The sequence below is a fragment of the Amphibalanus amphitrite genome, unplaced genomic scaffold, assembly GCF_019059575.1.
Source record: "Amphibalanus amphitrite isolate SeventyFive unplaced genomic scaffold, NRLGWU_Aamphi_draft 000698F_arrow, whole genome shotgun sequence".
Lineage (NCBI taxonomy): Eukaryota > Metazoa > Arthropoda > Thecostraca > Balanomorpha > Balanidae > Amphibalanus > Amphibalanus amphitrite.
The window spans coordinates 1,068-145,246 of record NW_024882192.1 but is presented as its reverse complement, the minus strand read 5'-3'; the positions used below and the strand labels follow the sequence as shown (position 1 = coordinate 145,246).

Here is a 144,179-nt window from a genome sequence, read left to right as displayed (position 1 = left end):
AACTCTACCCTACCTAACTCTACCCTACCCTACCCTACCCTACCCTACCCTACCCTACCCTACAATCCCCTACCCAACCCTACCCTACAATCCCCTACCGTACCCTACCCTACCCTATTCTACCCTACCCTACCCTACCCTACCCTACACTACACTACCACCGACAGTCCAAGTTTCAGCTAAATCGGCCCAGAAACGGCTGAGATATTGCAAAAACAAATTAATTGTATTTACTGGCGAATCCCCTTGGCGAGCGGTGCCTTGTGTCGGCCTTCGTTGGCTCTGATGCTTTTCACTCAGTTTTCTAAGCGAACAACTGAGCCTAAAGCACGTGCCCTCTGCTCGGCGCCGGCCGCGGCCCCACCACGTGCACACCGCTGAACCCACACCGTCGAAAATTTAATACGACAAATGAGTGCATGCGACCGACTTGGCGTGAAAATTTCACCCCCGTAGCCCTCACCGTTCCCGAGCAATAGCCTGTTTTTGCCGATTCTAATGCTAACCCTATGGCGCACATGAGCACGTGCCACGGGCGCACCCTCGGCCGCATCGTGCCCAAAATTTGATACGACCTGTTTTTTTACGTGACCCACGACTGGTACAAATTTCACCATCCTGCGTCAATCGACGGCGCCTTAATAAGCGTTTTAGGGAGTAACCCCGACGGCGTGGGCGGCGGACTTTTTAGGATTTACTAGAGGTACAGGTTTACGCGATAACTGTATGTTTTGATACGTATGATTAACGGATGCATTAGTTTGGGTGTAGAAACTTGCATTTTTATTGGTATTACTTCTGTAGAACTGGGTAACTGCTTTTAATTGAACTGTAAAGTATGATGGTGATGCATGCGAGTTGTTCGAGCCCTTTGTATAAGTTAGGATGTTACTCAATTCAACCCTACCCTACCCTACCCTACCCTACCCTACCCTACCCTACTCTACCCCTACCCTACCCTACCCTACTCTACCCCTACCCTACCCCACCCTTCACTACCCTACACTACCCTACCCTACCCCTACATTACACTACCCTACCCTACCCTACACTACACTACCCTTCCCTACCCTGCCCTGCCCTACCCTACCCTACCCTACCCTACCCTACTCTACCCTACCCTACCCCTACACTTTCCTACCCTACCCCTACCCTACACTACACTACCCTACCCTACCCTACCCTACCCTACTCCTACCCTACCCTACTCCTACACTACCCTACCCTACCCCTACCATACCCTACCCCTACCCTGCCCTGCCCTGCCCTGCCCTACCCTACCCTACCCTACCCTACCCTACCCTTACACTACCCTACCCTACCCCACCCTATCCTACCCCTAACCCTACACTACCCTACACTACCCTACCCCTACCCTACCCTACCCTTACACTGCCCTACCCTACCCTACCCTACCCCTAACCCTACACTACCCTACCCTACCCTACCCCTACCCTATCCTACCCTACCCTTACACTACCCTACCCTACCCTACCCTACCCCTAACCCTACACTACCCTACCTACCTACCCTACCTTACCCTACCCTACCCTACCCTGTCCTACCCTACCCTACCCTACACTACCCTACCCTACCCTACCCTACCCTACACTACACTACCCTACACTACCACCGACAGTCCAAGTTTCAGTTAAATCGGCCGAGAAACGGCTGAGATATTGCAAAAACAAATTAATTGTATTTACTGGCGAATCCTCTTGGCGAGCGGTGCCTTGTGTCGGCCTTCGTTGTCAAAGGTCAATGACCTGCCGGCTCTGTTGCTTTCCAAGTTTTTTAAGCGAACAACTGAACCTAAAGCACGTGCCTTCTGCTCGGCGCCGGTCGCGGCCCCACCACGTGCACACCGCTGAACCCACCCCCTCGAAAATTTAATACGACAAATGAGTGCACGCGTCCGACTTGCAGCGAAAATTTCACCCCCGTAGCCCTTACCGTTCCCGAGCAATAGTCTGTTGCCGATTCTAGTGTTAACCCTATGGCACACCACGTGAGCACGCGCCACGGGCGCACCCCTGGCCGCATCGTGCCCAAAATTTAATACGACCTGTTGAATGACGTGATCCACGAGCCGTGAAAATTTCACCCCCCTGCGTCAATCGACGGCGCCGCTATAAGCGTTTTTGGGCGTTACCCCGACGGCGGATTTTTTTAGGATTTATAATATAGACTAGAGGTACAGGTTTACGCGATAACTGTATGTTTTGATTTATGTTATGTTACGGGTGCATTAGTTTGGGTGATTGACTTGTATTTTTAGATGTATTATTTGGATAGATTTGGGTAGCTGTTTTTAATTAAACTGTAAGGGTTGGTGATATGTGCGGGGTGTTCAAGTGTTTTGTATGTTAGGCCCTTTTTGAACTTAACCCTACCCCTACCCTACCCTACCCTACCCTACCCTACCCTACCTTACACTAACCTACCCTACACTACCCTACCCTACCCTACCCTACCCTACCCCTACCCTACCCTACCCCTACCTACCTACCCTACCCTACCCTACCCTACCCCTACCCTACCCTACCCTACCCTACCCTACCATACCCTTACACTACCCTACCCTACCCTACCCTACCCTACCCTACCCTACACTACCCTACCCTAACCCTACACTACCCTACCCTACCCTACCCTTCCCTACCCTACCCTACCCTACCCTACCCTACCCCTACCCTACCCTACCCTACCCTACCCTACCCTACCCTACTACCCTACCCTACTACCCTACCCTACTACCCTACCCTACCCTACCCTACTACCCTAACCTACCATACTATACTCTACCCTACCCTACCCTACCCTACCCTACCTAATTCTACCCTACCTAACTCTACCCTACCCTACGCTACCCTACCCTACCATACCCTACCCTACTACCCTACCATACCCTACCCTACCCTACCCTTCCCACCCTACCCTACCCTTCCCACCCTACCCTACCCTACCTTACCCTACCCTACTACCCTATCCTACCCTACCTTACCCTACCCTACACTACCCTACCCTACCCTACCCTACCCTACCCTACCCTACCCTTACCCTATCCTACCCTACCCTACACTACCCTAACCTACCATACCCTACCCTACCCCTACCCTACCCTACCCCTACCCTACCCTACCCTACCCTACCCTACCCTAACTTACCCTACCCTACTCCTACCCTACCCATACTCCTACCCTACACTACCCTACCCTACCGTATACCCTACCCTACCCTACCCTACACTGCCACCGACAGTCCAAGTTTCAGCTAAATCGGCCCAGAAACGGCTGAGATATTACAGAAACAAATTAATTGTATTTACTGGCGAATCCCCTTGGCGAACGGTGCCTTGTGTCGGCCTTCGTTGTCAAAGGTCAACGACCTCCCGGCTCTGATGCTTTTGACTCAGTTTTTAAGCGAACAACTGAGCCTAAAGCACGTGCCCTCTGCTCGGCGCCGGTCGCGGCCCCACCACGTGCACACCGCTGAACCCACACCCTCGAAAATTTAATACGACAAATGAATGCACGCGCTCGACTTGGCATGAAAATTTCACCCCCGTAGCCCTTACCGTTCCTGAGCAATGGCCTGTTTTTGTCGATTCTAATGCTAACCCTATGGCGCACATGAGCACGCGCCACGGGCGCACCCCCGGCCGCATCGTGCCCAAAATTTAATACGACCTGTTCATTTACGTGACCCACGAGTGGCAAAAATTTCACTATCCTGCGTCAATCGACGGCGCCGCAATAAGCGTTTTTGGGAGTAACCCCGACGGCGGCGGCGTGGGCGGCGGCGGACTTTTTAAGATTTATAATAGTAGATAATATAGATAAAAATTCAAAAAATTTGGTCCCAAAGGCATAAAAATGCAAATGAAAGGAAACTCGATATGTTATATAATATATATAAAAAATACTTTATATTTCAAAATTTTAAAAATGCATATTATTCTTTGTTTAAATGCAAATTCAATGGCGTATAGCATTTGGCATTTGGATTATTCGTCTTAGAGTTATAGCCCGCCAAACTTGGCGCTGCAACGCAAGATCTAAAACATGGTATACATTATAACTCAAAAACTACTCATCTGATTAGCCTGAAATTGTCACAGGATGATTCAGACCCCTGATCACCCCTTATACCAATTATCGTTCAAATCCGAGAGATAAGGGTGTCAAATTGGAAAAAAGTGGTACGATCTATCGTGGAATGCCCCAGCTGTATCTTTATTATGTGACAAGTTATTGGCACAAACATCATTTGACCTCAGTTGACCTCATTTGACCGGACCCATGGATAAGTATACCAAACAAAGAACCACCAAGTGACATAATGTTAAGTACTAAAGTTGGCACAAACATCATTTGACCTCAGTTGACCTCATTTGACCGGACCCATGGATAAGTATACCAAACAAAGAAGCACCAAGTGACATAATGTTAAGTACTAAAGTTTCAAAGCACAAAATTGATAGAACGAAGCGGATATCTCCAGTATTTTCCGAATTGAATATTTTCCCATAGGCTTCGACGTAATGACCTCTATCTGACCTCAGATCAGTGACATAAAAAACTAACTACATATATGTTATACAATTCGGTGAACTTAGCACATCCTGAAAGTTTGAAGGAAATCAGACCAAAACTGTGAGGTGGACAGATGCATAAAAAATTGAAATTTGACCATGACCTCGTACCGGTTTTTCTGACCTGGTGACCTGACCCAAGGTCACCCGGACCTGAAATTTTCAGGTCATATGTAAAAAGGTTGCCCTATAGGCTGTGCCAAACTGCGCCGCTGTTTTTACGCTATCTTCGAAAAACCTTAGGGGGGGGGGGTCGCATCGACCCCCCTGCCAGAGCGAGGGTTAATCAATTTTGAACAGTTTTTCGCTATAGCTTCGCCAAAGAAAGAGGTATCGATTTCAAATTTGTTATGTGGTTGAAAGGCCATAGGGACTATACATATATTCCGTGTTTTTCGAAATTATTAATTTTTTGATTTTTCGGCTTTATATTCAAAAATTTATTTTTTTATTTTTGGGAGTCACAATTCAAAAATTTCAAACATCGGATATAGCAGTTTTATAGCGCTGTGAATTCTACACTTTTTATATCTAAACATTTTTCTGTATCTCTAAAGCTGTAGGCCTGACAGCTCTTCCCGCGAAACCTTTTTTTGGGGTCGAAAATGGCTGAAATGACGTCACTCCGACGTCATTAGCGGCCAACCTATCATAGCCTTTGGAAATTTTTTGTCACAATATGTAAAAGCTATTCACGGGAGGATACTGAAACTTTTGTGACGATCGACGCAGCGGTTCTGGAGAAATATCGAAAAAGACTAAAGGGGGAGGGTAAAAAAATACCCCCCCCCCCACCGCCTGGAAGGTTAAACGTAGAATAACAGCCCTAAGCCCTCGCCAAGACGGTGCTCGTTACCACCTTCGTCTTCACATGTTACCGAGGACTGCTTCAACGTCACCCGCTTAGCTCGGCTCCCGGGCCACGTAGCGACACGCGGAGGGCGGCATTAGAAAGTCGAAAAAATAACGACGAAAATACTTCGGTGTCAAACTAAACCCTCGCCCGTATCGGTGTTTCTTTTTCAGCCACGAAAGTATAAGGGGGAGAGTCCGTTGGACCTCCCTTGCCGTTTCGCCCCTGATCGAGCTAGATCTTTGCGGAAAAAACGAGCGTGTTGCCCGTGACGAGAGGAAGCCGATGATACCCAATTTTAAGGTCCTAGGTCATCGGTTGACCTTCCAGGTCAGGTCAGTGACCCAAAAGTCGGGAAAACCGGAACCTGTTAGAACGTTGTAAAACGTGGCTGCTATGGGGGTTTTCGGGGTGCTGATCACGAATATCATGTTAGTTATGATCATAGATGATGGCTTTATGCATTTAGGCCAGATCGGGTCAGGTCAGGTCACTGGTCAGGTCAACTAGTAAGGGTTTTGCCGGGATTCGTAGTAGGTGACAACCGCCTCTGACAGCTTCGTAACATGTTACGAAGGCACCAAAAACTACTTCATAAATGTTCAAATGGTTGCTAAATTCGAATTCAGCTCCAAAAACTAGTCTAGAAACATGTAAAACTCGAAAAAGTAAACCGAGGTCATCAAAGGTCAAGACCTGACCTGACCTTCCGGTGACCTTGACACCCACCCTTATGCATGGGAGCAGCATCATATCACATGTTTGAACGCTTGAAACCACGAAAAGACTGCAAACGCGCAGCTAATGCGAGCCGACATACGCCGATTCACGATTCCGGCCAAGCATGGTCTCAAAAAGCAGGTCATATGTCAAAGGTCATTATGGTCAGGGTCATGAAATTTTCAGGGTAGGTGTAAAATTGATAACGCGAGGGTACTGAATGTTTCGTTGCGATCGGCTGCTTTATACGCGAGTTATTCGCGAAAAACCGAGGGGGGTCCGTTCGAACCCCCCCCCCCTATACGAGCGAGGGTTAAGGTCAGGTCACCAGAGGTCATCCAAGGTCAAATTTCGCCTGTTTCAACACTTTGAAAAATTAACCCATAGATCTGAAACGAACAGAGCTACAACGACTCGAAAACTCATTTGATAGCTCTTCTAAAGCTCTTTCTGAACGGTTTTCTCTGATTTTATCTAAGGCCAATGGTGTAGCCCAAGTGTAGCCCCCTGATTGGACCCCGCCCGCTAATTGTTCGAACGTTGATCTACATGGAGTTTTGCGGGAAAAGTAACGTATTGCCCGTTTCGAGAGATAGCTGCTTTTACTCAATTTGAAGGTCTTAGGTAAGGAATTTGTAGGTATCACCCAGGCTAGGTCGATGACCCAAAAGCCAGGAACATTTGGACCAGTGAGAGTTTTTTTGTGACTAGTTTTTGCGATATTTTACTTTTTTTGATTTCAAAGTTTGCATGCGTTTCGTCAATACCTAATGATACAGTTATGCAATATCCAATATGAATTCTAGATAAGTCAGGTCAGGTCAAATCAACCATTAAGCATCATGCCGGCTATTTTTATTAGATGTTCATGTCACCACGGAAAGCTTTGCACCATTTGACATGGCTCAAAATCGTTTTCCCTAATGCTCCGCTGCAAATAAATGCTTAGCCTTATCAGTTCCAAAACTACCCAAATAAGCTGCAAAAACAAAAAGACAACCTAGGTCATCATAGATCAATGACCTTGACCTGACTTTAACGTGACTCGTTTCTGTTCACAAAATAGTTTGATAATGCACATATGTAGGATGTGGGCTGGCGCGTCGAATCGACATTATGAATAGACATTCTGACATCATGACTAAGCCTCGACCAGAGAAAGAGGTCACAAGTGGAAGGGTCAACGGCCATTTGGGTGAAGCCAAAGGCAACAACATGCGGTTTTTCCACAAGGTTCCAGCCAAATAAGATGCGAACCGGTGAGGGATGCGTTCCACTCGTACCCCTCCCCCAGCCGGGGCGCATGTAGAAAACCGATAGGTCCAGCGCGGACTAGAGTATAAACTTTGCTTCAAACGACCTTTTTGTAGCAGTAATTCGGTTTGTAAGAAATTAATGAAGTAGGTAAAATTTCACCTTTGATGAATGCCAGTGAAATCGAAAGTGGAGCGGGAACGACTTGTGGCCCCCTTTCTATCTTTTCCTCTATCTGTGCTCTGACAGCCTTTGATGCCTCGTTTCAGGCCGAGAGTAGTCGCTGACGAATGACGATGTTCGACGCCGCTGGCACCCCATGACTCGTCTTCTTTCCAATGACAAGACCACGACAGTCCGACCTCTTCACAGGTGAGCAGATCTCTGAACAGTTAGCACTTCTGGTATGCATCACGGTTTTTGTATTTTTATATGTTTTAATAACTATCCATTTTTGCTCTCCGCCTCCACAAGATTCTTTGATTCTTCGATTCTTTTGCTCCTTCGTTTGATCCTTCTCGTTTCGGTGAAATACCTTCCAAAATACGATCATCAGCTTTTCTCTGATCTTTCTCCTCTTCCTTGATCTTGTCTATTGTTACCGCCTCTGTGGTGTCACCCTTCAACTATCGCTGCCATAGAGGAATCCCTCTTACGTAACGTTTACGGCGCGTGCGGTTGTGTAACTTGACGTTAACCCGCGAGTTGCTGGGGAGGGGGGGGGGGGGCGTTAAACGCCCCCACTTTTTTCGCCGGGCCATAGCATAAAAACGTCGCGCTTGGGTACCTGTAGGGAATTGATTGAAGTTTATTGTGACAGTTTCAAAAAAAACGGTCGGCAAATTTTTGAGATATCGAGGTTTTAGTGACTTCATGATTTTGATTTTTTAGTGACGTCATGATTTTCATTGAGTTTTCGACCAAAAACGGCATATGTTCAAAAAATCATATAAATCACAGAATAGACATACAGACATGCCGTAAACGCCATTAGACTGCCAATACCTTGAACAATCAAATGGCTATCTTCGATTATTGATTATCGTTCCGAATTTTCCAAAATCTTGAACTGAATCTTGGCAATTTCTCGTGACTACTTCACGACCATGATACATGCATTTCTTAAATTGAACTTTTTTAGCCAAACACGTACACATATGATAAAATGAATGTCACCATCGTGTTCTACGCCCCAAATTACCCTTAAATCATGTGTCACAGGCTGCGAATATCAGTTTTGATTTTCGGGGATATGTGCCTACCCGATTGACCTGACCTTGACCCTGACCTATGCTTGATTGACCCCTTCATGGAGCTGACACTCTTGTAGGCCTTATATGATGAATTGTGCACCGTTTTGACAGAGTTTATGACGAGAGGCGCCCATTGTGAAGTCCTGAAGTCCATGCTACTGAAAGCCCGATTTCAGGTGTTTGACCTGACCTTGACCCGACCTGTGACCTCAAAATTCAACTTTAAAGTACTCATCTGAAGCGTCTCGTCGCGTTCTTTCGTTTGCCGCCTCGTGCGTGTCGTTGCGCCTATTGGTTCTCGAGTTATCGGCTGGGGGCGTTTAACGCCCCCCCCCCCCCCCTAGCAAACGGCGGGTGGCGAAATACCCCAGCAACTGCCGGGTTAAACAGAGCGCAGATAAATTGATTCATCGTATCCTAAAATGATTCCCATAAACGCACACGCCTAATCTACTTTAGCCCATGTGGTGGCGTGTGTTAGCAGTTCAGTTGCGTTTAATCTGTGAAAATCAACAAAGCTGATAGATTCCAGTGCACACACTGGCTTACACCCTTTTCACGTCGGTGAAGGTTGTTGTGGGAACTCTCCCCGCCTCGTCCCTAGAGTGCTTTGATGTTAGTTGGGCGTGGAGCAGACGCTTGCTGCATCATTCGACAGAACGAACACTTTCAACAATACCAAATGCTTCAAAGCCGAGTCCGCTCAGCCATCAGGCTGGTGCAACTCATACATACTCGTATACCAGCTATAGTAATAGCTACCAGCTAAAAATTGTTGGCAAGTAAATTCGTAGCGCGAACAACTACTTATGTAGGGGAGAGTGCGGCACATTCTTGCAAAATATCGATAAATCCATATGTCTGTTCTTTGGTTGATGCAATGGTAAAATTGTTGATTGTAGCATGGAAAGGAACATTTGCAGATATTTTCCTCTTGAAAGTTATCTTTTAAAATTATCGCTTTTATAAGAAAAAATGACTTTTAATAATTCTGAACGTTTGCACGAAACTACCCCACGTATGGGCACTTCCGTGCACCCTGCAAAGCTCGAGGAATTACCGAGCATTTCCAGAATTTACCAAAAGCAATTGGCACGGGGCCATTTAATTCGATTCCTTTCGACAAGAATGCATTGCACAACAAATGTAGAAAGCATGGGCTGGCCAACTGCAAACTGCCGACCATCGACCCGCCTCCGTGACCTCGCCAAGGTCGCGTGAATTACTTGTCACGACGTCGCAAGCAGCTGAGACTGAGTCAGGCGAGCGTCATAAGTGAAACCTACTACAGATAAAGTCATAAATCGCAAAAACAATAAAAATATGCACGAATGCGCCCCTAAGCAGTGCGTACATACACGAACCTGCCCCACAACGTTATTTGTAATATATTTCAAAATTTTTTGTTGAAAAATGACACTTTTTCAACAAACAAGTTTGCAGCAGCTCCGTGGATAGAGTAAGCTTCTTTGCCGCCAATTTTGAAAAGCCGAACCACATTTCCGAGTCAGGATCACGAAAACGGATGCTATGAAAAAAGTTTGGAAAGCGCACGAATAGGGGAGAGTGGGGCACATTCGTGCAAAAAATGGATAAACCCATATATCTGTTCTTTGGTTAGTGCAATGGCAAAATTGTTGATTGTAGTATGGAAAGGAACTATTGCAGATAGTTTTCCTCTTCAAAAGTTATCCTATAAAATTATTGCTTCCATTAGAAAAAATGACTTTTATTCTGAAAAAAATGACTTTACTCTGAACATTTGCACGAAACTGCCCCACCTATGGGGCACATTCGTTCAAGAGATGGGGCACTTCCGTTCACTTGGCAAAATTCGAGAAATTACCGGGCATTACCAGAAATTTACCAAAGGAAATTGGCAGGGGGTCATTTCACTTGATTCCTTTCGACAAGAATGCATTGCACAACAAATGCAGAAAGAATGGGCTGGCCAACAAGAATGTGCCAACTGCCGGCCTCCGTGACCTCGCCAAGTTCGCGTGAATTGCTCGTCAGACGTCGCAAGCAGTCGAGACTGAGTCAGGCGAGCGTCATTAGAGAAACCTACTACAGATAAAGTCATAAATCGCAAAAACTAAAAAAAAAATATGCACGAATGTGCCCCCAGGTAGTGCGTACACGAACCTGCCCCACAACGTTATTAGTAATATATTTCAAAATTTCTTTTTGAAAAATGACACTTTTTCAACAAACAAGTTTGCAGCAGTTCCGTGAATAGAGTGGGCTTCTTCACCCCCAATTTTGAAAAGCTGAACCACATTTCCGAGTCAGGATCACGAAAATGGATGATATGAGAAAAGTTTGGAAAGCTCACGAATATTACAAATTTGCGTTTTTATCAAGCATGACAGCAGGTACAGTGTTGTCTTCTACGGTGAACGAAGGGCGGCAATGATAGACATATTTCCATAATTTACCTTGAGCTCGGGCAGTCACTCGTGTTCCTATAAAGGTTGGGATTTTCAATAGAAAATCACAATTCTAAAGAATAGTGATTGTCTTAATTGAAAAGTCCCAACCTTCGGATACTGCTGTAAACGAATGTGCCCCATGCACGAAAGTGCCCCGCTCTCCCCTAGTTCAGAAGAAATGTTTCCGCCATTTTGTTTCTAAGACCCACCAGTATTCTGTTTAGCGGAACATATTTATCATCCACCCATACATTGACTAGAGAGCGCTACGCAAAACCAAGTCCCAAGTCTGTCTGTGTATTTGGTTGCTGTTTTTCTCTGTCAATTGGGCGGATAATGGACGTATTACGCTGAACAGATGTACTCGTATGTCGGTGTATGATAATTTTGGTGCATGTTTCTTTTCGTCCCTTTCCCGTCACTTTCCTTCTCCTCCCCTCTCCTTCCTCTCCTTCTCCCTCTTCCTCTTCCTTTCCCTCTCCTTTGCTCCTTTTCTTTCTTCTTTATTCCTCAGGTCCCTTGATTTGTCCCATGTCTAACTATCCATCCTAGTTGATCCCATGATGAGACGGGAGGATTTTCGCAACACACGCACAATGTGAGTACACGCCAGGAGTTACACACGCTCAATGGCAGTAGGAAGACTTCAGGCTACCTCTCGGTCCCCATCAGTCCTATCGTGATCAGCCGGCGCCGTTGTTGATCGGCAGGTCCGGTCACTCCTGTTGGTGAGATATATTTAGTGTCGTTGTCAGATCGGGTCACGGTACTGTATAGTGTCGGCAGGCGGTGTGGTATACATAGTGCCGGTAGTATGGTTATACTGCCGGCAGTGCTGCACGGTGTTAGTGACAGTGGTTGGCGCTGCGGCACAGTGACGGCGGTGTGTTGTCGGTGTGTCGGTGCGCGGCCGACCTGTTGCGCACCCGGCCCGCCGGCCGTCGGCCAGTGAGCGCCGCGACGCCGGCCGGCACAGTTCCGGGGGTCGGGCAGGCGCCGAACCGGGCAGGTGCCGCCGAACAGTCGGTAGCACGGGTCGGGGCGCTACAGGACACCCAAGCAGGTGAGCTGTGGGCGACAAGTTTGGTAGGCGGGCTTTGCGCATATGGTTGGTCTCCACATGTCACTTTTTAGCTTCATTGTTTTACGGAACGTCATTTTTGCACGACTGTCCGTTGAGCCTAACTAGATATCAGGGTCATACAAGTGTACCAGCATAAAGGGTATACAGATATTGCTTTACACGATTTTTGTCGTTACTTTTTATGTTAGCCTTATTGAGTCTGGAGATAATATTCTGAAGTAAAATGAGTACCGGATAGTTGAGATAACCTTGACGTTGTGCTCTTACAAATAATAGGGCTGACATCACGGATCTACTTCTCAAAGGTGCCGGTATTTTTTTTCTGTTCGGTCATTTTCCTGAAGTTTTGACTAAGCTATTCTTACTGGTTCTCGTCGTTGGCAGAAGTATTTTGTAACATTTTGTCTCGGCGTGTCGTGATAGGACTCAGGTGTTCATTTGTCTCGTTGGTCAGTGTACAGAAGATCCCCTCCGTCCGGTGACAGCTGGGTTGTCACACCGGTCTGTGACCAGTTCCTCCGTACTGCACTGTCGATAACTGTCCACCAGGGGCTCATCCGACCACGAAGGTCACCTATGTGCTGAAACGTGTTGAATCGCCTCGCGCCGCGGGGCGGTTTCATCCACGGGAATGCATCCTTGCGTTTCCTAGGACAATAATATCCATTGATTGATGCACTATTTCTTTTGACTCCTTCGACGTCCAGGCTTGCCAGCATTCGGCTAAGTAAGGTAGCCGAGTTTGAAGCCCCAAGTCCCATTGAGACGTTCGTGAGACGACAGTAATTTTGAAGCACTTAGACTCTCATTTGGTGCAAAGTGTCTGTCGTGTTTTTGCTGGGAAATATTGTTTTATAGTTAATGCATTCACATTCTTCATGCTTGAATATCATCAGTATGCTAAGCTATGAGACTTTATCGGAGACTCTTTATCGACGACCACCGCGGGGTCTAAAGCGCTTACAGCAGAATATCGCCGAGATGCAGCTGCCTGTTTACGGCAGCGCGTTGCGATCCGATTGGCCCCGCCGGCTCATTGGGTCAATATATGACGATCCGGCGGCTTTGGCCGGTGTGGAACCCTCTGTGGCAGCACGGCCGTGGCCCCGGCGTCACATCCCGACCCTCGGGAGGGACGAGATTCACTCCCGGGTCAGGAAGGTCCGCCCGCGCGGCGGTCACACAGTCGGCGGTGATTTGAATTGATGCATATTAGATATGTATATGGATGGGTAGCTAGACGAATACTGATTAATTGCTAGATGAGTTTGCTGAGCGGGCTGTCAGCCCTAGCTAATTTCGCTTGCAATTGCTTGATTTATTGCTTGAAAAAGTTTGATGTAAAATGCAAATTCTGCATGTAATACACACGAATATGCAAATCTCCAAATAGGTTTAATTTACAAGACGATATATTTATATCGTCTATGTGAACTTAATGCCACACCTTCATCGGAGGCGGGCAGACGATCCCGTCTTGTTCTGGAGACTGACGTCCTCAGTTTTTGTATGGGAGACAGCTCTGTTTAAATCTATCAAGCACTGTTGACGCTCGCCTGTCCGACCTGTGGCGTCAACGGATCTTTGCTGATATTGTCTGTCGGTATGCCGCGGCATGGTGCATAACTCCCGGGCAACAGACGGCAGCGAAAGCCGTGCCAGCGCGGGCTCGCGATGATCAAATGCGTCATCAAGGGCACCGGGTTCGCTTACATGACTGGTTAGGCACTTCAATGTGATTGGAATCGGACATTAGTTGCCATGGCAACGGTCACCGTCATTCTGTTCAGCACATTGGCAGTTGAAAGTACCTAATAATTTGATTTTATACCTACCTGCCGTCAAGCTGCAGCTGCTGTAACGCTGGCCAACCGCTGTTGGACCGAAGCCGGCCGAATCTGGCCGACTGGAACCGACTACCTACATCTGACTCGAAACACAGCCCTCCCTGGCGACACCAGAATCGGGCTGCCACGTCTGGCCACGTCTCCGTCCAGGGTCTCGCTGAACATTATTTCCTTTTCTTTATTGATTAATTCGCTTCCTTTTTCTTTCTTTCGTATTTTGTCTCTTCTCTTTTCTCCTTTCACACTCTCCATTATCAGTTTTGGCTTCTTCTTTTTCTTGTGTCGGTAGGCATATGCTATAGGGTAGGGTGTTATTTTTGCATGCCACCAGGTCAAGCCCCAGCACAGTGGGGATTTTTTTCCGATCTAGCGCCTATTAATTCAAAAAATATTTTTTGGATTTTTGTTTATTTTTTTGTGTCAGTAGGGCTAAGAAATGTCTGAATTTTTTATATATTGCATTGGCTTATCTGTATGTCCACAGCAAAACTAGGAAAAATGCGCCCAAAGTTCACACTCATGAGTCATGCGTGATTACTCAATGGGCTCAGCAAGGCCCGAAAGTATAGCTCAATTTCATTGTCCTGTCCTGTTGGTTTTAATCTTGCGAGGTCTTAAAGTTGCATATCGTCTGAAAGGCACCTTTATTAGGAATGGAATGGCAAACAGAAAGTATGCCACAACCTTACTAAGGTCACAAAAATGCCCTTTACAAAAAACCTTACAGACACCATATTGAAGGAATGGTATTCTAAATAAATGTGGGAAATCAACAATGTTTTTTTCCACTCCGAAATATATCCTATCGAATTCGCCACTTTCTTCTGCACAAGACGACGCCTAGTTTGGCTGCCGAAACTTGCCTGAACACGGAATATTCACATTAGAGTATCTTAACACCCCACTCGAGGAGCGCTAGGGCAAACAGCACGATATAGGTATGTTCCGGACATAGGCGAATAAATTTACTTCGTGATTTATATGATGCATATTTTCTGAGACACATTCATTAGGAATAGGATGACAAGCGTAAATTATACATACCGTAACCTTATTAACCATCGCACTTGTGGGGAGGGGGAGGGGGAAGGGGTCGGATAAAACCCCACGGTTTTCCGCAAATTACTCGCGCAAAAAGCAGCCGATCGCGCCGAAACTTTCGGTACCCTCGAGATCATCAATTTTACATCTAACCTAAAAATTTCATGACTCTGACCCAACTGACCTTTGACCTGTGGCATATTTCTCGAGACCATGTTTGGCCGGAATCGCGATTCGGCGTATGCCAGCTCACATTATCCGCGGTTTTTGTGGTTTTAAACGTTCAAATATGTGAAATGATGTTGGTGCCATGCAAAATGGTGGGTGTCAAGGTCACGTGAAGGTCAAGTCAAGGTCATTGACCTTTGATGACCTTGGTTCACTTTTTCGAGTTTTACTTGTTTCTAGAGTAGTTTTTGGTGCTGATTTCGATTTTAGCAGCCATTTGAATATTTACGAAGTAGTTCTAGTGCCTTCGTTTCATGTTACGAAGCTATCAGTAGTAGGCGACACTTCTATGGATGGCCGGCAGGACGCCTACTAATTGATCTAACCTGACCTGACCCGACCTGGCCTAAATGCATAAAGACATCGTCTGTGATCAAAACTAACATGAAATTCGTGATCAGCACCCCAAAATACCCCGTAACACCCTAACTTTGCGAAGTTTCAAGAGGTCTCGATTTCCCAACTTTAGTTGGGTCATTAAACTGACTTGGAAAGTCAGCTTATGACCTTGGACTTTGAAATTGGATATATTCGGCCTAATTTCGTCATAGGCAGCACGCTTGACTTTTCCGCGAAGCTCTAGCTTGATCAGGGGCCAAACGGCTGAGCGGGGGGTCCAATTGAACCCCCTATACTATGTTGATTATGCACATTTACAGGTAAAATTCTCACCAGGACACACCAGCCAACATCTGTGCACAATCTGGCTACAATTCTACCTATGGTTTGCCCTCTACGAATAAATACGTGCTAGATCGGAAAAATCCCCACTGCATGCCCAGGGATAAAACAAATGCACCTATGACAAGGAGGCAAAAGCCTGGGCATGGCCATGCTACAATAACCAGATATTTATATGACTGATCTGCCAAAGGTCAGCTGAGCGTCTGAGAAATGCCATAGGAGTACCACACAGTACCGCGGACTTCTGTGAAGTACCGAGGTGTACTGCACGTCCACGCAGTACCGTGGAGTGCCACGGAGTACCACGGAGCACTGTGGAGTACCATGAGGAGCGCCGGTCGCAGTGTACTCTCCCCGCACCGGTCTGTCACGGCCGTCGGACGCTGTCGCCGTCACCCTTCACGGCCGCGCTGACGGGACACGATTCTGAAGCCACTCGTGCGGACCGGACGTGCCGGGCCGCTCAGGTCTCCCGAACGGCGGCTGTGGGCAGCCATAAGTCCGGGTCAGGCTCCCAGACAGGCCGATATTCCCTCTCCGAGCCGTGTCTTGAGGCGGTGGTAGAAATAACATAATTTGAGACAATGATTTCGATATTTGATAAGGCACTTAACTAGACGGAGACCTCGCTATGTGCAATAAATATAATAAAATACCGCGCATAGTTGGTCGTCCAAGGGCAGATGAAATCGGTCAATAATATGTCGGGGAAAGCTCTCTGTAGAAAGTTCACTTCATGCCCGCGTGTTTAACTTCATCTCCGTGCAGCAATGGCTGTTCAGAGCATCTCCTTGACTGTAGCGTGCTCTGAGATTGTGACATTGTCGAGTTTCGTACCAAAGTTCCGCTGCTTATTGCTATTGTTCGCTCGCACGCGCTGGTTTGGTGAGTGCCAGTGCAGCTGATCACTCACCGAACTCGCAGCATTTCCAGAAGCGAACCGGATATGGAAGCTGACCTGTGTTTTCAGAATTAAACCCGGATACCAAAGCCGACCTGTGTTTCGAGAACTAGACCCGGAGGCCTGACGAGCTGCTAACTAGGGTTTCAGTCCCAATCTTAGGTGGCATACAGGCGGCCTATTCTGTACAGTCGTGGAAATGTGTCTTATCCTTTATCTCATGCCGGAAGCCTCCGCTAGCCGTTATGTGTAAAATCCGTTTTGGTGTAGCAGTGTCCCTCGCGAGTCGGTCCATTCTGCCTGGCAGTTAGGCTGTGCCGCTGAACCGCAGTGTATTGCGGTACAGCATACCTACGCAGCGGCTCAGCTGCGAGCTCCCATTCCATCGGAGAGAATCCGTCTGGGTATTTCTCCTTTCATGCACAGATAGTGCTCTATAGGGATCTATGGCCTGCCCATATCTCGCCAACTGTCGCACACAGATGTTGTTTCCTTTGACGCAATGACACAGCTCAGAGCTGCTGTATTGAGCGGCCCATGCATGCGGATCCCCGGATTGGGTCATCGGTCTATATCTGCGCCGGCGGCGGTGTCGATGCCGTCCGGGCGGCGGATCAGGACCGGCGGCTCAGAGGGTGGACAGGTATCCGCGACAGGCCACCCGCCGGCCCCACTGATCCCAGTCGGCCGGCAGATAGCGGCCCGGAGCTTCCGGTACGTCGCGTGGACCAATACGCGACCCCACTGTCTAATGCGGTGCGGTCGATTCGATATTGGCTGTGACTTGCATTAACGACCTAATGGACGGCCGCAATTAGACCTGTTGGTCTCGGTGATCAGGCTTATGGAAGGACTGCCCGAGCATATACCGGTGCATATTACGGTCTGCCGGGAACCAATTATGGGTCAAGGTGAATGGTCTGATATCAGGGCAGCTGCACGGGGCTATAAACTGGGGAGGGTGTCTTAGCCGTGTGATGGATTGGTGCTATTAACCGCCTGCCACGGCCTGCTGCGCTGCGTGCGCTATATCGCCGAGACTGCAGCCGACGCCGGCGTTCATTACGAGCCGCTTGTCTGACCCTCACCCCCTACCCCATCCCATCTATTCAGCCGACCGGTGACACGTTTCTTCCCCACCCTGCTGTTTGAAGGTACTGACCGGCCAGGACGCCGGCTCCAGCCTGCCGCTGGTGTCTTCTGTGGACTGAGGGGCCGCCATCTCGCACGCCGGGTGTATGCGGGACGGTGTACCGGCCGGCCGGTGACCCAGCCCGGCCTATAGCGCCCAGTGGCTCCGCGTGAACAGCGACCGCCGCTCCATGTGACGTCACAGGCGGCCGGTGACGTCATCCATGGACGGCGAGAACCGAATCCTGCTCAATGTGGGCGGCATCCGGTTCGAGACGTACAAGGCCACGCTGAAGAAGATCCCGGCCACGCGGTTGTCCCGGCTGACCGAGGCGCTCGCCAACTTCGACCCCGTGCTCAACGAGTTCTTCTTCGACCGGCACCCGGGCGTGTTCGCTCAGATCCTCAACTATTACCGGTGAGTGCCGGTCCGCTGCGGCCGCTGGACGCGCTCACAGCTCGTTAGAGAGCCGTCAGAGTGGCCCGTGCCGGGGTGACTGGGCGCTCTGAGCTGACAGACACTGCCACCGCACAGCTACGAGCCGTGAGCTGCAGGTGAAAATGGTGGGACTGCGCTATGACTATCTGACTACGGACATAGGGAAACGAATTTGAACTCTTAAATGCATTTCATAACCTAATACTAATTATTAATGATGGACCAATAAATAATTATTTGCTCTGGAATCGAGTGTGGCCATTCGCGCACTTAAATTTTTCATTTCACACCTTTGGTGCGACCACAAGCAAGAATGACGATTCATTGAATTTTTCCGGCAGATTATTCAGATTTCAGAGTTGTTGTGTCTTGCATGTATTCAGTGTTCTATATTAACGAGCAGCTCATCAATATCCAGTACCAATCGTCGTTTGGGTAGTTATAACTACATTAGTCAGCACACCCGTACGTGACAGTCCTCGCGATGTGCGCCCGCAGGACGGGGAAGCTGCACTATCCGACCAATGTGTGCGGTCCACTGTTCGAGGAGGAGCTGGAGTTCTGGGGCCTCGACTCGAACCAGGTGGAGCCCTGCTGCTGGATGACCTACACCAAACACAGGGACACTCAGGTACGGATGACCTACACCAAACACAGGGACACTCAGGTACGGATGACCTACACCAAACACAGGAACACTCAGGTACGGATGACCTACACCAAACACAGGGACACTCAGGTACGGATGACCTACACCAAGCACAGGGACACACAGGTAAGGATGACCTACACCAAACACAGGGACACTCAGGTACGGATGACCTACACCAAACACAGGGACACTCAGGTACGGATGACCTACACCAAGCACAGGGACACACAGGTAAGGATGACCTACACCAAACACAGGGACACTCAGGTACGGATGACCTACACCAAACACAGGGACACTCAGGTACGGATGACCTACACCAAACACAGGAACACTCAGGTACGGATGACCTACACCAAGCACAGGAACACTCAGGTACGGATGACCTACACCGAACACAGGGACACTCAGGTACGGATGACCTACACCAAACACAGGGACACACAGGTACGGACGACTCACACCGAACACAGGGACACCCAGGTACGGATGTTTCACACCGAACACAGGGACACTCGGGTAACACAGGGACACTCAGGTACGGATGACCTACACCAAACACAGCCCGACACTCAGGTACGGTTGACCTACACCAAACACAGGGACACTCAGGTACGGATGACCACCAAACACAGGAACACTCAGGTATGATGCCACTGAAGTGTTATATACAGCAAACACAGTCATTTAGGGGCTGATTTGTTGATGGTTCTCGAATGCTGCGAACAATCTGGTCTGCACACATTGTTACGTAAGCGCACAAAGCGCCGTCATTTGTTTTCATTTGTACATAAAGCGCAAGTGCTTTTACCATGCACGGCTTCCATAGAAGGCGCTCGGGATCAGTAGGGCTTAGCTGCCTGGAAACCTGGAAAAGGAGACCGAAATAGCATACCTAATGCTTTTCGTGCACATACCTACCAATTATAAATACGGTGTTTCGTTATGTATGTACCAATGCAGAAAATATTTAATTTATTTGCGAGTTTATCTACCTTTTCTTTGTCGCTACTCACAAAAAAGGTGCTCAACCACAAACAGTACAATCAGCAATGTCAAGTAAGTCAAACATAGACGCGTTCCATCTCACAGGGCTTATGGAAGCAGCCTCGCCGGGCGAAGCGTTAGTCTTTGCGAAAACGTTCAATCTTCATTGGTAGTATATCCGTATTGCCTCGGGGAAAATCAATCGGACTCAAGCCGTCTTTGTTCCGTTGATATTGCTCTCAGGAATACAAACAAACGACCCACCGCTCCAATATAAATACAATCAGAGTGTCGTATCCGCCGTACGTATGAAGGCGCCACACATGATGCGCTGCCGATTAGGTCCAGTGCAGCTAATCGGCAGTCTCCCTCTGGGCTGTATCCTCGTGCGGGCTCTGTGGCGAGCTGCTCGCTCGGACGTGATCAGGATGGCGCCGGACGCTGCGACTCGGGCCGAGCGGCGCGGTGCAGTGCCGCCGGCCGAGCTGCCGGCTCCGCCGCCCCGGGCGCGGAGTCGTGTGGCGTAGGGCATACGGCACCGATCTAAGTCGTCAACTTAATATTTTTCTTTTATATAGCAGGCATGCTTTTTTAAACTCTGCTCTTAACCATTTAGAAAGGGCTGGCTATTTGAAAGGATGCTCGGCTATAAATAGTTACCACCTACACCTTAGTCAAATGTTACACCAACCATTCATTTAAGGGCTTTATTCAAGGTGTTCTATGGTGGGGTGTTCCCACTGTTCTTTACCGCCGGCCTAAATTGTCACCGAATGTAGACGGTTTGCCGGTCGGGTCTCCCCTCTGCGATTGGTGCCGCCATTCATTGAGGAGAGGGTCGTTTGGCGGCCGGGGCTGGCACCCGGCTCAGCAGTGGAGCATCGGCCGCCGCTGGGTGGGCTGTTACCAGGGCCAGAGCGGGGAGGGGAGAGGTGTGCGCGCTGCTGGGAACGGAGCTCAGCTCGACTGTCGGATTATACGGCTTGTCGGAGACTTTAGGTCTAAAATATCCTCAGCCGGAGGTTTTTCTGTTGGTGGTGCGCTGGATCTCGCCTTCAAAATTAAATGGAGGGGAGGTGTGCGGCCGCTGTTTCCTGGCTGTTTAAATATTTAAAGCTTTCAGCTATGCAGCATATGTATTTCCATCGCGTGGCTGCGGTATATTCAAAAACTTGCCCACTGCAGCGCTGACCACTCCAGTCTGGGGGCCGCCATTTGATGCTTACACTGCCCTGTCTGTACCCGAAGACGACGCTGGCCATTCTGGACAAGCTGGACCTGGACTCTGAGCGTCCCTCCGAGGAGGAGGTGGCCAGGAAGTTCGGCTTCGAGGAGGACTACCTCAGCGGCAACCTCTCCTGCTGGCAGAAGGTCAAGCCGAAAATATGGAGTCTCTTCGACGAGCCCTACTCCTGCTCCGCTGCCAAGGTGCGGCCAATCTGTTACTGTTTATAGCAATTCAGGGGACATTACAAACCAGGTTGACTAGATTGAGCGGATAGGAGTCTATGCAATTGGTATCACTGCTGTGCTATTGCTCTATGTCGCTCATTAAAACCCCATTTTGTCATTTGGAAATAATAAAAATAAAACGCTAAGCTTTTAAATCCGCTCTTTACTGTCACGTTGGCCATTTGAGACTCGTTAAATTCGGACCGTATTCGGCGCCTCCTGTTGAAGAGCAGCCGTTCTAATTGCGCGGATGCTTGGCTTTCCACTGGATGTGCAGTTAGCACTCGGCTCTCGCGGGATTCTCCGGCTAACGTGGTGCTGCGCAAAACGGGAGATGCAGCGCAGAAACCGCATTTGGCCGTTAAATATGCCGGGGGCAAGCAATGCCCGAGCTGTCAGTTACCTGTTCTGTGATTGGCAAGTGTTCATCTATTATAACTGGCTTTCATGGTGTTCAATTCGAGCGGTGGAAAGTAGCGGAAAGTCGGAATTTATATGTGCATTGAACGTTGAAATTTCAATGCTGCTCACCTGCGCTATATCTTGCCATCTTGCTTATCTAGAACGACATTTTAACAATTGTGTAAATGAGCATTATGCAGTACCGGTAGATATTTTTACCTTTTCAAGTTCAGCCCCCAATCCCACAAACATTTTGCATTTTCATGTTGCAAAACGTACGACTGCCGTGCCACATAAATTATTCGGTATCAATTCTACGGCCACAGGGGCGGTAATTTTATTCCTTCGTAAATCATGATAGTTCATGAATATCTGAAATTGGCCGGCCTCTGGGTGCCACCGAGCCAGAGCTATCGACTCTGCCGGTGGCTGCCGTCGGGTGGAGTTGTCTGCGGTGCGAGCTCACCGTAGAAATGGGCGGCCTTGGTCACTGGCTGCTATTCTTCCCTGTACTGCTGGTGCTTACCTACATTTAATTGAACTATTGGGTTGATTATTTGGGGTTCTACTTCGAGAGGTGCTTTACTGAGCAGATTCGTTGTGTCGGCAGGTGGTGGCTGTGATATCGGTGTTTTTCATTGTGGTCTCCATCCTGTCGTTCTGCCTGAAGACGCACCCCAACATGCGCGTGCCCGTGATCCGTAACGTCACCACCATGGACGGCAACCGGAGCGCCGTCTGGACGCTGGACAAGAGCCGCACCGACCCGCACCGCGCCTTCCTCTACGTCGAGCTCGCCTGCAACGTCTGGTTCACATTCGAGATCATCATCCGCTTCATCGTCAGTCCCGTCAAGCTCGACTTCATCAAGTCGCCGGTCAACATCATCGACTTCATCGCCACGCTCAGCTTCTACACGGACATGCTGACTGACTACCTACTGGTGAAGTTCCGCAGGGACCTCACCAACGCCGACATCCTAGAGTTTTTCAGCATCATCCGCATCCTGCGGCTCTTCAAGCTGACCCGGCACTCGCCCGGACTGAAGATCCTCATCCACACGTTCAAAGCCAGTGCCAAAGAGCTCACCCTCCTCGTCTTCTTCCTCATACTCGGCATCGTCATCTTCGCGTCGCTGGTCTACTACGCCGAGCGACTGCAGGCCAACCCGTACAACGACTTCAAGAGCATCCCGGAGGGCCTGTGGTGGGCCATCGTCACCATGACCACCGTCGGCTACGGCGACATGGTGCCCAAGACGTACGTGGGGATGCTGGTGGGCGCGCTGTGCGCCATCGCCGGCGTGCTCACCATCTCGCTGCCCGTGCCCGTCATCGTCTCCAACTTCTCCAACGTCTACTCCCACACACAGGTGAGCCTGAGGCGGGGGATTCTCCTCGGCTTAACGACGAGTGTAGGACGTAGGTCCAGGGTGGGGGATCCCGGGGGACTAACGAGCGGTGATCTAATGTTTGTTGATGTTGCCGTCGAAGGTCAGACATTTGTGTCGGTTTCATCTGATGCTGATCAGCTTGGTGTATTTCGAGAAACTGTTGCGTCTCGGGTTCGTCTGCTACAACGTCAGCTGGTAGTTAAAACTCTTCTGACTTTTCCTCTTGACCTGAACATTCATCCATGTGGCTAAGCAGTAAAATTAGCCTCTGAAAGCGGACGCTAATTGTGGGTTAGCTCTCGGAACACGTGCGGTAAACGTCCGTGGCCATTCTTTCCCGTCGGGTGGTCGGCTAATGGATTCCGACAACGGAGGCAGCCGGCGCGCTCTCAGACTATGTTTATCACCGGAGATGCTGCTGAGCGCTCACGGCTCCAACTGGTGTCCCCTCTCCACCCACCCCGCCCCTCCACCGCCCTGCTGCTCCGTTTACGTAGCGCTAACCGTTCGCAAAACACAGTCGTCCGCGGACAGATGCCGTACACACCTCACACGCACCCAATTCGACTCGGGAGTCACAGAAGCCGACTCGGAGAGTCGCAGAGGCTGACTCGTGGCAGCAGGGTCGACTCTGAGTCGCGGATGTCGCCGAGATGGATAGTGTGTCCCGGCTGATCGGATCAGTCGCAGTGCTGCTGTCAATATTTGCCGCAGCGGCCGGCCGGGAGAACTCTGGGGAGTCCACAGATGACCCGAATGTCACGCCACGGGGGACATGGGGAGGGGGGGAGGGGCTTGTTAGCGCGCCCCGGGGAGCGGGCAGTGTCATGCGGTTTCCACTCACCACTCAGGTAGAGGTCCGTGCCCGGCGTGCTGTGAGATGTGGCTACTCACGCCGGTTGAGCGGAAGCTCACTTACAGGGGTCATTACCGTATAGCTTTGAATTTAGCTAGGCAATCGCCAGCCGCTTGAGTGCTCCGAGACTATTTGTACTTACTACAAATTACAACCGGTGTATCTCAATATTTGTTCCTTTTAGACGTGCAAGAAGCGATCGGTCTTTCGCTTCAGAGAAACCTTACCCGTATGCCAAATATTTTTTTCCGGAGGTGGATGTAGTCTCTCAAAGTCTCAGAAAAATAATTGCTTCACGTTCAATTGGCCCATTTTATATTCATAATATTCAGATTGCATGAAAAGTTGACGTGAAACGTCACGCATCGATCTTTATCTGCAAAGTCGTCCAGCGCAAGGCTCTATAGAATAGTCCATGTCCAGGTCCAGCGCATATCTGCAATTTACGCGTATTTTTCCAATTCTGGCTCGCCGCAATCCCCGACAAACATCGCGCCTGGAGCACCAAACGGCAACAGAGTACAGCGGTGCCACGGTGGAAAGCCCCCATCCCCCTCCTAAGGCTGCCTGGGGAGGGGACGGGAATCGATCAGTCGGCCGGGTGACGAAACCCCATTTGTTTCAGAGAAAGTTTCCCCATTCAGAAGTAACTTCTTAATTGGGTGCGCGTGTGACGCCGGTAGAAGTCGAACCGGACTGTTCGAGATGCATCGTGATAGAGTTTATTTATTGGGACTAAATTTAAAACATTAAGATATCGGTGGGTGGCATGATGGCATCTGTTGTGTTGCTTACCGAACCTAAAAAATAGAAATTTTGCCAACAGAAAACAGCAGTCGCTAGGTACCCAGTACAATAAAAGCAAAAGAAGTATCAATGATTTTCACTGCGTGACTAGCTACCTAGATAAAGTAAACCATCAAAATTTATGTTTTACATTTGCGGCTTTGCTTAGCAACTCCTATATCCGTGGCTGGAATCATTTCAAACACGGCTATGACCTCTGCGCTGGCTTGCTTATGTTGCCAAAGCCGTGGTCGTTTCAGCGCTGCGACACGCCTCCCCCCCCCCCGTCTACCGACCAAAGCCCTTGGACCAAAGCGATGTTGAGGTTTTGCGAGGATAGTGCACTTAAAGATCTCAGTAACTACATTCAGAGACATGAACTAACAGAGATTTCCCGCACAACAACATCTTGTTGCCGACCATCAAATAATGACCCGCCGCCTGCCAGCTCGCTTAGCAACTTCTCGGCGATGAGTTTGCGCCCCAATCACAGGACAGGGTCCGCCTTGGTCGTCGGTCACCTTAGGTGATCGTTGCCTTCCATCGGTGACCGTCGGTAACCATCGCTTATCACCGGTAACGGCCGGTAACCGTCGGTGACTGTCACTGACCATCGCTAACCTTGGTGACCGTCGCCCGTCGGTAGCCTTGAGTGACCGTTGGTAGCCTTCAGTGACCGTTGGTAACCTTGGTGACCGTCGGTAGCCTTTAGTGACCGTCGCCGAATGTCGGTAACCTTGAGTAATCGTCGCTGACCGTCTCTAACCTTGAGTGACCGTCGCTGACCGCCGTTGCACGGCCGTCGGTGCCGGTACCGTGGGCCGACGATCTGTCTCCATCTGCGCTGCACGGCAGACAGCCCGGGCTACCTTACCGTCGGCCTGCGCCACCGGCCAGCCGCCCCAGCCCGGCCCTACCCGGCCCGGCTGAGAGTGCACCGTCTCCCCGTGCAGAGGTCGATGGTCGGAGGACCGCGACATTACGAACTTATATGGTAGAGTGGCACGATTGGGCCAGTATTGGGGATTCGGGAGTCGGTGAACTGTGTGAGATGCGCGTCCTTTCAGACAGAGCTGAAATCGGAGGATGTATGCGAATTCTGTGAACGACCCCGGACCCAGTCTCTGATGTATGCACGGACAGTTCCCTCCAAGATCATACTAAGCGCTGTTTTTAGTGTTTTACAGGAAAAGTAAGAGGGTTCTGAAGCCGTTGTGACACAAAATATCACTTGGCCGGTATTGCACTCGAAAGCAGCTAACGGTACAGGTGTTCCGCTTCCTACGCGGCTCTTGGAGCTGAGTCGACTGCTATACATATATCAGTTTCGATAAATTTTACACAAAGGATGTTCCTGCTGCGAACCCTTTGTACGTCGAAGAGTTCCATGAGGTTATAATATTAGTTTGTGGTTTTGTTGCAGTCTCGCAGGGTGCGGTCAGCCGTGTGGCAGTACCTATCCGGCAGTGACCATTGCACTGACATCCAGCTGCAGTGTAGTTACTCCTGTCTAACTTATTAGGTATTGCTGCGAGTGCGACCTGCGTCGTCTGACTCAGACCACTGTAACCCTGTCTGACATACTTCTGTGATAACCCGCTCCTGCTGACCTCAGGCCACTGATGTGACCCGTGTTTCACCACGCTCCGTCTGTCCCAGGCCCGCTCCAAGCTGCCCAAGAAGCGGCGGCGCGTCCTGCCCGTGGAGAACACGAGGCGCGGCCTGCGCCGGGACCAGCCGGGCATCCAGCGGCGCATGAACGTCATCAAACACCACCCACCGCCGCCGCCGGTAGCCGCCAAGGCCGCCCACGAGCTGCACACCTGTGAGGGCGCGCTCTTATCACCTCGTAACTGTCTTGCCTCATGCTCTGTGTTCCTTACCACGTTGCTGATTCTTGTCCTGCGGCCCTTGTCTCTGTTCTCTCCCGCTATCCGTCTCTAACTAGCTACCCTTCTTTGAATATGCGAATTCCTTGCTGCAAATCAGCTTAGGTCACGGATAGCAGTATTCCGTATTCATCGTCAGTTATGCTCTTTTGAATATATGGCCTGTTCTTAGCGCAAATAACTGTTATTTGTAGTATTTTCGTATTTTACTCATTAGTATCTATGACGCTAACATGCTCTGGAGTCGGGGAGGAACCCACGCCCACGCGAAGTGCGACCTTCCCCCGGAGTGTATCGATCCAGGGCTCTGATAGGCCCTCACGCCGCTCTCCGTGTCCCGTGGCTCGGCAGAGGGGTCATTAGCACGGGCCGAACACGGGTGTGGTGAGACCCGGTCCGGTTACCATTACCGACAGGTACGGACTGACGGACAGGTACGGACTGACGGACAGTGCGGCCTGTCTGGGCATACGGACTGGCGGACTGACGGACGGGCGTGCGAACGGACAGACGAGCCGACGGACAGACCGTTGACTGTCGAACTTTTGGCTGAAACAGCGATCCTGGACGAGCGAGAGTTAAGCACCGGTAAATGTGCCATCTGACTCGGACCCGCAGCTCCGGTGAACACGCTGACCTCTGACCTGACTCTGATCTGACTCTGACCTGACCTCTAACCGAGCCCAGGTGAACGGTGTGACATCTGACCTGACCCGTGTGCCCCGCAGCTCCGGTGAACGGTGCTCCCGGGGTGTCGGTGCCGTGCCGCGGACTCGGCGGCGGCCTCCGCTCCCCTCCAGTGCTGCAGGCGCGCCCTCCAGCCGGTGTCGACCTTATCCTGGCGGCCAACAAACCAGGTGGGTCCGGCTGCTCTGTCAGCAAACATCTGCCAAATTGAGTAGGTTGGATTGGTGTGGGACTGATTTTATCTAATCATCTACCGATATGCCGTGGACTGGAGCTCTGCGCGGCGTTGGAAGCTACTTCAAGTTGTCTGTCTTATTATCATATCCAATATCCATATTTCACCAACAGTTCTTCGTTCAATGTTTGAAGATAACAAAAGTACGACTCCATCCACTACATTCTCCTAACATCAGCTCAACTTTCCGGTTAATTTCATCTCTTTGTGGCGGCCTCAGGTCGTCTGACATCTGTAATTTCTCAGGAGACTCTCTGCTCGGACGATCGCAGCAACAGGCACCGCAATAAATTGTCCTGTCCGTTGTAGCGCGGGCCCGTGGCCGGTCGACCGGCCGCGGCGGCTCGGTTACAGCGCGCGACGTATGACAGATGGGGCCCGGCCGGTCGTAAACGGGAATCGTCAGCCGCCAAACGGAGCGACAACCAGCTGCCGGCCGAGCGGCGGTCGAATTGACCACCTGTTGGCGAAAACTAAGAGGAGACTGTGTTTGTGGTGGTACTCGGTGGAGCTGACGTCAGTCGACAGAAATATTTTCGTCATTGTGATATTTTCGGCGATGAAAATGTTTCTTCTCGAGTCGTGGAGAAATAAGCATTGAGCGGCGTTTAACCTCGTCAGTTTTCATCTTGATGGTAATTGGTAACCCAAATCAACATATTTGTTTACGGAGCGATTCTAGCTTGGGATTACCGTATTCTTAACCGTCACCGCTGAGACCCCGTGGCGTTTGTTTGTCTGGTCCGGCTCCGTTGCCCCAGCTGTTTGTCCCGTGGCGGCCGCGCGGTGCTTCTGACTGTCACCCCGTCTCCCTGTCTGGGAAGCGGGTAGTCGAGAGCCGGCCACGCCCGAACCCTGTAACTAACCGACGGCCTCCTCCGCAGTCGGGTCACAGACCGGCGGCGGCGCGCCCATTTTTAACGGCACGTGGGGGCGATAGGCACGTGGGTGGGAGCGATACCTAACTCTGAGTGAGCTAACATAGCAGTGGCAATGGCGAAATTTGGCGGCGTATTAGCGGATATTGATAGCGAAGTCTGCCAGCATCTGTTGTGGATGCAGCAAACATGATTACTCGGTCAATTGGATGTTTTGCTCGGTTTTTGGGTTTTTGCGTGTACCATTGATGTCTCGCTCTGCTCAGCTGCGGACATTCGGTAGCGACTAATCTAATGTGTCCCATTGTCTGACGCTTTGGTCGATGTTTGTCTCTTTTTCTAGGAACGATGGGCACCGGTGTGCGGCTGCTGGAGCGAGGGCCCACGGCAACAGTGGGGTCACAGACACTCCCGCAGGGGACGGTCGGTATCACACTAGGGGAGACGAGCTCAGCGCTCCTCACGGCACCGGTCGAACTGCAGTCCGCTCTCCTGGCAATGGTCAGTGTCACCGCCTCTGTCCGTGTCGTCCGTCCGCGGCCGATAGAGGGATGGATTTGAGATGTTTATTGGTGGTATGGGTGTTCGGCTGGGCGGATAATTACTAATTAGACAGACCACAAACCGCTTCCCTGTCAATTGGATGACGTGCATCACTGCTAAGGCCAATCAACTGATATAGGGACTCAAATTAGGAAGTCATCAATATTCATTACCCGCACATTTGTTGACGTAAACATCGTAATGGGATCACAGAAGCCCATCACTGCCTCATCCGTTTGCCGGTTTAGCAAAACTATTACTGACAGCTGCAAAATGGCTTCACAGCTCAGGGCTTCGTCGAAAAGAAACTACGACAAAGTTAAGATGGAGCTTTTCAGGGTACGTCAGGTCTTGTAGGCTGGCGATGAACCGAAGTGAAAACGGACATGACCCCTGAGAAAGATGCAGAAGTTATACTGACAGTCAGTTTTATTGTCGAATCTGCACTGGATAGCGACAGAATGCATTGAACACGACACGACAGTCATGCCCCGATGGGCGTTACAGCGACTGAAAGCGTGAGCGAGGTTCCGGAAAGCTTGAACGGGCGAAGGGGAGCACATACTGGTGATATAGTAGATGAGTGGGGTGGTGGGAACTGATGAGGTCAACCGGAGATGATGAGGTTAAACTTTAACCCGGCACCGCCTGGGCTATTTCTGTACCCACGACAGCCTGGGGGGGTCGGATCCGACCCCCCCCCTGTTATCTCGAGAACCAATGGTCGTATCGAGCCCCGCGAGGCGGCGTTCGAAAGGTCTCTACGAGACCTTCCCAAAGCACTCTTAAGATTTTAAGATTGAGGTCAACTTTCGGGTCAAGGTCAGGTCAAAGGTCAAATTCAGGGGTTTTGCATGATTAGGCTTACGGACAGCGGAATCGATAGCTGCTGCTCGAAACTCACCACAAATGACCTCAAAGACCTAATGAAGGTACCATGTGCGTATAGGGGTCATACTAAGTACGGGTCAAGGTCAGGTCAGGTCACGAAAGGTCATGGTTTTCACTTTCTGCTACATGGGCGTGCGACACATGTTTTATGGCTTATTTTTCACGCCAAATCGGATGGTAATGGTTATATGTGACCCCAAGTCACTGTGTTGGTGATAAGTGTGCATTGAAAGCATAAAAAATCGTTTATACCATACATAGGGTAAGGGCGGGTAAGAGTACGCGGGCGATAAGAGTACGCATCAGCTGTTTCGGTTGCTTAGCAACGCGGGTTTGTCGAGTTCATGAAGTGACATGAAGCCGCCAGTGCGTGCTTGTCACCAACGGAACGTGGGCGTTGAGCGACGCTGTTGAGTTTAAGGCGATGAATATTATTTTCGAGCGTTATGATATTATTATGGTATGGTACAATAATTTTGATACTTGGCAGTTGAGATAAGGTACATTTCCGTGATTGTCGTGGGAAACTTGTGAGGTTATCTGGGGAAATACTGTGCAGTGCAATATTCTGTTTGCGAAGTTTTGCACAACGTTTCGGGGTTGTTTTGTGCGCGAATTGCATGTACGGTAAGAGGACGCACTGTTCAGGAGGGTAAGAGTACGCAGAATTATACACTAAATCGAATATACAGAAATATAAAATTATTAATCTATCGCTCAGTGACGTTTGTTTTGTAGGTATATCATCAATGGAGCACTGTGATGCAGATGCGTACCCGAAATTCTTCCAAATACGAGTTATTCTCCCTTTTGATTGTGCATTTTTTTTAAGAAACACACGCCATGATTAGTTCCTGATTTATAGACTTGAAAGATTTATTTTATGTTTTTCTTTTTGGATACTAGAATTAACTTAAATGCCTTCTGAGTTTGAAGTTAAGCATTTGGACAGTACAAGCTGCATAGGTGTGTGTTCATATGCTTGCGTACTCTGCACCCGCCTGGCGTGCGTACTCTTACACACCCCATATGGTAAGAGTACGCAACTGCAGCGGTTCAGAAAATGTCAGTTTTAGACCACTTCCATTTACGCTAAAGGATCGTTGCCCCATGGGTTGATGGCTAATTCAATGAACTTTAATATTCCCTATTTGCGATTTCTTTCTTTCAAATATCAAACAAATGAGAGCAAGAAATCCACTAAGTGCGTAGTCTTATACGACTTCACCCTAACTAAACGAGGGCTAAGAAAAAAAGTCAATTTTTCAACTTTTTATTTTTGACATAAAAATGCACTTTTCTAGACGAGCTTTGTCCCAGAAATCTAGTGGTGCCATTTGTTTTCACATGCGATGTTCAGAAGTGCCTCTAATTCGCGAAAATGCTTATGACGTCACCATGCCCTATGCATGTTGGGGCTATTTTTTAAAATTTGGGGTCAAAAATCAAGATAGAAAGTTGAAATTTGGGACATCTTATGTTGTAATAGAGCTCTATAATATATATTCCGGTTTTTTGGAAATTCTCAAAATTTTGGATTTTATTAGCTGTTATCCAAAAAATATAGTTTTTGAATTTTTAGGGGTCAAAAACGCATTTTATGGAAAATCCGAGATAGCCATTTTAAAGAACTCGTTGAGCTGCGTCTTTTCGCGTCCTTAATTTGCAATTTGCTTAAAACCTCGATTTTTGGCGATTTTTAAACATTTACCACTTTTTGACTGAAAACGCCATGAAGTTACATCACTAAAATCGATATATCTAAAAAAAATGAAAAAAATCTTAAAAATTGCACAGGAGACGTCAAATTGATGGGGGAGAAGGTATGCCAAGTTTCAAGTTGATAGCGCAAGTGGATCATGAGTTATTTAAGAAAAACGTAGGGGGGTCGGATCCGACCCCCCCCCCCCAGGCGGTCGCGGGTTAAAGGGAGGTTATGGGATGTCGTGTAGATTATCCCAGTGTCGAAGAATTCGTAGGACAATGGAAAAATGATGGGATGACGGAAAGATTATGAGTTATTGGAGAGCTGATGACCCTGGTCTTGGGGGATGATCTCGGTGTCGGGGAGGTGATAAGAATGTCGGGGAGATGACCCCGTTGTCTGGGGAATGTGTGTGTGAGTGTGGGAGGATGGGGTGACGGGGATATTATTTCTGTGCCGGGTAACCGGGTGATATAACTGGGAGCCGAGTGGTATGACTAGGGGGCCGAGCGGCGGCCGGCGGCGGTCGATATTACCGGGCGCCGGCCGCCGACCGTCCAGATGGCGGCCGGCATTTTTCAATAGTGTCCGACGTGCCGGGCCGGACCGATGGCCGCGAGGCGTGACCGGCCGCTGATGAGGCCGACGGCGCCATGGCCGGCCGTGCAGGACCGCGGACGGTGCAGGGCGGTGGTAGGGAGAGGCCGACGGCGCCATGGCCGGCCGTGCAGGGCTGCGGACGGTGCGGGGCGCCGGGGCGGTGGTAGGGAGAGGCCGGGCGCCATGGCCGGCCGGGCAGGGCTGCGGACGGTGGCAGGGGAGGCCGGGCGCCATGGCCGGCCGCGCAGAGCGGCTGGAGTGGCGGTGGAGGGGAGCGGTATTGGCCGGAGGTGGACGGTGCTCGGTCCATGCCGCCCACCGCCAGATGTATCCGCTGGGTGAGATGAGCTATAGTTCGTTTTTCTTAAGTTCGACCCTCACTGTAATCGTCTCTTTGAACACAGCACGAGAATCGCTGGCTGAATTACTGAGAAAACTGGCTAGCGCACATTGATTTCACAGACGATTAATTTTACTCAAAATTATTTCTCCCTGGCTCTTATTTTCCAGACTGCTAGCTCGTAGTTGCCTTTATATACAACCCCACAGGGATAGACGTCTTGTCAGAAATTATAAATGAACTGACCAATAGATCGCACGGCGTTTAACAGAACGGTATATCATCGGTGTTAAAAATCTTATTTGGAAAATATTATTCATGTCTCCAGTACAATGTGCGCTAACCAGTTTTCTAAGTAATTCAGATAGCAATTCTCGTGCTATGTTCAAAAAGATGTTTACAGTGAGGGTCGAACTTAGAAAAAAACGAACTATATACCTGTCAGCTGTCCGCACATTAAAGGGACCCTCCCACCTTCAAAAAAGTTAATGAATTGGCATAAAAGTGATGTAGCGTGAATCACAAAGAGCGAAAATGAACATCTACCAAATTTTACCGGAAAATATTCACCCGTTTTCAAGATATAAGACTTTTATTTTTGTTTACTTTTTGGGAAATCCGCTGTTTCTATGACGTCACATAAAGGTTTTCTTTACGTCGGCATTTGGAAGCAATAGTTTGGTATCAAAGTGCGACAAATATTGCGCGAATGATGCGTTTATCTTATCAAGGTCAATATATGATGGCCAATAAAGGGTTCCAGGACAATTCTTATGGCATTTCTTCGTAACGCAATTCTTCGTCTGCAAATCTTCGTCAGGGCATTTATTCGTACCTATCGCATTACTTTGTCTCGCAACAGGGTATATGAAAATCGGCTCGCATTTCTTCAACGCAAATATATGCAAGAGTAAGCACTGAGGGACAAATAAATGCACCGACGAAGATTTGTAGACGAAGAAATGCGGACGAAAAATTGTGCTACGAAGAAATGTCATGCGAGGATTCGTTCGGGTACCATGACATTTATGTGATTTCAAAGTCAAGGTTCACAGCTGATCTGCTAAATCAAGCCAAGAATCCAAACTATCAAAAAACTATAAATATTTGTTTGTCTGTCACAGAGGTCTCAAGCAATATAAGGTTGACATATGTTGAATCAAAAATCTACTGCCACAACTCACATCTCCTGCCTTAGTTTATCATTGTTGTTTTAACTTGCTTTCAAGAGAAACAGAAGCCAGTATCTGATATCACTTCAGATGATTGTTTCAAGATCTGAGTTCAAATGGAAATAAAAGCAAGATCAAGATGAAACAGGGATTATTGCTGTTAAAGTAGTTTGGCCATGATACAACAAGCACATAAATCATTAGCCAAATCAAATACTGGTTGGTTTGTCAAGATGTTTGTTGTCTGTCGTCTGTCGAGCTGCTATGAACACTGAACGCTCTCACTCTTGCTTTAAAGAGAGTAGTTTAAGTTGAATGGTAGTGAGCTGTAATTAGACAAAGCAGCTATTCAGTGCTCACATCAAGCCAGGCTAGGAAATGGCATCAACTGTGGTGGGAGGAAGCAGGTTCGGCAGCCCTATGTTGTAAACTTCTGTTATGTCTTGTGTTTGATCAACTGATGTTTTCTGCTCTGTTTTGTGCAGTGATGCATATTTACGTCTGGACAACGAGTTGCGTTGGAGAGGCCGGAAATAGTGGCGATTTCAGGACCGCAAGAATGGACCGTCATTGGAATGATTCTTTTTTAAACCGTGCACTGTTTTCGGCCGGAATTTAATAGTTACTACAAAATATTTTGTAATTACGTTTCCACCAAGAATGAATGCCATCAGGGCTAAATTTTTAATACTATTTCATTTTGTCAAGAAGCATATAGTGCTGTTATATTGCAGTTTTAGCGCGTTTGTTACAAAATATGAAGCGAATAAGCGTCAGTGTAATTCATCAACAGTGCCAGAAGTTAACTTGAGGGAAAGCTATGCCAATTGCTCTTGTCCATCCACTAAAATTTATTAAATATTTTACTTTGTGTATTCCAAAAGGAGAGGGAACTATTTCATTTGTGCCTTCATGTCAGAATTGAAGGTGGATCATTAAATTTTCAACGCAGTTTACAAACAAGCATTTGGTCTTTCTTGTTTATAAGCAGTGGCTAAGAAAAGGTTGATCAATCCTGAAGTTCAGTCATCGTACCTCAACTTGGCAGCAAGATCCCCCAAGGACAGAGGATATATTGTATACATGTCCTGTAAATCAAAACAAACAAGCATTTGGTCTTTCTCGTATATAAGCAGTGGCTAAGAAAAGGTTGATCAATCCTGAAGTTCAGTCATCATACCTCAACTTGGCAGCAAGATCCCCCAAGGACAGAGGATATATTGTAAACCTGTCCTGTTAATCAAAACATTTTTTGTGCCTTCAAAGGCTTAAGTTATCTGTGGTGCATGTTCGGAGTTAGGCTATATGGCCGTCTTTGTTGTATGTTTATGTGGTGTAAGCGCGCCATTTCCATTTTGTCATTTTATGTTCCTTATGTAGTCCACGTTTACCATTCTGCTGATTTCCTATTTTCTTCCTTGGTTTCGCAGCCTTGGCACATTGCTCGCTCGGTCCCTCTGACCTGTCGAGGTCACCGGCCGACCGTAGCCTGGGGCAGGGCCCAGGAATGTAGCTGCGCCGTCGCGACCGCAGGGTCAGAAAAGTAGTAACTGGAAACTGTGATATTTGACTCGTTAATGTGTATGTTATGCCCAATAATGTGCTCAGGATTGTAAAATGTATTGTTTGATGCGAGTAGGGATCTCCTGGACATTTAAGTTGCGAATATGATAGCTGACGCGGATGAACATTTCTGAATATGGGCGGTGCCCGGCGCCCCGGCGCTGGTCGGGGGCGCGGCGCGGGTCAGTTGAGCCCCGTTGAGGCTGGTGGTATGTGGTGGTGTCTGCGCCAGAGCCGGTGAGTCGCACAGGAAAAATGACTGTTAACTCGTAATATTTATGGAATATGTAACCGTAATTAGGGCGAATATTTACTGTGTATGAAACCAGTATTGAATGTTATGTGAATTGCCTGCAGATATTTATTACCGGTCATTTATATGTGGATAAATAAGGTGAAGGCTGACACTCGTCTCGGATTTATAGCCATTTACCAAGACCGTGAGGCTGGTCGTCTAATGTGCCTCTGGAGACGTGTGCCTCTGGTTTCGTTAGCCGATAAGCGACTCAGGGAGCACATTTGTCGGTACGTAACTAAATGTCGCGGTAGCACAATCATGTAATCAAGTGCTTTCGATATAATTATACTGTTTCGTATATGCATATTCAAGTGCATGAATGGACGCGTAGCAATGTACCTGGTTGCCTTTATCAAGTTATTTATTTATGCGTGTGTTATGTTCCCCTCGCCTGTCCCTTTTATTTCCGTCACGTTTGTTTGCGCTCGTTTATGTTTATTTGTGCAATGCTTAACTTAGGGCCGTTGTTTTACAGCAACGATTGCGTGCGGAGGGCCACACGGTCCAATACACCGATCCGTGACGACATCCGAGTTTCGAACTGAGTCTGGTCGGCGGCTACATGTGGAGATTGAATATAACTGTGACCCTGTGCTTGTTTGTATACTTACGGTCAAACAGGGAACAGCACATTCACATAACATACTCACCTAGCACCTAACTCATAGCTGTACCCTGCAGGATCTGTACTTGTTCATGTCTCGAGCATTAACAAAGCACTAAATTGTAGCTTAGTAATCATTTCCCACATTTTCTGAGCATCTAACATAACATACAGCAGAGCAGAGCAGCTTCAGAGAAGAAACACTTTAAATGCACAGACTCACACCAGCCACCCAATGAGCCAGTTCCTCAGTTGACTGTTTCCCTGGACACAGCTTGGCAATGTGAGCTAACTTTTGGCAAGTTGAAGGTTAGCAGGTAAGATTGAGTTAGGGTGAGTACCTACCTACCTATAACTGGGTGCTACTGCCATGCAGGTCTTGGGTAGGCTGCAAATATGTGTGATGATTGAGGTTAGGTCAGCTGTCAGGTTAGTCAGGTTCAGGAATCAGGTATGCTCATTGCTCAGGTCACATTTTTATGGACATTTGGCAAATTAAAAAACTAACAATCTGATCTAAGCTAGCCCAACTAAACATACACAACTACTGACTATAGGAACTGAGCACCTACCTACTTGTGCCTACATCTCATACCATGTCGAAGTAGAGTTCCTTGGTGGAAGATTACCCTCAGTACTTTTTATCCCAGCCCTGTGAAGAAAACTAATACTTCTAAGCTCTGAGTCACTGCTGGCCATCCACAGGAAGAAACGCTGAGACTGAGAGCTTTGCCATTGTATATTGGACCAATAATGACTATCACGAATGACTATGAACACATAATATGATCACATCGTTGCATGGATTGTCACATTGACAATTTTACTACAATCCTTTTTTCAAGAAATATAGCGATGATGATTAACATCAAAATCAACATAAAGTGGATTTAGTGATCCAAGCTTTCTCCTCCAGTAGTAATGGAATGATCGCATGTTTCATTTTCCAGACACTGAGTACCTACCTGATGCACATTACAATCTGCATAGCATCTAAGCATAGTAAAACTGCCCAAGTTCATTCATTCTAGATTTTAACTTGATAGTTAGCACTAATTTATCTTGCTGTTGTAAGTTATCATTCAATATTCATACCAATAGGTACATCAATATGCGCTCATCAGTCAACATTTTCTGGCATGATCCTGATCAGCGTGCTCTTCAGTATTGCTCCAATGTCTGCAATATTACAGCTAGTTTTTGGACAATAAGCTCTTTTAATTTTACTTTTTCTTGCTGATATATGAGCCCGATCAACTTGCGTTTATCAACCAAAATTTCATAACTGAACTTGTTCAACTTGATATTGATATCAATATTGCTCAGTAGTCACCTAGTCAGGACCTCTGTCAGCCTCTTGGATACTTCAGATTGTTTTCAGTCGACATGCTTCTTAAATATGATATAAGTCAATCTTAAGGGACTCAAAACATCCAACAAAACGACGTACAAGAGCAAGAAAACCACCAGATAAACTAAAAAATGGCCTTGGAACAGAGCCAAGTGGTGCTCCATTTGTTTGTTTACAATGATTGTAGTGCTGATGTATTTTTAGGACTCTGAACGTCGGCTTATAAAAAATGAAACGTTTTTACAAAAGTTGTAAGGCAAGTAATATTTATCTGAAAGAACTAAAATATTCAAAAGCCAAACACTATGAAATACATGAATCGGAACGAAAAAGTAACCCAAAAATCCAGCCTAATCACCGGCTCCTAAAACTGCAACACAATCAGCACTTTTCCCCGCAACTCGTTGTCCAGACGTAAATATGCTGCAGTGATAGTAGGGGTGCAGTTAGTTTTTTACATCTTAGTTTTTGTTTAGGCGTTTTTAGACGTTCTTCGGCGCACTGTTGTTGAAGTTATACAGGCCTATTTTACAGCTATTTTCGACTAGCAAAACTGCTGCAATTTTCAGAACATTTTTTGCAATTGACATTTTGATGGAATTGGAATGCATTAAAAGATGTTTATTCTTTAATCTTGAATGCCAATATAATTACAAGGTGAATTGAGCGACTCTCGTATCGAAATATTACGAATCAATGAAAATAACAGTTCTCTATATACCGTGGATAATAACAGTAACCGACAGAAAATAGGTAGTTAGTTACCGCGATTGTATAACATAATACTGGATATTCCGCGTAAAATTGACAGGAATATCACAAGAATAATAGTTTAAACAAATATTGAAATAACTGAAAGCTCACTTAGCTAACGCTAAGTGGTCAGCTCACGCTTTTTTAAATGCTTACCATACCATACCATCTGAAAATAATGAACTTGAACCTCGAAACGCGAGTTCTCCGGTTTCAGTCTCAGCTTGTGGGGTACTTGGATACATTCATTATCAGTGAATCAAATGAAAATTGTCCGGGACATCATACTGTGATTATATGAACCCGTTAATATGAATAAAATCTAGTCATTGGCCAAACGTAACGGCCACTGACCGTAGGTTAACGACCATGAAATTTAGCGAAATGAAGTGTAGGTTCAAGCAGTTTTAATAATGCTAGTGCGTTGAGTTGAATAGTGATGTAAATGTGGTCACAGCCTACAAACACGATAACAAATATCGATTGCGCTTCGCTCAACCAGAGCCATGCTCGTTCTTGCTCATGAAACCATGCATCCCCATGAAATGAAAAGTCTGAACGAATGCATTCAGGTGAAATCACCTTACCTCTGAATCACCTTATATTGAGATCCGTTTCTTAACAGTAACACAAACGCGGCCCATCAATTTGTCAGTACTAAGGCAACAGCTTCTGACAACGCATCAAATGGCCAACTCTTGACACTATCAACTAATACGATAACGGCAATAAAATTGCATTGCAAAATACAAATAAAATTGCACAATTTTCAAGCGCAGCTTGAAACCAAGTGCGACCAGTTAGTGTCATTTTCACAACCAAGTGCGACCAGTTAGTGTCATTTTCACAACCAAGTGCGACCAGTTAGTGTCTCGACTCTCGAGACACATTCCAACTGCATAGGTACCGCAGTAACCCATTAGGAGCGAAAGGAAACACATGACTAGTGTACGACCAGCGTTCTGTCAGCGTACGACGCATAAAGCAAACTGCTCAAACAACTACGATCCCGAACAACACAACACAGAGCTCAGAAACGAATGGTTTACAAAAGTCTACGACTGGCGACATCGAAACAGTACGTTCATCGGGACTAGTCACATGACTCGACTCGCTCAACCCAGCTGGGTTATGGGTACTAATTGCGCTTCAAATTGACCTCTGACAGCCATTTACGCTAGTTTGATGTATAAAACTGTAGGTACATTGAAACTCAAGCGGCAGCACATAGATCTCCATCAAGGTGGTTATATACAACAGAGCACCTCGCTAAAACGAGCGCGAGCCGCACTGTTACACTGACAGTTAACACTGAGCCGCGAGTCGTGACAGTTGCACTGCGCCATATGCACGCAGATGTCGCACTCACGGCACCGTTGCAGGCACTTCGCTGCGGGTGGACACGCGCGGTGCAGTAACAAGCTCCACGGTGTGCGGCTCACCGGAGGGATTACCAGTCTCCGACCGGACACTGGACAGTCCAGGCGGGAAGTGCGGTGTCTTCAATCATGACCGCCGTCCCCGTCTCCGCGGAGTGCCGCACGGCGGCGACGCGGCGGCGTCGGATCTTGAGCTGGTGGACACTGGACTCCTGCCACAGCTGCCAGCTTCAGCCCTTCAGTCAGCATCGTGTCATCAGCAAACTCCAGCAGAGCCCCAATGCAACTGGGAAAAGAAAAAAATGTATGCTGTTAAGCCAAATCATTCAAAACATTTCCTTGCACAGGATTCTCTTTGGCAGTTCAGCAAAATCTTCTGTGATATCCATGGCCGTGACCGTGACTTGTGAGGTGAATTATTAGGTGAAAGTTACAAAGAAGCAGTTTTTTTTTTTAGAAAACAGCTTCAATCCATGTTTGCCTGATTCCAAACTCAAGGCAACATCTCATAGTTTTGACAGCATGAAATTTCATATGAAACCATATTGAGGTTACAATTTCCATAATCTTGTCACAAACAGTGCACTTTAATATGGATAACTAACACCAAATCATCCAACCTTGTATCTTTATCTGGTGAAACTCAAGAAACCAATAAAGCAAACAATTTCTGAGCAAAAAAATTAGGTATTTGACAAGCTCCACTACTGCCATGCAGCCTAATGCTCAAGTTGATTACAGATTTGCTTTTCAAATAGAAATTTGGTAGTTCAATATATAATGAAATACCCAGCTCAATAGAGGCAATAATGATAACGACAGCATGTAAGCAAAGTAAAAATAAAATTAAAGATTTCTTCTACAGAAAAAAAACACTTGAACCCACTCAACTTAATTTTACTCTATCACTTATTTGAATCATCAGTCATCACCAGACTTCCACAAAACTTTCTAGATTTTATGCCACAAAAATAAACAAAGTATCTCAAATTGAAATTGCGCAATCTAAGCACCAGCCACTGGAGCGGTATGGGGTCTCGTAACTTGAACGTTCAGTCTGTAACAACATGCCTGACTTGAATTAACAGCTTTGAGGCATCACCTTTGCAGCAGTTCCTCCTATTCTTTTTTAACATACACTTTAACTATCATTACCATGCTATGATGATGAGGTGGCTGGTTTCGGGTAGCTGGAGGTGGCTGGTTTGATAAGTAGCAGCCCTTCTTTCGTTCTATTTCTTAGTTTTCACATGCTGCACAAAATGTTTTTTCTTCCACGGTCCTTCTGTCATTATAAAAAAATCATAGGTATCATTATTGCTTCACTTCTTCTTTATATTCCAAGTATTGCTGCCGCAATTCATCACATCTCCCGTTCGTAAACCATTGCCCTATGCCCGCTAAAGAAAATAAGTGGAATGCGCCAGAAATCGTCAAAATCGCGCCAAAATAGCAAACTAAGATGTGAAAAAATAACCGCACCCGATAGTAGCAGGTAACCGCATGCTTGTCAAATTATGTGAATAAACGAATTCATAACATTGCATTTTTCTCTCCATGCAAGGAACAAGTAAGATGTTGTAGAAGATGTAATAGAGGGCTGCATTGCTGATTTTGCACTTTATCAGAGCTTTATTTAGAATTGCTTTCCTGAAAGCTACACACATGCCACAGTGCTGAAATTCACAATGTCATAGCTTTTGGCAGAAAAAAGAAAAGACTTACCTAGGTAAAATTGGCTTAAAGTATGGCAGAGCAGGTCTTGATGCGTATGCCCATCCGTGTGCTTGCCGAAGCCGAACTGACTGCAACACATTTAACTCTGACCCACCATGGTGGCTGGCATATCCTGAACTTTCACCACTCTAAACAAGACAACTTTCAGCCCTCAGCATTGTATTAAAACACTGTACAAAACACTCAAAATTTGTTTCAGTGCCATCCACGGACAACATCAGTCGCCATTCACCAGGCCAGTAAAAACAGAATAGATAATAGCTTCAAACCCATGTAGTCAGAGTTACTAGGTCTGCACCTCAAAACAAAATCCAGGTGACATTCACCACGCCAGTAAAAAACAGGTACTTAGGTAACGTAACAGCTTCAAATCTGGTAACATGTTGGTCGGACTTTACACTACCATATTTACATGGAATAATATGATACCAAACAATAGTGCAACCATTCTGGACAACAATAGTGTATGATAAAATTAATTTAGAATACTCTGGCAGCATGATTTACGAGCACAGGTAGGTGTTACCTACCAGCCTTCTCAATGCTCGTAAAACCAACATTGTAGTTTTGATTTTACCTTACATGATAACACACTTGGCTGCAATGGCACGTTTAATTTAATACTGTGAAAAGACCAGTTATAACCACTTCACAAGCACAATTGCACCTCATGCCGACATCCTTTTCCAAAGACAGTCAGCAGCGTCTTTCGTCAAAACTGGAAGATAAATCCCCTTTCAACTGTTAACATCAAAAATATTTCTTCATGGTGTGACTGTGATCTCCATATGGAAACCTTACAGGAAAAGAATTAATGTCAATTGTCAGCTCTTCAAATTTCTTTGGACTTTAACTTGCAGTACCATATCCAGTTTGCTTTGATATTTTGTTTTTTATTCCATGTTGAAGTTGAACACCAAGCTCCAGATATAGCAGGCAGCTTGATCATCTTCGGCCTTGGTATAATATCAGTCCAAGTTCCAGTGGTGGGTATCTTCTAATATTCAAATTAAAATGAAAAGCAATAGGCTTTCTCAGCGTTGACGACGGATTTCACGTTGATAAAAAAGGGAGCTCAAGGTCAGCAAAACTCTGGTTCAAGGAATGGCGGGCGTTGAAATGACTGCTGACGTCATCAAAAAACCGCTAATGGTTAAGAGATAGGGACTAAGCTGGTCCCACCCTGCAAGTAAAGGGAAGAAATTTCTTGAACACCATAAAGCTGCGGGGGTTGCGACCAGGATAAATGGTGGTTTCTGAGCCTGGCCGCAAACTTGGCTATCTCAACTCAAAACTAATGTTAAGGTGGGATGGTCCCTTTAAGGCCATGGGCGTAAAGTAGGTAACGTTGTCCCCAAAGTTCACATCAGGTATGCCTGATTTTGTTTGCTCCAGTCATCAATTCTAACTTTGAAATAAGTTGCAAAACTTGTGGCGCGCTAAGCCACGTGGCACAGCGTTATCTTCCGCTGCAACTTATATTTTGTAGCTGCGGAAATTTGTTTGAAGTGAAAGGATGCTTGAAAAATTGTAGTCATTGTTACATAAATGCAGCGCACCAATTCTCTGCCACCGGGAAAGCACGCGTTGCGACATCCCCTTCCGTTCGTATGCCGATCAATGCGCAGGCACAGTTGAACAATTGCTGCATAGTGCTTAGTGCAGATTAGGCCACTGTTGAGGTATCCCGGTACATTTGATACGCTTATCTCTCGGAGCGCCGTACAGCACCTGGGGCAGGCTGCTGTAGAGCTTAGCCCTATTCCTGGGACCCTCCACTCGGGGTCTGACGGTCACCAACTGATCGCCAGGCCGCCGGAAGCCGGCCTCCCGCTGCCGCTGCTGCTGCGGACTCGGCGGCCGGGACCAGCTCGGGGACGGCTGATGCTGCTGTCAGCTGCCGACGACCGTCTGTCAGCAGCGGCAGCAGTACGAGCAGCAGTACCACCACCAGCAGCAGTGGCAGTACGAGCAGCAGCAGCAGCAGCAGGGGCAGCGGCAGCAGCAGCAGCGCGGGGAGCGACAGCGCAGCCGGTGGCGCCGGCCGCAGCATCAGAAACGAACGAGCAGGCAACGAACAAGGTACTGTTGAACTAGGATCACAGTCATAGGTGGAAGAAGCACGATATTAGAATGTGGACATCTTATGATTCTAAGATCACATTTAAGGATAAACTTATTTTTATTTTTCTCGTAAAACAGTTCGGTCTTAATCGTATCAAGAAACCATGCGAATAGTCAAGCACCAGCATGCCATTATAATTCGCTTCTGCCACTGCCTTTCTCCGTTTCTGCCGGCAGCGGCCTCCGGCACGGACACCTCCTATATGCTGCTGACCGCGGCCGACGAGCCCAGCCTGTCGCGTCACCAGCTGGACCGGGCCATCGCCTCGCTGCCCAGCGTGGCGCTATGACACGCCGAGACCTGTGAACTGTGAGCGTACGGCGAGACTCCGCCGAGACCCTTCCACCGCGCGGCCCTAGGCCGGGCGCCCCCGAACCCCACCCGGCGCGGCCCTGTGACAATGTCCTCAGAACCAGTGTCGTATCCGCGTGTGACGGCAGCGGGTCACTCTAACCCGGTCAGCGCTGTTCACTGGCTGGTTATGACTGGTGTCGACGCGACCTCTCTGACGCTCGGCAAATGTCACCCGAGGCCGGTGACGCTCAGCGCTGTGACCTTCTCCGTGAGCTGGGGCAACTCACTTACCGTGGTGATTGCGGACGCCCACTCAAACTATACCAGCCAGGAGTGCACCATGTCGCACAAATGGTATATTGAAATAATAAAGTATATCGTGTACAGGGTAGTCGGTTTTCTGCTGTCGTCTGTGGTTGATACGAGATAGGAAATGTCACTCGTTGCGAGTTCTTTACGTCGTCGGTACAGGAGGTTGATGTACGTGTAATTCTTCGGGCTCTTGGTAAATGCTTTTGGAATCGGCGAATCATCCCCATTTTAGAATAGTTTCGTATCAAGCTTCTATAAGACGAGCATTCTGAGCAATGAGTTTTGTCGTTGGCGTGAGCCATCGGAAAGCAGAGATCATCAGCTAAGGCTTCGTATTTCTTGTGTAACGTCTTACGCTTCATAGAACATTTGACATACGTGATTTCAACATTAATTAAGCTGTTGCGTACACACATTGGGCGCATGCAGCTAAATGTTCGAGACTAAAACGGACGAGCTTATAGACGTTTTCTAGGGGCAAGTAGAATTGTGTTGGCCTGTTGGCACTTTTGATGCTGAAAAGAACCAAAGCAGTTCCATCGTATCCTCTTGTCTCTGAGTTTACCGAGGTCACGACATTTTGAAGTGCGGCTTTACAGTGCTCTCCGTCCGCCTTGCTTTCATCGCCGATCGTTGAGGAGCCGATGGACTTCACACAGCTCCAGCAAAAAGCGCCCGGTGCCGACAGGCTGGCTGTGCAGTGGAGGAGACGGGCGGGCACTGAGTGGACGCCTGGACGGGCGTTATCTGAGTGGAAACGGGTGGTCTGGGTGGTAACGGGTGGTTTCCTTCCCTTGCTGGAGGATATGATTATCACCACTGATAAATATGACTGGCTGTCTGTTGACATCGTCTCGTCCTTTGTGGACATTGGACCGATACAAGTTGGACATGATCAGTAAACAGAATTTGGTGGCATGTAGTGTCGAGAGAGAGAGGGAGAGAGAGAGAGAGAGAGAGAGAGAGGGAGAGAGAGAGAGAGAGAGAGAGAGAGAGAGAGAGAGAGAGAGAGAGAGAGAGAGAGAGAGAGAGAGAGAGAGAGAGAGAGAGAGAGAGAGAGAGAGAGAGAGAGAGAGAGAGAGAGAGAGAGAGAGAGAGAGAGAGAGAGAGAGAGAGAGAGAGAGAGAGAGAGAGAGAGAGAGAGAGAGAGAGAGAGAGAGAGAGAGAGAGAGAGAGAAAGAGAGAGAGAGAGAGGACCACTCGCTGATGGGAGCGAAGAAGAGCGTGGGAGCAGAGCCTTGGATGAAGTCGGCGAGGATGCGTTGATCACATATTTTGTCTCAAAGTCTCAGTTCTTGCCTGAGTCACGGCTCAGTTGTTAACTCGTTAGCCCTCGCTGGAGTCACGGATTGGTCGCTATAATCCTTACTGGAGTAACGATCTGTCGCTAATCTTCACTGGAGTAATGATCTTATATCGCGACGCTCATCCTCGCTGGAGTCACGGATCGGTCAGAACTCCAACTATCCTCACGGATTGGTCATCACTGGGATCACGGATTGGTTGTGAGTCTTAACCCGCGCACCGACGGGGGTCTGCGCCAACTTCGCACCGACGGGGGGGGGATGGGGCGGATGACCGCCCCCCCCCCTGAGATCTCGAGAACGAAGCAAGCTAGCGACAAGCGGTAAACGGCAAGGGATACGCACGGACAAGGTCTAAAATTTTTACTCAGGTCATTTTCAGGTCAGGTCAAAGATGACGTCACAGGGGTCAAAAAAGTCAAAATGGCGGCGCTAGGTATGGAGAGAGTTTTTCTCGAATAACTTTCGAACTAATAAATATAGGAACAAACTAAGGGCAGCATCGTGATCCTCTCGTCAATCTGCATCGAATGATATATATGTTGACCTCGAAAGGTCAAGGTCAAAGGTTGACCTCAGGTCACGTGACCTCGAGGTCATCATGTATATCATTCGATGCGCCTTGACGAGCTGAACACAATGAGACCATCCGCGCGGCTGTATCTTGTTCCTGTACGGAGTTATTGTCAAAAAACCGCTGGTGACCTTTGATAACGTCACATGACCTTACAGCCAGGGTTGTATACCAATCAAGTCGATTACATTGATTGATTTGATTCAACGCGTATTTTGAGTTGATTGGATTGAGTCGATTGACTTTTCGAGATGACTGGTTGACTGACTCGTTTGACTTTAGCGACTGGTTAACTGATTTGATTCCCGAAAATTAGAGTGACTCGTATGATTGAGTCGATTGAATGGAAAGTTTAAATAAGTTTTAGTTGACGAAAAATAATGACACCAATTGATGACATCAAAGATCACAAAACTACACTGAAAACTGCTTGTCATCACAACTGCAATATGGGGTAGATGGCCAAATAAAGAACAGGGCCTAAACATGAACAGCCAACTTTGACTTCCACTGCAATAACTGCTCCAATCCTGTGATAGAACCTGGCCATGGATGAGATACCCAGCAAACATGCCCACATGGTTCCCATATGGGGCCCACATGGGCCCCCCACCTCTTCCATATGGGTCCCACATGGGAATGGCAGTGGGTGACACGTGGGACCCATATGGGCCAGCCCACGTAGGCCCCATATGGGACCCACGCGGCGCCCACATGGGACCCATATGGGTAGCCCATCTGTAGCCCATGTCCCACGTGGGCCCATCTGGCCCATGTTCACCCCATATGGGACCCACATGGGATGCCCATCTCCAGCCCACATGCGTTTTGGCCCATCTGGCCCATTTTTATCCCATATGGGGCCCATATGGGTAGCCCATCTGTAGCCCATGTCCCACGTGGGCCCATCTGGCCCATGTTCACCCCATATGGGACCCATGTGGGCATGTTTGCTGGGATAATACCTGGCGATGCACCTACCTACCTTTCTGCACTCAGCAGGAAACTTTTTTTTTTAATCCAGATGATAAAGTGCAAGGCCCTATATACTAATAAAGTGTGATTAATTAATAATTCACATCTCCACATCTCCTCAGAAACAACCCACTGAACTCTATAAATATCTGAAACCCCTACAAAAATAACTGAAACAAAAGCGTCGTTTTCGTCTCGCTAATTACGTTTACGTAAATTAATAGCTAATTTGCTGCATTGTTTAATTTGCAGCAGAACGTTTGTTGATCCTTTTCTCCTGAGAGCCTAAGCATAACATATTTAATATATTTCATTTTCCTTAAAATATTTTACCGAATATTATTAAGTGGTTTTATTTCAAATGAAATAATAATTAAAACGAAATTGGTGTTGTTCAACCGATTTATTTTATGATGATCTACCATACTATATGATAACCAATGACGTCATCTTACCAAAAAATCAAAAGACGTAGAATAAGGATTTATAAAAGCTTAGCATACTTATCGGCAAAACGTTTTCTTTGTTTTTTCGCAGTCGCACCGTGCCGTTTTCGCGTTTTAATTTTCATTGTACCTACTTCCTTTGTCTTTAACGTATCCTGTGGTTCCAGAGTCCCTGTCCTTTCCATTTCCTTTTAAATATATTTTTAATGCTCATCCCTATCCCCCAGTCCTAACAGTTTCAAATTGTATTGCAATAAAATGTTTTGAATTCTTCACATATAACCTATCTACCTTCGTTGGTACTGTTGGTAGCCAGTGACACATCTAGGCAGGTAAGTAGGTACCTACCTGCTTTCCTGCTGTCTTCATAAAGCATACCTAATGAAGTTGTCAAATTTGTAGCACATTTTCAACACTTTCATATGGTGTCAGTGTGGCATGAAACCTAGCTAGGTTCATTATGTTCAGGGTTCAATTCAGAAGAGCTCCGCATAACTCACATAAGAGACGAGCAGGCCATCTACCTTTACATGAGGTAGATGGCCTGATGACTTAGCTGGAATATGGCCAAAATTAAATTGACAACTTTTAGGTGAAAGGTGGTGATTTGGGTTAAGGGGCGTTTGTTGAAGTCAACTACTGGGTTATTTTGCACCCATTAAATGAAACTTCTGCTCCAATTCTACCCATTGAACCTCAATATCATGATCCACCTGTCCATCACTAGGTATCCTTCCTTATTACATAGAAACTTTGAATGGCATGGCAATTTATAATTTTAAATGACAATATTTTTAAGTTTCTTCTGTAGGTAGGTAGGTAGGTAGGTAGGTACACCAGACTGCTATGGACACTTTTCCAAGTTGGTGGGGCAAAAAACCTAATGTATATCTTGGTTTGAGTCGTTTGATTGAGTTGATTGATTCCTTTCATTGTCGCGTTTGAGTCGATTGAATCAATTCCCGAAAACTGCTCTGACTTGATTGATTTGATTGGTTTCCCAAATTTGTCGTGATTGAATTGATTGCTATTGATTGAGTCGTATACAACCCTGCTTAGTGCTTACAGCTGCCCAACAGCAAAACAGACCTCAAGGTAGTGAAGGTTGATCGTATATGAGGTCATGTATGGTTTATGGGGCCATTCCGACCCGTTTTAGTGGTAAAAACAGGGAGTTGATTTTTCCCCTATTGACGCAATTATGAATGAAACTACAAGAAAACAATTGATTGATAGGTTATAGGTATGTATGTAAAATTATTGCGACAATTCAATGAAACTGAGAGATTAACCATTTGGCCAAAAATTATGTGGCTGGGCCCTGAAAGGCTAAGGGGGTCGGTGTTCCCCGTCTTCCCCTATTTGTGGCAAGGAGCATATCTCATGTTTTTGCACTTTGTGCGGCGTTTCAGTTTGAAGTGTTTTGAATAATTGACTCTTCTGCGGCGGTGCGCTGCAAGTGCAGTGAGGCAAAACGGTCCCACTGGCTATCGTCGTTATCACTTGAATTAGACGGTATGTTCGGGCTTAATGCTTACGAAGTAGCGTCAAACATTTTCCACGGTGAGCCCTGGGACTCTAACCCAGTGCCTTTGAAGTAACACAAAACGAAAAAGGGCCAGGGGCGGCGCCACGGGTTTTCGATAGGGGGGGACGGGGACGGGGGCTTGCCTGACTGAGAATCCCAAAAGTAGATACTGATCGTGTATGCAAAAAAAAACGAGGCACGTAACGCCGCGAAACTTGGCAAAGCCCAAAACACATCGAATGGTGCATCCCGTTTCCAAACTTATCATAGGACAACTATAAGATCGATCACCTTTTCAAGCATCCTTGCCTCTAAATCAAAATTTGCAGTCTTGCCAACTCAAAGCTGGTTTCCTACAAGCTGCGAATTGCTTAGGTATGAGTAGCAGTGCCAACTACTTACGTTTCGTACTTTCAAATTTTCGATCTTGCGTCTGGTCAGCTTCATGGCTTCATCATCATATAGTCATGGAGGAAAAGTGGGAATGTTTTCTGCTCTGACAAGTGCGCCAAAACTGCAATATAATTTCAGAATCATGACATCACCACCTGATCCATATGCAACGGGCAGGGTGCAGCTAATGGCTAGCCGTCAGTGGTCATGTCATCGGTGGTCACTCAAAAGGTCATGCTAGGTCATGGAAGGTCACCAGCCGTTATTTGATCACACTTTCTGATGGATTTTACTTACCAAGAGCTTCAAGGGAAAAACGAGCGCATGCCGCATGCACCGTTGAAAAAATTGAGTGAAAGGGTCTCAGGTCCGGCGACCTCTGCAGGTGAAGTGCCCCAGGGTAGGATTCCGGTCCTTGTTGATTAACTTCGTCAAAAATTGCGGTACATAGAGCTGTGATGTCGGCACCATTGTGTTCGTCATGATCGAGCTGTCACGACCTGCATCGTTCTCATATTCACCCTCCAATCGTAACAACTACAGCAGGGATTGGCAAATGGCGTGGCACCCCTTTGGGAGGTAATGAAGGTCTCTTGAAACCTCATCCCTCATCTCTTTAGCATCAGTGGCTCTCCTTATGGAACAGGTTTCTTGACTGGTCTGTTTCACCCCAGAATTCAAAGACTAGTCAAGGTAAAACCGAGCGCACCACAGTGAGCACAATTTGATAAGCTGGTGTATCTCAATTTCATGTAGAACCTTTCACGTATCACGTACCTAAAACCCTTTCGTGCACTCATGCAAAAGCAACTGCCATGTTTCAACAGCTGGTAATGGCATTTTCACAGCCGCTGACGTAAGAAGGGGAGGGAAGGGGGCTTGATTAGACCCCCAGCCGTTCGGCCGCCGACCGAACTTAGTTTTGCAGAAAAAAAAACGAGTGCTATCGAACCCCTTGACGAGAGGGTGCCGATGCTACCCAATTATAAGATCTTGGGCTACGGCGTGCTTTTTTGGTCCTGCCTGTGATCTATCCGAACACTTCTGCCCACAAGTGCTGGGTTAAATGGCATATATTTCAAATGGTTCCTGTGGTAGAGCTGCCATGCTTGAATTTGACTAATTAGGAATGGAAAATATCCATATAGTAACGGAAATCTATGGAATTTCAGTAAACTTGGTTTTGTCGGCAATGTGGTCTGGCAGTGGGGTGGGGGAGGTAATAAACCCTGTCTGGCGCCCCAAAAAGGGGGGGCACGATCCCCGAGGCCCTGCCGATCACCTTATGACTACAGGCATCACAGCTCCACACCTTTTGCAGATGGCCAGGACCCCCTGCGATACATCCCAACAGCAATCTTTATTCAGAACCTGTCTTGATTAACCAACGATGCATTAAATGCGACGGATAACTCTACAATGCATTATTATCAACTATTGAACGGACCTCGCCGATAGGGGGGTACTGTACCCCCCTAACTTTCGATAGCGGGGGACCTGTCCCCCCCGTCCCCCCCGGTGGCGCCGCCCATGAAAAGGGCCTGGGCTGACTTATCCGGCTCGTTTGAAAGCTAAAGATTTACCACTGGCAAAATGCTTGAAGTGTTTGCCCCAGCGGTATTCTCTATATCCCGTTCGACTTTCAAACATCCCGTCCCCGCCGTGTCACCAGAAGCGACTGCTCTGGCGCCAACGGGATACCCAGCCCACAAACACACGCCGCCCGGGGGGACAGTGCTGGGCCGCCGCGCTGTCCTCACGTCAGCCCGCGGCGTAATGGTGGAGAAGGTAGAATGCGCCGCAATACACAGATGCATTGCGGGACAGCATCTGCCACGAAACGGCCTGCATTGATATGCTGTAACGCAACGCACTGAAAATAAAGCAAGGAGCCATGCGGGCCGTGCCTGTATAGAGCAAGTTCTGGATATGTTCGTTGTGTATTATTACATTGATGTGTATGCGATTCTATTGTTCTCTTTTCTCCTACCTACTCATTCTCAGGAAAATATTCATCCACTTTATATAAATAGATATTCAATGCGCTGAACTGAAACTTGGTCGGTCACTCTCTAGTCCCCTTTTCCTTCCTCCCCTTCTCGCTCAGCGCTCTTTATGTGACGGTCAGCCTTCCTCCATCGGTATCCGACCACCACCCGATAGCGAACGCCGCCATGCCTGTCTGGCCGCCTCATTTATCGTCATTCGTGCTCGTACACTACGATAGCAGACGCCGCTGCCGGCCGAGCAGCCGAGGCAGTAAATCAGTCGCGACTTGGCCCGGTAATCTCGCGGCTGCCGGAGCTCCCTGTGACTGTTCTTCGAAGTCTGTGAGCCGGTCTTCTCGTCTTATAGACTGTGAACCGGTCTCCCCTCGTCTCATGGTCTGTAGTGTACGCCGGCCCTCTCGTCCTATAGACTGTGAGCTGGTCCTCTCGTCTCATAGTCTGTGAGCCGGTCTCCCCTCGTCTCATAGTCTGTGAGCCGGTCTTCCCTCGTCTCATAGTCTGTGAGCCGGTCTCCCCTCGTCTCATAGTCTGTGAGCCGGTCCTCTCGTCTTATAAACTGTGAGCCGGTCCTCTCGTCCTATAGTCTGTGAGCCGGCCCTCTCGTCCTTTAGACTGTGAGCCGGCCCTCTCGTCCTTTAGACTGTGAACCGGTCCTCTCGTCCTATAGACTGTGAGCCGGTCCTCTCGCCCTATAGACTGTGAGCCGGTCCTCTCGTCCTATAGACTGTGAGCCGTTCCTCTCATCCTATAGACTGTTAGCCGGTCCTCTCGTCTTATAGACTGTGAGCCGGTCCTCACAGTCACGTTCTATAGACTGTGATCCAGCCCTCGCCCCTCTCACCATATAGACTGTGAGCCGGTCCTCTCGTCCTATATTCTGTAAGCCGGTCCTCTCGTCCTGTGGTCAGTGAGCCGGTCCTCTCGTCCTATATTCAGTGAGCCGGTCCTCTCGTCCTATAGACTGTGTCCTCTCGTCCTCTCGTCCTGTGGTCTGAGCCAGCCGGTCGGGGATGTGTCCAGACTCCATGCGGCTTTAATACGGGCAGCTCCGCTCGGTAGCAGCTGTGGAGGATGAACCACATTAAACACACGCGACGTTAATGTGTTCGAACTGATTCGGCGGCTGCGGCTCGGTTAGTCCAGCGGTCGACCGTTCGTATGCGGCTGAAGCAGCAATTACGCGTCGCGATTGGTTTGGCGGGCCGCCGACCGTGGAGTGTCTGGCAACGAAATTGGATTGCAGAGCAGTTACAATGGTCGACATGTTCTTTGAACGATTTAATTGGAAAGCAGAAAGAATGGTAGGTATGCAAGGCATGCATTTTTATTGTCTAACTCGTATCTGTGAACGGACAGCACCATTGCAACAAATTTATTACTAGGTGTACAATCGGTTTCAGTGTCTGTACACTGTTGGAACTGGAAACTTTCAAATGTTCCAAGTGTCTGATTATCTCACGAAGCTGAAAAAATCGTAGAGGGACTTTTTACCATGGTAAGCTGGTGTCCGATGATAAGCCAGACACGCCAATTTAGGATTTTGCTACGAATGAATTCCATTCCATGTCAAACCTGTGCAAATTATACCATAGTCGAGCAAAATCAGGTAAAGCATGCTCAATATAAATGTAAAACTTAATTCAGCTTATGTCATGGAAACTGCAACCCGGAGAACATGATGTTATGACCCTACAGGCCATCCATAAATGTCAGGTAATATTATTGGGTAGCCGTTCTTCATTTCGGTTTACTTTGATGATTGAGGGCCGAGGGATGAGAGAATCAGGGAGATACTGGGATGATTTTTGGTCACCGTCTAGTCCGCTAAAACAGCTGAGCCTGTTCCGTTGGAATTGGTGTTCATCGGCGGATCAGCACAGTACAGCCCACCGCTAAAGTAATGTGTGGTTTTACCAATCTCAACGGATGGCTTTGACCGACGATTTTTAAATGCGGACTGATTGAAAAGAAGACGTCAATAGATAAAGTTGTAGCTGCAAAGGTGAAGATGCATGTTAGCTACATTTAAAGTCTCGTTGCAGTCTGGCTGATCGTTCCTAGGCTTCAGAAGCAGAACATACCCATGACTGAAACCACACATTACTTCTGCTGTGGACTGTACCTAAACCACGTCGCCTGGAACTGCAGGAGCTCGGCCGACGCTACTTTGTCCTGACTGGCCTCTGGTGGCGAACGAATAAGCCACACCTGAATGCAGAGGGCGCTGCAGAGATCTGCTTTCTGGTTTCAGTTATCTCATTCATTTCGTGTTGCGCCGGAAACCTTGGCGGATGTAGAAATGTGGCACTGAACTAACTGTATGGAGGGGGGGGGGAGGGGACAAAGTAAACAATGAGCTTTCAAACAAGCGGCACGGACGTGGCATATGTTTCTAATTCATTCATCAAAGTAACAACATGTTCAATTGCATAGGCGCGGGAGCCGGGGGGGGGGGGGCAGTGGGGGCAGCTTGCCCCCCAACTCTGGGGCCGTGGGGGCGGTGCCCCCACAGCTTTGAGACGGAATACCACACTTTTTTTGCAAATGTTTTCTTTTTTTGTTGAAAAAGCCGAGGGGTGAAAAATAAGTGGCCTAAAACCGGTGAGAAAACTAGATTTGGGGGTACCCTAGGTTAATGTCTATTATGGTGTGCCCCCCCCCCCCCCCCCCAGTCGGAAAGTAGTTCCCGCGCCCCTGTTCAATTGACCTTTCTCAGACCATCTGGATCTGCATTCTGGAAGACATCTGCGCCATTTGAAGTGTAAGAAAGTTCAGACACTGAAGTTTTTGAAGAGGGCACAAAACATATGCTGAAGCAGGAACATTTCCAACATTTCACGGTCGCAAAAGCTGCAACGCTACTCTTTTGCATATTCTAGTTGCAGTGAGTTGCCATGCTTACCACTGATTGGCACTGATTTGTCGGCCATTATGGGTCATTGCTGCTGGGCTGCAAAAAGCCGCCTTCCTCAGCTGGGTGCTAATTCGTTCTCCTCGCGAGCATCTGCTGCCCCGGGCGGTCAATATAAAAACCGGACGCGGCCGACGGCCTTGGAGTCTCTCTTCCTCACCTCGCCCGAGGCTCGTCACACGCTACATTCCTGCCACCGTTCCAGCTACCAGCGCGGCATTTACGGTCTCTAAACCTCGGCCTGTGCCCGGCCAGACGACAGTGATACATTAACAGTCATCCAAAACGGTTCTTCGGGTGTCGAGCGGCCGAAAGAAGCGTGCTCGGCGGCCGTGAGAATGGGTGGATTCAGACGGCGTGAGATCCATTTTACGGGGCCTTCACGGCCACAATCTGCCATCTGGTGCTATTGAAGCACGCCTCTTCGATCTGGTTATAAATTGCCTGTATCACCAAGGCTGCCCCCCCCCCCTCCTTCCGTCCTCCGCCGGTAATATATAATACTGAACGAGGCCGGTGTAAATAAATTTTCAAGACCGAGGTCCTTACTGGATTTTTGAACGAGGCCGAAGGCCGAGTTCAAAAATCAGTAAGGACTGAGGTCTTGAAAATTTATCACCGGCCGAGTTTGGTATGTATTTTACTGTATGCCAACGATGCCAACGATAAATTTATTTTCTGGACCGAAGCTCTTAGCCGACTTAGGAACGAGAACATCCCAAAATGTTGGCTTAAGTGCATTCTGGTAATGCATTTTTGACCGTGGTCAATTTGCTTACACCAGTTATTACCACACCCCTCTGGCTAATGTATTTGAATAGACCAGGCATACAGTAATCGGGTGTGAATGAGCGGTAAATTACCAATAGGAACCTGTTACAAGGTATGTATATGTTGGCATGCTCGTCAATTATTTTCAGGCATTAATGACACTATGTCCGTGGCCCGATATCATGCCCCTACGTAGGTAGTAACTGTTAATTGTTGTTGTCAACATGCCACTAATCCACAAAATGACCATTTGTTACCGGGAGGCGGAAGTCTCAGTTACGATGTTATTGAGTCAAACCTTGATGAAGCTTCTGAATGCTAGGGAAGTAAGCATGTTTTCATGTCCACTTTTCTGCAAGCTCTTTCCATAAGTCTTCAACGAATGTACTAATGTTGTACCTAATGGCCATTTTACCTACTTGGCATCTTCTCAGGTCAGATAAGTCGTATTATATAAGTGTTACGGGTCATATGCTAACTTGGGCAGTATGCAAACTACCCGGGCAGTATGCATACTACCCAACATCCCGGGCAGTATGCATACCGCCCGGGTAGTATGCATACTACCCGACCCCTTGGGCAGTATGCATACCGCCCAAAAGCTTGGGCAGTTTGCATACTGCCCGCTTTCCGACTTAATCCGCGCCCCGCTGGGGGGGGGGGGCAGAATCTGCCCCCCTCCCGTTTTTCGCCAATAACTTCTAAACGCGTTACGCCAGCGACGTCAAACTTTCAGTACCTTATCATACATCAATTTGACACGTTCTCTGAAAATTTGAGCGAAATCCGTCGGAAAACTTTTGAGAAATTGACGTTTTAGTGACGTCATGTTCGCCATTTTCGCCTCAAAAACGGCAAAATTTCAAACGCCGCTAACATCTTCATTTTTAAAGGAATCAAGACGTAACAAAAAAGGTTATACGTGATTCTACTTTGTCTATCAAATGGCTATCTCAGTTTTTTGAAAATTTTGGATTTTGGCCAATTTTTTTTTCCAAAAAACTGACTTTTTTGGGAAAATATTTATAAAATCCAAAATTTTGGGTTTATCGAAAAAACCGGAATATATGTCAAAGAACTGGTCTATGTGCACCTAAATACCAATTTCTAGAAGAATCGGTTCAAACATGTGGGAGTTATTCAAAATTCTATGACGTCACGACACACAAATTTTTTTGAAAAATGATTTTTTTTTGAAGTTCTAGACCTCGTACGAAAACAAAAATAGCACCATTCGACTCGCCGTGAAAAACTGCATCAGATAGACACCTTTTTAGGCCTTAACAACCAACTTCAAAATTTGACCTCACTTGACCTGACCTTGACCTGACCTCGACCTGAAATTCATCCAGAGGTGCTCCATATCACTTATTGAGTGTGCCTATTGAATTCCATGAGTAAAATGACCCATAAAACATGTGTCGCACATGCCCTTTTCTATATTTTGTCTTTGGTGACCTGACCTGACCTGACCTGACCTTGACCTTGACCTTTGAATGACATTGTGTGCAACGAATATTGTCTTGGTAGTCTAAGAACAAGTTTTGGGCAATCAGTCTCAGTCCATTCTTCGGCAACTACGGTGCAGGCCGATACTGTAGAAACTTGCATTTTGTACCCTTGACCTGACCTTGACCTGACCTCTGACCTACTTAAGCAAAAAAAATTGGGCTCTTAACCCGCGCCCCACTGGGGTCTGTGTATAACACGCCCTACTGGGGGGGGGGGGGGGCTATTCATAGCCCCCCCTCCTAACTCCGAAACTACTGGGCCGATCGTCAAAATTCAAACGGCGTCTGATAGCCCCGGAAAAACTGTCGAGCGAAACCTAATTTCATTGACCTCGAGGTCACCAATGACGTCACAGGTCAGGTCAAAGTAAAAATTATTAGCACTTTGGCTTGTTCACATTTTGGGCTCTGGCCGCCGTCTTACAAGTCAAATCAGGCTCATTTTTGGTTTCCACACTCGTGAACAGATGCTCTAGATACCTTGAGGGTACCAAACTTGTACTTTGATTTTCAGGTCAGGGTCAGGTCATCACAGGTCACGAAAATATTATATCATGCGTCGGTCACGTGACACATGTTTTATGGTCCATTTAGGCCATAGATTTCGAATTTGATGTCGTCTGTGTCATTCAAGGTCATTTTGAGTCGAAATTAGCTTAGGTCAGGTCACTTTCAGGTCAAAAAAGGTCAAATTTTGAAGTTGAAATTTTTCAACAAAAAAGGTGTCTATTGGATGCAAGTTGAGCTCAGGAACACGATGGTGCCATTTATTTTGGTGTACGATGCCAAATACGTACTTAAAAATTGATTTGAAAAATTAATAATTGTGAATTTTTTGCAATAATGCGTATAACTTGGCCATTTTTGAAGATATTTAGCTAAAACTTTTTTGACTTAGTCATAATCATGCGTTCTGTCACATATATTCCGGTTTTTTCGAAAAGTCAAAAACTTTTTGAAAAAATATAAAAATATAAATTTTGAATATTATTATATAAAATTTTCGAAATTTTCAAAATTTTGAAAATCCGAGATAGCAGTTTGATAGCGCGGTCAATTCTTAGTCCTTTCATGCAAAGAAATTGGATCTAGCTTAAAAACTGAGCTCTCGGGAGCGATTGCCGTGGTTCAATGTTTTGCGTCGAAATCGGACGAACATGACGTCACTCTGACGTCATTTCCGGCCGACCTATGGTAGCTACGAAGTTCAAATTTTGACACAAGGTGTCAAATTGATGCAGCCGAAGGTACTGAAAGTTTGGCGTCAATTCGTCAAGCGGTTTGGAAGTTATTGCAGAAAAACGGGAGGGGGGGCTATAAATAGCCCCCCCCCAGTGGGGCGCGGGTTAAGATCCGCCTTGTTGAGAGCTTTCGATTGCCGTTTTCCCCGTCTTTCTACGACCATCGGTTCGGAAGTCAGACAGGGGGGGGCAGAATCTGCCCCCCCCAGCAGGGCGCGTATGGCTGAATAGCCCAGTGGGGCGCGGGTTAAAGTTGTGTAATCCATGTCCACATTAAGAATATAAATGGCTCTCTAGTCTAGATAACAATAGATCGACCGAGAAGAATTTTTGTCGTCAATCGTGATTGATCGACCGTAGGATGGAATGAGGATCGGAATAAAGTGTTGAAATTACTTTTTCCCAAATCCATTGTTGAATAACCAGTGGCCAACAAGTCATTGTCATTGTGAAGCGTGAACTGAGTAAAATGAAACGACGACAAAATTTGACGTCATCAATTTTGAACAGTTCTTTTTTCGCTATAACTTTGCCAAAAAAAGGAATCAATCTCAAATTTGGTATGTGGATAGAAGGCGGTAGGGACTATCACATATTTTCCGTTTTTTTCGAAATTCAAAAAAAACTTTTTGGATTTTTTGCCTATTATATTTTAAAAAATACTTTTTTGATTTGGGGGAGGGGGTCAAAATCTAAAAATTTTAAAAATACGAAATAGCAGTTTTGTAGCCCTCAAACGCGACACTTTTTATACCTATTCTTAAACATTTTCTGTATCTATAAAGCTTAAGGCCTGACAACTCTTCCCGCGAAACCTTTTTTGGGTCGAAAATGGCAGAAATGACGTCACTCCGACGTCATTAGCGGCCAACCTATCATAGCCTTTGGAAACTTTTTGGTCACAATGTGTAATAGCTACGATCCCGGGAGGGTACTGAAAGTTTGGTGGCAATCGGCGCAGCGGAATTCTGGAGATATATCGAAAAAAACTAAGGGGGACAAAAAATGCCCCCCCACCCGGAAGGTTAAAACGTTTGTCATTCACATATATACGCGAGTTCTTGCATTAACAAGCCTCACGAAGTGTAGTCAACATACTGCCCGAGTAAACATCTTGCCCGTGAGAAGAAAGGTGGGTGGTATGCATACTATCCGGGAGGTATGCATACTGCCCGGGCGGTATGCATACTGCCCAAGGGGTCGGGTAGTATGCATACTACCCGGGCGGTATGCATACTGCCCGGGCTGTTGGGTAGTATGCATACTGCCCGGGCAGTTTGCATACTGCCGAAGTTAGCATATGACCCGTAACATAAGCATTTCAATTACTATGAACTACTCACGACTAACACTTATTTTTCACTAACTATTCAGGTACCTATTCGTATGGGCTTCACGCTGTATGACCAGCAGCTGTGTATGATGATGCAAATAAGATGCAAATAACTTACTATAATCATGAGCAAAACTGAGAACCTAAATGCTTTCACAGCTGCTTCACTGTTGAATGATAAAAAGGCGGTTCACATAAAAAATACCTTTTTTTTAGCCTTGCATAGATACGTAAAGCCGACACAGCAACTATAATGTTTTGACATACACCGGTTGATATATTTGACGTGCCACTTTCAGTCACCAGCTCCACGCACTCAAACTCAAAGGCGTATTATGTACATTGTACAATTACATCATATGTATTGCATTTCGTACGTTTACAAAAAGCCATCCGTTGACGACTAAGATCATGTTGAGCTGGAGAGCACTTCAATCCTGTCTGCTTCTTATCTTTCACTCTATGTAAAATAGCTACCTTTATCTAATTCGGAGTTTCACCCAGTGTACAGCTAAATTCTGTTGGAAATTAAATAGCAACTGCCAAGATTTCCTTTTTGTGATATTAATGTAACCCGATGCACACATGCAAAATGCCCTTTTGATATAACACGAATGGACAATGAAATATCGAAGTGTGTGTATGTACATGTAAATTAATACGAACATCAAAAGATAAAGGTCTAGGCACAAAAAGGCGTAATTCTCAGGGATTCAAATTTGATCGGGCACGTAATTAAATACAAGGTATAAGGATCGTTGCTGTAGTTTCACCAAAAACAAAATGTAAACCTGAATATGTCTGAACTCCCCGGACGCATCATGAAAATCAAGCTGCTCCAAGAACACGACTTCAGTATGATTGATGATTGAACATTCAAAACGAGCAATTATGCCTAGATACTCTGCTTTCTGACGCGTTCCAGGCAAACCATCATGTCTGTAAGACGCTGGACGAAACTGCATGTGTTTACTGGACTAACCAGTATCGCAGGAATGATGTTCCCCAATAACAACACTATCCCTTGAACGAGAAGCCCCACGACCGTCCGCCCGGACCATGTGACGCCCAGGTGCCGAAGGGACCTCCCGTCTTCGGCTTCGGTAGCGGAGGGAATGTGTACCTACTCTGGTTTGTCCGTGAAGTGGATGACTTGTCTTCTTCTTCAGTTTCGTCACTTCGCTCCGTTTCCGGACTTTCAGTAACAGTAAGTCTTTGGTTGTTGAATGGTCTGAAAGTAGGCAGTCTCTTTCTCGCAGGCCGTCTCGTCGTTGGCCTCGGTGACGTACTGGAAATTCTTAGCTTCGAAGAAGGATTTGGCTCTTCAACTAGTGACTTGGCTGTAGTGGCTTTTTCGTTGCTGTTTGGACTAACAGTAGTGCTGGGTGATTTCTGCGCGTAATATCTCTCCCAGAAGGACGACGTGGAAGCTGCCGAGGGTGAACGCTCAGTGGTTGTAACCGTTGGACGAGATGCTGCAGGACCACGCCGTGCGGAGCGCTCCGTGGTTGGCGGTCGTCGCCGCTGTCCCGGGCGGCGTGGTCTGGGACGACGAGATCGCGGCCTTCGTGTGGTCGTCAAGAGCTGGCCTTCAATCCCTTCAGTTGTTTCAGATGAGGGAGAGGGGCGCCGCGCAGTGATTGGACGGCGTGTTGTGGTCGGACGGAATCCCGTGGGACGTCGAGTTGATGGAGGACGTCGTCTAGTGGGAGGGCGTGGTGTTCTGTCTTCGCGTCTTCCTTCGGTCGGTGTGGACGGTCGAGTTGATGGGGGTCGCCGTTTTGTGGGAGGGCGTGGTGTTCTGTCTTCGCGTCTTCCTTCGGTCGGTGTGGACGGTCGAGTGGATGGGGGTCGCCGTTTTGTGGGAGGGCGTGGTGTTCTGTCTTCGCGTCTTCCTTCGGTCGGTGTGGACGGTCGAGTTGATGGGGGACGCCGTTTTGTGGGAGGGCGTTGTGTTGTGTCTTCACGCCTTCCTTCGGTCGGTTTGGAAGGTCGAGTTGATGGGGGACGTCCTCTAGTGGGAGGGCGTTGTGTTCTGTCTTCGCGTCTTCCTACGGTGGTCGGTGTATTACTGCCTATTGATGGACGACGTGTTGTTCTAGGGCGTCTCGTCGTGGTAAATCGGTCAAATAAAGAACGGGGAGTAGTTGTAGAATATCTCCGTGTCGTGGCTTCCGTGAACCTTTGTGGCTTTCGCGTTGTTGGCCGAAACCGCTCAGGCCTCCGTGTGGTAGTGATGCTGCTCAAAACTGCCTTCGATGGGATCTCCTGACCTTGTCTTTGTCCTGTTGTGGTTTCAGCGACATCTGACGGCCTCATCCTAAAGTTTCGCGGGGTTGTGGGTCTTCTGTTAGTTGTAGCAGCAGTCGTTGCTGGAAGTGAAGTTTCCGTCGTGGGTTTTGCTGATGCCGTCGGTCGTTGTGTGACTGTGAACTCCGGCTGTTCTGGACGACCGGCAGCTGAGGCTGGCTCTGGGTACTGCGTGTTTGGTGAACCGAACCCGTTCTGAGCGGCCGCCGGTCGTGTGAAGGCGGGTCCCGGGCTGACAGGTCGTGTCTGATGATGTGTTTGTGAGCTCCCGCCACTTTCCTGGTGGAAGGCACTGCCCCCGAACGGCCGAGGCGGAGACGGTGTAGTGGCTCTGTTGAAAGAGCCACCGAGGAAAATATTGTTAGGGTAAGGATGAGCTGGCCCCTGATCTGATGCGGCATTTTGCTGGAAAGCGTTGCCCCCTAAAAACACATTATCCTTAAATGGGTGATTGACAGGTGGGCTTGGTTTGAACGGGAATGCATTCGATTGAGAGGTTCTAGTATTGGCAAGGAACACGTTATTGGGATAAGGACTGGGTCCCTGACCGGCACTAGTTTCAGGTGGCAAGAAGTTTGTGGGTGCACCTTGATCATTAGACGCTACAAACGGTCGCGGTGTTTGCCGGAAACCTGGTTGACCTGACAGGAAAATGTTCTCTCCAAATTGACTGCCACTTGATGAACTGAAGCTGCTCGACGAGCTAGAAGAGCTATAAAAACTAGACGAGGCGGGAGAGCTGGAAAAGCTAGACGAGCTGTAAAAACCAGACGCGCCGGGAGAGCTGGAAAAGCTAGACGAGCTGGTAAACGAGCCCGATGAGCTGGGGGGCCTCCGCGGACGGCTGCCAGCCGGACCGCGGGGCGGTGCCGGTGTGGTGCTGATCAGTTTCAGCACCTTCGGACTCCAGGTGACCGGCTGGTTCCGACGACGGCCGCTGGGCGCCTTCCACCCGGTGCGGCCGCGACGGTACGGCTTCAGGCGGGACTTGTTATGCTGCGAGGTGCGCCGCAGAGCGTTCGACGAGGGTTGTCCATACGTGTGACCGTTGGTCATATCCGGTGGCAGTAGGGAGGTGGGAGGGTCCGGGGCTGGGACCAGGACCGGGGCCGGCCGGCGGGTGGGAGCCGGAGTGCCGTGCAGGCCGCACTCAGAGGTGCTGTATTCCGCCATAGAGGCGCCGTTGCAGAAGTTCCTCCATGCCACCCTGGAACAAGAAACAGTTTGAACTGAAGCATGACATCCAGAGAGAAGGATTTCTTACTAATAGTGAAATGAATAAATATAGCTCCGAGCGAGCTGACCTTGAATATACACTTTGGCCGTAATTCATTGCTTCTGTGAAAAGTGTGCTTATGTGTTGGCCATATAACTATGCCGCCATAGGTTGGTGAGACATTTTCACGCTAACAAGCATGTGACTCTAAATCATTTGAAACAAATCCTTCATTCTCCAACTAGCGGGGAATGAAACTTTCATTCTCCAATTGCGTAGCAATGCCGGCGTAGCAGTGCCGAAATGTCATAGACCGTAGCTCACATTATCACTCACCAGGCCATGAACCCGTTGCCCTGCAGCCGCTTGTGCTCGTCGAAAATCTGACGCACGCACGCCAGGTCATTGGTGATGTCGTCGTCACGAAAATCTGCGTGGAGAGCGACGCTGTTTCAGTATGCATCCTACTGCTATGCCATACCAACCCTGTCAAATATTGGTGAAATAATAGCCTACGAAGTGCCACAACTGAAGTAAGTAATGACAACGGTGATGCCAAATGCTATATCTAGGCAGATAATAAACTATTTTATAAACTGCACGCTTTGCCTGTGTGTAACCCGCCTGGCCCGGGGCCCGTCTGCTGACGCACCGTCGCAGCTGGCGCGGCAGAGGTTGCGGTAGCTCCTCTGCGGCTCCTCGCGGCTCCAGTCGCACCAGTACAGGTCGGAGATCTGGAACAGGCCGTGGTCCACGGTCCGGTCCCCGTTCAGCCGGCCCACGGCGCCGGTGTCGTACCGTGACTCGTGGTCGGCCAGACACAGCCCTGGGGGAAGGGGGAGGAGGTCAGCCGTCAGGTACAGAGGACACATCAGCCAGGAAACCGTCCTGCCAGAGGGGAGAGGGCCAAATGGTCACCTCACACAATTCTGTAGGAGGGGTTAAGCCACGCATCAGCTGTCACAGCCTTCTCGGGGGAAAGGGGGGAGGGGGTGGCAGCCCAGTTTCCAGCTGACAATCGGTTTGTCGGTGTAGGACTCACGAGCACAGACAGTAAGCTACAGGCTCGCTACAAACAAGTGTTTCAGGAAGAGACCGATGCTGATTTTGTTAGACAGGTACGCACGAAATCTGACAACTTTGATAAACGTGCTCGGAAACGTTTTAACTATCTGTACGGTAGCAAGCCCACCGCCAATTTATTATTCCGCAGCTTACTGTCAGACGAGCGTCAGCACGCATTAAAAGGGGGATTATCACTTCAAACCAATAATAATCACCAGCTGCCAAAGGGTCACACGGGGTCAATCGATCCGGCGGTTACCGCTTTTGGTCAGTTAGGTGAGTTATTAGTGCAACTATGAGGCTGGGGCACGTAAGTTAGCATAAAGCGTGCATGCAGTCGGTAGATTGCTTCCTTGTGTTATGTCTGTGCCTTTGCGTATTAGTTCTACAGTCAAGGCCGTATACTTATCGCCTCATAGTTTGGTTATTACAAACCACTGGCAAATAAGTCTTCATCCTCTAGCACAATGCATTAAAACATTTGTAGGTACTCTATACTCACAGTCGGCCAGCTCATGCTCGGGCATTCCGTGACGCATCAGCTCTCTGGCCAGCTGGCATTTGTCCATCTGTCGGGCGGTCGACTGGTGCAGGGTAGCACACAGGAGCACCCCCAGGAGCACACCTCGCGCCCTGGTAGCGAACACAGAACAGGGCAGGTTAATTATAGTGAAGACACCTGGCTTACGACGAAGGAGGAGTGCCTGGCCTGGTATGCGGTGGAAATCAGCAGAACGGAATTTAACATAGATTCGAAGACAACTCAGACAACTGAACAACAATGGTTAGAGTCTGACCAGCGACGGAAACAATACAGGGTGAGTAGAGGTCACACTCGGTCAAAACATATGTAGGTGAACTTCCTTCCTTAGAAGGATGTAGGCAATCTTTCTAATTGGCCTTGCATTGCTTATGCAGCCTTCCGTGTTGCTTCCTACTGAATTTATGATGGAAAACGTTTGACAATCAGGTAAGCTCGAAGGTGTTGAATAGTGAACTGAAATTTCGCTCTTTGTCACACGTAAAAAAAAAAATCCCGAAAAGATTAGTTAGCTTAGCGAATATCGAATGTGGTACGAATCAGCTTTGGCCCCTGGTTCTCCGAAATCTCCGGATATTTCAGCAGCTACACAGTCTCCAATCAGCCTGTCGCTGCTTCTGATCATGATATCAACCGTCATATGTAAAAAAAAAACGCAGATGTAGATATATTGGAACGCACTATAACCGATTTGCGCTGCAGTGGAAATTCGGATTTGATATATGTACTGAAATTGCTTTGTTTGATGGAAATTGCCAAAGAGTGATTAAGTGATTTACCATAGACGAATAGCAAAGCTTCTATAGGTAACGATGAGTCACGCAAAATCACCAATATGAGTAAGATGATGGGCATTTTCTTTGAATATCCTGAAACATAGATAATCATCTCAAACGTTTAATACCGTATGATGTATTCCAGGATCTGCCTATGCACAGCCATCGAGCACAGACTATCGGTCCCGGATGCAACCATCGAACGTTCCAATCCAACATCACTTTACCGCAGGAGAGTGAATATATCCGTAGACTTACTCAGGTAGTATTTTCCGCAGATCACTAACTGTAAACCGGTTGGGGAGTGGGGCTGACGAATGTTTTCCCGAGGTAAGGATGATCCATCGCCAGAAAATCGGCAGCAGATCGCTGGAATCATCAGGGTGAGTCCGGAAGCGACCGGAGCACCTTCCGCGAAATTCCACCGCGACAGCTCGTTCTCATATCGGCACAGAGACAGTCCATCGCGGAAAACTGACAGGAAATGCCACCACCTGGGACTGGACATGTCCCCGACTTACATGTGTCACTCTCGAAGTATGCTTGCTGACCTTGTATTGGGTGACTTCTGCAAAGAGTGATGCATCTGAGCTAAGGAAGGAAATAGCTGTACGTGTGTTTTCATTAAAGACGAGCAAGCTTAGTTTTGTCAACCATGAGCACTCAAGGCTTAAACAGGTCTTTGTGTACAGCTGAATTACGAGAAGAAAAATTCTCCGTTAGTCACGTTTTGGCGCTCAACCATATGGATATGCCAAGCTCCATTATCAGCCCAGAGTATCTTGGTCTACGCTCACTCCTATGCTGACAGTTCTGTACAAAGTCACGTCTGTATGGTGTAGGTACTCATCCACTAATCGTATTTCCTTCCTCCACACTCTGTTTCACTCTCCGGCTAGCTGTCTGCACCTGTCCATTTAGCGTGATTCGCCGTGCACGATGCACTAACTAACGATCCGTGCACCAATCAGCCTGTGCTAATAGCTCCCTGGGACACCGGCCCGATGTAAAACACTCCGTCTCTGGCAGCTCCAATCTGCCGTGCAATCGGTTACACAAGATACCTATAAGAAACAGGTAGATCCGATGTTTGAAAGTAAAGCCCCAGTCACAAATTTGACGCACCTGTGACATTTCCTGACACCCACGTGACTATTGTATTAACTTTTGTGTTTTGCGATGTTTTGACCTTATTTAAAGTACTGAAAGCTCAAAATGTATGATTAATGATGTTTAAAGCAGCATATTAATAATTATGTTTGTAAATTATCGATAAGCTGCTTATAGCAGGTCACGTGATTGCTACCAGATTATGTGCTCAGAAAGCATCTTTTCAACTTCGATTTTGAACAATTTTTACCTCCTTTGAGGCCAAATGATGGACGGTTTGAGGTACACGATGAAATGCTGAATCTATTGATGCCAAAATTTGTTCGTTTTTTGCATTTTTAGACTAGTATATCCTGGTTCAAACTTTGACCAGTTTGTGTGTAAACCCTATGGTGAAGGGAAAACTTCACGCCCAGCAGACCTCATTACAGTGCTGCCAAATCGTGTTTGGTGGAGGTCGATCGGTTGGGTGACATTCATAAGTACCAGAATACCATTGTACCCAGGTTACACCGGGACCAAGGTTACACCGGGGCCCAGGTTACGTTCGGCCCCAGGATTTGAAGGGACCATGAAGACGCAAGTACCATACTGTGATTGGTCGTTGGCAGACGGGAATGACGTAATGCATCCATGTGGCGTCCGTGACGTTGACCAATAGGAGGGGCGGATACAAATTTGGACCGCCTTGGTACACTACTTGGCAGTGTGCTTGGGATTGATTTTCTCGAGATTGAATTGAGGTAGCGCCGACGGCCGTCCATCGCCCGCCGCGGCGGCGCCCAGGTCCGAGGGTCATCCGGCGCGGCGGGAGGTAGCGTCCCTCGGACCCCCGCGCGGCGGTATAGCGTACTGCGGCGTCAAGAAGTGAAAATGACCCCTTGCACGAATTAGTGTTCGCAGCGGCTAACTTAAATTGCAGGAGGGGGAGGAGGCAGTGGCGTAGCCACGGATTTTTTAGTGTGTGTGTGGGGGGGGGGGGGGGGTCGGGTTTCCGGTCTTCGTCTTGATGGGTAGAGGTGTTTTTAGCCACACTCCGACTCCCGGTTTTTTCATGTGTTGAGAAAAACCTCGGCGCGCAGTGCCACGAAAGCAGCGGTATATCTGATTGTACATCACTTTTGCATCGTGCATAAAAATCAAGCACAGGCCACCTGACGTCAGGTCACAATGTCATGTTCAGTTCAGTTTTAATGCCTCTAAAAGCTGCAATCTTGTCATTCCTATAGATTATCTCCTATAAGTCTGAAATTTGGTGTAATGAATGGGATTATAAGTGCCAACAGTTCATACATCTGGGATTTTACATCTGAAAAGTAAAGTCAGGTCAAATATGTGACCTCACCAATCATGATAAGATATGGGAAAATGCACGAATGCCCTCTGCTTTGAACGAATATGCTAAAAACGCTATAAGATAGGTACTTTTGTAGCCATGGCATCTCTGCTCATTTTAGAGACAAGGTGCAGCTAATGACCAGTGGTGACTCGAATGGTCAGTCATTAGGTCATCAAAGGTCTCTAACACATTTTCGACAACAACTTTTGATGGAGACGCTGTAGAGCGATGACAGCACCTGGAGTGTGTTCAGTGTGTGTTCAGTGTTCAGCACCAGTGTTCAGTGCTGGAGTGTCAAGTGTGTTCAGCTCAGCAACACAGATCGATCTCACATTTTTGCAGCAGGTTCTTTTCCGGTCAGGACATGACCATTGATTGACCTTTACCTGATGTCAAGTTTTCTAGTTAAGTTCTTAAGTTCAAATTGTAAGCCATGCGACGTGTTTCGACTAAACAACCACGATGGTGATACCTAACATGAATATCATACACATTCACTGAATCATAGGTTGTTACAGAACAAATGTTTCGGCAAATTCCGTCCGTTTAACTGTTTGGCCTCTGTTTAACTGTTTGGCCATAGACCCGAAGTCATAGGTATCTGAGGCGAAGTTGGCGAAAGAGCTTTAAAAAAAAGCTATCGAGTACGCTTTCTGTGTCGCTATAGCTCTTATTCGTGTTTTACGGGTCGCCATAGGCGGCGGAACGGGGAGGGCACCGGGGCACCGTGCCCCCCTTTGATTTTGGCATTTTAACATTAGCCCTATGGGCGTTGCATGGAAAGAATGGGACCAAAAGTCGGCAGTGCCCCCCTTAATTGAAGGTGTTCCGCCGCTACTGTGGGTCGCCAAGGTAAAATGTTTACCAACGTAACGCTAAAGGTATGCTTTCGGCCCCTGATCGAGGTAGAGCTTCGCAGAAAAGCGAGGATGCTGCCCGTGATGAGAGAAAGCCGATGATGCCCAATTTCAAGGCCTTGGCCGAGTCATCTTAGGTCAACGCCCAAAAGTAGAAAAAAGCTGGCCTGCTAGAACTTTGTGAGCCGTAGCTGTTATCGGGGTTCTGGGTACGAGTTCGATGTTAGTTTTGGACAAAGATGATGACTTCATGCATTTGGGGTAGATCGGGTCGGGTCAGGTCAGGTCGACCAGCAGGCTTCCTGCCGGCCATCTAGAGTGGGTGACAACCACCGACGATAGCTTCGTAACATGTTACTACATAACCACCATTTATCAAAACTACTTCTTAAGTTCAAACGGGCGCTAAACTCGGAATCAGTTCCAAAAACTTCACTTGTAAGTGGAAGCAAATAAAACTAAAGAAAGTGAACCAAGGTCAGCTTTATTCGAATCAGGGCCAATAAATTTTTAGAGTAGGTGTAAAATTGATTAAAGGGACCCTCCCACCTTAACATTAGATTTGAGTTGAGATAGCCAAAATGGGGTCCCTGGCTCACAATTACCGGTTTCGGCACTCACAACATCGAGAAATGCCTTAAATCGGAAATATTGAATTTCAAAATTGCAGCATTTTGATTCAGAGGGGCTAATGCATAGGAATACCCCTCTGAATGTGTGACGTCAGCGCAGATATCTAACGATTTTTAAATGTTTGACTAAAACGTTTTGTAGCACGCGGTGGTATATGCTGCTTTGCGCGCAACAAATGCCGCACTTTCAAATAAAGTCGCTATAGGAACAGCGGAAATCCCAAAAAGTAAACAAAAGTAAAAGTCTAATATCTTGAAAACCGGTGAATATTTTTCGATGAAATTTGGTAGATATTCGTTTTTGCTCTTTCTGAACCGAGCGACATCACTTTCATGCCAATTCATTAACTTTTTTGAAGGTGGGAGGGTCCCTTTAACTCGAGGTCACAGGAAGTTTCGTTGCAATAGGCTCCTTTTTGCGCGTCTTATTGGGAAAGCCCGAGAGGGGTCAACCATCTGACCCCATTTCCCCTACCTACAGGCAGGTCCGATGGTAGTCAGGGCTGAGGCTAGTTAGGTAGGGGAGAGTGGGGCACATTCGTGCATGGGGCACATTCGTTTTCAGCAGTTTATGGGAACACGAGTGACTGCACGAGCTCAAGGTAAATTATGGAAATGTGTCTATCATTGCCGCCCTTCGTTCACCGTAGAAGACAACACTGTACCTGCTGTCATGCTTGATAAAAACGCAAATTTGTAATATTCGTGAGCTTTCCAAACTTTTCTCATATCATCCATTTTTGTGATCCTGACTCGGAAATGTGGTTCAGCTTTTCAAAATTGGGGGCGAAGGTGCTCACTCTATTCACGGAACTGCTGCAAACTTGTTTGTTGACAAAGTGTCATTTTTTCAACAAGAAATTTTGAAATATATTACAAATAACGTTGTGGGGCAGGTTCGTGTACGCACTGCCTGGGGGCACATTCGTGCATATTTTTTTTTTAGTTTTTGCTATTTATGACTTTATCTATAGTAGGTTTCACTAATGACGCTCGCCTGACTCAGTCTCGGCTGCTTGCGACGTCGTGACGAGTAATTCACGCGAACTTGGCGAGGTCACGGAGGCCGGCAGTTGGCACATTCTTGTTGGTCAGCCCATTCTTTCTACATATGTTGTGCAATGCATTCTTGTCGAAAGGAATCAAGTGAAATGACCCCCTGCCAATTTCCTTTGGTAAATTTCTGGTAATGCCCGGTAATTTCTAGAACTTTGCAGGGTGCACGGAAGTGCCCCACCCCTTGCACGAATGTGCCCTATAGGTGCGGCAGTTTCGTGCAAACGTTCAGAGTTATTAAAAGTCATTTTTTTTCTAATAGAAGCAATAATTTTAGAGGATAACTTTTAAAGAGGAAAAATATCTGCAATAGTTCCTTTCCATACCACAATCAACAATTTTGCCGTTGCACTAACCAAAGAACAGATATATGGATTTATCCATTTTTTGCACGAATTTGCCCCACTCTCCCCTACCTACCTCGTAGTTACTGTCTATCGAGTTATTGTCCAAATCCTACTGGAGTCCTTTTATGACCTGAGATGACCTCAGTAGCATAAAAGTGGTCACATCACGAGTGAAATTTACCGAGTAAATGTGCCATGTTTATCTGTATCCCGATGTTTAAGGGTGTTTTCGTTCTTCAGAGGAAGAGCATTTCAATTTTCTCCCATAAACCCGCGCCGTGCAAGGGGGGCGTTTTTACGCCCCCACCCCGCTAGGTTTTTCACGAATATTTCAAAAAACGGCGTCGCGCAGCGTCACCGTTTTTACTTTGGATCAGTGAGTGAACTTGTATATATATTTTTTTTGCATACAATAAAGGTTGTGTCTATCGAGCAACGTATACCTATTTTACCGTTTCGGATTGTCATGGATGCTTATTTTTGGGAATAAAATGTCCGAAGCCTGAGATCGTTTCCTATTTCGTGCTAAATATTCATCAAGATCAAGGTGTTTTGATAAACTAGATGCCGGCAGCGCTCGTGCGTTGCCTTGGGCCAAAATTGGAGGATCCATAGCCCACGATCCATAGCCCCCCGCACGCGCAGCTTGCACCCCTCGGATATTATCTCGCCGGAATGTCGTGATCAAATGTATTCTTCTTATGACCTGCAAGTTTTGAACCAGTTAGAGCTGCGTTTACCCTGCAGGCGTGGCAACGTACGAAGGGGTGCAATCGGCTTGCACGTGCATAGCTCATGCACCACAGAGCTTAGCTCAACCAAATGTGCATTATTTTGGAGGCCTTGCCTGGGACTACCATTGAACCGATTTTGATGCTGATAGCTTAAAATTTCTTTGAGCCAGAGGACCTCACGTCAAAACGGTTTTCCGACCCCAGCACGTGCAGTCTGCACCCCTCGCAGACGGTGACCCCCCTGGAAACTGGTTCAAGGTGTTACCGATGTGTCCCGCCAGTATGGCTTTGCCCGTGACCTCGGGTTGACCTGTAGCCTTGACAAAAAAATTTGTGTCACCGAAACTTTGAAGCGGAATAGCATGTGCCACGAAGCACCGAGCGAACCGAGGCCAGCACCAAAAGTTTACCTCGCCGGAGACGAATCAAACGGTCCCACTTTCGTCCCGATCGGTCCACCCATTTTGACTCCAGGTCCAAAAAAGCTTGGACAAACTCACTCACATACTCACATACTCACTGACAAACAGGTTCAGCCGAACTTTTTTTCAGCGACCCACCAATGGGAATTTCCGGATGCAAAAGCATGCTATCGCATGCTTTTGATCCTCCAATTCTGGAAAACACTGGGCTGCAAATTGGATTAATTGGATTTTATGAAAATTCAGCGAAACCTGTTTTTCATACTCGTATTTTGCAACTAGTAAATCATGCATTAACAATGACGTTATATTTTAGACTAATGCCCCATGGAAGGCAAGACTGGCAAAAACAGCCCCTTCACTAGCTGACAATGGCGCCCCTCTCAAGGAAAAAGGCGCCCCCTCGAGCACCATGGCCCCCCTTTTCGCTGATTTCTGGCTACGCCACTGCCACCAGTGCTCATTTACCGCGGATTTGCTTTGTCTGCATCAAATTGTCCACAGAGAAAAATCGTGCTGAACTTCTGACATTGAGTTTGGGGTAAGACGGGCAACTATGAATCCAATGGGTCTGCAATGGTGAAAATATTTTTGTTGCTGTAGGAAAAAAGAAGCATTTCTAATAAGAATATGTTCGATTCTGATACTCACAGACATGTGAGCAATATTCCTTCGGCACAGTTTATTCTCGAATAATGAATGTGAAAAACGGTTCTACATGGTTTCTGAACTAGGGCCTCTAGGTATACGAGCATACGCCTTCTGCACGAATCTCGTATACTGCCATTTCCGAAGCACTTGAGACCAACGAGCGACTGTATCAATGCGGCTAATCTCGGGCATTTGGTGTGAGCTGTGCTGGTCGGTGAAAGAAGCTGGCCGTCTTGCCCTACCCATGTGACCGTCTTACCCCATGGGGTGGGGTAAGACGGATTTTTGAAAGGTTTTGCAAAAATGGCTGCAGTTTATTTGCTGAATCAGGTCTAAGTCTCATCTTCTGGCAAATGGAAGTAAGATGTCAAAAAAAGTTTTCACTCAGTTTCCCTTTTCTATGATGTTTCTAACTGGCCGAAAAATGGCTCCAAAGTTAAGGTGCCCGTCTTACCCCACTTTCCCCTACATAAAACAATCAAAACAACAAAAATAACCATTGCCGAGTATCAATACCTATCTGCTCGTTGCACACAAGTCAGTTGATAGTCAAATTCTAACATAAATTACACGGGATAGTTTCGTTCTTGTCGATGAGACCACGCCCAGTTACGGTATGTGCGATTTTGTCAAAAACGGTCGGAGGTTGTACCTATTATGACGTCGTAGCTCGGTGACCTGATATGACCCTATTTTTTTTTTTTACCAAAAGTTGCGCGAAGGATGTCCCAGAGGCCATTGAAAATTTAAGCACGATCCGACTAATAGTTCGGTTTGCATCGCAAAAAGGCTCGGGCGACCTGCCAGGGCGAGGGTTAATTATAATCTTCGCCATAGCTCATCAAAAATTATGACAAAATGCAAAAACGATACCAATATTAATGCACAAGTCAGTTTGGAGGCCGCATGCAAAATTTTAATAAAATCCGTTCATACATTTTTCAGTCATGGACTGAAAACAAACAGGTAAATATCTTTCTGCCTCACCCTGTACATAGGTCATTAGTCTGACCTGGAAGCCGAAGGTCAGGTCAATGACCAAATATCGGGAAAATCGAGACCTTGTAGAACTTCTAAAAGTGATGTTTAATGTTTCTGGAGTCCTGATTTCAAACTTAAGAATTATTACGATCAAAGAATATGTGTATCCATTTGAGTAGATCAAACGAGGTCAGGTCAGGTCAACCGGCGTCCCGTCGGCTTTCCATTAGTCACTATAAACCATCGCTGTCATTTTTGTAACATATTGCCAGAACTAGTTCCGGAATGTTTATATCTGTGCTTTATTTGTAATCAGCTCATAAAAACTACGCTGAGACGTTTTGAAACGCCAAACGAGGTCATCTAAGGAAAATAACTTTGTCCTGAGTCCCAGGGCTTCGGAGTCGGAGTCGGAGTCGGTCGGAGTCGGAAGTTTTGCCCTGAGTCGGAGTTGGAGTCGCTAAAATCTTACCGACTCCGACTCCGAAGTTAACACTGCATTGCTCAAAGTCATGCCCGACACCTGGTTGCTTCATGATATTTTGCTTGTTGACCTTTCAAAATCTGATTTTGTTGAAGCTAAGAACATACCCCTGTTTTGGACCAGCGTTTTCATTGAAAAAAAAAACTGAAGAAGGCTGCTGCGTCAAAACCTGTTTTTATGTATGCATGCTATTTAAAAAGTAGGCACTTATTTGCAACATTGGCCTTGGAACGCGCAAAAGGTCGCTTCAGGCAAGATAAAAAGATCTCCGACAATAAATTTTATTTCATTATATGGACTTGCTGGGCATTGTCCGGAGTCGGAGTTGGAGACTGGAGTCGATTTTTGAAGCCGCATATTTTTTTTTGCCGTAGTCAGAATCTGAGTCTGAGTCGTAGTCACCTTAAAATCCATCGTCTCCGCAGCTTCATGTGACCTTGACACCCACCCTATCAACAAGTAAACACAGGTAGTTAGTTTATCACAAAGAAGTGTGGAGATGACAAGATAATAGCCATTTTTAGAACGGTTATCTGGAACACATTTTGTGACATTCTGTGCGATCTGGTTAAATTAGGTTTATAACTGATTCTTAGTAGTTTTCATCTTGGGCTGCACCAGTTGCTCAATTCATGGATGACTGAGTGTCGCCACAGGAGGTCCCCCGGTGGGCCGGGGCAGCGCAGGGGACGGGTCCCGCCACTGAGCCGACCATCGGATGTGCCCATTGTAAGAGCGTACCGGGCAGCGGAGCAAATATCGGACCCACCTCAAGGGTATCCTCATCAATCAGCTTCCCACCCCTGCTGTCTCATGACAGGGGCAGCGGTGACCGTTAGGCGAGCCGGGCCTGCGCTGTGAATAGGGGTGCGCGCCACCTCCCAGACGGTCTGGCGCTCCTGCACCCCGCCCTCCCGGCTGCGGCCGGGCTCCCGGTGCTGGACCGCAAAGCGCTGGCCGTATGTATGTACATGTGTCCACTGTTGACATAATCAAGTCGCTTTACATGACCTTGTTTATAGCGTGTACCAGGTTATATAGTTTGTGCACAGTGTGACATGATCTCTCACGTGACTACGATGTAGGGGTTGACGGTAGCCGTACCAAGGTCAAACCAATTAAGGTATTGACATGAATAAAATCAGTCTCTATTAATTTATGTTTAAATCGGGGCAGTGCGGGGCCCTAAGAGGCATTTAAAAGCTAGTCTTGGGACTCGAGAGAGAGAGAGAGAGAGAGAGAGAGAGAGAGAGAGAGAGAGAGAGAGAGAGAGAGAGAGAGAGAGAGAGAGAGAAAGAGAGAGAGAGAGAGAGAGAGAGGAGAGAGAGAGAGAGAGAGAGAGAGAGAGAGAGAGAGAGAGAGAGAGAGAGAGAGAGAGAGAGAGAGAGAGAGAGAGAGAGAGAGAGAGAGAGAGAGAGAGAGAGAGAGAGAGAGAGAGAGAGAGAGAGAGAGAGATCAAGTAGGCAATTGGCGCAAAAGTGCTACGCACTTAAATCATGGCGCCGCTTGCTAAACGAGAAGTACTCAATGTATTTAGCAACAATAATAATGATGAAACACAATGGAACAAGAAGAACGTAATAAAAATATTTATGTTGCAAAACATGTCAAAGTGATCGACCGCACCGCCCAAGCCCGGTAACGCTCTACGACCCCGGCGGCACTGCAAGGCTGCTCCGCACCGCGCCCACTCGTCCGACCACGGTAGTGGTGAGGATTGGGACTTGGATGTTGTATTTAATTATAAGCGATGGGTATGGATGATGAAGGATTGGACAGCGATGGCAACCACACGGCCCTCCTCACGACTCAGGTCTGTACCGTGGATAAGGATATCGAGTTGTTTGGAGGAAGGGAGAGTGGAAAAGTCAGTGCGGATGACGGGCGACACGGTGTTGTAAGGAATGTTTCGCTGAGTATGATAAAGTGGACAGTAAAGTAGAAAATGTTTTGTTTTCAGAATTATAGCCGCAAGTGCAAGGGGGTGAAATAGCTTGTTGTATGGAGAAAAGATGAGCATTAATTGAAGTATTCAGTCGTAGTTTTGTGTATAAAATTTTGCCTGTTTTTGTGCCTAGGAAATAATACAAAGGTGGACGGGGTTGTGTAATCAGTTCTTTTAGGTGTTTTTTGAAAGTAAAGTAGTTATTGTTTGTACGTAGATGTTCGGGTAATGTGTTCCAGAGGCTTGTAGAGGATGGGACGAAGGATCGGTAATAGGATGTGGTTCTGGCCAATGGTATTGTTTGAGCTGAAATATTCCGTAAAGTTCGTGTTGTGTTTTGCTGTCTTGTGTTAGGAATAATGGTCTTAATAAATACGGGAACTATAGGATTGAATATGAATTTGTGATAAAACTGAAGTTTGTGGATTTTCCGTCTGTCGGTCAAAGAAGTCCATCCTAGTTACTTCTCGTCGCAGTCCGTTAGTCGATGTCCGAAGTCCAGTCCCAGTGATCAGTCGTGCTGCTCTGTTTTGTGCTTTTTCTAGTCGCATGCCGTCAGTCGTTGTGATGTGTCCGTCGTAAGTGATGTCACAATAGTCGAGGAAAGGTTGAACGTAAGTAATATAGAGTGATAGAAGCATTCCTTTAGGTATGTGTTTTGCTATTGGGTATAAAGGGCCCATAGAACGATTAAATTTTAGAAGGACGTCATTAATGTGTGTTTGAAAGCGTAGAGCTGCGGATAGTGTGAGGCCGAGATGTTTATGGTCATTTACTATTGGAATGGGGTTACCGCCGAAAGTAAGGGTTGGTCGATTAGTTTGTTGTCGATGTGAGAAAGTTTGTTGTGTGGTTTTCGTTGCATTGAATGTTATAGCCCATGTTTCTCCGTAGTTGTGTATGATGTCTAGGTCTTTCTGTAGTGTCATTTGTGCGTCGTGAAAGTTGTCAGTTGGAGAGTAAGACGAGTATAAAGAACAGTCATCGGCATAAAAAACATTTTGTTTGTGGTTTTGTCACATAGTCCGCTTAAATATAAAATCGCCAGAAATGGCCCTAAAACCGATCCTTGCGGTACCCCAGCGTCAAGTGTCAGTGTCTGTGATGTAATATTATTAATGTCAACTGTCTGCTGTCGGTCCGTCAGATAAGATTCAAGCCACGTCAGTAAGTTGTCCGTTATTCCAAACTCCTTTTTACATTTAATAAGAAGACCCTTGTGCCAAATCTTTTCAAAATATCGAGAAATGTCTAAGTATATTATGGTGAAATCGCGTCCGTTGTCGAGAGATTTGTACAGTAAGTCTGTTATGTATGTAAGTTGCAGTTGAGTGTTGTGTCCTTGGTCGGTATCCACTTTGTCGGTCGGTTAGAAGCGAAAATTCAGTAATGTGTTGATATATATGAGCGAATATAATTTAAAAAAAAACTTTTGATATGCACGGAAGTAAACTGATTGGGCGATAATTACTTAATTCAGACGGAGTTCCTTTTCGCTTAAATATTGGTCGAACTTTAGCCTTTTTCCAAGATGTGGGGTATATTCCGGTAGTGAGAGATTTGTTAAAAAGTTGTGTCAAAGGTTCGTAAATCAGTAATGCTGTCATTTTTAAAATTTTCGTAGGTAATCTGTCTGAACCACAAGCTTTATTAGCGTCTAAGCTGTTCAGGGTTCGAAGGACTTCACCAGGGGTGATGTCAATGCTGCTGAGAGTGGGTACTGGTTCAGTGTTTCTTGCTGTGTATGTTTGAAGTTGTGCAATGTGTGCGTTTGTGATGTCAAGTTGTGCTTGTGAGGCAAAGTATGTATTCAGCATGGTGGCTTTGTCAGTGTCAGTTGTCGCTGTTGTGCCGTCGTGTTGTATAAGTGTCGGTATGGAATGGTTTTGTTTATGACCTGTTATGTCTCTTGAAATTTTATGATGTTTGTGAGGGTCGTGTTTGTTCTGTAGTAGAAGTGATACTTTATTTTTTACAAGTTCGTCGTAAAGTTGTCTATTCAAATTTGTCATGAAGTTGCGTTGGGTTTTCCATTTTGCCCACGCTTGTTTATAGGTTTTTCGTTTTCGGGCAGCATTAAATAAACGTTCACGTTTCCTAATTTCCTTCAGAAGTTCTGGTGTCACCCAAGGTTTGTCATGTCTTGGTTTGCTTTGTTTTATCGGTATGCACTCTCTGGCTGCGTCAATTATACGGTTAGTAAAATCAGTCGCTGCGTCATCAGTGTCCTTGTTAAGAAAAGATGCCCAGTCTGTTTGCTGTAAAATGTGTGTTAATTTATCGGCGTCTGTATTTGCGTAGTCCCAGTACTCGGTTACATAATTGTCATCATTCCTTTCTTCCTGGATTGATAGCGTCACAAATACAGGAAAGTGGTCAAGTGTTGAAAATGAAGAGAGAAGTCCGCTATCAATGATAAATTTAGTATTGGATGTGACGAAGAGGTCTCGTAGGTTGTGTGTGTCATTTTCAATACGAGTAGGTTGGTCGATGAGTTGCGTTAGTCCAATGGTGTCAGTTGCGCCTCTTAATTTTCGGTCGAAAGCTGTCAGTCCACTATGTTGATAGGTATCTGGAGACTGGAGGGAGGAATAGGTTGCCAGCATTTGAGTCACCTATTAATAATACATTTGGGGAGTAGAGATGTGCACGAGTCACACTGTCGGTTAGTCTGTCTATAAACTCTTCTTGTCGATGTGCTGGAATATTGGGTGGGAGATAGATTAAGCACAGTACAAATGTAGAGCCTTGTTTTTATTTTTATCCAAATCCATTCTACACCAGGCAATTCGAGTGAGGAAATTCTGGAAAATGTGAGTGAGCTGTGAATGTATACTGCCGTGCCTCCTCCGTGTCTGTCTCTGTGTCTTGTAATGGTTGGATGAAAATTGTCAATAGTATAAAGGTTCGGGTTAATTGAGTCGTCCAACTTAGTTTCAGTGAGTGCTAGAATTGTGATTTTATTAACGTCGACAAAATTTGTTAGCTCTTGGACTTTGCCAGTGGCCGTTATACTGTTTATATTTACATGGGCTATCGTAATATTATTCGATAATTTTTTGTTATTTATTGGCCCAGGGTTCGATTCAATTCCTCCGATAACAAAAGAATACGCATGTCTGGAGGATAATTAAATAGTTTCAATGATGCATGGTTTGAGAGACATAAATGAGGCCACCAGAGGCCGGTGTGAGGCCCTCAGCCGCCGGTTGGGACCCTGAGGCCGGTTTAGGGGCCCTTAAAGGCCAGTAGAGGGCCCTCAGTGGTCAAGGTGGGCGCTTGACCGCCACTGAAGGGCCCTCAGAGGTCAGTGTAGGACCCTCAAAGACCGGTATGGGAGCTGTTAATAGCTAGCGTGGGTTTCTCGAGCCTCGCGACAATCGAATACGGGCCAGGGCCCCATACGCCTATGGGGGCCCATCGGTTGTTTGGGAGGGGGGGGGGCAAATAATATGATGGCCCCCCTGATTTGCCTTTGGGGGGGCATGGCCCTGATGGCCCTCCTGCGACCGCCACTGGATAGGCGAGACGTTTAAAAGATTTTTCTACCTACGGGCGGTTTAATAATTTTATCCCGTGCCGCCAACGTAATTCATGTAATGTCTACTAGACGTTTAACAGTTTGTTAATCGTCAAAGTAGACGTTTAACAACTGTTAAACGTCTAAAACCTGTTAAACAAATCAATTACTCAACATCTGATAATTTTCTCTCTTAGCACGTGAAGCAATTGTAAACACTGACTACGGTACGGGATAAATGACAGATATAAGATACCTATACCGCTACAAACAAGCATTGTAAAATTCACAAAACGCACCGGCATGGTTTCTAATAAGGCTGAAACAGACTTTTTCCGCAGTCAGGAAATCGCATGCGAGAGCCTATTCAAATATATCAAATCACGCTTGCATCAATCGTACGCACCTCCCGCATGCGTTTGATGCGGGAAGTATTGTAATGTATTGGAATAGGCTCTCGCATGCGATTTCCTGACTGCGGAAAGTCTGTTTCAGCCTTGATCATTTTATTTGCTTAAATGCCACAATCCAGAAACGGCTATATTGTGATGCATTGTTGCTGATTGGGGTAAATAGATAACGAAGACATTGAAACCAGTGATTTTTTGCAATGGGTGAATTTATTGAGCTAGGTAGCTTTGCTTGCAAATGCTGAAGTATTGTTTTTTTAACGGTTCTCCATCCAATCATATTCACCGAAAGCACGTTACTGACGTTAATACGTTTCTGCTTACCTAAATAATAGAGTAGTACCGCCGAAACTGGAATATTAAATGCATTATCTTTACAAACGGAACTCATACGCATAACGTTAATATGTTAATACTCATGACGTTAATGCGTTTCTGCTTACCTAAATAATAGAGTAGTACCGCCGAAACTGGAATATTAAATGCATTGTCTATACAAACGGAACTCTATAACTCATACTCATAACCAGGTGACAACCAAAGTTGGGGCGTTTTACCGGTACCCGTAATGTAAAACGCCCCGTTTTCAAAGGTCTTGCAAAAGCTCATTCATGCTGGAATGTAGCATTCCAGTGCTTTACATATTATTGTGTTCAATAGTCTAAAGATGACGCCTATAAGCATATGGTCCAATAACTAGCCTAGCGGTGACACATTTTCTTAAGGGGGCGTTTTGCACGGTTCACCTCTACCCAAGAAATTGCTAAGATCCGCAATCATAAAACATGGCTTACAGCAGGGCTGAAGCATGAAATACGCAATCATGACCGGTTATTCAGGCTTGCTCAGCGCCACGACTCAGAAAGCCATGCAGTTCAGTTCGCCGCCGATGGCGACAGCATGGTCGGGTGGTTCGTTCCGCGACAGGGTCCGGCTGTTTTGTGCGGCTCGGCGGGGCGGGAGGGGGGAGGCAGGCGACGCGTCTGACAGGCGACACTTGAGCGTCCCGGGAATCAGAGCTGTCACCGTGTGGCGCGGCGGGCCGTCCCTCCGACCCTTCCCATTGTTACTTGACTGTGGGCGCCGGCCGCCGGTCCTCCGGAAGGGTCACTTTGGTATGCGAAATCTTCACCGCACTTGCCCACTGTCAGAGAGTGCACTGAGGTACAGTAGTTTCTAACAGCTCGTTCGATTGGTCTGCCTGCTCAGCCAATCATATTCTGGCAACCTTGAGCCTTGGGACCCAACGTCGCTATGGTACTTCCGTATAGCCTGAGGCACCTGGGTACTTATGAATCTTGGGTCCCGTTGGATCTTGGGTCCGACTGTACTTGGGTACATTTGATACACACCCGATCGGTTACGTCCCTGGCGGCCGGCTCGGGTGAAGTGACCTCGACCTCGGATCTTCCTCCCCCCCGCTCGGCCGGAGAGGGTTGCTCGTGACGCCGGTAATCGGGCTCCCGCCGGGACATGCAGTCAGCTGACGCCCATATAAGCCATCGGCAGTGTGTCTGACCCTGTCTCGAAGTCGAGTGTTATTGATGTGTGAAAGCCTGGTGTAACGGCGTCCCAGACTGCTCATGAGCTATCGCGTGATATCGGAATCATGGTGACAACTGACAACTGACAAGGGAAGGTGACAGTATTATTCAAGCGCTTCTGATCAATGGAAGAATAAAGGTACGCATACACTGCTAATTCATAAATGTAAGGTATGTATTTAATCGATGCATTCATTCCTCATGTGTATTCATCATGAACAATTCACATGAAAAGTGTGAGATGAAATGCAGCTGACTCAAACATGTTGTGATAAAGGCAACATTTTGCGAACAGTCGTGGCAGAGTCAGACACACTGCCGATGGCTGATATGGGCGTCAGTCATGCCACCTAAGCGACCAAGTGCATCGTACGCGCTCCCTTTATACATGAGGTGCATACGTGAGTGCGCCTAGCATTTAGCAATGTCGACACCAGATGGTTTGCACGCTTAGCGAGGTTGTGATGTTAGGTCATTCCGTGACAATCGTGTTTTAAGCGATCCATCATACCTTCTGGATGAATATTCAAAGCTCATATAATTTAGCACAATAATCCCATCCCGGAACTTTGTAGAAGGGATCTGGATGACAAGTTCCTCTGAATACCACAATGAATAACACGGAGAAAAACAGCACGATAGAGAGATTCCACGGCTGCAGGCTGTAAGGCTGCGTTTGATTTAACTCTGGTCGCCATTTTATACATATATGACGTCGCTCGGTAAGGCGTGCTTTTAGGGGCGTTTAACATTTTGATGTTGAGACGCAAAGAGCACGATAATTTCAGTGTGTTAGTGAGTACTGACCAAAAACGGATAAGGCGTGCTGCTATTTTCTCTGAATTAATGGTCAAGCCAAGCAGCCTGATGACTAAGAAGTCTGTTCAACACATCTGCGTGGCAGCTCCGTGGCCTGTGTGGATAATCCCCGTTAGTGAGGATATAAATCAGCTCTGGTCTGCGGGTGCTGTCGCACATGCATGGCGACCGGCTCTACTCAGGGTCGACCGACAACGAGAACCTTCATTTTAGCCGGAGAAATTAGCCGCAGACCCCCGCCGAACGGACGCTTCTTTTTCTTGTGACTTTTAATGCGTAAAATAAGCTTTGGTCGAAGTTGAGCTGCGAGTATGGCACAACATTTAATTTATGGCTTTTTAACATCAGTTCCGCTAAATGCGGCGGATCACCATCTGAGATTAGAGGGCTGTAACGCGGTATATAACTGATAGAATGTCATACTTTTGCGTAATTATTTTTTTTTTGCTATTGCTATCCCTCATAGATCCTTATTCTATCTCTCGGTTTATGTTGTTCTATGGCATATAAAAAGGATGAAGCTTACGGCCATAGTATTGGTTCGTAAGCCACCAAAATGCCAACATAAATATGTATTTCATGACATTATCAACGGACAGATGGCTTAGCACTTGCTGGCTGCAGAAAACCATGGATGAAAGCTGTTTCTGTTACTAACAGGGTGCACTTACAACACACATGCCACTTTCTTTAGTTTGTTTGAGGAAGCAGGACCTAAAGAGCGTCTAAACTATAGCTGTCGATTCACTTTTGATGTTTTGGAAGGCTGTTTTATCTGAACTTGAGCTTTAAGCAACGCTCTTCAAGCATTAAAACTCATCTGCAAAGTCAGACTTACGCCTTTTTTTTAATCAGCATTACCCGATAACACACGAGCATTCATGCTAGCCACTGAAGTGCCAACGGCGATTCCAGTATAGAAAGTCGCTAGGTTGGTAGATGTGCTATTTCTATATGATACCACAAATCACTTGAAGTGGCGAAATCATACGATGTGGCATGTACACTTACTTCCGTATATTGTGGAACGTATTGAAGACCGGTACGAATATTTAACGAAATGTTGTTTTACGCGTGGGACTATAACGGAGTAGGGGCGAAATATAGAGAAGGCGCCAGCGCTGAAATTCACAATGCTGGTACCTATCGATGCCTTTTTCAAATCCCACATGTGTTCTCTCGTGAATTTCAACAAGCTGGATAGAAGGTTTTAAAAGCTTCGATTAAAAGCTTCTTTTATTCTACCGAAAAGCTTCTAACACAATTTTTCTCGAGTTTGTTTGTTTTGCAGATCAAGCAATGCCAAAACAAGCCTACGAACACACACAGATTTGATCAGGCTCAGAGCTTGGACACTTTTTAAGGGGATCTTTCGTGCTTCCCGGAAATTTATGAGAGAAGAGATGAATGGTTTAAAAGACGCGTCGATATGCGTAAACATTTGGTACGATTGAGATGACACATGCCAATGGACGCTGTTGATGTTTATATCACACACCATTTTATCCTTCTTCACGTCTTTACGAAGTCATTACCAAAGATGATTTATAAAAGTCCAGCCTAACGGAAAATTGCGAGGTTGAAGACCATCAATACGGGGATAATGAGAACTGAGTGACATCATTTATTTTTTCACGAAGCTGCCAGATTTCGCAGCTCAATTATGCCGCGAATGATGGTGGCTAGCTCATATCTCTGTTAGCTATAGTTGGATGAATTGTGCTACCGTTTTCTCGGATTATATTGTCGAGTTGGAGCGTAATAGGCTTAACAGGATATAAAAAATTACTGAAATTCTAGACAGCGTATAACGCCCAGCCACGGAACAAAATGATTACATTGCTTAGTTAGAGCAATAAGCGTTGCATTTTGATTTCGCATTTTTATAAACCTTAAGCCGTTGCATACAAGGTGGGTTATGCGGATGACTCTAACTACTGACTAAGACAACAACTCACTCAACTACAATAATCGTGCATACTAATAAGTTTCTTACATTCGTTTGTAATAGCATTATTCAGTCGCTTACGTTTTAAAGCCACCTATATGCTAAAGATACCCAAAGAACCAATCATTACCGAAAATGAGCTGTAACCAATGTTGAACCGAGTCTCATGCCCTCGTGTCGATCCATCACCTGACCTGGCCATATCCCGGTCTGAGCCGGTCCTCTGCAGCTTCTTGGCGCCGTGTCTCTCCGAGGACACTCCTCCGAGTCCCGCGAGCTGGCGAGTTCCGAGCACTCCGCGAGCACACCCACCCCGGAGGACCTCCTCGGGACACTCTCCGACACCGTTCCGTCGTCTCCGACGTGACGCCCGTAACTCTCGCGCCGGCAGCTCACCTCCCAGCGCCCAACTCACCCACTCTCGGTTTCTATAAAGTGAGCGCCAGCGCAGTGCACCGCGTCACCGCGCTGCCTCCGGTGGGAACCAGTTGTGCCGCGGTGCACCGAGCCGGCGGCGGGCACGGCAGCGAGGGACCTCTCCCGGTGTGTTCTGTTGGAGTCACGGTCACCGTATGTGTACCCAGAGAGCGAATCATAAAACCGGCCGCGCGGGGCTCAATTTGCATCGAGAAATGTCCAGCGCCTCAGCCGCTTGAAGGCTCCACGAGCTTAACAGCCTGCCAGAGACTCTCTTGTCCCCCAAAGCTTCTGAAACCTTTCTCATATTTTTTTTTTGTGACTCGTAGTCCGAATTTGTGTTCAGCTGTATGATGGACAATACTGCATTCACTAATTCACTACGAATTGATGTGCTATATGAAGTTCGAAAAATCAATAGATGAATCACATTCATCCGTAAAGACACAACCGAAGGTAAATGTGTTGATATTGTGTAATGTAGGTATATCGTGTTATCACTGAGTACCTACTTCTTGACACTTTTTCTTATTTCTGTCATCTAATGTTACACAGAGGGATTCTCGAGCTACTGACTGTCCCCTGAGCATAAGGCCACGATAGCACTCACTGTTTTGATCCATCGCCGGCGGCTGAATTAATGTTTACATGCACATGACCACTCTAGACCCTCATGCAGTACACTGGCATAATTTGTACCGTATAGGTCAGCTGGCATGAATACACTTAACCTATGCGGTATGCATATGTATGCAACGTGCATGCATGCACGCCCTGGGTCCTCTCTGGCCGGCAGCCCGCAGAAGACGTGACAGTCGGCAGAAGGCCAGCCGTGAGCCGTCCCGGTCGGCTAATCCGCCGTGTGACGTCACTGGTAACGATAGGACAGTGACGTCACCACGGCGAGTCTAATCCGCCTCCACGAGCCATCGATATGACTAATGAGCTGGACAATGGACCGGGCCTGCTACGTGATCAGAAATCGGCGACATCACCAGCTAGGTATTCATTTCATACTTGTAATCGTGTATGCAATGCTTGATACCGTACTGTGTACCTACAACAGTACAACATTCGCTTCGCTGCAGCTATGCTATTCACCAGCTATGCTGCTGGCTACCACCAATACCGCTTAGTTATGCCTGACAATACATATATTTACATGCATTTATACATAATTGTATACATTATATATGCTTGATAATGCATGTACATATGTCTATATTTAAATATAGACAAACAATTGTTTGTTGTAAAATCCGTAAGAAATTGCTTGTTTCCTCACTCGCCATGCACATCAAACTACAATTCGTTGACTGACTGTGGGTGTTGTATCCTCAGCTCTCTTCGCTCTGCCGTCCTCCGTCGTGACACTCCAGCTCTCTTGACTGACTCTATAGTCTATATTGTACCAGACTTGACCAATTCGCGAGATACACCCAGTTCCGCCGCCCAAAACCGACTGGCCGGCGGAACAGACGAAAACACCCGACATCAACTACGCTAATGACCGCCCGCGGCCTGACCCGGGGCGCGGCGGCGGCCGACCGGCCGGTGACCGCGACCGGACCGGGACGAACACGTGGACGGGCCCGTATCACAGCAGTGGATTATAATGTGTTTATTTGTTGTAAGAAAAAATCTGCTTTACAGTATCTTTGTAATAACAAAAGTGGCTCAGTGTAAAGCTTGCATTTACAACTATCTCTGATGCAATTATTATTTATCAACAGTCAAAAGATGTCACATTTCTGTTGCACCGCTATATTGAGCGGTTGGAGGAAAGGGTCTGCTCATTACGCAGGAAACAAGCCCTCGGCACAATATATTCACCGGACGTGAGTAACCAGCGGGAACCTATTGTTGACCTGTTTGACGGCCGATTAGCGCCAAGTTCAAAGTGGCGCCGATGCATTTAACGGTGAGGGGAAGGGGTGGCGGTGGGTTGTGTGGCGGAAACAAGCGTTTGGATGGGTGACTCAAGATGCATTGACCGGGTAACCCACAGTCAGGTCTCACTCCACAGTTTGCACACACGATCAGAGACTCAATAGCCGAGACTTCTAAAATCAGGGTCTCGTCAGTTGGGACTACAACACCATGGAGGCCAGCCGCTCGATGTCCACGATTGTCCTAATGGCAGCAGGCTTTGCACGTCGATTTGAATTTTCATGTTGTTAAGTGTATGGCCCTGTGTTGTCTGCGGATAATGCATGTCATTACGGAGCGAGCGAAGCGAGCGGAGTCTTACGTAAAATAACGGAAATTTCTGAGTATGAGCGGCCGGCCGGCCGGCCGGACGCTTTTGCGAGGCTTATATCTCAGCAACCACTTGACCGATTTACATGCGGTAATTTTTGTAGGGTAGCTTCATTCCTTCTACCAAGTATTGGACTATTCCCGATGCATGTGGGTGACCCCTTATGCACGTGCCACGTGCAAAACGAAGAGGTGTCACTTTTGTAATTGTTGCAATATCTCGGTAACTACTTGGCCGATTGCGCTGAAAGTTGGCATGTAGGTAGGCACCCACTAGGCACTGCATATCCATGTGCCAGAGTTGGGGTGCTGCTGCACGTGCGCACGTGCAGGGGTCGTTTCCAGATCTCGAGAACGGCTGGACCGATGGCGCTCAAATTTGGTACACAGTTAGGGACCAGTTAGTAGGGTGCCGTGCACAAGTCAGTTGGGACCCATTTTGCACGTGCGCACGTGCAGGGTGCCGCTCCCAGATCTCGAGAACGGCTGGGCCGATTGTGCTCAAATTTGGCACATTGCTAGAAACCGGTCAGTAGGGTGCCGTGCACAAGTCAGTTGGAGGTACCCCCTCGAAATTTCGCACGTGCAAGACTCACCCCCTCGCTCGCTCCGTTAGTCGCCCCAAAAGGCGCTATACTGGTTTATGATAAAACGACAACAAAAGTGCTGGTGGCCAGTATTGCGAGGAAAGAGATGCCACATCCCATCGCTGTTCCTTCTCGGGAACTAAGCAACTGAATATTTCAATGCTTGCCATTACCTCGGAAATCGGTGAAAGGTTTTCCACTTGTTGATAACTGCTTCGTTTGTGGATGTTCTTTCTGCCTACAGCATAGACTCACATTCGGTTACCTCAGCCTCGGTTAGCTCGGCGAGTCAGAGTGGGCGGGGCCAGCCAGTCGTCCGCGCGGACGCATCGACATCGATGTAGCCAATCCGGGGCCGTCTTGACTCGTTCTCTAGTTGGCGCCCTCTTATGAGACATAATCATAAGACAAATTAACAGCGAGCGTTGGACATTGGATGTTATCGGGCATGGCAAAACACGTCTACCCTGTAAATCACACAAACCCATATTGTAGGTCCATCACTCCCAATCTGAGTTAATATCGCCGGTGCGGAGACCGTCGGCGTCTCAGAGGGCGGGGGAGATGGGGGGAAGTGCGGGAGGGGAGATCTGGAAGCCCACCACCTGATCAGAGGTTCGGTACCGGTCAAAGGTGTGGTTCGCTTCGGGCTGCTGCTGTTCGAACAGGGCGCGGTACCGGCACTTGGTTCCAAATTGACCTAATTGCTCTATGATTTGACTGGGATGGTACCGCATAGAAGTGACGTCGTAAGAATTTGAGTGTGCTCGAAACCGTATTTGCTCAGAAAGCGTATCACTTCACTTATGTGGGAGCAGAGTATCGTCAAACGTTTCAGTGGTGCTTTTCAGCTAGTACTACCTCCCTCCGAACTGCAAGGTAAGCTGCTCCTTGATTGGTTCATCTTAAATTAAGCGTGGTCGGCTCCTGAAGAGAATGTTGTTGTTAAAGCTAAAAACTTTCAATTGCAGTGCAGTGCTAGCCAACTATGCCTAAATTATTGTTCGTGAATCGCATTGAACTTGAGACCTGAAGAATTTAATCTACATTGGCGCACGCTCTAAGAAAATTTTCCTTGGATAGCACAGCAAAATATTGATTGTACTTGATTTGAATCTGATATGCCAGTTTTACATATTTCTTGAGCACAAAACAAACTGTAGATTAATACGTCGAATGCATTCAGTATCATATTCAGTAGGCATTATTCAAAACCTGTGTTCTGGTATATTTAAATACATAAGCTCTTCTTTTTTCTCAGAGCCGAGGGATGGCACAAGATCACTGACGTCACCCTTTGCCTCTGCTCTTCCTGACACTCCGTCCTACTTCTCAATACCCTGGTCCCGTCAAGAACAGTCGACATCTCCTGCTGCCACACGGTCACTCCTGCTCGGGAGTGCTGACTTCAGCACTGTTCCCGGCCACGAACAGACACCTCAACGCCCTCCGGAGCGACCGCAGCCCTGGCGAGGTCAGGTCCTGCGACCCAGGCCGAGGGTGCCTCTGTGGGCGACCCTGCCGCCGCCGCTGCCACCTCCACAGCTACCTCCGCTTCCGCCGCTGCCGCCACTGCCACCGGAACAACTCTGTTGGCTGAGGTCTCTCTTGGCGCTGCGACCCATGGAGGTGAGCAGACCTTCGAACGGCTCCTGTAACTTCCACTGGTCGCGGGTGGTGCCCGGTCCGGCCCTCCAACACCCAGAGGTTGGATGGAGGGAAAGATTGCGTGAGATGGGATCGCTGTCCCATCGCAGAGACGACGGGAGTGTAATGGGTGATGGAAGAAGGCGGCGTGGAGAGTCCTTCGGCCAAACGGAGGATACCGTAACCTCTGAAACAAATAGCCGCACTGACTTAGACGAGCGCGGCGCAGCGCAGAAACGGTGAGCTCGTATGGCTATTTCAAGGTGGACAAGTTCTTTTTTAATTATCTTTTAAAAATGTATTGCTCAATCCTCATCTTCAGCTATGCAAGCTTACAAGTGTTGGTTATCTGTTAGCTAACTGTACATATGATTAGCAAAATGACGCTATTCTACACATTATCGTATATGGTATAGATTCAAATAAAAAACTTTCCTTATGATTGCGTTCAAACATTGTCGTTGTAAAAGTGTTTGAACTCGGTCCACCTCGGTAACTGACGCGCTGACACTGTTGTTGTTGTTATTGTTTTTTAGGCGCTCCAGCGAATCCGACCGGCCGTTCTTCTGTGGGGAGTGCGGCAAGCAGTTCCGTCGCGCGTCCACCCTATCCACCCACCTGCTCATCCACTCGGACACCCGGCCCTACCCGTGCCACTTTTGCGGGAAGCGCTTCCACCAAAAGTCCGACATGAAGAAGCACACCTTCATCCACACTGGTGAGACCGCAGCTCATCGGGGAATTCGGGCTCTTTGTGTTCCACGTTAGTATTTGTAGAATGTTATAAGCGCCTACATAGCTGCGTATTATGATGAAATGGTTAAGTCAACTGCACAAGATGCCGATTGGAATGCATGCTACGCAAAGATTATCGCATTTGTAATAGCAAAACACAAAAGTTGTCTGTTTTATGGCTCTTTCTTGTTCGTGCTGTGCGCAGTGTTTTGAAGTTACCTTCAATTACCAATTTGTTTCCCTTCATTTGCAGCATTAGATACCCAGTGATTTGAAATAGGTCTACTTTGAGCAGTTGACGAGACACGTTACACTGCAATTTAACCACTTGCCTTCTCACGTTCAGCCAGTCAGAGGCTTCTAACCGCTTATCAGCGACCTTCTAGTAGATCTATTCCCCGCTCGGCCGCCCGTTCAGGATCGGCACGGCCAGGCGGCGAAAATCACGCTGTGAATCTCGACCGGACCGTTTAGCGGCGTCTGTGCCGTCATTTAGCGAACCCCATAAGGCCGGCGGCCAGCTCTGCCGCTGCATTTTTAACAGCTCGGCCGATCGGAGGCGGAGAGGGGAGCGATTTAGAACTGCCCCCGGGCAGTCGGTGCGGGCGGCCCCTCGCCCCAGCTTGGCCCCAGCCGTCTGTCACTCTGAGCGGTCGCGGCAGAATTTCGGCGCTGGCACCGAGTGGCACACGTGATCAGCATTGCCCGGTGCTTCCCCGTCGTCTGGCTACCGGTATTCAGGCAGAAAGTGTCCGTTTCTGTCCGTTTTAGGGATGTGGATTTTATTAGGCGCTCGATCAATGAGTGGAGACGGGTCCCACGGGAGCGGGAGCCGTTTTTGACCAGTAAGATGGTAACACTGGGGAACGTTAGGGGCAGCGGTCAGCTGTCTGCCGAAATGGCGCCGGAAGCTCCAAGGGCGGAGCGGCAGGAACAAGGATCAAGGCAAATTGGTTAGTTTTTTTTTTGCTGATTAACTTATCCATCATCGTATAAAGACAAGTGTGATAAAAACAAAAGGCTATTTTACAATATTTCAAAACAAATTTTGACTATGAGGACAATGCAAAAAAAAAATCGAGTTACTTGTGTGTAAAAGCCCAGCGCCAGTTAGCCAAAGCGGCGGCTGCTAGCTCTGCTGTGCCGGCTCGCCGTCCCTGTGGGAACATGGAGACGTGCGCGGCATCTGACGGTTCAGCTCTGGTGGAAGAATGAGGTGGCTGGCAGTCGGCAAAGATTCGCTAAAAACAGTTGTCTAGTGCACAGTGGGCTGTCAGTGCACGCTACAAGCTACAGCTAACGACTGCAACAAAAAGCATAGCCACTTTCGCACAACTTTGTACCGTTTGCGTCCTTTGATTGCACCATAATTTATTGCTCGTGCCCACTTAAAACTCTTTCTGGACGTTTTACCCTTCATATCCCATTGACAGCGGCAATGGTTTATATACTGTTATAGGTGTACTTCCTGAATGTCAGCCACATTTTTGTGTGATCCGCTGGTAGGTGAGAAGCCTCACCTGTGCCAGATCTGCGGGAAGGCGTTCTCCCAGTCATCCAACCTGCTCACGCACACTCGGAAACACAGCACCATGAGGCCGGTCCCCTGCCCGCACTGCTGGCGTACCTTCCTGCGAAAGGTGAGCGCACTACTGCATTCAATCGCGAACAGCAAAACAAAGCCCAACTTCTAAAGCCACATCTAGCTGCACGTATGTGCAAATGGTCATCGGTCATTCCATCAGCATTCTAGACAACGAAATTCCAAAACTTGGTGCAATTATCTGTGCTCGTCGAACGTAATATTTTCTGTGAATATGTCTTGCGTTTCAGACGGATCTTCAGAGACACGAGGAGACCCACCGACGCCCTCCACGACCGCCGGACGGCACAGGGTCCAGCGCGCTGACTCCAAAGGACGAGACTTCAACCAGCCCAGCAGAAGAAACTACTCGGAAAGGGGTACATAATCAGTCATGGATGTAGGTTGTAGCACTTGCGAGTACGTTTAGATTTGCTCATGCTTTTTCATGTGCACTATCGCCCGGCTATTATCATTAGTGCATCAGTGTGCATTTCAGGCGTACAGATAGTAGGCAAGTGCTTTTAAAACATAACCACGATAGTGCAATATGCAAAGTATGTGCAAATACTATTTAGACCTAAAAGAGAGCTATTTCGTTCCGCATCATTGATGTAACCTTTAGCCTTCTTGTGAATTTTTCCTTGTAGGCAGAAATAAACACATTACTATACGAATACATGCATTCCCATTTACGATTTTAATGATATACGGATCCAAACGAACACCAGTGATATTCGTCAGTCATTTTAACTTCTCTATTCTTCGCCACAAATCAATGTCACTTCCCCCGCATAGCTTCCAACTGCTCTTATCACGCTCGGAGTCCGACTGGAGAGACGTGGGCGGCGAAGTCCCGAACTACAGCTAGACAGATGTCGCCGAGGTGCACCAGAAGTGAGGCATCAACTGTGAGGCCGAGGTGACTGAAGGAGACTGAGACGGTGACTGTCTGCGTACTACCATGTCCTAGGTGTAAACTAGTAACTACACTTGCTGTTCATGCAATCCAAGCGTGAGAAGTGCAACAGGTGTGGACTCAATTCGAGACTCGCTTGGAGCGTTTTTTTTTTTTTAAACAGAGGACACGAGAAAAATCAAAATTTAGGTAATCAGACAATCATCACATCATAGGTTAATCAAAGTTAGATAACTGGTGCATGGCTTCTAGAATTATTGTGTCTTCATCAATTACCAATAAGCTCACTTCAAAATTACCACCACATACGTTACATAGCTCTGCCAAATATTTAGCTCGGGAAAGCTCGGGAAGCTCGGGAAATTTATATTGCATTGATTCCAAGCATTGTTATTAGGAGGCATACCTTTTTTTGCGGCCGCACACCAGTGAGGCTGTAGCACAGCTGAGCTGCGGCTCCCGGTGGAACCAGCGATGGTTGTTTGTTCACAACCGACTCTCAGCTACCCACAGACCGTGACCCCGATCACGCCGCCGCCGACCTGCGCCGATATCGATGGGCCGAATTTCACGGCGCAAACATTCTGCGCTCCGCCACATAAAGCTCTGCCCTATGAGCGCCGGCAGCGGACGGTGCTGTTTTCTCGGGCCGAGCCGCGGCAGAGCCGGAAAACAGCAGCATTCGGTCCGCGGCCGGCGACACCGCCGCGAGAAACGACCGGCAATATGGGAAGGTACGAGAGAGCTCCGCGACGTCCGGTCGCCGGCGCTTCCCACACGCCCGCGCGGCTGTATATCATAGCGCCGCGCCGAGCGTTGTCGCACTGCTCCGTAATCGTGTTTGGGTGGTTATCGCACCGGGACAGCGTGGAGGGTAAGCAAGCGGTCTCAATTTCCCACTGTCTCCCTTTAACAGCTTATCACGATTTAATGTAATTTATTGCCGGCTGGTAATCAGAAAGTGGCTTCTTCTCACCCAGACTCAAGTGTAAATAATGGATGATGTTGAGATGTCCAGTGGTGTTGCACTTTGTATACTGTAAATTGTGAATCATGTGGTCTCCCCAGTATGCGTGATTATAGACCTTGTCAGAGATAGTCTCTTTCATCTGTGCCACTTTATGCCTTCCCGGGAGGGCAGTTCCTAGTGAGCGCTATGGAGGGCTTTATATCTACGAGTATGCATTCTCTATGGCTGGTGTACTAAATCCAGTTAGATAGTATGACACATTGCGAACACCCAATCATCGATGGATAACTGCTCGCAAATGCATTTATCACAATTATCACAATTTATTACACAGAAACAGTGCTTATGTCGAACACCGACAAAATCATACACAATACAGGCATAATATACCGGCGGATGGTGAACGTACAACTAATATAAAACAGCAAACAGAGCATGTGCAAGTATATAACCATTGCATTGCGAAATCTAAAATATAAACAACAGATTGAAGCCAGATCGCACGATTCAATTGGATGCATCGTTCAATATGAAAACACATCCAGTAATGATTCTTTCGAAGCACTGGTTTGCACTCCGGCTAAATCTACAGTGGTACTGGTAGCACTCATGCGTTCACCTTCACATTATACTGATGAGGAGACAGCTGTTTTTGCGAATATTGGTGTTAATGTGATCGCCAAACATACCAGCAGCCTCGTGGTATTAGGTAACTAAGGTCGTGGGACTGCGTTAGATGCCGACATATTTGTTTCACACGATTCTTCACCAAATGAGTAATAAGCTGTTCGGCTTACTATTCGGAATAGCCATTAGATTACCAAACACAGATCCAGTTACACCACTCAACTGCAGCGCTTAATTACCATAGGTATTGCATTGCTTCGTTACACATGCTGCTTCCTTACTGTCTACAGAAGAGCTCATGTCATGTCTTCCGCGTCCGTTCGGTATTGGAGCCCGACCCAAGGAAGCATGCCTAATTGTGCGCTCTATTGTAGGTATAGCACTTATAGCACTGCACCATTAGAGCCATTAAAACGTAGCAGTGCAACTATATCCAGTGACCGTAGCACACAGCAAAAGATAATTACTCATAACCGCGGAAAGATACCGCGGTTTGATGCAAACATGCTAATTCTCGCAGACTCCTGGTGAGTCTGGCCATTATAACTTAACATCAAACCATCATAACTTACGGGGTACAGCACAATATGCAGTAAACAATACAAACAATAGCGACTATTAACGTAAAACAACAATGGCTATATAATCATACAGCTAGTGATTGCATTTATCCGCATTTAACGTGCTTAAGCACCGCCGACCAGCGAGAGCCAGGTCGGTCAGCAACAGCCATACACATTACACCGATCCAATTACCGAACTACTAGATTCACATATCCGTTCAGATACATTGCGCTTCACGCTACGCCACCACACAGACCTCCGAGTAAGGCATGATCATTGCCACAAGCCAGAATGTGGGTTGAGATTGCCTAGCATAGTGAAGTGAGGGGTTACGAGTGAGCTTGTGGAATAGGCATTCCGCTTGGTATGCTGAAAAAACTTGCGTTGCGAAAATTAGAAATGCCTCGGCACACGCGAACAGTTCAGGATGTTGTGATGCTCGAAATGTTCTCCTATCACTAGCTTTACCGGATTTCCTATCCAATCCATATAGTTTTATCATATCAGCCAATCGTTGAGCCATCGCAACCCATCGACGGTAAAAGATGTTGGCGGTGTTCGGATGTTCGGACGTTCACGTGCTTCGTCATCACCGTCTTATGTCCCTTTCCAGTTACTCCGATGTCCCCCTTTTCTCTCCCTCTCCATCCACCGCCCTGACTCCTTCCTTTAGTCCCCATACATACCTTCCCAAACTCCCTGCCCCTACATTCTCTTTCATTTTCCCGTCCTGTCCCTCCCTCCCGTCCACTCCACTGTGCCTGTGGTCCGCCTAGACCACTGCGCGAACCATGACCTCCCATCAACTCCACTGTCCCCACAGCATTCCTAGACGGCTGCACGCACCATCCCGTCTCCACACTGTCCCCACGGCCTTCCTAGACGGCTGCGCGCACCACCTCCCCACCCCTGCCCCCACGACCTTCCTAGACGGCGGCGCGCACCACCTCGCCGTCGAGCTCGCCGTAGTCGCCCTGCAGCCGGCGACTCTGCGGGTCAAACGGAGCCTTCAGGTGCAGCTCGGCCGGCACCCGCTCCCCCATCACGTCCAGCTCCCAGACGGCCTCCCGCAGGAAGGCGTTGGTGACCTTGCCGCCGTCCGGCCGCCGCACGTACCCGTAGGCTACCATCCGGTCCAGCGCGAACGCGTGCTCGGCGCGGCGTACGAAGCCGACCGGCGCGCCGTTCATCCAGATGCCCTCGAGACCCCAGAGGGCGCGCGGCTGGGGCAGGCTGAGGGTCACCAGCCGGCGATGGACGCCCTCCGCCTTCTGACGCTCCACGGCCTCCCGGCCGGCGAACGACTGGTCCGTCTTCAGCTTGCAGGTGAAGAGCATGCCGGCCTCCTGCGGCTTGTCGTCCGGACGGATCTCAGCGTGCCAGTGCTTGTAGCCTGTGCGTGGAATCGGGTGGGGCGAGTTAGTCAATAAGGAAATTTTGCAACGATAGACAAGGAAGTGGGTGATAAACAGCTAAACCACAATCGGACACGTGCTCGTCATCGATACAGTTGATGGTGCCTCTTCAGGCAACATCATCTCAAATGTCGACGGTCACTGTCAACCCTTCACAGTAGACAGCTAAACGCTACTCTCACTTCCCATTTTACGTGACCGGTGAAATGTCATAACCCCGATTAGACCGACCCCATTTGCCAGCTGAGCCTCCCGTTCCGTCGGCGTTCTATCGCTGCGAGTCTGGCCCACTTCAGTGGGCTGTCCACCTCCCCTCCCCTTCCCCTCCCCCTCCTCTTCGCTGCTGACCTTTCTCGGCGCTCAGGCTGTCCATCGCCCGGTAGCCGGCGTCCCTCAGGCCAAACTCGGCGCCGGCAGCCTTCAGCAGGCGGTAGACGGTCACCAGATCGCCGGAGGGTATGTGTAGCTCCCAGCCTGGGGCAGAGGTCAGGCCAGGTCAGATCGGCAGCATGTATTGCGGGGGGTGAGGTGTGTGAGGCTAAAACCATCTGTGTAACGTCCCCAGACAGAAACAAGTATTAGACCTTGCACGTGCCTCGAAGAACATAGTGCAATTGATCAGTTCAGCTGACGCACGTATGGATTGCAATATGTTTCCCTCGACATATTTTGTTTTTGCTCCAGCACCACAAAGCTCCGAGACTGGGAGATCAAATGAAGTTAACCTCGCCGAGCAGACCGGCATAGGACCGAGTTATTTGGATGCGTGACAGGACCAAACGCTGTGAATTTGTCTGTCGGCGTCTGTGGTGGAATAATAAAACTGCAACATTCTGGCAGCCCAACAGCCACCGGGACTGGGGAACTTCTCCATTTGCGGAGCAGCAGAGCACCACAGTGCAACAGCTGGCAATTTGCATGTGCTACGACCAGATGATTAAGGAACGGCTGCATTTCATTTGCGTGTCTACTTCAGCCGAAGAAAAAAAAAACTAGAAGGATGGGAGAGAATTGAAATTCCCCGGCTGCACTGAATGAGTAACGCTGATTGTTAGAGAAAAGTTTGATAAAAACACACCAGATAACAAGTAAAACACGGAACAAATATAGCATGAACGCGTTTCGATTATTCGCCATCAGAATGATAAATTTCTTGCCGAAACATGCCCATCAGCCGGTCATCACCCCGACCCTACGTGTCGTATACCGAGCCGGGTAAGTACATAACGATTAACGACCCCATAATCGACACTTCCGTAAAGCCCACGGTTCCATCACACGGCCTTACCGAGCTCGCCGACGAAGCTGAGGCGCAGCGCGCGGCATCGGATGCCGCCAATATCCACCATCTGAGTGGTGCCGAACGGGAACGTCTCGTTACTCAGGTCGGTCGAGGTCAGACTCTGCAGGATGGCGCGACTGGCGGGAGGCAGGGTCACCGTCAGCGGGTGGAACAGGAGTCGTCACTGGGCTCATTGAGCATGCAGTGATCGCGGGAAAACAGACGTACTTAGTTACTTCACATATAGGCTGCACAGCCTCCTGGCACCTGCAATGTTCTGAGCACAAACAACTTCAGTTGATAGTGCAACTGATTCAAGAATACAAGCCAAGTAATATCCATTTCGTCATTCCCGCCTCACCTCTTTGGTCCCTGCACGGAGAGCAGACCCATATCCTCCGACCGGTCAGTCAGAGTGACGTTCAGGCCCCGGTCCTGGATGGCGTTGGCCATGTGGGCCTTCACGTGCTCCGCGAACCCGCCGCCAACGGCCACGTAGAAGCCGCGACCCTGCGGCAGACGACAGGCACCCCGTCAGAACAAGGGAACGGTACGGCCAGCAGGCAATGCCGGATCGCAGGTCCAGGAGACAGCGATCGGGACAGGATCGTTCCATTACAGCGCCCTGGACAGATCAGATAACTCAGATATTTCGGTACGTGCACAAAGGAACGGAAGAGCCGCGGATCCCGAGTAGACGTGAATAATTGTTATCTTTGCCACAAGATGGCAGTAGTGTATGCACCTGGAATGTATACTGTTCCGCAAGGCTTGCCGCTGAATCAACAGTTCGCCCGCCGCTCGCACTACATCTGTTAACGCATTCAAACCAAGCACATATGGATGGTGACCAGTAGGCGGGTCTGCCGATGCTGAATCCTGCTAGGAGGCTGGGTCCGAATCCTGTGTTTCTTTATTTCACTGAGCACGCTCAGTGGAGGACAAGTTTGCATCTGCATTGCCAGCACGAGCTCGGTTCGATGTTTTCCCGACTATTCTGCGCTGGATTTAATCATACTCATGCTTGAAGTGTGGAACTAAACTTTTTTAAGTCCCCAAGAGCTGCTGTTGTACAAACTCTAAAGTCTAAAGTCTAAGCAAGCAATGTGTGTATGGGAAGTAGCGTGCACCACATTGAAGACAAACAAAAGAAAGGTTCGTCTGACGTAAGGCAAGCTGAAGAACAAATAAGCAGTTTTATCACTTTACAAGTGGGATTTTAATTACATGCGGACATGCGGACTGTGTGTAAAATAAGGCATAGGTACCTATAACGAGCCAAGCGGTAATGGCCACGCCATGTGTGGATCACTCATGATCGTAAATAGATACATAGTTACATGCATACAATATGTACGTGCATATGAATTCTGGTAAGTACGCAAGACAATATGCACTAGAATTTCACAAGATGACGGTTACTGGGCTATATATAGGTAGTTACACGACATTGTCAATTACGTGAAGGGTAGATATATGGCCAAGAGTAACAAACTTTATTTCAAGTGCCCATTTAAGGAAGCGTTCTGTTAAGTATACCAACGTAATTCTCGAACTGTATTTTTCGTGCCCGTGGGCCGACACTTGAGAACGCTGTGGTCGGTTTGTTAGCCGCGGCGGCTCGTCAGAAACGTACCGCTGTTATAATTGACTGGTGGTCGGCTGAGCTCCCGCCGGAGTCCGACGCTCTCGCCAGAGTCCGACGTTCCTCTCGGAAGAGTCAGACTCGCTCGCCAGTCACACACCGCTCTCGGCCGGCGGCCCTGATTGGACGCATAGTCGGACCGAGCTTGCTGCGTGCCGGCCCCGATTGGCAGATGAAAAATGCACGGCCCCCATGGCGCGGGCATCTGATGGCCAGTCGGAGCTATAACGCCTCGGAATCCGCCGGGATCGTAATGCGCCTATGAATGATAGCGCAGGTGAGCTCCTTTGTGAGCGGTAAATGGAGGGAGGTGTGTAAGATCGACTGTCGGCCAGATATCAGATGGATTCTTAAAATCCATAGGTTTCTAAGACACCTCAGCCGTTGTTCATTTTCCTGCTGTATCTCTCCATCTACATCTCTCTCCATCACCGTTTTTCTTGCTCTCCCTGTCTGTCTCTCTCCTCCTGCTCTCTTTTCTATTTCTTTTATTTACTGGGTTTTGGTAATAGTTATTCGACCATTGCTGGAAGAAGATGAATTGAAAAAATATATATGTTAGTATTATATATTTACGCATTTGTAGCACAGCAACGCAATGCAAAATATTTTTACTCAGTTTAGTAGAAACGTCTGCATTTTATTTTCCAGTCAGTCCTATGATTGGTTATAACCACTGACCTCAGGCGTTTCCAGACTGATGTTCGACCACACAGGCCAGCCATTAACCCGCGCCCCGCTGGGCTATTCAGCCATACGCGCCCTGCTGGGGGGGGGGGGGGGGGGGGGCAGATTCTGCCCCCCCTGTCTAACTTCCGAACCGATGGTCGTAGAAAGACGGGGAAAACGGCAATCGAAAGCTCTCAACAAGGCGGATCTTAAGAGCCCAAATTTTTTTGCTTAAGTAGGTCAGAGGTCAGGTCAAGGTCAGGTCAAGGGTACAAAATGCAAGTTTCTACAGTATCGGCCTTGCACCGTAGTTGCCGAAGAATGGACTGAGACTGATTGCCCAAAACGTGTTCTTAGACTACCAAGACAATATTCGTTGCACACAATGTCATTCAAAGGTCAAGGTCAAGGTCAGGTCAGGTCAGGTCAGGTCACCAAAAACTAAATATAGAAAAGGGCATGTGCGACGCATGTTTTATGGGTCATTTTACTCATGGAATTCAATAGGCACACTCAATAAGTGATATGGACCACCTCTGGATGAATTTCAGGTCGAGGTCAGGTCAAGGTCAGGTCAAGTGAGGTCAAATTTTGAAGTTGGTTGTTAAGTCCTAAAAAGGTGTCTATCCGATGCAGTTTTTCACGGCAAATCGAATGGTGCTATTTTTGTTTCCGTACGAGGTCTAGAACTTCCAAAAAAATCATTTTCCAAAAAAATTGTGTGTCGCGACGTCATAAAATTTTGAATAACTCCCACATTTTTGAACCGATTCTTCTAAAAATTGGTGTGTAGGTGCACATAGACCACTTCTTTGACATATATTCCGGTTTTTTTCGATAAACTCAAAATTTTGGATTTTATAAATATTTTCCCAAAAAAGTCAGTTTTTTGGAAAAACTTTGGCCAAAATCCAAAATTTTCAAAAAACCGAGATAGCCATTTGATAGACAACGTAGAATCACGTATAACCTTTTTTGTTACGTCTTGATTCCTTTAAAAATGAAGATGTTAGCGGCGTTTGAAATTTTGCCGTTTTTGAGGCGAAAATTGCGAACATGACGTCACTAAAACGTCAATTTCTCAAAATTTTTCCAACGGATTTCGCTCAAATTTTCAGGGAACGTGTCAAATTGATGTATGATAAGGTACTGAAAGTTTGACGTCGCTGGCGTAACGCGTTTAGAAGTTATTGGCGAAAAACGGGAGGGGGGGCAGATTCTGCCCCCCCCAGCGGGGCGCGGGTTAAGTACCTACTACAATCATACCGGGCGTCCCTGGTGACGGTTCTGCCGGCGCCTCTATGGGTCAGTGACCGCCCGCTGCCACTGGGGTCCCGGGTCCGGGGTCCGGAGTCCGGGCCCGGGTCCAGGGCGTCTCCGGCGGCCGGTAATGGCTCGACTGCGGCCTTTGTTCACCGTTCACCCTCCGTGGACAGCGTCAATGGCGATCGGCCGCCAGCCGACGCACCGGGCAAATCTGATCATCGCGTCAGCCCGGGTACCTGACCCCGTCCGAGTGGCGGGTGATGGGAGGCTGTGGGAGCGGGTCGGCCAGAGCGGCGGAGCTGAATGGTGTGAGAGGTTACGGGTGGTATGGCAACAAAATATGAAATTGTGCAATGTCGATAGCTGTTACAACAGCGCTGGGGCAGCCGCAGATATCCCGCAGTGGTCGCCACTGTCCTACCGCAGTCTAATAAAAGCACCGGCAGTTCAAGAACAGCCCGGCCCGTGGCGCCGCCGTGCCAGTAGCGTAACAATGCCTCCGGTCGTCTGCCAATCGACTGTATGGCTGGGCGCGCTCCGTGTCGACCGCCGCCGCACGGGCAAATAAAACTCGTTCCGAAGTCGGCGGCAGCGGCGGCGCGTGGTTCAGCGGCGCGTTAACTCGATATGGTGTCCATTCGGACGGCCGTATCACGGCAGGTCCGCGGGGCCCGCCGCAGACGGAGGCAGGCCGCCGACCCGCCGCGGCCGCCCGACGCCGGCCAACTCGGCCCAAACGACCACTGTTGAGAGGCAGCGCGCCTCGGCGGCTCGGCCGACCAACAATGAGGCCATGTCGGCGTTCATTTCGCGAATCGTGTTACGGTGCTCTGATTAGCATAGTGGGCTGAACAGCTGTCTGGGAGCCGGTTAAAATTCTGGCGGCGCGCATCCTATGAAAATAAATAACGAAAGTGGGTGGCTGGCCGGCTAGCATTGAATCTATTCGGTTTGGGCATCCGTCGGTGTTTACGCTTTGAGTGGGAGCTTAGTTCAGCTGCTGGCAGTGGACTTGCAGGGGGTAAAGTCAGACTAATCATTACTGACTCCCGCGCTACAAGATGTTCTGTTTCATCTCAACGGTCGCGTTTGTTTGCATTGTAGAATATCACACACAAGTTTGGTCTCCGAACTTTTATGTGGCATAAAATCAGTGTAAACTCGATGAACGGGCTCGTTTCGTCCATGGTATTTGATGCTCAAATATCTGTAAACCTGCGGGCTGAGTTGGCCAAAGTTAGTGCCCGGTTCCCGATCGGACTCTGTGATAGGTCAGCGATATAACTCAGGAAAAGATCACCGACCTGTTCTCATGGTAAGAGGTCGAGAGGTTACTGCCCCAGCTGAATCTCAATGCATTTGGACGGCAGGTACTGACGGCGTCTCACAGCCTACGCAAAGTTAGCTTGCTGAAGAAATTTCAGGTCTGGCTAGTGCAGCATAAGGACTACTAGTGAGGTCAGGTCAGGCTGGGTAATGCTGAGTCACACCATAAACGTCACATTATCAGGTCAGGCTCATGACATCAGGTCATTTCATGTCATGCTTGGTGATGTCATGTTAGGTCAGACTGGGTCAGTTCCAAAAATTTGCTGTAATGGCGCCAGCACCACTAGGAACTTTCTAACCCGTCGCAATTCAATAGAAATCGACAGAAGCTCAGAGTACTAAATCATTAAAATCGACTTAAGTGTTCCTTTCACTGCCGAATAGATAGACGATCTAATGTGGGGAGATAATGACAATCGCTGCTAACCGATGCAAGATAACCACCCGCGCCCGTATTTTTGGACCAGCGTACTCGGAAAGTTTGCCCCCATTGACTACTTATCGGAAATCGATAGGGAGGCGGGCAGCGGTGTCCCTCTCAGTGCTGCCCCAGTCCAGAGATAGGGGTTCGCCGCACACAGCTGGGACAGGGCTGTGCCGGGAGGGTCAGTCCAGTGGTCCTGACTCAGGGCATCACCCTGGGTCCATCACCTCCCCCTCCCCTCCCACCCCGCGAGTTAGCCGGCCAGATAGCCCCTTCCCACAGAGGGCGAATGGCGTGGAAACGAAAATCCGCCGACATCGGACCTTCCAGTCTGCTGACCGATCATACAATGACTGCTGCACCAGCAGCGGTCCACGCTGTCAGCGCCGACTCCGTGGAACAGAACACCGGGTTCAGCTGACAAAATTGGGCGTTTGTGCAATAGTCGTTGCATTTAAGAGTGGGGCTTCAGTAGCACGCTCCCCTTGGAGTATGTTAATGTCTGATATCCAGGCCACGCCTAGTTTGATGTAGCGTCTGAAAACTTTACGCATCACTTAGTCTAACTTTGTGAAATTTGTTCTGTGTTTAGACCGTGCGTTCTCTCAGAAAATCTATAGAATGGAGGGAGCAGCGAAGCTGCGATCGCTTTCTGAGACGAGGCCAATAAACGAAGAAAAAAAAGGCATTTTTTAACTTCTGGCGATCGTTCAACCCCATCAGCCAATTTACCCCGTTTTTATCAGCGACGGTCTCAATCAGTCGGGAGCTATCACCGTCTGGCTCATTTCTGTCAGAGACAAAGCGAGTCGGCTAAGGACGATATTCACCATATATTGGGCCGATATCCAGCCTAATACAGCCGTCAAAGGCGCCGCTAACCAATAGCACAATCCCAATCGGTGATCGCTCCATTTGACATGCTCCGGACGTCGCCCTGACGCTGAATGGAGACCGACTTGCGATTCCGGCGCGGTCGCGCCATCAATTTCGTTTGGGACGGTTCGCAGACGCAGGACCAAGGCCTGCCGAGCTGAAAATGTGTCCCGGGGCGGCCCGGTGCGACGTTTGGGGCCCACCGGGCCGGCATAGATGTAACGGTAATTTTGCGCGACAGTTCACAATGCTGTGCGTTCGTGTGAGATCCAAGAATCAGATGCGGCTCGGACCGGGGGTGGTATGTGCATTGTGCAGCCTCCAGGTGAGACTTAGGGCCGGTGACAGTCCCAATCGAAAGATCGCTAGATCGGGCTGCCTGCTCATCCCAAACCGGCGACCATTACGTAGCGTTAGCGTCATTTGAGGATCGCCGTGAGACTACTGACCTGGAAGGAGGGGTCGCAGGGGCCGCCCTGGCCCGGCTCCAGTACGCTGACAGTCAGATCAGACTCGATACCACCGCGATTATTCAGCATACACGTGTACACTGAAACAGGAGGGCACCATCAAAACACGCAGACAGGCGCACCATCATCGGCTTTCAATAAAACAACACAAGAGCAATATCCCAGCACTTGCAAGGGACTACAAAATACATACATAAATAGTACCCAGGTAATAACTTCAGGGCACCGAGAAACAGCGCAATCACTATCGCAATCGTTCATAGTTTCATTTATAATCATAGGGAAGGCTTTTATCAGAAGGCTTACAGCAATGCTGTTTACACACCAAATGCAAACGGGTCGCTAATAGCAGAGTTTCCGGGGGATTCGATAAGCAATATCAAGCTTTATTGTAATTCCAGAGACGATTGTTTAGCTTTAGCGCGCTAACATTAGACTACGGCTGACTGGTGGTCGCTAGTTCCTTGTATACAGCGATTCACGTAATTCCTCCTCTAAGACCGGCCTTGCCGAGGCCCCCCTAAGTGTGTGGGGTCGAGGCATGTGGTATAATCCACTGCGGGAAGTGGTCGCTAGTTTTTGTCGCAGTTCACAAATATCTGTGCGAGCAGTTCAGTTACGACATTTATGGACGGCTATGGTCAGAATCTATCGACAGCAACGCATCAACTGAATCCTGCGTCTTCTTACGTTTTTTATACCACATCGCCTAGTAAAGACGAGCTAGCTATACCTCAAACGAGTTCAAAGAGAACTCTGGCCGCCGGCCGGTGATTCATACAATGCCGATGAAGAGCTTGACAAACGCATGCTTTATCTTTACTCTGTATAAGTGTTGGTCAAAATCTCTTAATTTCCATTACAATTAATTCCGCAATAAGCAATTCTTAAGAGAAACTCGCACATTTGTATCACACAGGCCATTCATTTCCTAATCCACAGAGTCACAGTCATCCATCCAGCGTCTCCGCGCGATTTCGGTCATCACCCGACCGGCAGATTAGGAGGCCGGAAGCTCTCCACGCGATCGGCGCCCCGAACTACCGGGCCATGATCGCAGATCGGCGGCTGGTCCGTCGGAGACCGGCGCCTAATCAAGCGCCCAGATAACGGGAGCGGGTCGACGGCCGTCGGTGACAGTCCCTGGCGGCTGTCAGTGACCACGCTCCGAACCGACACACTCTGGCACATGTGATACCACGCGGTATTACATGACGCACACGGTACTTTGTGACTTTGCTGACTTGGGTTGTAATTATAATATTTCATTGTAGTGTATTGCGTCTGGAACAAAACAGAACACGCCGAACTATTTTACTCCGAAAACAGCTCGAATAAAAACAGTTCGGCATTCTATCGGAATGGTTCTATACGAATATTTCATTAGCTGGTGACAAACAATGACGCGTTACATAAGTTTGTTTTCAGTTTATTCTACCACGCGGGTTGAAGAGGGGGAAATTCGACTTTACATATGAAGTTGACGGAACTCACCCTAGGTTTCACACCAGCCAGTGCCATCGACTCACCGACGGAGCCCTCTGGCTTCTGCAGGTCGTTGGAGAAGATCCAGTCGACGGCCGCCTGCGCGTCCGGCCCCGTCACGTAGTACTTGGCGAAGTAGCTCATGTTGAAGATCGCCGCCGTGGTGCGACATGCCAGACTCTCGTCACGGATCTGCGGACGGACGGGGAGGTTACGCTAAAAATTACAGATGAGTTTAACAATAAACGGGTAAGTGAGGTCAGTTAATGCCAGGTCGGACTAGGCCAGGAAGATAGGTGGTATAAGATGAAAGCAGGAAATGAGACACGGTACTTCCACACATCTTCTAAGTGGTATTAGCAGGATACTTCCCCAGCATTGTCTACCGAAGTCCGGTTACCAGACGGTGTTCGGTGCCAGTCTGCACGACGACCCGGGCACTCCATCCTCCCCTCCCACTTCTCCGGCCGTGCTCCCCTCTCACCACGCTGTGGTGCGGCGGGAAGTCGAACGAGTACTCCTTCTTCAGGTTGTCGGCGTAGACGTGGTTTTCGTGGACGGGTGTGTCATACGCGCCGTACCAGTCGTACGGCAGTGCCGGCGCCGGGCCTGACTGCAGGCAGAACCAGCCGGGCCGCTCCCAGCCCTGCCGCTCCTGGTACTGGCAGCCCTGCTCCAGCAGCTCCTGAGGAGCGCCAGGTCAGGTCAGGTTAGGTCACAGAGCAAGTAACACAGGCCGACAGCCAGCGGCTCCACTGTATGTGGGTGGGCGCCCTGGCTTCCCCATGGATGGGGGAGGGACGGAGGGAGGGTCGGCCAGTCCCCGCCACTCCCGGGGGCTTTGTGAGCAGCCACTCATGATCAATGGACGCCGGAAACGCGGCACAGATTGGCGGCGAGAGGGCCGGCTCGCAGACACGGACACTGACGGACAGACCCTGACGGACGGCCAGATAAAACACAGCCTGCAGGACGGGGAGCAGGCGGGCCTGGACAGGTCAGACCAGTTCAGACAGACAGACGGACGGACGGACGGACGGACAGCCAGACAGCCAGCCAGCCAGCCAGCGAGACAGACAGACAGACAGACAGACAGACAGACAGGAAAGTGCAGAACAGACCTGGTTAGATACACAGTTGTCGACTAGACCAGACAAGAGACCTTTGCTAAGATACAAGTCTTTTATGCACTTGATCATTTCTGTTGAGAATTTGGTTAAAAAAAAAAACAACATGATATAGGATGCGTAATGCGTAATGAAAGGTAGGTACTTACTACTTACCTACCTATCCTATCGGCCTTCAGCGATAATACGCCATAACGATGTAAGGGGACGGCAGCGTCTAATTAATTCTAGCGGGACGGGGATAATCTAATGAACGCAGTATATGAGCGTCGTGAACGTTAGCAGATTATAGTTATATTTTTGTGAGCCATGCAAGTGGTATTCTTAGGCACAGTACGGACGTTTAAAGATACTTTGCTTCTTCCAGCTCTGAACGAACGGCGATTTAAGTTTTTATTTATTTATTTATTTATTCAGGCCTCCCTCCTACGGGCACTTGTGGCCCATTTACAGGAGGGCTCCTCCTCCTCCTGGCCCTTGTTCCCCCACCCCCCAGGCTACGGCTGAAGTGGGAGCCTACCCCACACCTGGTGACACAGCCGGGGACGACGCCCGCGGAACGGGCGGAACCGGGAATCGAACCCGGCACCGCCCGCACCGCGGGTCGACGCCTTAACCGACTGCGCCACCAGGGCCGTTTCTTCTTTTGTAATATTGTCATCCGATTCTGATTCCATATTCCGTATATACGTGTATCATATTGTGGCTGTGAGAGATGGCCGCTGTTCTAAGTTTAGCAATTCAACAAAAACGTGCTTATCTAGCTTTCTACTAAGCTGCAGTAACTTGGCCAAAGCTCTATGGGATAATGAAGGCAGTTTGGCTCCCGCAATAACTTGACATTTGTCAGACTTCAATGCACGTGTAGAATGCAGGGGGAGGCACTCGCCTTGGCCGTATATGGGCCAGAATGTCTAACGATTTCCGCCATGTTGTGTATACCAAAGTCTTGAAAAGTTGATCACTGCAATCAAACTGCAAGCATGAAGCAGCAGCACTTTTGAGTAGTGTACCTCTCACTAAACTGCACCTCTGCTACCGTACATGCAATTTATATTTCTGGTATACACAACATGGCGGAAATCGATAGACAAAAACAAGTCACCAATGCTCCTTCCAGTATATATTAGAGTTCAGTGGTAGAATGCCACAAAGTTACATATACTTGGTCGTTCATTGTTTTAAGCTATTCGATGGTGATGAACATTGGTTTGTGGCATTTTGTTACATGCTGGAGAAATAATCCATTATCTAATCATTCACAGTTTGGCCTCAATACGCCTGGAACGTTTGAGAAACTGTAGATACTGGGATGAACACATAATTACATGAAACATATCATTTAGTTTTATTAATACAAGGTTGAACTGGTTACAAAATTTAAATAGCGGATGCAGATGTCATTAATCCAAAAATATCAGCGAATGTCGTGAGACTGCCATCTCTGAAGTGGCCCTGAGCTCATTTATCATTGAAGTTTTTCCCATTGACCTATAATAAGTATAGACGAACTACTCGCGTCTTTGCGGCGTTCCTCGTCGACCAAAGAAGCAAATTGTTTTCTGAAATTACAGCGCAGGATAAGGGCAATCCTAACCTTTAAGCACGGACGTAGAAATAAAAGTTTGTTAAATATTTAACGTTAATTTATTTTAAAATGTGTATCAGAACGTTAACATTTACTACAAAACATTTATTTAAACGTTTAAGGTTTGAAGTCAAGCCTCACGAAATCGTCTCCATGGTAACGGAATAAACAAAGTCCTCGGCATCATTTATTGTTGCCGCATTGCAAATTCCGTAAGGTGTGTTGACAGTCCTGTGCATATTAAACAAGAAAAGATAGTTTGTCACCAATAAAGAGCACAAAACAAATATCAAGCACATATTGCACGTGATATGTGAATCATTTCAAGGCGATAAAATTGACTTATGATGTTATTACATGGCTTGATTACAGCAAGCATTTCAAGCAGTGTGATCTGAGATTTTTGGTATTTATGTAATTAAAGCATTTTATTTCATTTTCTTTAAATTTATCCTGTTTATCTGCTAGATCAGTCAGACACTGATAATTTTATCATAATGGCTAGAGTCAAGAGAAGAAAAAAAAACTGAAAGACACTTGCAATCTTAACAAATGTCATAAGAAACGGTTTGGAAGAGGTCTACCCAAGGTCTACCTAAGAAGGCACAGGCCTATGTTCTTGTTGCTGGAAGGCTTCTGATGTGTGCTGAAATTCATCTGCCAACTGAACCAGACATAGCCCGACTTATGGCCAACATATAAAGTAAAAAAGATTGAAGAACTTAAGTTGTAAGTTGCTACTGCAATTAAACACGATGGAGGCTGGAGCCGTCAAGAAAACTGAATGGAAGCTCAGCAAGACGGCAACAGTCGAAATACCTACCAAGTGTGACCTGCTAATGACTGGCTTAATTATTTCTTGCGTGTCTCAACATAAGTGCTCAAGAGCAGAAGGCCCCTCATTTAGGTACTTGTGTGTGCGCTGATTTGTGGAACGTTGTTAAAATCGAAAACCAGAATTCGTGAACTTTTGGTGATCACCAGTGACCTTTAGCGATGACCTGATTGAAAAATTGTCAAGATGATTCTTTAAGTTCTTATAGCGAGCTACCTACTGCCCTTTCCGCATCTTTCTATCTTTCTTCCTTTGCGAGATAATATGGCGTTGACAAATACGTCCCCCCTCCTCCCATCACTATGGCGGAGTTGGCTGAAAGGCCCACCCGGACGCGGGTTAAAGAGGCTCATGGGTGAATAAAATGATGTATCATTATGTGCACTCAGATTGGTATGAGTATATCGCCACTCATCCTACAGTCTCTACTACCATGAACATTATTTTTATGTCTTCATATGCTTTGACGATGCTTTGATGATGTCATGAATGTTACTGCTGAGCTTCATCTTAAATACACATTACACAATACATAATGTTAAATCAACTAACAACCTGTATTAATCGAATTCGCAATCATGAAGAGAAACGCGCATGAGACCTGCAAAACTACGTGATTGTGAAGCTCCTTTAACGGATCTAGAAATGATGATTCTGAGCGCAATGGCAAAGCCGCTCATTGAGATGTGAAAGTGGCCCCACTCGGAAGAGTCGGTCGCTACCGGTGTACCAAATTTGAGCGCAATCTCCCCAGCCGTTCTCGAGATGTGGAAGCGACCCCTCGCGCGTGCGCACGTGCAAGCTGGACCCAAACTGACTTGTGCACGGCACCCTGCCAAACGGTCCCTAACGAAGTACCAAATTTGAGCGCAATCGGCCTAGCCGTTCTCGAGATCTGGAAGCGTACCCTGCACGTGCGCACGTGCACCAGCACCCAAACCGTGACACGTGGAAATGCATCATCATTTGCATGCCCAACGACATGCCAAGTTTCAGCTCAATCAACCCAGTCGTTGTAAAGTTATTGTTGATTGAACAAATTTGTCACCACTTAGTTGGCACGTGGCGCGTGCCGTGTCCCTCACCCTATGACTTTGTGCTATGTTCAAGTGATTAAGCTTGGACGCTTCTTCATTGTAGATGCAGTCTCGTTCCGTTCCGTCGTGTCATTTACGCGAAAGAAGTTGATAAACTTTTGCGTTTTTCCCATAGACAAAGCATTGTGTCATTAGTTCGTGCCCTTACACGTACGGTGGCGCTAGTGTCGCTCAGCGGGAACGGCCTTCAGGCGCTGATTAAGCCAGTGTAGTCTGTCTATACTTATTATAGGTCAATGGTTTTTCCCGACTGCGTCAGCGTCAAACTTCACATGGAAAATAGGAATGCTACTGTTTGTAAGGGTTCTGCATTCAACTCAAGTGCTGAAGTTCGGAAGCATTACCTTATATTAGCGTCGCTGATTTCAGATGCACAAGTTCTGAACAGTCGGATTATAAGTTCAATAAAACGTCGCTCGGTATTGATACAGTTCACAACTTGTGGCATCGGCGTGGTAATAACTGCGGAATGGCCGATGCGACTGACACGGGCCGGTGCTATCGGGCGGCATCAATTTGCCAGTGAACCCAGGCGGCAAGTTTCCGGGGCCGGGAGACTCGGATTTCCGTGATCGAGCCAGTCCTATCGCCAGTCACCGCCAGCCGCCGGGCCCTCTGAAGTCGGCCCTGCTGCCGTGGGCGGAAACCGACGGCCTCATCTGATCGCGGGGAGCCGAGAGAGGAGCGGTAGCTACCGGGGAAGGTGTGAGCACCCGCCCGGAGCAGCAGGCAGGGCTTCCGTATTTCGGAAAACGCACCACCATTTCCCCCCGTGTTTCCTTTAGTAGAGCCTCTGGCTTCCAATTGACTGACCTGGTACAGCGGGTCCTTCCTCATGTTCCTGCCCGCCAGTGGCTCGTCGTGTGGGAACACCATCGCGTAGTTCTTGGCGTACGCCTCGTGGCTTCGTGCTGTGGTCCACTCCTTGTTAGCAGACAGCTCTGGATTGAAGCGCCTGTAAAGGATAGCGAAGTAAGTATCAATGATTTGGGGCACTTGAGCAGGGCTGTTACATTGAAACTAATGCTTGCTATGCAGAAATACCGCTCGTTGTGCAGGTGCGCTGCGCGTTGCCCACCACTCTGTGATGGATAGCAAATTTTTGAGGCCAGGGTATGTTTGTTTTGCAACAACCCGTTGCCGTTTTGTTGCCAGGGCTGGGCCGGCCGTTTGTCGCTTTGTTGCCAGCTTTCAGCCAGCAACGGCCCCGGGATTCGGCACCAACTGCCATTTGTTAGCCGCGCGCTCATCAGGATGCATCCGTGATTGGTAACATGTTCATATCATGCAGATGAGATCGTACATAAACAGTAACGACACCGGGCGCCCGATCGGCCGCCAGCCCCGCCATCGGCCGTCGGGGCTGCAGCTAATGGCATGTACTTCATTAGAACAGCCTGGACATTATTCAGCAATATTGCAATGGTATAGAGAGCTGGAATCAAAATATACAAATCAGCTTAGGGGATTGAGATACCAAATGATATCCAACCTTTCAATTGCATTACCTATTAAAGGACATAGGTAGCTTCTCTCCAGCTGTGACTCTATTCCTGATATTGTATTGTTTACACTTGGCCTCAATGTCTCGAATAATACGTAAGTAGGTGAATGATGACCTAAAAGTGACACAGCTAAGAAGTCTTATCATAGACGGGTGTTTGGTCGAGCACTCATACACACTTAGCACTCATGCACTTGGTTGGAGTATACGTGGATCAATATCACAACGCACGGCAGGTTTTAGAATGAATACAAGACTAGCGTGCGTTGGCGTTGTTCACACAACTCGTCTTGACCGAGCCTTGGATACAGAGAGGAATAGTGACAGTAGTGGATCGCTGAAGGCAGTGGGCCCAAAGCACACCCGTTTGTAATTGGAGGGCAGGCGGCTACACCCGGGGGAGTTGGCGACTGAATTGGGTCCGCAGCGGCAGCCCATCCAGCACGGTGTACTAGGACGGAGCGACGAGTGACGCCCGGTCACAGAGCGTCCGCTCAAGGTTCCGGACGACCGGCGCGGGTGGATCAGTTAGACTAAGGACTCAGAAGGGAGTGGGGCCAACCATCGACAGTTATTGGTGGACCAGAGGACAGGTGTCATGTCCATGGGAATCCATTAATAAGTAAGAACGCCGTCAGATTCAGCCTGATTTTGGCAAGAAAGGCGACCTGCCACAGCGCTGTAAATTCGTCACCGCAAAACAACCTGCCCGCCGCTTTTCAATCTCTTGCAGCTATTAGCTCGCGCAGGCAGCGTGAATGCAGGGAGCTTCCCCGTCCCTCGCCTCTTCTCCCCGATCCCCAAGCCCCAAGTCAATACAAGACTACCAGCCGGCCCAGCCGTTGCAAGGTAAATATTGAAACACGTAGTTCGCGGCCCATTTGAATTTACTACATTTGGAGCGTGTTTGTTGCTAATTTTAAGCACAGCTTCTGGACGCACCCATTTGAATGCATGAAAGCGACTGAATGTGGTCATTCTCTCAGCTTACGTGACGTCACCGCTGTCGTTATTTTGGAGGGGAGTCTGACGGGCGGAAATAGCTCGCGATATCTTCTGCAGATGGACTTCCCGTGTAGGCGGTTAGTCCAAAGTGTCCGCCGGCCACGGGCGTCATGCGAGCGCGGGCTCCAGTCCAGTCGGCCACCACAGTCATGGAGCTGGGGTTGGGGGGCCTACGCCCTACATAGAACACTCGGCTATATATCTGCGGCCCAGTATCCAGCAGCACAGCGCGTTACATCAGTGTAGTCCCGGACCGCGAAGCAGCCGGAACTTAGGTGTCCCGTCCGCGAGTCTGACTGCTGTGAGCTCCGAGAGCTTCCCGTGTTGCTGCCACCATCGGTGATGGCGCTTCTTAGCTCAGTATGTGACTCAACTCATCTGCACAAAGTAAAAAAAGACACAAAGTGGACTGACGATGGAAAAGAGCTACACTCTTCCTTTCGGTAGCAATACGCATACAACAACTCGGCATTTAGATCGGGCCCTTGACCTGCACCTACATATATGCAAGAGAAAATACTCGCAGATCTATACCTACTAAGCCCTAGTTCTAATGAAACCACTTTCTCCATACAATACCACATGGTATATTTAGCCTAATATGGATCGTGTCCCAGCTGTTGTTGCTGTTGTTAAAGCTGACCTCTGTTACCGGTTCCGGCGCGGTGGTCGGCAGATTTTACCAGCCGGTCGGTCGATCGGGCCCGGCAGACTGTCACGGCGCTGAATGTGCTGTAATTTGGAGCCGTCCTCGCCAGTTCCGGGCCGTCTCCGGGCCGGCTGAGCCGCCAGCCACGGCCCGGTCGATCGGACCATTTCGCTATTTAATTTCTGTGACAAATTGCTGACACTATCTAAACAGAATTGTGTCTGCCAAAAGAAGCGGCGCCCACTCGTGCGCGCCGGTGAGGCAAATTCTAATCGCCAACGAGATCGCCGCGAACTTCGTCAGTTAGGGGCGCCTGATTGCATTTTGCTCGCCCGTTGAGTGCTGCGGTATTTCCACTTGGCTGAAATGTAGAACAAAAACTATTTCCGATGTCAGCGCGGTCCGCGGGCAGGCAAGAGCCAGCGAACGCCTGTTTTTCTCCGTTCTTTGCATTTTCTGCAGTCACATCGCTTCCAACAAAATGAAAAGAGAGCCTGCAATAATAAATTTATAGATGTATGAACCGTCTTTATGGAAAAGTTATGTGTCCCCTGCGCTAGTATTTCCTTATAAGATGACAGAGCGAGACAGAGCTGGGAGAACATAGACCAGCTCTGCTCTGTCCCGGCGCTGTCGGACGAACCGCGGCCGGTGAATGATTTCCCAGCAGGCTCAGCCACAGCGCGCTGTTCACCGGTCAAATGACTGACGCCAACCATCAGTGACCGGATAGTTCAACTTCAGGAAAAGACGAGCCGAGAAAGGTGAATGCACTGAGGATCGAGAAGCGAGGTGACAAATTCTGCAGTTTCCAGAAGATTCAATAGCCAATCCGTCAGTTTTCAGAATAAGGTAGGTGCCCCGATCGATTTGTAAGGTGACCTTCGAGATTTTCCATCCAAGGTCACAAAAAGACAAGGCGATGGTAACAATAAATGCAAGGTGCTAGCGAAATCGAAATCAAGGTCGAAGTCGAGGTCGTATTGAAGTTCGAAAGCGCACGCAGGGTAAAGGGCGAGGGTGTTGACAAGAAGACGAATTTGAGATCCATGAAGCATGCGAGGTGAATTTGGAGGTCGATGGTGATGGCGAGGGCGCGGGCAGGAAGCTGGCGACGGCGAGGGCTCGCGGGCGGCGCGTGAGATCAGAGTTCAGGCCCATCACCGTAACGCCGCTGCACCCAATTACGGCGCGACCGTGAGTCAGCCGCGCCGGAATAGACACTCGGTCCGGCCGGAACACACACGGGAAATGAGCCTCTATCGGCCATCGTGAGCCGGTCCGCTCCCGCAGCGCCAAGCTGCCCGCTGACACGCCTTCTGGGTCTTTCCGCTTAAACGCCAGATTTGAGCGAATAGGGTGTTTGAATGGTAAATAGCAGTGATGTCAGGCTTTTTGTTTAAATACAGATTATCAGAGTTATAAGTTACAGTCACACAAATCATTATCTTATCGTATTTGTTCTCGAGTACTTGTCTCATATGACATTCAGCTGCAAGCACTTACAATATTTAACCCTATTAGTGGCAGGCTCCTGGCTACCCCTATTAGTGGCAGGGGGGCTGTTTACGACCCCCCTTGATATCTCGAGATCTAACGGGCCGATTTTCAAAATTCAAACGGCATTCGATTTTGCTCAACGTGATCTACATTTCTAAAAAATAAAAATTAAAAATGTCAATAGGGGGGTAGAGGGGGGTAAAAACGGGCAAATTGCAGATACATTTTAGACTGTTTATCACGGCCAGGTTTCTGAACCAATCTTAACGCAACTTTTGCCGATCGATAGAGAATGAACCAGGAATTCACATGTATCCTAAAAATATGCATTTTCAAAAATCATAGGCGGATACAGATCATTGAGATTGGGGGTACACAAAAAGTATAGTAAATAAGGTTTTTGTTGGTACTGTTTCTAAAAAGGGTGGTAATGGTCTTGTTATGTTACAATTTTCTTATGAGAGAACGACTACAATTGTATTGGTCATGCATAGGCGGTGTCAGGGCACCTATGTTGGGAGGTAAAACATAACCCCCCTTTTTGGACGCCTGGATCCGCCTATTATAGCAAAAACGTGTCAAAAGAGGATGCACAATAACTGTATATGTTATCACATGATACCTTTCATTCACTGTTCGTAAAACTGGTGCAGCATCGTGATCTTCGCCCAAATGACTCGCTTCGCGAATAGGACCCCCCAATTCCCAGTGCTCTGGAGCCGCCCCTGGTAAAGTTATGAACTTGAAATTTTCAGGGAATGTGCCCAATTTAGTTTTAGGAAAAGTCAGAAAATTTCAGCATCGTAGCTTCAGCGGTTTCGGAGATATTCCCGAAAAACCTGAGGGGTGGATAAAAACAACCCCCCCTGCCACTAATAGGGTTAAAGTGACATAGGTACGAAATAAAAAAATGAATAAGGACGCTTTGACAGCTCACGTATAAAATGCTTCCCGAACACCTATCAACCTTCCAACCGGTTGAGCTCGCGACTCGCAGTCGGGGCCATGATATATGAGTCTGAGTTCGGCATTCGGCTATGCATAGATCGCGCCCGGTCCCGCCGCGAGGTCCCAGGGGCCGTATTCACGTCGACTTCGTAAGTCGATTTTCTTTCATAAGTATAATTTGGTATTCACGTCGACACTTCGTAAGTTTTTATCGACGGAGTTCACGTGATTAAAAAAATTTACTTAAGAAGTAGGTCAAACTTAAGAAAATTCTTACGAAAATGATCGACGTGAATACGGCCCCAGCACCTGCCGGTCGTTGATCAGCCGGAAGTCGGTCCGAATGGGGGCGGAGGCGACGGTGCGGCGCCGGCGACGACGGCAGTGCGTCATCGCGACACGCCATTGAAAGTCAGGCGGCTTCAGTTAGTGTATGCCGCCGAATCCGGAATGAGCTGACCCTGCATCGACCGGCTTAGTGGGACCCGGCACTCAGCAGACATATGCATGCATACCAGAATCACACTAAATGTAGCCCACCACCCGACAATGAGCCCGGCAAGTCAAATATTTGCCAGCTTTTGTAGGCTTGGGGTAAAGGTTGGTCGGGAATGACTCAATCGGAAACAAACACCTCTTGCCCTTTTCCGACCTAAAATGGTCAGCGAGCCAATAGCCATCATTGATGAGCTAGTTAGGATGACATGGATGCCCCACCCACTCCATGTTTAATCTGATGACCAGTCGTACTATTCCAGGGGAGACGTCTGATCAGTTCCATTTCCCAGGTCTGGCTTGAAGGCCTCCCTCTTCCCAGGTCTGACTTGATTCCCTCGCAACTGACCTGACAATCCCCTTCTCTCTCTCTCTCTCTCTCTCTCTCTCTCTCTCTCTCTCTCTCTCTCTCTCTCTCTCTCTCTCTCTCTCTCTCTCTCTCTCTCTCTCTCTCTCTCTCTCTCTCTCTCTCCCTCTCCCTCCCTAAATCGACCTGCTGACGTTATCGCCCCCGGACTGACCTGATGATTCCCTCTTCTCCCACACCACCTAATGACTTCCTCTCTCAGGGACTGACCTGATGACCTCCTCTCCTCTCGGAACTGACCTGATGTCGAAGCCGTACATGTCGAGCGAGGGCCGTCCGTTGACGATCCACTCTGCCGTCTGCCATCCACAGCCGGCACCCAGCATCATGCCGCTCGAGTTGAAACCGCAGTTGTGGTAAAAGCCGCGCACCCGAGGGTCCTCGCCTGAGGCGCACACCGGAACGAGGCGTCAACACTATGACAGATGCAGATCATTATACGACACTTTGTAGTTTGTTGTTATGCCAAAACAACGGATGTGGGAGGTAGCCTAGCAGGATTGGGACCTCATTGATATAGCTGCAGCAGCGATATGTTACTGTCATATAGTCAGATCCTTCCATTCAATCTTTCATTCAAATACAGAGGAAGATGACATTGTACTCGATGAATTGAAATGCTGATGTCAAGCGGTGACTGGCGAGAAATTTCACCATTCACAACGTTATTGATGGCTGAATGCAAATTGTACTCGATCAAGCCTTTGTTATATTTGTGGGTAGACAAGAGTGAAGAATAGCTATGGTATAACGAAAACAACCCTGACTCGTGAATCCCGTGAAATTAATATAAGTACATTCACAACCCCATCTGTTGCGCTGGGAAGCTATTAGCGCCAGCAAAGTTTGCTATTTGATCATAACTACCTTTTGGCTCGCGATTCAGAACTCCTTGCGGCTTAGAGCCGTCATCAATCGGGAACCATTTTGCTTGTATGATTGACTCATCTTCAGCTGTTAGCATGATTAAAGGCAGCAGGTGTTCGCAGTTCGTGGTCATTTACTTTATTTATTAAAGGTAGTGTGCCAGCTTTCTTGGACCGTATGGAGTTAATGGCCCAGATAAGGAGAACCGGATTTTTAGAACTTATCCATACCTTCAAAACTCATGGAAACGTCTTAAATTCTTCAAATTTTGAGTACCCCAGTGCGAAATTCGCCCCGACGGGTTGTCGGTCGTACCCCAACCACATTTCACACCACTATGAACAATAAATGCACACACTGAAATCGCTATTACCGATATGCTCATCCAATCAAGTTTCGATAAACCCGTTCATCATCATCTCCTGCGGTTTCGAACACGCCTGTTAGGTGGCTTCTGATGCTCGTCGAGGTCGGAATTTCCAAATACGCGTGGTGCGTCGGGCCGCGCGCTCTGACTTCGGCCAAGAAAAATGCGTCAGCTGATCATTGTCATTTCTGCCACTTGCGTGTGGTGAAATGGGGTCATAACTTATAAGACGGCTTTTTCATATCAATTATTTTACATAAAATCATATTTCAAACCATAAATAATGTTCGACAGCCAAATAAAAGAAACAATACCAATACGGGCTTACAGTTTAAGGCTCGACATTGTGTTGTCTACGATTAGACAGCTGATAACTCATTCCCGTACGTCGTATGGTCGTAACACTATAATGACCTTTGCTTATTGTCACAAGTGCGCCGCATTCGCGATTGTTGCCCGACGCCTGTTTGCAGGTGAGCCCACTACAGTTGTTATACATATCTAAAAACCGAAAAACTTTTAGGCGAAAAAGGCACTATTCCAGGCCCATTTTTGATTTTTTTTTGCGATATTATGTAAAAACAGAAGCTTCTTATTCTAGGAAAAATAAAATGGGAAATCTTTCAAAGGTGGCACACTACCTTTAAGTAACTGCATATTGAATATTTTTCCTGTCCTTCAGCATAGCATAAATCCGGTATATGTAAAGTAAGTTCGGAGGAGGTTTCTGTCGTTGACATTTCACCGTTTCTGCGTTTAATAAGCTGCGCTTGTTGCTGTATATATCGGCCAGGTGTCGGGGCGACGCCCAGTGAAGTGTGGCGCGGCTATCACCGGCGCGGTGGATCGGACCCGGGTGACCCGGCCGGCGCTGACCTTTGACGTCCGGTGGGGGGGGGGGGGGGCACTCCGGCCGGTCACTCAGCGGTCCGGCTGCGTTCGTAGAAGTGCCGTGTAGTTATATTATTGCCGTCCGAGTGCTGCAGCGCCACTGCCCCCCCCCCCCCCGGCCCGCGACGGAGCAGAGAGCGACTGCTGACTGCTGAGTGGCTCGAGTGTTCGCCATGTAGGCTAAAGTACTCAGAGGGTAATCTCTAAATCTGCAGCCCGAGATGGTGAGAGTTTCGACGACGGGACGACGCAGAAAGCGCCGGTTTGAACCGGCGCCGAGCTCAGAGCTGACTGCCGGGATACATCGCACGCACCCATGTGCTGAAAGATAGATGACTAGGCAGCGCTGCGAGCAAGCTGTTGTTATCAGACATTTTGGAAGACAATGTTTATGCTCCTACCAACTTATTGTTGGATAAAAAGGCATTACAAAATAGTGAAGTTAACTTTTATCGCTTTCGTTGTGCAAAAAATCAAGCTATTTTCATTTAACAGCAGCTGCTATGTAATCTTTTATTTTGATTTTAATATTTAATATTGAATAAATACTGACATCAAAGATAACAGATCTGAAGATAAAATGCCATTCAAACTTTCTATAGACATGGTAACTGAAATAGTCGCGGTATCTAACATACTTAATTTTCTTAAGTTTATAAAGCTTATGTAACACAAATATTACAATGCTGTGGACTCAGCCACACTGAACTTTGATGTAGAAATAATACATCAGTCACCGTACTGTTTGTGAGTTATATTCGGGATGCTGGTGAGGCATCAAAGTTTTGTGTGTTTACGTAAGGATTTGCTAGCCGAGAACTCTGAAAGCAGACAGTCAGGGTGGCAGATGGGATGGGAACGAGGTTATGTCGGTCTACAAGCCCCAAAGTCTCATGATATTCGCCTGGCCGAGTTTTACACAAATTACAAAACGTCTGATCCTCGACATCGGGACGTAGTCACATGTGTAACCGAAATCTTTTTTCACTTCACCACAAACAGACCTTGAATGAATAAAACTTTGATTTTGGACTCTTTGAGATTCAAAGACGATGTACCCACAACAATGTATCACTATATTTGATAGGTAGTTGCTTGATCATGTTTGATGCTACTTGCCATAAGGTACACGGAATATTTTGCCGCGATTATCTACACTCCCCACGCTTCCATAATTGAATAATTCTGCCTCATTACACTTGTGAGGCCGTCCAACTTCCAGTTTATCAAGACTGACGTAACCCGGTTCTCACCGGAATTTCTACCGAAAACGCCCCGCTGCGTCTCGCTTACTTAGTCCAGCTGCATCTCATATATCCAGCCACATCCAGTTTTACCCGCCCGGTCCCACCACATCCGTCTCCGGCTTTTTTCAGCTATCACAGCCCAGTCCCATTGGGCTCATTCCGTTCTTGTCCCATCACCTCCAACCTGCGCTGTCCCATCGCCTCCGCCCTGCCCAGTCCCATGACCTCTGCCCCGGCCGTGTCCCATGATCTCCACCCTGTCCCCGTCACATCGTCTCCACTCCGGTCCCGTCCCATCGCCTCCACCCTGCCCTGTCCCATCACCCCGTCCCGGTCCCACCGGCCCCGCTGCGACTCACCCATGATGGGGTTGTGGTCGGGAGTGAACGACTCGGGGCCGCACACGGTCGACTTGATGCCCGTCTTCTCGAGGGCCGGCAGTCGGTTGATGGCCCCCTCTATGTGGCACATGAACACGTCCCAGTCGAGCTCGAACAGCCCGAACGGAAAGTCGCGGTCCACCTGCGGGGCGTGGGAGTGAGAATTGAGAGACATGAGGAACGTGAGAAGCGGTGAGAGTCGAGATACGTGAGATGCGGGGTGATGAGACGGGGCACATACTGCACAGTGCAGTCACCGAGTAAAGAGTATGTCCTATATTTCGGCATCACGCTTTGATAAGTTAGCAATTAGTTTTGCGTTACATGCATCGAGTCGTCACTCAACGTGTCGAGGAATGCCCCCGAGGATTGCCTATCAGTCAGGAATAGCTTGCATCCGTCTTGCAGCCGTCACCCATTAGCTTTTTACCCACGACTCTTCTAGCTTTTAAAGGGAAAGCCGTCTCGTACTCCGGTCGTGCGGAGCCATTTTTATCTGTCCGTTTTGTGCGGCCGTCCGCGCCGTCCCGGTGCGCTGAGCCATGTGTCGCAGACGGGCTCCATCTCCGTGTCGCAGACGGCTTCAGCTCCGTGTCGCAGACGGCTCCAGCTCCGTGTCCAGACGGCTCCCTCTCTGTGTCCAGACGGCTCCATCTCCGTGTCCAGACGGCTCCCTCTCTGTGTCCAGACGGCTCCAGCTCCGTGTCCAGACGGCTCCCTCTCTGTGTCCAGACGGCTCCATCTCCGTGTCGCAGACGGCTTCAGCTCCGTGTCGCAGACGGGCTCCATCTCCGTGTCGCAGACGGCTCCATCTCCGTGTCGCAGACGGCTCCAGCTCCGTGTCCAGACGGCTCCCTCTCTGTGTCCAGACGGCTCCATCTCCGTGTCCAGACGGCTCCCTCTCTGTGTCCAGACGGCTCCATCTCCGTGTCCAGACGGCTCCATCGCCGTGTCCTTTCCGTCGGATCTGACACCGCCGATGGACCGGGGTCCCGGGGGACTCGGACAACAAATTGCGTCCAGCCGTGGCCGGCGGCGGCCGGGCGACGGCCCAGAGACGGCCGTTTGTGCACGGCCGCACGCACCGCCCACTCGTCTTCTAGGACCGGGCAGGAACACCCCGGGGAGGGCAGCGGCGTCCACCAGGGTTGTGCTTGACTCAAAAACATTTGCCGACTCGACTCATCATTTAACTTCAGAAAGCCCTGACTCAACTCTGACTCAAACAAGGAGCTGATTTTTTCCCTTGACTCGACTCATGACTCAAGCGGCTCAATGAAAATATGAGTCGACTCAAACTTGACTCAAATTTTTTGTTGAGTCAAGTGAGTTGACTCAAAATTGACTCAGATAAAAAAGTTGTTGAGCGGAGGCGGGGGTGAAAAAAAATCCGGCAGCAGGGCCAGGGAGCGGGAAAAGCCTGTTTTTAGAAAGTTGAGTCAGCTGACTCATGTTCCTAAATGTTTGACTCAACTCAATGTCAAAAGTTATTTTACTGACTCAACTCTGACTCAACTCAACGCCTTAATATTTTTGTCCGACTCAACTCTGACTCAACTCAACAGCTTAACATTTTATCCGACTCGACTCAAATCTGACTCATTTGAGTCAGAGTTGAGTCAAATTCCTGACTCGACTCATGAGTCAAGCACAGCCCTGGGCCGTCCACACTGACAAGCGCCGGTAAAACGTCCACACAGACAGGCGCCGGTAAAACGTTCCACACAGACAGGCGCCAGTTCAGTGCAGTTGGAGGAGTGGTGGGATTGAAATTGCAGGAAACGCCTCCGGCCTTGCTTGGCGCCAAAGCTGTTCACTTCAGCTACGTTTTGTTTCCGAAGTCTGTTTGCAGTTCTTTATGAAAATATGAAGCATTGGTACCTATATTCTCCGAAAATACTCATTAGCTCTCTCCTGAACCTGCGCTTCCTTCGCTAGAGGACAAAACATTTGGACAATCTTAAGGTGAGCGTCATATAAACAGATGCCCTTCAGCCTATACGCTCGGCGCTCCCCAACCCCACCTGATCCATGATGATGGGGTTGTACTCGTAGCCGCCGACGCTGAGTGCGTCGCCCTGTAGTTTGAGATACACCGACGCGTCGTGGTCTCGCACGTTCGGCGTCATCTCGATGCCGGGGATCTTCTCGGTGACGACGTAGGCGTGCTTCATGGCCATCAGCGGTATGTGGATCCCGACCATCTCTGTGATGTAGTTGGCCCACGCGCCTACCGAAAGAGAAGAGGGTCAAAGACGGTGCAGGCTAAAAATGATCTGATCAAGTCATATGAAATCGGAAGCAGCGCGATAATTTCCGTGTAATAAATGAGATTATGCCAGATTACGTATCACCAAGTGATGCGAGGCAAACAAAGAGATTGATGACGTCCGTTCCAAAAGTCTGACAGCTGTCAAAAGCGGACCGTGATTGCAGGCCGTGAGGTCAGAAATTGGATCAAACGATTGAAGTAATCCGGGTGCAGTCAAGAAATCAAGCAATTTGAAGAATCAAATACCGATGTGGTTCGCGCTAGCTGTAGAAAAGATAAGAATATGTGCATTCAAACCAATAGTCACCTATAAATATTTGATCGAAAACACTTGGAGCCGTACTGGACCATGTACCCGTATTGTGGAAACGGATGCAGGCAGTATCCTCTAAGACTAGTAAAAATAATGCAGTGAGGAATGAACATTTTATCGCTGACGTTAACATCTTCCTTATTCTGGTGTAAGTCTCCAACCCATTTTCGGGCGTCGCCCATCACCAGAGACCTCTCAGAATCACTCGCCGAGTACCGGGCGCTAAATGATTTCGGTGTTTTACGACATGGCATGAGTGCGCAGGCCATAAAAGCCGCTGCTACGACCAGCTTTATGTCACTAACAAAGTGCGCATATGAAACATTTCCCTGCGACACAACGGGGCAACGCTTACACGACAAGGGAGTTCAATTTCGGATAATGCTCACTAGGCTCGCTCACACTAAAACGTTCTTTTGTGGTATTTGTTCTCTATCAGAGAAATGTCAGTCTTGTTTACCATAATGCGCTGTGATAAATTCAGCATAAGCTCGCGGTCGACGGCGGCGAGCTCTCAGAGACGCAAAACTTGGCCGTCGTTTTGATCTCAGGCTGGCGTGAGAGGTGTGCTATGTGCCTGTTAATTAAGCTGAGTTAAAAAAGCGAAGAATCAGCAGTTGGAAAACGAAATGGCCTCCTTAAACAGCCCCGTCCAACTTCAGAAAGACCGTCTTCTTAGGCTTATGAATTTTTATGATAGGTAAATACGAAGTTGTGGTGCCTATGTCTTTATATACGAATATTCCCGATCTAAAATCCTAGCGCTTCAGCAAATGTGATAAAACAGGAAGGTGATGCGGAGTAGGTTGTGGGGGGGGGGATGATATTGATCTTTACAAAGTTACTGAATCGATGCCCAAACTCGTCATCAAGCTCTATCTATCAGAGTAACAAAAACAGTTAACGGAAACTGCCGTCAAATCGACAACGTTGTGTGGTGACTACCGCACAGCCGGACATTGACGGCTCGCACCTGCAGTGGTACGGTGCACGACGCACACCGGCTCATCAAACATGAAGCAGCTTTGCCAACCAAAATCCTTGTGTGAAAACAATTGAAATGTTATCTATAAACGGAGCTCCCTTAGGAAGCGTTTAATCAATTTGGTAGTCCCATTATGGTGCAACGACAGCCACTCGCTCCATTGGATTTAGACCAGTCTTTTCCAGTCTTCCAGTCTTTTTACACCGACAAGAGCCAGTGTCTCTGATGCACTCACATAACCTAATGTGTTTGTGTAATCCAGATAGGTATTGGCGGGTCAGCCAGGGATGGTGCCTTCCGAACATCTCGGGGCGCGGGCAGTATGGAAACTAATCTAGCGGACGGGAGGACAGGTCAGTGTGTGCTGGTGAGATGAAGAGGAACAGAGGATCGAACGCTCTCGTACTCGGGACCTTAAATATTTCAGCTAAAACCTTCACAGCTGCACTTTGATCCAGAGGAGAGCACTACTCGCCCCAATTCCATCACAAATTCACAGCAACTACCATCCCTCAACTTCCTCGTATCGCGGAGCCGGCGGCGGTGCGCAGACTTCCAATGCCGCCCTTGGACGGCGGCTGACCGCAGAGTGGACACTGGACTTCCTTCTCCAGATATACCGCTACACCGACAACCACTGAGTTCGGCGACCTTTGGGCAGCTGCATGGCGGCGTCTGCCACTGGTCCGCTGTCCTGCTACCGCCGCACATCCAGCAGCTCGTGAGCAGCATATTCAAACACCTCTGCCGGATCCACGGCATCCAGCACGAGTGCACACGATGAAAACACCGAAATCCAGGTACATTAACCACACCTTGAGTCCAGCTTATGAACCATGTACTGCGTCAAACCGACTCCGAGCAAAGGCCTCCAGATCACAACATAAGAGGTCCGTGCCTTGACCCGTCGGGCGACCTATCTGCCAGAAGGCGTAGGTACTGTACGAAATTCATTTGGTCAATCACAGAAATTAGCGGGCTGCTCAAATTGAGCTGCCGACCATAATTGGCGGCCTCTGCTGGACGTAACATCGTCATCAAAACCACAAACGGGTTCAATCAGTATCTGTGACCCTATATGAAACTGTTCCGGGGATTATTAATAACGAGCCACACGTTGGTGGCGGCTGCGCGCCATGCTGCTGGAACCAATTGCACACCACTGAACTGTCCGCAAGCAGGAGTGGTTCTTGAATGCGCTGGAGCAGCACAAGAGGTCTGAGTGCGCATCAACGCCAACGCTGCTAACAAGTTCCCCGGGTCTCCGAGAGTCCCCGAGAGTCCCCGAGAGTCCCCGAGGTCCCAAGCGTCCCTGGTGCCCTTGGTGTCCCTGAGTGGGTCCCCGATGGTCGCCGAGTGTCCCCCTGTATAGCCCGGAGTGTCCAGGTGTCCTCTATGGTATTCCCGAGTAACCAGGAGTGTTCCCGAGTAACCTCTTGTAGTCCTGGGGTGTCCCCGAGTGTCCCCGAGTGTCACCGGCTCCTATAGTGTCCAAGTGTCCTCTGGTGTTCCTGACAGTTTCTGAGTGTCCAGCCCGAGTATCCCCAAGTGTCCCCGAAATGTCCCCGAGTGGCAACTGACCTGTGGCGTTAACGACCGCGCCGGTCTTGATACGCCCCTGGGGCGTGACGACGGCGGTGACCCGGCGCGAGCCCCGGTACTCCTCAGTCTCGATGGCCGACACTCCACAGCCCTCCAGCACCTGATCGACAGGGAACGGGCGGGGTCATACTTCGGACGATGTCATAACGCTCACTGAGCGACCTCAGACGGGTCCCTGATACCGCGCGTCGCACCGTAACACACGTTGGATCCCTCTGCATGATAATTCACAGCCGAAGACCAACAAAGTTATGAGAATTAATTATTCATACGACCGAATCCCCACATTGCAGCTGAGGAAAGGCCAACTTTGCATGCACACAGTCAGCCTCTAAAAATACTGTAAAATATTCAGTGCGATCCGGCTCCGATGCAGGATTCATTCAATACGCTTCAAATGCTATCTGGGACGGATGGCGCATAAACTTTGGCAGCCGCACTTCATGGCTGTGGAAATATTAAAAGCCCGCCATCTCGCTGCATCATTTCATGTGTGTCACAACAGCACAGTTTATCTTTCTGCGGCGGATTATGAGGTCTGTGATACAGTGGCCACCCCGGCGCGGCTCCCAACCAGACCATGACACACCGCCCCCGAAAAATAGCAAACCAAAACCCCGGCCGACAGCGGCGCCGAGGCAGAATGGCAGGCTCTGGTTCATGTCACCATGTGTGGCGGCTGAGGGCCGGAGACAGTTCCGGCCTCTGTCGGAGCCAGCGAATCCGGCCTGTGGTGGCGACATGAGCTGCTGCCTGCCCCATCGGCGGCCGGCGAGAAACGGTCCCCGGCCCGGCCCGCCGAGAAATGGCCCGGTCGGCGGCCCGCGGCCGTTACCGAGTTTACGGCAGCACAAACGGCGCCGTCCGGCGGCGTTTCCAGCACGGGCCCGAACTCATACGACTTTAAAGGCGTGTTGTGCATGATGTAAACGGGCCTGCCAGCGCCGCCGGGATTTCGGACCGGAAACGGAAAGCGGTGATTTAGTTGCGCAGATTTAGCGGGGATAAAAGTGCGTGCCATTTACATAAACTAGCAGCTGAAATGGTTCACATAAGGTAGGTATATCGTGAGGTCTGCAATTGCTTGTTATATAACAAGGAAAAACAAATCTAACAATAACTTTATCAACGATTTGCGTGCGGTATGGCCAGTTGGCTAGTCTCGTTGATATTTGTGTATCTTCTGAAATTGGGATTTTTGGCTCACGGTACATGCTATATGCAGTGTTATGCCCATCGAATGGCATTAATCAGCTGGTCCATATCGGCGGTCGGCCAGCCATCACCGCCCAGTGGCAGTGTCCGTCGTACCTCAGACCGTCCATATCGCTGACCGGTCAGACATCATCCCCCACTGCCGCCGCGCCACTCGATCGCATTATACTGACGGCAATATTTCCACCATCGCGGCCACACCCGTATCCGCCGCCATTACTAAATAACACGACCGCGGGGACGGGACGTGCTGTCTCCTCTCCGGGGGGGGGGGGGGGCAGTCCTCCCGGCGGCGGTCGGATATTTGACACAGCTCCAGCCGGCTGGAAGTACGGCGCGTGGCCGACATCCAGCGCCCGGGGACGCCCCTCCCCAGAGGGTGTTTCGTATTGTCACGGTCGCCGCCACCGGGCCTCGCTGGCCATTAATATTCGTGGTTCGAACGCCGGCTGTCGGCGGGGCTTAGCGCGGTGACAGGCGGCCGCGGCGGCTCTGTTCGACCCCCGCCGTGCCGTGGGGCGGCGGGGGTAGGCTGAAGGGAGGGGCTGGGGCCTGGGCGCAGCGGCCCTTGTGCCGGTCCCAGATAGTTATACACACTTCAGTCTTCACAGCCTATGCTGCAAAGTTATTCGTACTGATAGACTTTCAGAAAGCTGACCGTGGGAACTAGGATGTGCACTGTGCACTGTTTAGCACATTGATGAACAGACCACTATGCCATGGCGCAGATCGTCACGCGCCTGAATCTACCTTCTCCTATACGGCACTGCGCCGCCGCCTGGCACCGATCGCCCGCCACCCCTGGGACCGGTCCACCGAGTCGACCCTGCGATCGACAGACGGCTGCAGGAGCCCACCGGGCGACAGAGAGCTTCCCGGAAACGCTGCATTATGCAGACGTCCTTGCACCGTCCCATGAATCGTAACGGAGACACTGGGGCTCCACTTGTGCTTCAACTTGGGACATTCTCACAGGAGAGATTGGATTGGCGCCAGCAGTAGCTGCAAGCCATGGACCTAAAGCTTCTCTGAGACGCAGAACTGTATGGCGCATATCCCGCATATTCCGGGTTCTCAATTGTAGTGGTCTCACCTTGGCGCTCTGTCTGGCGCAGTGCCCTCACTCCGGCGGGCGGCTGGCGCAGTACCCTCACCTGGCACCCTCTCTGACGCAGTGGTCTCACCTTGGCGCTCTGTCTAACGCGATACCCTCACCCTGGCGCAAAAGGTCTGGCGTAATGAGGTCTCACCTTGGCGCCCTGTCTGGCGCAGTGTTCTCACTTTGACGCCCCGTTTGACGCAGTGTTCTCACCTTGACGCCCCGTTTGACGCAGTGTTCTCACCTTGACGCCCCGTTTGACGCAGTGTTCTCACCTTGGCGCCCTGTCTCGTGCAATAGCGGGTGAGCGCCGAGCAGAGGCCGGCCGGGTCAATGGTGCCGTCACCCGGAGAGTACAGACAGCCGTACATGTCGGAGGTGTTAAGCAGAGGGTGAACCTGTGGGGTAAGGGTTTACGATCAACGAGAGGAGCACCTGTGGGGTTGCGCCTCGGGTTGGCGTTATGCGCTTCTCAATGACACGTTTGCTGTTTCAGTGAACAAAATGCAACAGAAAATGGGCATCCTTTGGCCTCTGATCCTGTCAAACTGAGCGCGATTATATTAACCCTCGCCCGCACATGCCATTTTCCCATCCTAGAACGCACATGGGGGGGGGGTGGTTGCCACCCCCCCGCGCCATTTCGTTCCTGTTGGAGATAGAGCTTAGCAGTAAAGACCAAAAAGATTCTTTGGGAAGAGACGAATCCAATGATACCCAGTTTTACCTTCTCAGGTCAGTCATTGACCTTCCAGGTCATGTCAAACTTAAAAATGTTGCTGTTTTGGGTCACCGTTGGATATCAAGTGCGCTGCTTATCAAATACCGATGACGATGCTGTTTTCTGGTGCCAAGCCAGCTAGAACCTCTTTGTCACACTATCCGACCAGAATTTTGTTGCTGAGGTCATTTCAGGTCAAGTTAGGTCAAGGTCAATTATATGTGTTTGTATGTCTGTGTGTGTCTGTGTGTATACTGATGTGTGCACCGATTGTTTTTGGGTCCATATCACATGAAATCATGATCTGAGAAGCTTTTACCAAAAATGCAGTCAAAAAACTTCACAAAAAGTAAATTCAGCTTGCCTAAAACGCAATTATCTTAGATGACCTAGGTTGACCTTGACCCTGACCTTGACCCCTGTACATCGTCGAACAACATGTTCCATGATAGTTGGGAGGTAAGACTGGCAAAATAGGCCGAAATCAGGGTGTCAAAAGCTCACAAGGCCCATGGCAAACGCAAGATGTTGAGAATTGGCCATTTGGGTCATGACATGACCTGAAAAACAAGGTCATATCTCCGAAACCAAAAGTCACAGAAACTTGAAATTTTCAGTGGACATCAGGAAAAGATAGACGAGCAGCTATACGAAAAATCAGCCTTCTAGCTCTAAAAATGTTGAGTGCAGAGCAGAAAGACTGCCTGGGGGGTGGCAACCACCCCCCCATGTGCGGGCGAGGGTTAAATGAAGAGGCACAGTATCACAACACGTTTACAGTTGTCAAAAACATTGCACTTGAAAAAAACAGGTTAAGAAGGGTTCAAAGCATTTAAACGCTCATAATCAATGTTCAAGGTCATTACATCAAACTGAAATGAACATTCAGTAATCAGCCCACAGCCTGCGGCGGTGGCCGGCGCGGTCATCACTGATGATACGTCAGCACTAATTACGGAGCCTGTCGCCGGCGGTATGATGCTATCCAGCCTGCAGACGCAGCTCAAAGGTCGGCCGAGCTCCCGCCGAGCTGATCCGGCGGGGTCAACGAGTAGGAGGTGAGGGGGGAGGGGACAGCACAGCTAATAGCCGGCTTAGATGCCGCTCTGGGAGCCCACCTGCTAATTGGTTCTCGAAATACGAACTGCCTCAGAACGCCGGCTCGTGTCACAGGAGATGAAAGCGACGGAAGCCGACCGGCCGCGTCAACTGAACGGGTCACAGGGGTGGGACGTGCAGTGTGCCCCGATCGGGATCACTGAATTCGGGGACGGGTCGACAGGGCAGCGACCGAGCGACCCGCTGGGATAGCCACCTGCCCACCCGTGTGCCCGCGCCCTGCTCCTGTACAGTTTAGCGCGGTGTCGAGTTAATGATGCCATGTCGACGTGGCTCCTACTTGTTGGACTCCAGCGCTAACGGTGCAGCAGGGTAGAGCAGCTCCTGTCCGCTGCTCAGTGACACTCTGTCTCGGGACAGAGTGCCGGAGAATGAGAGACTGACGGCAGGCCTTGATTAGGACTGTGGACTCTGCTGATTATAACATTATTTACTTCTGTTAACAATATGTTTACTAATGTTTCCGCAGTATGTCTTTAGTTCTGTTAAGTGTTATAGCAGAGGCAAATTAGCTTTAGCCGATGAAGTATTTGAGGTCACGAAGAGTTGAATTGGTGCCGAAACGAAGGCTATTATGCACTCAAAACTTTTTTACTACCTCGGAGGGTTCATTTTCATCAAACCAGCAAGATAAGAGTATATTGAAAGGGTAACTCTTTGCTACCATTATGTGCATAGTAACGGTACGTGGTTGATATGAACTTATTCGCCAGCGAAGAGTATTATTACCATGCAAATATCAATATTACTCTCGCGATCCAGAACATCACGAAAACTCTTTCCTTCTGGGTATCGTGACTCGTGTACAGATAGTCGTTTCATGCGTGGATCTTGTTTACCCTCGTGAAGATGATATATGTAGTTTGAATTTCAAATGACCTTTTCCTCGATAATTAATTGAAAATGTAATAAAAAGCAAATATTATATTGTTTGGCAAATTTTCGAACAACAGTTCATTCTCAAGCCACATGAAACAATTGACAACGAAGTTTTATAACTGCCGCCAAGCCACTTTTTTTAAATTCTTACACGTGATATACAAAGTGGTCTTCTTAAAATCGGAAAGCTGAACTAAATCGATCATATCCCAAGCTGTTCTAACTCCACCTATTCCACATATACATCCACACATACATGACCATTAAAAGTAATATGCGAGCACACCCACACAAATACATACAATATGGTTCTTCTTGGTCGTGGATCGTGTCACATTAAAACAAAAAATAACAATACAAACACTTCGAAAGTCTCGTAGTAGATCGTGTCGTAAAAGGGCGGTTCGGTTTAAACAATCATACAAATGCATACAACTAATATGCCGGCACTCCCACACAAATACATACAATATGGTTCGTCTTACGCTTCGAAGTCTCGTAGTAGATCGTGTCGTATAAGGCCTTATATGTAGTGTCGTAAAAGGTTCGGTTTAAACAATAATACATAATACATATGCATAGAACTTCGAATCAAGCGCAGTAACAATAAACCACACATGATTTACAATGACAGCCAGTGGATAATGAAAACAAACGACTATCATTCTATAGTATGGACCATGAAGACATATTGGAGTTGAGCTTTGGGTGCTTCTTTTGGATAAGGAGAGATTCCGCGATTTTCCTATCTGGGTGATCTTTCGACTTATACAAAATGCGTACTTTGAGAGGTGTGCCTCCTTCGTGGGTGGAGTGACACTCTTGAAAATGATCGCCCATGGGCGTGTCGCGTGTTTTGTTGAGCGCGTCCCTCAGGTGTTCATTGAATCGTAAGCGCACCGGGCGCTTCGTCTCGCCTACGTATGTTACGGTCTCTCCATTGCTTTCACAGACAGTACATGTAATCTCATAGACTAAGTTTTTCTGTGTGCAGTCCCCAGAGAACCCCGAGCTGCATGTGTGACATCTTTGACCTCCTGGGCATATGGGCTTACACAGTGCTGATCTCACTCACAGCCCGTCGTTCCTGGTACGCTACATTGATGATTATGCTGGAGTATGGACTCACGGTGAGCAGACGCTCAAAGACTTCCTCACCTACCTCAACTCCCTACATCCATCGGTAAAGTTCACTTTAGACTACTCTGACAAAGAAAAAGGAGTGCCATTTCTAGACACGTTGGTGACGGTTGAAGAAAAGGATGAGGTCACAAAAATTGAGACAGAGCTCTACATCAAGCCCATGAACTCGGGCATTATTCTTCATTTCGATTCTGCACACCCAAAGTCGACCAAACTCAACGTGGCTAGAAATCAATTTAAACGGGCTATCAGGAATTCATCAAACAACATGAAGGAGAGGAAAAGTGTAGAAAAGATAAGGCAATTACTCTTAAAGAATGGCTACCCAAACTATGTCCTGAACAGGTTGCTCAGAGAGGCTAGGGGGAACAAGACTCAGTCGAGAACTAGAAGAGACAGGACCCAAGAACCGTGTGATGGGTTCCTTACACTTCCTTATGTAGATGAAAGACTCCTGTGCGAAGTCAAGAGGAAAGTGAGACAATCAGGCCTCAATGTAAAGTTAGCATGGAAAAATTCACAAAAACTAAAAGATAAACTGGTGAGATCAGCACTGTGTAAGCCCATATGCCCAGGAGGTCAAAGATGTCACACATGCAGCTCGGGGTTCTCTGGGGACTGCACACAGAAAAACTTAGTCTATGAGATTACATGTACTGTCTGTGAAAGCAATGGAGAGACCGTAACATACGTAGGCGAGACGAAGCGCCCGGTGCGCTTACGATTCAATGAACACCTGAGGGACGCGCTCAACAAAACACGCGACACGCCCATGGGCGATCATTTTCAAGAGTGTCACTCCACCCACGAAGGAGGCACACCTCTCAAAGTACGCATTTTGTATAAGTCGAAAGATCACCCAGATAGGAAAATCGCGGAATCTCTCCTTATCCAAAAGAAGCACCCAAAGCTCAACTCCAATATGTCTTCATGGCCCATACTATAGAATGATAGTCGTTTGTTTTCATTATCCACTGGCTGTCATTGTAAATCATGTGTGGTTTATTGTTACTGCGCTTGATTCGAAGTTCTATGCATATGTATTATGTATTATTGTTTAAACCGAACCTTTTACGACACTACATATAAGGCCTTATACGACACGATCTACTACGAGACTTCGAAGCGTAAGACGAACCATATTGTATGTATTTGTGTGGGAGTGCCGGCATATTAGTTGTATGCATTTGTATGATTGTTTAAACCGAACCGCCCTTTTACGACACGATCTACTACGAGACTTTCGAAGTGTTTGTATTGTTATTTTTTGTTTTAATGTGACACGATCCACGACCAAGAAGAACCATATTGTATGTATTTGTGTGGGTGTGCTCGCATATTACTTTTAATGGTCATGTATGTGTGGATGTATATGTGGAATAGGTGGAGTTAGAACAGCTTGGGATATGATCGATTTAGTTCAGCTTTCCGATTTTAAGAAGACCACTTTGTATATCACGTGTAAGAATTTAAAAAAAGTGGCTTGGCGGCAGTTATAAAACTTCGTTGTCAATTGTTTCATGTGGCTTGAGAATGAACTGTTGTTCGAAAATTTGCCAAACAATATAATATTTGCTTTTTATTACATTTTCAATTAATTATCGAGGAAAAGGTCATTTGAAATTCAAACTACATATATCAAGATGTTCCTCGCTAGAGCGCTTCATACTATTTCTTCGTGAAGATGATATTTGAAATGGAATCACTCAGCCAATCAGAAACGAGATCGGCCGTTTGCGGTTTGAAGGCCGCGCGCATCTGTCAGTTTTCGGCCGTTGGTCTCCGAGAGCGGATGTGAGCAGTGTCGGTGCCGCGCGGCGTGGCCGTTGGTGATTGTGCTTGTGTGCTGTTCATCGCCTATAGAGTCTCTGTGGACATTTTATTGTAAGTACCGATGTGCTAGAGCATTGCATGCCGTTGAGTGGTGCTAATTTGACCTGGTTAACAGGACCCCGTGCACGGCCACGTGGCCTAGGTTGTGAGTACGTACATTAATTTTGTTGTGATGCTACAAGTTTATGCATTTTGTTGGTGACTTTGAAAAAGCCTTGCACTGTAGTGATCCAGTCTCATTATCTCACGCAGACGGGCGACCACCCAGGAACGCCGTCGCTCTCTTCAAATATTGTGCGCTGTGCCTTATCCAATATGAGGGCGCTGAATGTCTTGTATTCACATTCAAAGTGCATTCAAGTTGTATCGTGGTGTTTATTTACCGCTTGTGCATTGCTGAACGCTTCGTATAAATTCGTATGCATAAGTGAAGAGTCTCACAATGTTCATGGCTGGTGTGCCCCTCGTATTGTTTGTACGGAAGCCAAATATACATTGTTGCTCTTGAAGCATGTTTTTTAGTTGGTGAGCTCCGGTTAACAGAAGCTTCGTGAAGCTTCTGAAGCAAGCGTCTGTGAGTCTGTTACCATCCTCTGGGGGGTTTACACTAAAGGAAAGAGTAAACATTACCATGTGACAAAGGGTAGGCCAGAAGAATATGCTCTCTGTAGGAGGGTAAAGCACAGAGTAGATGATGCGTTACTCCCTAGAAAAGGGTTCCGTTTAAGATTTACCCTTTCAAAGAGTGTAACCCAAAAAATGTTACACTCTAGACAAGAGTAAATCAAAAGAGTTTACCATTCAGAAGATGGTAAAAAACGTCTGTGTGTCATGTTACCCCTCCCTGGCGAGTTTACTCTTCATGAAAGAGTAAAATTTACCATCTGGAAGGTGGTAAAAAACGTCTGTGTGTCAAGCTACCATGCTATGGCGGGTTTACCCTTCAGGAAATGGTAAAAAAGTTTTCAGTGTGCCGTGTACTCATGCTATTCAGTTGTCACTATATATCTCGCATGCATCAAGGCAATTGCCAAAAACAAGTGCCTTCAAATGCCTATGTAGTATGCGCACATGACTTGCAACCACTTCATCTGTCTCCATCCTCATATTTATTTGTAATATTTATTTTTCTGTAACCAAACCGGCACTTCAAAAGTTCGCAATGAGCCGCGCCAGATGCACATACATATGTACCACGTCATGTGTATATGTCAGTGTCACTGGGTCTGTTGTATCGGAAGTGCAGGCGTCCCGTCCACTCCTCCAGCCCGCAGTACAAACTGGATATAGCTGGTTACTACTGGTTCTATCCGCGCCTGTATAAACAGTCCGTACTGAACGGTGGAGTTAACCCGCCAGGGTGGTAAAACGGCCTGCACAGCTCTCCGAACAACGAAGTGTGTTTATTTGACTTGTCAGAAAAAAATTAAGCCCAGCGAACATGCGTGCTTCAAGGCTGTGTACTGTTCGGATCAGTTGAATTGGGGTCAATAGGAACATAACTGTTAACGCAGCAGCCTGGAGTGTATCAATACACATGTCATGCGCACATGTTGATCTCGTGTGTCTCACTCTAGCTCGTGCCTGTCGGCGCCCGGACCCCCTCCCCTCCAGAAGGCCTCGGCTAACGGTACTCCGGCCTCCATCGGCCCCGGCGGGCGTCAAACGGCCCGAACCGCGCCGCGCTACCATCCCATAGCCAGTTTCGGGCCCATTTCAGTAAACAGCAGCCGCGAGAATGCGGCCCAACACCCAGCAGACAACTGAATCGGACGGCGCCACAGCGCTTACGCGGCGTAAGCGGCGCATTCAGAGCGGAGCGCGCAAAGACGGAACAGTCTAGAGCGAGCAGCAAACGCTGAATCGTGGTCCTAGACAAAGTTTTGCATGCAGTTGCTTATTTTATAGTTAGCTCCAAAATACGGAAGTCGGAGCGGCAGTCACACTGTCGAAGATTGAGGCTTCGAAGAAATAAGACGGAAGAAGTATTTTTCACGGAATTCGAATAAACTCGCATTTGGGCCGATCGAGGATCAGCAATACGAGTTTCCTAGTGCGTTTGCGACACTTCAATGGCCGGCAGCGGCTGTCACACGCTGATAACCGCTGAACGGTACGCACAACACACAACCGAGCCGAGTGAAGCGTTCGAGATCCCTGCACGGCGCGGGCTATGGCAGAGCTGCGCAAATGGTTCAGGACTCCTAGAATGTTTGTGAAACGCAAAATGTGCCAGTTTAGAAAAGATGTTTCTGACAGCAATTGTCGGAAATGGTCCACCACACAGCTACATTTCATGTGACAGACATGTCATCCGTGAAATTCGTGTTGCTGTCAGCCTCCATCAGCTGCTGCCAGCAAACAAGAAAACAGGTCCTTATTTTTGTTCCATAACATGCAATCGGGATGCCGAGCAGACAGCATCGCGACAGCTCTGAAATAAGATCGACACGTTTGTGATGTTTATCGCGTTAAGTGCCCTTTCCAGTCTCACATTTAACAAGTCCGAAAGCCTGGTGGTTTGTTTGAACAGAGACACACCTCAAATGGCTCGATCGTGTTTATAAGCTGGCTTTCAGAGAGACGCTTCGAAATTCACAGCGACCGCTATTCCGGTAACGCTAAGGGGATCAATTATATATTTCGCAGAACAAACTTTCGCGACAGTGGAGCACCATCAACTGGTGCTCACTCACTAACCACACCAGTGCGGCAATCGGCGCCACTCCATCCGCCCGTGGCCAAATCCTGCACAACAACACCACCGAGTATGGTCGTCTAGGCGGTCAGGCGAAAGTGTCTGTTCAGTAGACCCCTCCATTTCACTCAACTTCCCACTGCGCGCCTAATCGAGCAGCTTAGCCTGCCTTTGACCGACCTGTATCTCTCTAAATGTCCCTGTGTCTCCATACCCAGCCAAGCTCGCCTCCTCGAGTGATCCCGCTCCCCTTCCCTTTCTCCCTCACTGACCTTGTGGACGTCTGAGGGTGCGAGCATCTGGTTCTCGATGCCCAGCGCGCTGCCGATGGTGCTCAGCCGGCGGTACTCGTCGAACCGCTGCCGGTTGTTGGCGATGAAGAGACCGCCGTTGTTGATCCAGCCGATCTCCATGCCCGTTTCCTCCTCGAGTCGCGGCATCTGCGTCACCATGTGGCCCAGCAGCGCAATCGAGGTGTCGCTCGGCCGCAGCCGCCACACCAGGCCTGAAGGGTGAAACGGGAGAGATAGAGCCGCAGCCGCCACACCAGGCCTGAAGGGTGAAACGGGAGAGGTAGGGCCACAGCCGCCACACCAGGCCTGATGGGTGAAACGGGAGAGATAGGGTCACAGCCGCCACACCAGGCCTGACCACAAACGGGAGGGTAAGGTCACAGCCGCCACTCCAGACCTGTTGGGTCAGGGAATGTCACAGCCTCATGATTCTAAGGGGTCGATTAGTCCACTTGACATTACTCTTTGCCAACAAGCCGAATGGAGCAGCAATCCCCAGACTGCAGTGAGAGATCGCTGAGTGGCGGATACGTGACTGAACAGGATACGCTAAATGCTATTACGTAATGGAACGCTGTGACCTAGAGCTCTTAGTGACCTCAACAGATAATTGGACTCAGAACCAGTTTAGTGCCTGGCGAACACGCGACAGCAGTTAACCTTCCAGGCGGTGGGGGGGGGGGGCATTTTTTTGCCCCCCTTTAGTTTTTTCGATATATTTCGAGAACCGCTGCGCCGATCGTCACCAAACTTTCAGTACCCTCCCAGGAGCAGCTAGCGCACATGGTGACCAAAAATTTTTCCAAAGGCTATGATAGGTTGGCCGCTAATGACGTCAGAGTGACGGCATTTTTGCCATTTTCGACCCAAAAAAAGGTTTCGCGGGAAGAGCTGTCAGGCCTACAGCTTTAGAGATACAGAAAAATGTTTCAACTTAAAAGGTGTGGAATTAAAAGGGCTACAAAACTGCTATTTCGGTTTTTCGAATTTTTTGGATTTTGACGCTCAAAAATAAAAAAACAGATTTTTTGAATATAATAGCCGAAAAATCCAAAAAGTTTTTTGATTTTCGAAAAAAAAACGGAATATATGTGATAGCCCCTACCGCCTTCTATCTACATACCAAACTTGAGATCGATACCTCTTTTTTACCAAGTTATAGCGAAAAAAACCGTTCAAAATTGATGACGTCAAATTTTCAAACTCAATTTTTAGCAATTCTAGACCTCGTAGCGCAAAACAAAGACCACCATTAGACTCCCCGTGACGAGCTGCATCGAATTGATACCCATATTATGCAAAAATATCAACTTTGAAATTTGACCTTTTTTTACCTGACCTTGACCTGACCTCCACCAGAAAGTGACCTAAACCGTACCTGATGGTCTTATAACCAACACCATTGAGTTGGAAATGAAAAACTGGCCATAAAACATGCATCGCATAACCTTAGTAAAGTTGGGCTCATGTGGTGACCCTTGGTGACCTTTGGTGACCTGACCTGTGACCTGACCTGGTATGACCAGTGACCTCTAATAGCAACATATGTACTAGACAACTGACGCCTTATCGCTGATTTTCGACAAAATGCGTTTTACTCGGTGTTATAGCGCTTTCCCTAGAAGCCCCGTGAACGGTGAAACATTTTATCTTTGACCTGACCTGTGACGTCATCGGTGACCCCGAGGTCAATGAAATTTGGTTTCCTTCAACAAATTTGACAGGGCTATCGAACGCCGTTTGAATTTTCCGGATCCGTCCAGTAGTTTCGGAGATACGGGGGGGGGGCAAAAAGTGCCCCCCCCCCCCACCGCGCGGAAGGTGGCTGGTAGGCCCACCGCCTGCCGGGTAACGCTGGTCTTTGGTGACCAATAAAAAAAAAACGTTTTAATCTACAAGAACATATAGAAAGGTAGTTCTCGGTCAGAGCGAACAACTAGGATCCTACCAGTAGTGCCCAGTTCAGCTACCATTCCTCCCGTCGAGCGCCCTTCCCCGTCACCGCTCCCGCCAAGAGCATCCCGTTCAGTCGTCGCCTTAGTGCGGCTGTGAATCGATCAAACTTCCCCGCCAGCTGACAGCTACGCTGCTCCGAGTAACCACTGACCGGGGAAGTGCCGTTGACCACAACTCCGTGACCATGGACACAGATTCTGAGCTTGTTCAGCATGTCTAGCTTCCGTGATCGTATGATCTCTCTGAGTCTCTGGACGGCACCGAGCTAGTTAATTGATTGAATCACTCAGGCTGATTTGAAGCATTTTGCAGAACTTGTCAAACGGTACCGTTCCCATCACAAGCGAGCTGTGCAGCTACTAATTCCTCATCAGCGGTATGCATTCGTCCCGGCATTATGACAATTGATACTGCCGGACCTCACCTGCCGTGTGCCACGTGGTTCCGGCGGTCAGCGAGTGTTTCTCCAGCAACACAGTGTTGGTGACTCCCATCTTGGCCAGGTGGTACTGGGTCTGGCAGCCCAGACTGCCTCCACCTGCCGGCGACAGAGAAACGAAAATCACAATCCACCGTCAGGATTCGGCATAAAGAGCAACTGTCAGCAAGCCCGAAAGGGACAGTATATTGTCCCGTTTCATGTAGGAGTTTTCTGCACTCCAGACGACAAACAGTGTCGCCGCTCCTCTAGGCTACAGCGAGCACAGTCTGTCGTCATTCGCTCGACACGTGCCGCGCGCGCCATCATTAAACTTGTTGACGCCGAGCCCCGTCACGCTACCGTCTGCCGCAGCACCCCGGTACGCCCGTCTTCATTTCCTCCGACACGTCTCCTGTCCCGTCATTCCTTACTACTTTGTTTTTGTTGGTTAGTTTCACTCAGATGTTACAACACTGAGTTCTTCAAACTAATGCGATTGAATAAATATGCGAGCATAAGTATGATAAATATTATTCCAAAAAATTCAAATAAACATTTAAAACATGAAAACCGTACGTGAAATTTTCATTTGTAAAGGATTTTTTACGACTCTTCCAAGTTTAAACATGCATTGAGCATTTGTTACGTAACTGCCATATATCTTCCAACGGCATATTAGAAGGTCAAACGTGAAGAAACTTCACCTCAACGCAATTCGCGTCGTTTGAAGTAGTTCTGGCGCTGTGACAACAGTGCCAACTCAACTAGAAGACGATGAGCGTAAGAACAAGTAACCAGAACCGAGGTGGTCTGTGGGTGTGGGCTGAGAGGAAGCCGGACGAGTCTCCCGGACTGTCGTGCGGTGGTAGGAGGGGAGGTGCTGGGTTCTCCCAGTCCGCAGTGCGCGGGTGAGGGGAGGGCTGGTCTGTCGAGTCCCGGATGACACGGCTCACGACAGAAGGGGACTCCGCCGGCGGCTGCTTCGTTAGCGACGCGACTCGTTAGCGCAGCTCTCCGCCTTAGGCGAGGGTGGGTCGAGGGAGGGGGTGAACGAGCCGGGTGAGCCCGCCCAGCTCCGAGTGACGTTCCGCACATAACAACGACGACGGAATCCCCCACACCGCCCGGTTTCTGGAAATGTTTGCAGCGTGGTAGGCGAGTAAATCATTTGGTTGTCGGAAGACACGTCCCCGTGTTGAGCAAATGTTGTCCACCTGGACATAACACACACACGTTGCTGGGTCCTGAGCGTGTCTGAAGAGGTGGCTGGGTGCGAACAGCTGTATACGGCACAGGAGACAGCCGGAGCTGGCACGAAGGCTCACGCGATGTCATCGTGTCAGGTCCGGCATGTGACATGGCCCTTCGTTCACAAATACGTGGTTCTTACATCACGAGCATGCATGGTTACGTAAGAACCGCTTTCGAAGTTTTGTTTCAAATAGTTTCATGCATGCGAATATTCAACAGTACAATCAAAAAGAGGCTTTTTACTGCATATAAATATTTTTGGCTGACTACTTAAGCCCCATATGTCACTAGAGACTAATGTTTGTTCCCCACTCTGCAGCCGAGACAGCATGAAGTCTTTGTCAGAAGTTTCAGCATTTACGGCACCATTCGAATTTCTGTTATAAATGGTCGTATTTTCGTGAAAACAACAACCATAAGCCTTGTGTGTTGGGTTGAAAACACGCGTTTACCTCTCGATCTCGCCCAGCAGCCGGCCGAATGTTTGCTCCGTTCCAATATTTGGCAATAAACGAGGGCATAAAATGGCGTAGCGTCGGCTGCTATTTTGATTACCGGCACGCAGGCGCCGGCTAGCGTCCGGTTAAGGCCACTAAAACACAGCCTGTTCGACCGAATAGTCCCACCGGCTCTGTAGAGCACCGGTGCAGCACAGCTCAGCATCGCCCCAGCACCAACCCATCAGGCTCAGCACCGCCCCAGCACCAGCTCAGCACCGGCGCAGCTAGCCCAGCGGCCAGCCCACTACCGGTCCAGCACCAGCTCAGTACCAGTCCAACACCGACCCAGCACCGGCCCAACACCGACCAAGCACCACCAGTCCAGCACCGGTCAGCACGTGCCTCGGAACCATAACAGTCGCAGCATCCCAGATAAAACACCATCAGCGGTGATAGGTGAAGAAAAAACGCTAAAGCTCAGTCTTTGCAGATTGATGAATGCAGGTGTTTGCTCCTTGTTTGATGGCAAGTGCATTGGTATGCAGCTTTGAGCCACTAGACGAACAATTGCTTTGCCTGGTAAGAATCGGGGCTTGTGCGAGTTGGGAAGATGTAAAGTGGCAGGCAAAATTGATGATTGTCGCATCATTCGTATTTGAATCCACTTGTAGAAGTTCTCCCCTTTGCCTGCACCACCACTCATTTAGAAATGTGTAAAAGACAATGTGTAAAGAAAGCAAAAAGACATACCAGGGAGCGTTCGTGCAGCTATGGCCCGTCACACTTTTTTACGCTACGCAAGCTGCTCTGCAGGGGTGCACAAACATTTACTATTTCTGAGAATTCCTAGCGGTGTGATCGGTTATTTACCGATGTTCGAGGAAGACGTGGGCCAGTTCCGAGTCTGATAGGGATGGGTCTCTGGTGTCCCGAGTCTGCGACAATGGAAACTGGCCGCATGGCGACAGGACACGCTGTTACCGAGCGTTCACCACGGCGAGGCTGGGTAACATGGGAGTAACATGGGAGACTGTCCGCAATCAGCTAGTGTTTTGAACAATTGTATTTTGTACCACAGAATACTACGCAGTTCGGTTTTGCCTTTTTTCAATGATTATGAAATCATACACTACTCACTACCAAATTTATCACGCAAGTTTAAAAAAAAACTTATCTTTCGGTGAAGCGTAGATAGCAACGAACTGTCGTGAATCGACAAGTAGGCATGCTCAACAAGAAGTGACATGATCCCAAAACTTCCCTGTTCCCCACAGCGTGTGTCCCTTTCCGTCCGCAGCGCTGTGTTTAACTGAGCATGCTATCTGAACAGGGCTCCAGCCTCTGATAGAGCCGTCTGAACACGGCGCCTCGGATGGCTGCCACAAGCGGTCCTCCGATGGCACTGTGTTGACTAGCGCGCTGTCTCCGACCAGCCGGAGGCCTAGGTGATTGCCGCTACGACGCATCTAATGTGAAGTGATCGCAACACGGATTACTGAGGATGGAGAGAGTGGGGCTAAACGAGACAACGAGCCCGAAGATACGGAGACTCAGAGAGGTACAGTTGCGGATGAAACGGAAACTCTGCAAAGGGAATTAAATGGAGGAACAAGCAAGCTAGGGAAGGGCTGGCAAACAATAGAGAGCGATGTCCCGTCGTGTGATTTTTGTAAGTTCTGCGCTTGGTATAGGTCGCACAACATCTAAAAGGAAAAATTATCAGGAAGGTGGCTGTTCTTTGACATGCTGTACTAGTACGGTCGTTACAGTGCACGGACAGTCACGCCATACACACGTCACGCGAGGTTCAGATGACGTCAACAACTCACCAATGATGACGACATCAGCCTGCTCGGGCACGGAGACGGGTCGGTGGATCTCCTTGTTGGCGAAGCTGGTGTCGTAGGGTACCCCGGAGAGGCCGTCAGGACTGGCCGGCGGGGAGTGGTAGGCGCGCCACGAGGCGGGCAGCACCTGTCGACAGGTCACAGGTCAGGTCACGGGTCAGGTCTCGGGTCATATTACGGGTCAGGTCACCGGTCAGACCACAGGTCAGGTCACGGGTCGGGTCTTGGGTCAGGTCTCGGGTCAGATGACGAATTGAAGTACGGATTTCACGGGTCAGATCAGGTCCTAAATCAGCGGGTCAGTTCAAGAGGTGAGATGACGGGGCATAACTATATCGCGGTTTCACTGGCCTGTGCATGATTCATGACCACTCTTACTGCACAAACCCGTCGCTCGATGCCGCTGCCTTATGTGGGCCTAATAGACGACTGTTCATTTATCGCAATGTTATAAAGACAAACGCTTACTATACCTATTACTACATACTATGTGAGAACATTAAACATTCGGAATGATTGGGCTATTCCGGTTGGAAGGATGAAATTTCAAGGGGAGCTCAAAATGATCGTTAAGTCATCTCAACAACGATAATCCAAATGATCCTGCCAAATGATCAACAGAAACCGCCTGAAGCTGTTGTAGTCTCTGTGGCGTTCCGCCTCACTGCTAGGTAGACTGTACCGCAGCACATCCGTGCAGTGCGGAACAGCAGAGTTCCGCACGCTAGCGCCAGCCACAGAAACTACAGCGCCGTGAATGCCATAACACCACCCAGAACCGATAATTTGAGTTCTACTGCACTTCACTCATTGAAAGAGATCTCGTTACGGAGCGAGCGAAGCGAGCGTAGTCTTTCCTTAGATTAACGGAAATTTCTGAGTATGAGCGGCCGGCCGGCCGGCCGGCCGGCCGGCCGGCCGTGGTCACGCTTTTGCGAGGCTTATATCTCAGCAACCACTTGACCGATTTACACGCGGTATTTTTTCTAGGGTAGCTTCATTCCTTCTACCAAGTATTGGACTATTCCCGATGCATGTGGGTGACCCCTTATGCACGTGCCACGTGCAAAACGAAGAGGTGTCACTTTTGTAATTGTTGCAATATCTCCGTAACTACTTGGCCGATTTCGCTGAAAGTTGGCATGTAGGTAGGCACCCACTAGGCAATGCATATCCATGTGCCAGAGTTGGGGTGCTGCTGCACGTGCGCACGTGCAGGGGTCGATTCCAGATCTCGAGAACGGCTGGACCGATGGCGCTCAAATTTGGTACATGGTTAGGGACCGGTTAGTAGGGTGCCGTGCAAAAGTCAGTTGGGACCCATTTTGCACGTGCGCACGTGCAGGGTGCCGCTTCCAGATCTCGAGAACGGCTGGGCCGATTGTGCTCAAATTCGGCACATCGCTAGAGACCGGTTAGTAGGGTGCCGTGCACAAGTCAACTGGAGGTACCCCCTCGAAATTTCGCACGTGCAAGGCTCACCCTCTCGCTCGCTCCGTTAGTCGCCCCAAAAGGCGTTATACTGGTTTATCAGTAACCATATTTTCCTACGACTGGGTAAAAATCACTATCGATGTGCTAGGGAAAGGTAGGAGAGGGGGCGCTGCTAAGAATATGTGATAAGAATGACATTCAATGATCGGATGTTTTCGGATAAATTTAAATAAATTGTGCGCATTAACCCTCGCCCGCACAATGCACATGCCATTTTCCCATCCTAGAACGCACATGGAGGGGGGGGGGGGTTGCCACCCCCGCGCCATTTCGTTCCTGTTGGAGATACAGCTTAGCGGTAAAGACCAAAAAGATTCTTTGGGAAGAGACGAATCCAATGATACCCAGTTTAACCTTCTCAGGTCAGTCATTGACCTTCCAGGTCAGGTCAAACTAAAAAATGTTGCTGTTTTGGGTCACCGTTGGATATCAAGTGCGCTGCTTATCATATACCGATGACGATGCCGTTTTCTGGTGCCAAGCCAGCTAGAACCTCTTTGTCACTCTACCCGACC

At 48.3% G+C, this 144,179-nt stretch overlaps 4 protein-coding genes and 1 long non-coding RNA gene across 7 annotated transcripts; 3 read left to right on the top strand and 2 right to left on the bottom strand.

The window, feature by feature from the left end:
• The first annotated feature begins 7,231 nt into the window (after positions 1-7,231).
• LOC122364791 (potassium voltage-gated channel protein Shaw-like) lies at positions 7,232-44,443 on the top strand. Of its 3 annotated transcripts, none has more exons than XM_043335529.1 (11): positions 7,232-7,426; positions 7,691-7,793; positions 18,046-18,440; positions 18,960-19,092; positions 21,349-21,528; positions 22,565-23,326; positions 26,649-26,814; positions 27,607-27,735; positions 29,022-29,179; positions 43,426-43,696; positions 43,916-44,443. In XM_043335529.1, the coding sequence occupies exons 3-11, from the start codon at positions 18,247-18,249 to the stop codon at positions 44,026-44,028; spliced, it is 2,106 nt and encodes a 701-aa protein (XP_043191464.1). In that variant the 5' UTR covers positions 7,232-7,426; positions 7,691-7,793; positions 18,046-18,246; the 3' UTR covers positions 44,029-44,443. The 3 variants fall into 3 exon arrangements, with proteins under 3 accessions (XP_043191464.1, XP_043191463.1, XP_043191465.1); XM_043335528.1 differs by lacking the exon at positions 7,232-7,426 and adding an exon at positions 7,431-7,472; XM_043335530.1 differs by lacking the exons at positions 7,232-7,426; positions 7,691-7,793 and adding an exon at positions 11,940-12,169.
• LOC122364792 lies at positions 35,249-36,315 on the top strand. Its single transcript, XR_006253634.1, has 3 exons — positions 35,249-35,729; positions 35,918-36,017; positions 36,266-36,315. It is a non-coding gene; the product is annotated as an uncharacterized LOC122364792 (long non-coding RNA).
• An 18,756-nt stretch (positions 44,444-63,199) lies between the features above and the next one.
• LOC122364806 (lysozyme P-like) lies at positions 63,200-84,405 on the bottom strand. The gene is made up of 4 exons (XM_043335561.1): positions 84,243-84,405; positions 64,435-64,565; positions 63,520-63,693; positions 63,200-63,297 (listed from the first exon to the last, which is right to left on the bottom strand). Exons 1-4 carry the CDS (start codon positions 84,248-84,250, stop codon positions 63,200-63,202), a joined length of 411 nt encoding a protein of 136 aa, XP_043191496.1. The 5' UTR covers positions 84,251-84,405.
• Positions 84,406-89,084: 4,679 nt separating this feature from the next.
• Positions 89,085-89,906, top strand: LOC122364805 (zinc finger protein Gfi-1b-like). Its single transcript, XM_043335560.1, has 3 exons — positions 89,085-89,197; positions 89,495-89,676; positions 89,899-89,906. Exons 1-3 carry the CDS (start codon positions 89,085-89,087, stop codon positions 89,904-89,906), a joined length of 303 nt encoding a protein of 100 aa, XP_043191495.1.
• A 3,581-nt stretch (positions 89,907-93,487) lies between these two features.
• LOC122364808 (sarcosine dehydrogenase, mitochondrial-like) lies at positions 93,488-142,297 on the bottom strand (the record flags this gene model as incomplete). The annotated part of the gene is made up of 16 exons (XM_043335564.1): positions 93,488-95,748; positions 96,119-96,244; positions 97,059-97,189; positions 97,414-97,562; positions 103,711-103,811; positions 105,261-105,408; positions 105,701-105,901; positions 110,677-110,818; positions 116,572-116,716; positions 120,063-120,225; positions 122,108-122,313; positions 125,235-125,355; positions 127,845-127,967; positions 136,235-136,467; positions 138,636-138,749; positions 142,153-142,297. Coding segments are annotated over 16 exons (2,715 nt in total), but the record flags the coding sequence as incomplete, so codon positions are not given.
• Between the last annotated feature and the right edge of the window lie 1,882 nt (positions 142,298-144,179).

Bases quoted from the DNA above. Each gene is read 5' to 3' on its own strand.
- LOC122364791 (XM_043335529.1), top strand. From the start codon at position 18,247: ATGGACGGCGAGAACCGAATCCTGCTCAATGTGGGCGGCATCCGGTTC. The intron at 23,327-26,648 runs GTGAGCCTGAGG...CGTCTGTCCCAG, and splicing joins ACGTCTACTCCCACACACAG to GCCCGCTCCAAGCTGCCCAA. The intron at 26,815-27,606 runs GTGAGGGCGCGC...TGTGCCCCGCAG, and splicing joins CGCCCACGAGCTGCACACCT to CTCCGGTGAACGGTGCTCCC.
- LOC122364806 (XM_043335561.1), bottom strand. The intron at 63,694-64,434 runs GTGAGTATAGAG...CCCTTCCCCCAG, and splicing joins CGAGCATGAGCTGGCCGACT to GGCTGTGTCTGGCCGACCAC. The intron at 63,298-63,519 runs GTGCGTCAGCAG...CTCTCCACGCAG, and splicing joins CTGCCGCGCCAGCTGCGACG to ATTTTCGTGACGACGACATC.
- LOC122364805 (XM_043335560.1), top strand. From the start codon at position 89,085: ATGGGTGATGGAAGAAGGCGGCGTGGAGAGTCCTTCGGCCAAACGGAG. The intron at 89,198-89,494 runs GTGAGCTCGTAT...ATTGTTTTTTAG, and splicing joins CGCGGCGCAGCGCAGAAACG to GCGCTCCAGCGAATCCGACC.